The 122,268-nt window shown below is 38.7% G+C and overlaps 3 protein-coding genes across 4 annotated transcripts; 1 reads left to right on the forward strand and 2 right to left on the reverse strand.

Moving 5' to 3' along the window:
- Positions 1-11,757: 11,757 nt before the first annotated feature.
- Positions 11,758-71,409, reverse strand: LOC104574380 (centrosomal protein of 192 kDa). Its single transcript, XM_088538161.1, has 43 exons — positions 71,243-71,409; positions 70,306-70,431; positions 68,900-69,054; positions 68,412-68,458; positions 66,804-66,936; positions 64,096-64,250; positions 61,250-61,372; positions 60,606-60,945; positions 60,029-60,169; positions 59,199-59,263; positions 58,926-59,117; positions 58,187-58,310; positions 56,847-56,977; positions 54,629-55,655; positions 54,397-54,523; positions 52,749-52,914; positions 49,844-50,729; positions 48,300-48,448; positions 47,351-47,581; positions 45,824-45,949; positions 45,333-45,476; positions 45,004-45,067; positions 44,184-44,323; positions 43,941-44,033; positions 41,839-41,954; positions 40,360-40,536; positions 38,351-38,441; positions 36,842-37,018; positions 36,100-36,360; positions 35,790-35,905; positions 34,977-35,086; positions 33,042-33,183; positions 31,143-31,315; positions 30,651-30,774; positions 27,260-27,365; positions 25,633-25,837; positions 24,381-24,460; positions 23,373-23,468; positions 22,779-22,898; positions 18,140-18,261; positions 17,370-17,496; positions 16,837-16,895; positions 11,758-11,955 (listed from the first exon to the last, which is right to left on the reverse strand). Exons 1-43 carry the CDS (start codon positions 71,407-71,409, stop codon positions 11,817-11,819), a joined length of 7,593 nt encoding a protein of 2,530 aa, XP_088394287.1. The 3' UTR covers positions 11,758-11,816.
- A 2,819-nt stretch (positions 71,410-74,228) lies between these two features.
- On the reverse strand, positions 74,229-86,232 carry LOC148591057 (nucleoporin SEH1). Of its 2 annotated transcripts, none has more exons than XM_088538159.1 (9): positions 86,112-86,232; positions 84,714-84,764; positions 83,570-83,716; positions 82,607-82,818; positions 81,182-81,280; positions 79,912-80,052; positions 79,423-79,580; positions 78,572-78,722; positions 74,229-74,969 (listed from the first exon to the last, which is right to left on the reverse strand). In XM_088538159.1, the coding sequence occupies exons 1-9, from the start codon at positions 86,220-86,222 to the stop codon at positions 74,780-74,782; spliced, it is 1,260 nt and encodes a 419-aa protein (XP_088394285.1). In that variant the 5' UTR covers positions 86,223-86,232; the 3' UTR covers positions 74,229-74,779. The 2 variants fall into 2 exon arrangements, with proteins under 2 accessions (XP_088394285.1, XP_088394286.1); XM_088538160.1 differs by lacking the exon at positions 74,229-74,969 and adding an exon at positions 76,550-76,600.
- A 17,701-nt stretch (positions 86,233-103,933) lies between these two features.
- LOC148591058 (tyrosine-protein phosphatase non-receptor type 2-like) lies at positions 103,934-121,487 on the forward strand (the record flags this gene model as incomplete). Its single annotated transcript, XM_088538158.1, has 6 exons — positions 103,934-104,131; positions 106,937-107,027; positions 114,529-114,629; positions 115,239-115,337; positions 116,516-116,653; positions 121,272-121,487. Coding segments are annotated over exons 1-6 (714 nt in total), but the record flags the coding sequence as incomplete, so codon positions are not given.
- Between the last annotated feature and the right edge of the window lie 781 nt (positions 121,488-122,268).

A 122,268-nucleotide genomic window follows, 5' to 3' on the forward strand; every position in this document is an offset into this window, starting at 1 on the left:
GTATTCATTCCAGAGACAGCTTTTAAGCACAGGGTCATGTTCTCAGAGTTTAAAAAAAAAAAGTTAAGAATCTACATCTCATCATCTCACATTATGTTCTTATCTTTTCACTGTTCATACTCATTTTACTTTCTGTTTTGTCACATGAACAATCCAGCTTAGATGCAACTTCTGGCTTTGGTTTAATTCTTCCAATTTCTTAATTTAAATTCTTATTCAGTTTGCAGCTAATGGCAGGTAAGTTTCCAAATTGAAAGCTAAAACATTAAAAGTCAATGTTGCTAGTCAATGGTGTTCATGGTTTTTCAAACAAAATATGCTACACATAGAAGAAAGACTTTTGCAATATTCAAATCTAAAACAAAAACCAAAACGGCATTTTCTTTATTCTGGAGAACAGTACTGCGATAATGACCACCTACATATTTATAGAATTACTATAATTGACGTTTGTAGAGTTTCTACTTGCAATAAAACAGAGATTGTACCAAACAGCAGGAAATACCCTTCTGATCCTAATGCATAACTTCTGTTATTCTATAAAAGGAATTGTAAAATAAGCAATGTAAATCTTCAAAAGGGGAGGCTTTGTGAGAAAACTCATATAGGTACCACCTACATAAAAACATCATAAAATACATTCTTGAATACCACTAAAATGATGTCAGCTCACCTGTAGATTCCATTAAATCAGGTAACACTGTCTTTAGTATTCACCGAAACAATTTGGAAAGCATAGTTATCAGAGAGAGGCTCGGAATAGAACAAAAGGTCCAACACCCCCAAATTTTAGAAAATCAAATCCATATCACTGTTATTTACACCAGAGGGAAAAGGGCAAACTGGGAAGCTGTATCGGAGTGAACAAAGAAAGGACTTGTCAGGACTTTGCATTTGCACCCAATGTTTCCAGACAGAAAATAAACTGAGAAACCACTCCAAAACCAAACAATGATGATGAAAAGAAATACTAAAAGCCCTCAAGCCCTAGAGGACAGTGGACAGAGAGCTATTCTCAAGGAATCAGCAGGGGTGACACATTCCGATTTACCTGAAAGGAAGAGAGGTTGTTCCCACTCTTCGGATCTTACACATCCTGGCAGGTTAGAACATGACCCTCCGTTGCACTGGCGCTGCCTTCCCTTGCCTTGGAGGCCCTGGTCTCCAAACACTGGTAGCACCTATAGGAAGGAGCAAACAGAAGTTCTGAGCTGATTGTCACACAATTTCTGAAAAGCTCTAAGAGAAAGGAGAAGAACATCTGAAGAGGCTATTAAGAAAGGTAAAAAAATAAAAATAAAAAAAATCTGCAATATAAGGACACCAGATACTTCTTTCTCAATACAGAAAGCCCACTTGCTTAGCTAGCATCCTTTCCTATGAACAAACTTTCAAAGAGTGTTTCTCTCTAGTGCTCATGAGTCATTTTCTAACATCGCGGCTTTGGCGGCTTGAAGCATTCTGAAAGTGGCAAGCAAACAAAATTGCTTTTAATGTACTCATAAGAGGGTACTTCAGGTTTTTTAAAAGCCATTTTTTTCATCTATCTTTTAGCTGCTAGGAGGCTTTAAATGGGACCCCTGTAGGTTTTTGTCTGTAAACCATACGAGAGCATAAAAGCTTGGAAAACTTGCAGAGATTTTGAAGCAGGTTCACACAGCTTTATTGAAACTGTGTGTGGTTTTGAAGCTCACCAGGGCTCTAGCCACCAGGAACCATTTAAAATTGCCAACTTAAAAAACAGGTTTAAAAACTTGTAACAGATTATGATGAAAATATAAGATTTATTTTGTTCGGCTTCTAGCTTAGATGCTCTGTAAATAAGGAAAAGGGAGCTTTCATTCTGTATAGCTTTTCAGTATTATTTCTTTTAAAACACATAGTATCCTCAAAAGGGGATGAGAGTAACCTCAGCAAACAGCCTGAACTAACCTGCAGACAGGTTCACCTATAGAAAAGGATCAAACTAATCAATCCATTAATTAACATATGATGGCTCAGAAGTCTTAAAACCACTTGCAGGACTGTTGCAATTGAAAAATGTCAAATCCTTCTCTATCTTTGGAGGTGACACTTCTCAAAATAATTCAGTACCAATCAGAATAGCCAGCAAGACATGGAAAACTTGAAAAATCACCACTACCATCCAAAAATACTATAAAGAAATTGAAAATACTTTTATTTATATGACCAAACATTCAAATAAAAATTTCAGGCTGACACCTTTATCTTGCTGTCGCTAATTCTTATTTTTACATTATTTAATAGAGCTTTCATATACAAAATAAAATAATAAAATATCATTTTGAATAAAGGCTGATACAAAAAGTCATCATTGTAGGGTTTAATAAGCGATTTCTTGCACACATGCCTCTGAGAAAGCTTGTGAAAATACTGTCACAAAAGAACACCAGACTGGATTTTTTACTTCAGTCAATGTTAAACTTCTAATAAGATACCAGAAAATTAATAGATCTTTTTCATGTTTTGCGATGACAAATGCTACAAGGGATGGGCTATGTCTGAATTTGCTGTTGGCCTGGTTCTGCCACCATTTGTTGCTTTAAGCTGGACCTCTGCACGGGTTGGTACTCAGCAGTGCTGCTGATTCAGGTTGGGAACTCAACAGGGGCTGTGCAGTGACAGGGAATCGAAGTGACTGTCTTTGAAATAGCAGAAGATCTATTTTAAAAGCTGTACGAGAATTGTAGAAAGAGGTTCATCCATCCCTGCCTATCTGAGCAGGAGGACATAGAAGAGGACAGCAATATTTGTGGAGCTTCTTAGAGAGGGCCCAGCAGAGAGCAACAAAGATGATTAAGGAACTGGAACATCTAGCATATGAGGAAAGACTAAGAGAGCTGGGCCTGTTTAGCCTGGAGAAGACTGACAGGAGATCTGATCAACATGCACAAATATCTGAGGGAGGATGGGGCCCAAGTCTTCCAGGGACAGGACAAGGGGTAACGGGTACAAGCTGAAACACAGGAAGTTCCACCGCCATCTGAGGAAGAACTTCTACCCTGTGAGGGTGACAGAGCCCTGGCACAGGCTGCCCAGAGAGGCTGTGGAGTCTCCTTCTCTGGAGATCTTCCAAACCTGCCTGGATGCCACCCTGTGCCACATGCCCTAGGTGTCCCTGCTGGAGCAGGGGGGCTGGACTGGATGATCTCTAGAGGTCCCTTCCAACCTCAACCATTCTGTGATCCTGTGAAAATCTAGGACCAGAAAGCAGTATATAGTACACAGGTGCTTGGGAGACTTCACCACCAAAGAAAGCATCAGGGCACTCACTACCTCTTGGGTAGACCTGTAGCAACCTTGGGTGTAGTGGCCTTCAGCATAAGGTTGGAAGGGAAAGCAGAATTAAGTAAAAAACCCTTTCGGAAGCCATGGAAGGGAAGGGGGTAGAGGTAGAGGATTCCTTCCTGGCCCCCCACAGGTGCTAACACAACACAATATAATTTAAGGAGATACTCAAGTAGTCTCAATGATTTAAAAAAAGGTTTTTAAAAAAATAAATAAAGCATGGGGCCAGGGAGGTACTATTCAAAGTATGCCTAAAAGAGAGTAAAGCCTGGAAGAGTGAGGTCCATGGCTGGCGTCTCAGTATTTTTCCTTCACTTAGACCAGTTTGAAGAAAATCCTTGCAAAGAAGCTTTCATAAGATGGCATTTTCTTGTGATTCAGTATGGCACCAATATTCCTTCTGAGTTTTATAACTGTTCCTAGAACATTCCTGGCAATGAATTTAAACTTTTTGAAAGAGGTTGCATTTCACTGTAAATGGTTATCTGGTATTCAAAACACAAAATAAGCATTTGAATATTTATTGTGAGCACATTGCATTTTAGGGAGAACACACAAAGATTCCTACCACAATTATCTTGTTCCAGCTTTAATATATTAGCTGTCACCTCTTTAATGGATCTTGTGAGAAAGGAAAGTTTCTTTCTTTAACTCTCTTTTCCCCCTGAACGCAATTACCACCTCATTGAGGGCTCTTTGTGTCCACCTAATCTCTGCGATTGTGTCGCTGACACGGCCACAATGCGCCATGACTGACATACCTGACAGCTGTGACTGCTGGCGGGGCGCTCACAATGAGCACCAGCTCTTTGCAGGAGGAGCGGTACCTACCGCCAGCCTCGCGCGCGGCCAGGGGAGGAAGGTGCAAAACGGGCTGGGGGCTCTGCCCCGCCAGCCTAACCCCTGCCGGGTTTTCCTCCTTTTAGAGCCAAACAGCATTGAGGAGCAGAGCCTCTTTGCACATACCTACCTAATGAACCAACTGTCGGGCGAACACAAAAGAACACCCATTAGTATTTTAATTTTGAATTTATAGGAGAGAAAAAGGCATGTTTGGAGACCTGACTTACAAAAGTAGGACTTGAGGGATCATTTTGTCTGTCCCTGGCCCTTTCGTGTTCCTCTGGGTCATAACTCCCAGCTGGGGCTCAACTGTCAGAGCTAGGCAGGTGCCAGAAGATGATGGCCTTCATAAGGAAGGAGGGCAATACCTTAAAATGTCATCCCCAGGCAGCAAACTGCCACCAAGCACGGAAACTGTTCCAGAATGCAGCGTTTTGATGCATAAATATATCAAGTAATATTACAAATACCTAACTAATAAAAGAGCAATGAGGTACACACTCACCAGGAAGAGCATTAAAGGTAGAGCACGTTACGAAGTGCCTTATACTAGCAAAGCTCACAAGTTTTTAAGTGGTATTTCTATATTAAGACCCTCATCTTGCCAGCACTGACCTCCTTTTTTTTTTTTTTTTCAGAAAAAGAGATTAGAATTTTGGGAATAAGGGCAAAGCAATTCCAAATATCTTCAATATTTAGGAGAAAAAATGAAGTTACATCATTCTGAGGTCTTGAGTAGCTTTTGAAATTACATATTCCCAGGGTGAGAGAGAGGAGGTAGAAATCAAACATTTTCAGATTAGAACATCTACCAGTCAGCCAGAATATACCATTTATACGTACAAGCTTTCAGAGACGATAACATTTACATACAACTAACCTAACTACTTCACATTCATCTCATTTCACATCTAAGAACAGCTCATGCAGATTTCTTCAGGCAATCAAACAGCAAAAACAAAGCACACCCGACATAGCAAAGCTTTGCGATCAAACAGCAGGTTATTATTGAAAGCTGAATTGTTCATTAGCTTTCTTATGCTGCAAATAATGCATTGGTCTTCTTACCCAAAAACAATGTAGGTAAACCTAAGTATTTCCTTTTAAACCTATGCAGTCCAGCTTGCAACACCAACTTCCTTTTGTACTTTCAAGTTTGCAGTGCTTGATAACCTGTAAGGCAGATGCTAGGTGGACAACGCATCAATGGACTATTGCAATGTTGTAATTGAAAATATTAATTGATATCAATAAACACATTGAGGAAAGTTCTCCTTTACTTTTCATGTTGAATCAAATTATCAAATGGGAGACTACAATCAACATTCTTCTTAACTGGTAGATTTAGTAGGAAAAATGGTAATTCACACACATCATTTTTTTCACAATGACACTTAAGTTACTAAGTCGGATTTCTTGGTAAATATCAGGTATCACTGCAGACAACTGGATTCTTCAAACAAATATTCTGTGTCCTATATACTGATTAAAGACTTGCAAACTTTTTACTTTTGCTATAAAAAGGAGGAGTAGGACATGAACTTCTATGACCTAGTTTTGTAAGAAAGTCAGACCAAGACAGCTGTGAATAAAAGGATGCTCGTTACGGTTCTGGGGATAACTGATCTTGTGTCACACGCTCAGGCTTTCACTAGCTTCCAGGAGCTTTTGTTGCCATAATGCTTTATTTCACGCAAAGAGGCTATAATACAGAAACCCAGAACACTATGCACGTATAGGAATGAATTATCAACTAACCTCAGAGCAAACTTTGGAGAGCCCTGTAGCCCTCAACACCCTCACAGATCCTAAGAGCAAGATATACCACCATTTCACCAAACAGGCACCAGAAAAATCCCCTACCATAGAAATGCCCTTATGCCTTCAAGGCTCTACTTTGAAAAACAACCACTGCCACCAAAAGCTTGTTTTATGCACTAAAAAGAAAAACTCTCAAAGTTTTCCTAACTTTCTATGTGATTAAAACTACTTTTGAGACAGCCAGGCCTTGATATGCACCTTTACGAGGTTTTCTGAACACTAATTAGTTTCAGATGCCAGGGCAACAATCTCCAAAACACACTGAAGCACGTGTATAGAATGTATTACAACTCCATTTGTAGTCATTGATGTGAAAACTATACAAAGCTGGGGAATAATTATGATTACTAATATCCTAATTAGGTTGATCAAGTGCAAAGACACCCTCACTGTAGACACTTAATGAATTTCAAAAAATAATTTATTCTAGATTTTTTTCCCTGACTATTCTTAAATCCAATACCTAATATTACTATAATTAAAAAGAGAAAAAGTCTTTTTCCCGTTTTCTTTTAAAGTTTGCCTACTTGGCATGTTTGAGCCAGTCTTCTCTGTCTGACACAAAGTATTTCAGCCTACAACAGGCAAAAATTAAAAAACATTCCAGAACTGACAATGACTAAGATGAGAAGCAAGAACTATACCCAAAGCTAATGCCGGTTCCTTTAACAAAACTCATGCCTTATGATCTTAATTAAATTTGCTGCCTTCAAAGTGCTTGAAAATTGGTTAAAATATTTTAGTAACTGTTATATTTTGTTTTGTATCATTAAAGGATGCAAAGAAAGCAGAGCTCCTTCATAGTAGGTACTTGACACCTCAAAACAAAATTTTTGAATATGTTTAGACAACATGACTGTGGAAAAAGGAAGCAGTCTCATTCTACAGACGAAGTAACAAGTAACTTGCTCAGTACTTTTAAACTCCTACTGATGCTCCTTAAAGACTATCATACCAGTTGCTATTTACAGTAGCAAAAGCTTGTCTCTGTGTTACCTCAAAGGAGAATTAATGATCCAGACATCTTCTAGAATTAGCAGAACTGCAGCTTCCCAGACAGCATGACCTTCTCCCTTCTCTTCCCTTTGTCTTCACTTCCAATTTTCATTTTGCAATCCAAAACATATCAGTAATGCTCCAACTCTTGGCCCTTCGTTACTGGAGAAAAGGTTCATCTACCAAAGGATTTCTACTTTAAGTGTCTTTTCACTTCCTCATTTTTGTCCCTTAGAAAAAAAAATAGTTTTGAGTTTGTATTATACACCATATTCTGTTTTTTTCCCCAAGAGATAATTATTCTACCTGCATGTGGCAAGGCCCATGCCTAGAAATGCTAATTATTGCCAATGCCAACAATAACTGCTGCCAAAAAAAAGATTGCTGTCCAGTTCATTCTTAAGCAGCATGACAAGTCACACTGCACCAACAGATATTATGGTTAAATAATCATTTGTGAGACTAAAAATGCTGTACCACGGATAGTAAACAGGAAAAAGACATAATAGCTCAAATGGCTTCATTATTAACAGGTCCTGACCTACAGACACAGAGGAACCAAGGTCCTTGAGAGGAAGAAGGCGGCCAATCACCTCCTTTGTAAACCTACTAGAAACAAGGTCTGAAATGATCACACCTCAAACTCACCATTTAAGACTGAACTGTAGCAAAGCTTGTCAAAAAGTCAGGGTTAAGTGGATGGCTAAAATAGCTGCCAGGGTAGTACATGCACAGGCAACTTGACTTCCATGAGCAACAAGTCACAAGTTGGCTCCTCCAATAAGGCTTTATCTACGTTAACAAGAAACATGAAACCACAGAAGAGAAACTACAGATTTAAACAGTTGATGCTGGTCAGCTCAGGTCCACACTATAACCCCTCGAAAGAATTAGTCTGGACTAGATCTAGCCTGGTCTCATCGATCTAGTACCTCAATAGCTACTGGAGCGCCTGATAAGGCCCCCCTCTGGTTTCATCTCACACTAAAGCTGTTCTGCTTGCAGAGCCCAAACTGCTCAGCAACATCGACCAAAGCACAGTAAGAGGGGCAACTAGGAGGTTGGCTTCAAAGGGACTTCTTCTATTTACAAAGTCACGTCTCACAGAGGAATGTCTGGTTCATTCTGAACACGAGTCAGGTAGCATTCATGCATCTCATGAGGAGCATATAGTTTCAAAGGAGGTATCCAAGCGAATTACTGTGAAATTTGACAAGTAGAAGGAACTAGAACGGGTACCTGAGAGACTCAGAAAATGATGAAATCATCTGAGCTGGTGGGGTGGGAAGGCAGGGTTGTGCATGGCATCACCTGGTGCCTGCCCAGCCTTTCCTGGAGGTTTTCTCACAGGAGACCAGTTCTGAGAAGCTGTATGCATCGGCCTTACCTGCATGGGGTCAGGACTGCCCCGAGCAGAGGATCAGACTCTGGTGCTCATCATCAGCCATCCTACTAGGAGCCAGCTGCTGTAAAATGCCTTCTGCTTGAGGAATAGGGGATTAGGGGTCTGCAACATTTAAGCTTAGCAGTAAATGGACTTTTTTTTTTTTTTCTTCCAAAATAGGATCTCATTAAAGCTCAAGAGAAGCTTTGAGGTAACATCTTGAAAAATGAATGAAATGACTCTAGCTTGCAAAATCTACAACTATTTTAAAGTTTTAGAATTGTCTTTTCAGAAAATTGAAAAAGCCATTGAAAAGGTGCTGCTGGGAGTTTCTGTACTGCCTTCAGACTATACTTTCAGAAAATTCGTTTTAGCACTCAGCCTGGGCACAGACTGCCTCTAAGCAATAATGAACGCAAGGAGCCCTGCCTGCTGTGGAAAGGCTGCCTGGTGAAATTCTATTTTAAAAAGAAAATAAAAATAACAAAATAACAAGCAAACAAACAAAGAACCCACCCACACAGGTGGACGTGGGCTGCAAGATCAGAGTAAGTAGGATTAATAAAAGAATATTTCTGAGAGTTAACTAAAATTTCTGAAGGACTGACCATCACCCAGAGTCATGATATGGTTTGCCATACTTTTCTGTAGAGAAACAGAAGAGAAGTTAGCCCTTGAAATTAATGTCCTCCACCAAAAAAGGACTGTTACTCTCACTTTTTTCACGTGCAAAATAGAATATACTTTACAAATTAAGCCAAGAATTTGTAGTCAATTCAATTAATCTTTTACCTTTAGCATTCCAAGTTATCTGCATAACCCAGAAAAGCCTCACAAGGAACACAATTAAAATCACTATATATAAGCTTCTTAGTACTTACACCCAAGGGTGTTACACTCACCCTTTCAGTGTTGTCTCAGGCTTACAGTTCCAGTCTTCCTCAAGAAGAACGAGGGAGGCTTCAAACAACTTGCCGGCATCCTGAGGTCTTTGCAAGGAGGAATATGTTCATCGTGCAGACTTGCTCCTCTTGGCTTTAAGGAGCACCACATTGGTGCTTTCTTCCTCTTCGGTCTTGCAGCACTTCTGAAAGTTGCACAAACGCCTCCCTCAGACCCACTGACATGAAGGGACATCGTGGGTTTCTCACCGACTTCACCCAAGCCCTCAAAGCATTACTTTGCAGAAGATTTAGAGAGGTAAAGCTTAAAAAGATGGTGCAATAGTCATTTGACCACTAAAAACCTGTCAAGATTATGCAAACACAGCTCAAGCCAAGGCACATCCTATGTTCCTGTGGACTTGTAGCCTTTTTGGGAATAATGGCCAAGTCTTTTTTACAGGACTATGGGTCTTCTTCAGTAGGCTAAGTGATCATAGCTGTGAATGATTTCCCAAGATGTGCCTTGTGGTAGTGTAACTTTCTACGGCTTTAATAGCATCTAAAGTCAGCACTAGTATCGATATTAACACTTGAAAATTTCCAATGAGAAATAAACTCAAATCCTTTTTGAGCTCTATTGAATGCTTCTAAACAGGCAGACAGTTAACTAGGGCATATCTTCACCAGGAACTTTAAATGCTTGCTGCAACCCCCAAAGAATTGAGTTACAGTTGTGTTTTTATTTTTTTTGAATTCTATATTCTAAAACTATTCAAAAAGAAACTGCCACTGCAGTAGGCTGCCAACTCCATTCACTAAGGAGAACTGTCATCAATGAAGAAATGTTATATCAGCCAAATAAAAAAATACGTCCCCTTCCATAGAGGAATTCTGATTTTAATCACTCTTCAGGATACAGGTGATGCTGAAGCTTACCCAATGGACACACTGGAACCAAGAGGCAAAGGCAACTTCAGAAGCAAGCACAGCTGGAAGATATTAATTAGAAAATGCAAAGACACTCAAGATATGCATATTGAACTCAGTACTCTCTCTCCAACTTTAGAAGAGATTTATGCTTGTGCATCTAAAATTGAACCAAGAGAGGCTTTTGGATACTAAAGCATTTCTCAAGCCTGTTGAGGAAGGAGTAGACAGAGGAAGAGCCTCTTAAATCCCATCCAATATTCGGGAGGAGCAGAAAGAGATCTCAACTGGGCACACCAGTTGGTGAAAGGGACACAGCATGAGCCAGAAAGAAGCAAAATGGTCACAGTAGCTGGCACACAGGAGCAGCTAATATCTTGTTGCAAAGCCCTTGTTGATGGAAGAATAAGGAGATGACATTGTTTTACGGATAGTTTAATTTTTGCATAGTAAACCTTTCTTTCCTGGTGACCATACTGTTGAAAAACTAGGTTTTGTGAAGACACAGCAGCTGTAGAACTACACTACACTAACATAATTCTGGTGGAGTGTTTAAAAGGCAATGCCTTGGGTAGTTTACGTTTTTCCTCAGTTTTTCAAATGTGAGTTGTTGGAAAACATGATTTAAACACACGATCTCAAACTGACAGGAGTTTCACTGAAACTTCCATCAGTCAGCAAGAATTAACGTCCAAGGGCTGCAAAGGGTGCGCTGACAACGGACAAGCTGAAGGTGGGACTGTTGCTCACTCAGTTCCACAACATCAGAATGAGAGGGCACTCCGCAGAATTAGTAAGAGACCAGATTAACATGCATAAAAGAAAACTTGTTGTAAAGAGCAGAAGGGAATTCTTGGAACTTGCTGCCACGGGCAGCACTGGAGACAGAGTATTGAGAAGCTCAAAAACACGAGCAGAAATTCACAAACACACCCATAAATGGATCAAAGGAGTAAGTATAAAAACTCTTCCATCCCTCATCCAATGAGGGTGAATTCTGGGCAAGCGCAATGGCAGGGGGTCAAAGGAAGCAGCTACGCTAGATGGATCATTTGGAAGGCTGAAGGCGGTTAAAAATACTTGTTCATACCACTGGGCTGCACAAAAAGGCCAACTGTCAGATGTCCCAGCCCAGCTTTACCAGCTGTAATAACAAGCCTGACCAATTTAGCTTCTGAATCACAAATCGATTCCATTCATCCATCCATCTAAAAAAAACCCTGATGTTCCCTAAGAGAAGACATCTTGGTCACCCTTTACATTCTGCAAAGATCTGTTTAATCACCAAAGACAGAAATCAGGTAGAATCAGTTGTTAGCACATAGATTTTATTTTTGTATTTACAATATTTAAAATAAATACATCAGTCTCTAGCCATTCCTAATAAATGCAAAAATAGAAAACTTCCCCTTTTAACAAAAGTGCAGTAATGTAAGTTAGAACATAACTTTAAAACATACAACATTATGTCTCAACATTTTTTTTTAAACTATGAAAACAGACTTGTAAAACAAGCACCATGATTCACCTTCCAGAACACCTTCCAGTAAAGCAGCATCAGAGGGTAAACAAGAAAATGGGGAAGTTAGTATGGAACCGTAGTAGCAAATCTTTGAATATTTTAAATGGCATGTTACAAAACTGGTCTCTGTCTATTCTTTGGGAATAGCTTTACCGCACAGCCGAATACCAAGACAGCCATGTTTGTTTGTTTGCACAACCAAGAGAGATTCAAATCTGCCTTCTGCCTTTGGCTTGAACTGCACTGGCACGTTGATGTAATGATGGGATCTGTTGGAAAAAAAAAAAAGTGCATATTTGATGTTTAAAACCACATAAATCTCAAAGAAAGACTTTTTTTCTAGTTTTGACTTTCACCAAAATAGTACACAAGAGTGCGTACTGGAATTTAAAACAAAGAATCGTTGAGATTGGAAGGGACCTCTAGAGATCATCTAGTCCAACCTCCCTGCTCCAGCAGGGACACCCAGAGCACGTGGCACAGGGTGGCATCCAGGTGGGTTTGGAAGATCTCCAGGGAAGGAGACTCCACAGCCTCTCTGGGCAGCCTGTGCCAGGGCTCTGTCACCCTCACAGGAAAGAAGTTCTTCCTCACACGGAGGTGGAACTGCCTGTGTTTCAATTTACACCCGTTACCCCTCGTCCTGTCACTGGCCACCACGGAGAAGAGCCTGGCCCCATCCTCCCTACATTCTCCCCTCAGGTATTTGTACAGGTTGATCAGATCCCCTCTCAATCTTCTCTTCTCCAGGCCAAACAGGCCCAGCTCGCTTAGTCTTTCCTCATTAGAGAGATGCTCCAGTCCTCTAATCATCCTCGTAGCGCTAGGCTAGATATTTTATAGTTCTGATTAACTACTACTCTTCTGAGGGGCTTAGATTCTAAAGATGATGCTTCCCTATGGGCTAGACAAAGTATTTCAATATTCTAATAGCCACTGCTGCTAGTTTGTCTGGAGAAGTTTGGTCTGCCTCTTTGTAATACATTCACAGTACATAAACTACATTTATAGCAAAGTAACTGCACATTTATTTCATAAGTCACTTGACAAGTGTGCTTATTTTTCCCATTCTTAATCACTTTGAAGCTAGTAAATTTAATTTCAATTAGTTCTAATTGTTTCCATACGAGTAAATATGCTGTTAAATGACTGTAAATCAATATACTCATGCTCAATCAGTATTTGAAAGATTTTACATCATGCCTTTTCTTTCAGGTTATGTAATTCCTCCTCTTCTCAGATGGCATAAAAGTCACTCCAAATACTAAAGAAACTATTCTACCACAGTAGAATGTAATGGGTGACTGTCTTATTTTTCAAAGCCCATGTGCACGATTTAAGAACATAAAAGTTATCCGACCTAAAATTCTGGAAATGCTGCCAGGCAGTCTATTAGATTCCATGGGATCCAATAAAAATATCCAGAACTAACAGATAGATAACAGTGATAGACATATATTGGAATAAGTGAAAAAGGAGCAGCAACACTTACTAAGACAGAGAAAGAAGAAACAACCATCTTTTCTCCTTTCTTTACCCCCAATCTTTACTCTCATTTGCTCCACCTTTTTGTCTGCTATCAGTCTCTGCTTTGACTATTTGACTAAAATACAGTAAAGGAAGGTGGTCAGACCTGGGTTTCATGTCTCCCACTTGACAGCTGAGTATTGTACAATTCTGAGATGTTTCTCTATCAGTTTAGTCAACCTCCCACACATGCACTCTGATCTAAGTGAAAAGCATTACTATGATTATTTATATGTTACAGATCCATTAGATTAGAAAACACAACTTTTAGCAAGAATTAAGACCGAAGTTTAGCTATCAAAAGAACAAACAGGAAAGACAGGAAGGATATAGGAGCCTGTATCAAATAAAGCCCTCCAAAAAGATGTTTGCTTACATACGCTAACATTTACTTGAAGAATCATACGCCCAAAAATCAAAATTATAGTATCAAAAGCTTAACAGTAGGTCAGGTATTACTCTTTTGAAGAGATGAACACATGTGGATGTCAAAAAATTAATTCCCAAAATATGTATTATGTGACCTTCATGAAACTGAGGCAAAGTTTCTTAGCGTACAGGAGCTGTATTCAATTTCATCCGACCACTGAAGTTCTAATAGTCATATGATGCTATACACATTTTTTTTCATCTTTAAAAAAGCAGAATTAGAGAGTATTTGAAATTTATTTTGTAGCGCCAGTTGATTTTTTATGCCCAGGGGATGGCTCAACTCACATGGGTCTTCCTGTTCCTAACCCAAAAGGAAAGACCTCTTTTCATATCCTTCACTAACAAAACTGGAAACTCCAAACTCCTTTAATGACAAGCATGCTTCAGGCTATATGGAATACATATTGCTATATATGAAGCAACCTGGAGGATTTCTGTAGTGACAAGAAACAGTCAAGCATCGCAGTGTGAAGACAAATGGAATTTACCGCCAATTAACTGATTTTCCCTTTAATAAGATATTTTATTTTACTTCAAACTTTTCACTGTGTCTATAACTTAATTAATTCACAACTACTGCATGGGCTTCAAAGGATACTGCATCAGTTTCAAGTGGTATTTTTGAACAGTCAGATAGAACTGTAGCCTATTCCAAGGACAGTCAAACTGATATTGTCCTCCAAACACAACAGCAGCAACAAGCAAGTTCAAAAGGAACAGAATGAATAAGCTTTTCACTGTGTCTATAACTTAATTAATTCACAACTACTGCATGGGCTTCAAAGGATACTGCATCAGTTTCAAGTGGTATTTTTGAACAGTCAGATAGAACTGTAGCCTATTCCAAGGACAGTCAAACTGATATTGTCCTCCAAACACAACAGCAGCAACAAGCAAGTTCAAAAGGAACAGAATGAATAAGCTTCACCTAAGCCACAGTAGCCAGGTGTACTGGCAACAGTGGTGACTTCTGACACCCAGAATGGTAGCTACTGAAAACAAAAACAATTATTCACCAAAGTGTTACCTTTTCGTATGATTTCAAATATCTGCTACTCTATAGTCAGCTAATTGCAGATGGCTTCAGAAAATAAGCACCTTAATTTTCAAACTATTACGAGGCTGAACATCATAATCCTTTCAGAAACAGAACTTAAATTTTCAAAAATTCTTAAAGCTATCAAGTGTTCTAATGTTTCAGCTGTATATCATTTGAAAGACATTTTGTTAAAGATGCCCAGCCTTGAAGTAAAAATCTACTATTCAAATAAAACTCTTCTTTTGAATGCAAATTCCAGACAATTCCTTTCCATTCCTTGCAAGGCTTATAATACTAACTAAATGATTGCGCAGTCGTTAACAGGGTTTATGTTGTGAGTACTTGGTGAAGACTTAAACTTCCTTACTCTTCTCCCTGCAGTTTTGGCTGCAAGATACTGTACTTGGATTAAGTCAGATGATAATTTCAATTGAACCAACTATGGAAAAGGAAGCAGCACTGTTAAATTTTGGTATCTGTGAATACTGTGAACCAGTAAGATCAGGTAAAACCACTGTGCCAACTTCTGAAAGTCAAGCTCTTGACTTTAAAGATAACAAAACCTTGCAATTCTATTACCCAGATTTAACATGATTACTCAGGATTACTTTCAAATCCGACTCCGAACCATGCACCAGACCATGGGGCTTTTTGATACATAAAGTCCAAAAATATAGCTTTAATTTTACACTCTTATTTGCAGACCAACTATTCAAGTTATTGCAAACACAGTTTTCTTCTCCAGTTACTTTTGAACACTACTTTATAGAACGTCCAGTTAACCCAACCTGTCTTTCTTCAGAGTCTCCTTGACGCTGTTCATAAACCTTAAATAAAAGCCATTTAAAGAATTTTTAGCAGTTTTTCTTTAAAGAGTACCTCTCCAAGTCAACTAACTCTTCTACATTCTATGCTTCCAAGCCAGAAAGCTTTTCCAGAAAACTATGTTGACAAATTAATTTATATATATACATATATATATATATAGACACACATATATCTCTAGAAGTCAGTATTTACAGCTGGAGCAAAAATAGTCCAAGTTGCTAGAATAAAGCTTTCAGAATGTTATTAAATGGTACAATGGTATCACTTGATACCATTTATAAATGATAGGTAGAATTTTAACTTAGTGCTAACCCTACTTAGCGTAAAAGCAACTGAGTCCACAATTTCTAACAGAAATATACCAAGCAGATTTGATAATATCCCTCAAAAAGTTTTCTGAAATATCTAAATGCTTTCCAAGGAGGTTGCATCTAGTTGGACATCTGGATTTGACTGGATTTCATCCTGGTCACTACTTCCATACAAAAACAAAGCCTCTCACACTGTCTGGTGTGGCATATACAATAAAAAGATGTCACTCAAGTAGGGAGACTGGAAAAAAAAATCTAAGCAGAGTTGTGACATTTCACACTGAGATATGTCATTGACTGGCACACAGGAAACGAGACAGATGTAGGAGTCAGAGGATCTAGTTATATTTAGGACTTGGCTCAGATAATTCCTATTCTATAAACACTTAGTTTCCCTGTATTTAAAACTGGGACCTGTTGAAACACCAAGAAGTTGTGCTTGATTACTTTTCATGCAAACATCTGCATTAAACTATCCTTATGAAATCCTGTTATCATCAACTTGAATATTCCCTTTGTGCAGGCGATACACTGCAATACTTGATAGGACCAGGCAATACCAGACTGCTCAAACCTGGTATTTGCAAAGAATCTTAGAGGCAGTTCTGCAGGATTGTCAAGTTTGAAGCACCATGAAGGCAATTTGCTTGGTCTGTTGTGCAGAAAGGATAAATGGCAGGAGTGAATCGATTGTGCACAGCATGTCAAATGGTTAAATGAAGCATTAGGCTTAGCATTAAGAGCAGCAGCACTGTTAGGAACAATTTGCAGGGAAGAAATTGACAGAGGCAGAAATAACTGTGTGGGCTCGTTCTGCTTCTAACCAAGATTATAAAGCACAATATCAGCAAAAAATACAGATTTAACTACGCAGCCAGAATACTGAGTATTTATAGCTACAATTCAGCATTGTACATATATACAGGAGATATTTACTTTACTGAATTACCTGGGTAAGTTTTTTTTTTTTTTTTTTTTTTTTTAAGGACTTTGTTAGCATAGGCATTACTCACCTTAAGGAGTACCTCAAGTGCTTGATGTGGAAAGGTTCTCCAGGGTTTACAAACTTCAACTGTAATTTAATACAAAATGCTTTAAAAACTCCATTACATCTTGGACCATCATATTCAGTTTACCACATGCTTAAAATTAGTCACATAATTTACAGATATAACTTCAGATAGATAGAGGATATAAAATGCCTTGCTTTGTACATATTAAAAATATGTATATAAGGATGTTTTAACAAAGTTAACAAAAAACAATGAATCTGCATGAAAAATAATGTATTACTTTTTCAGTTGCAGATATGTCAAGAAGCCAAGAGCACGTCATACTCAGATAATAGAAAAGATTAAAAATTACAGGAAAAAAAATCCTTGAATGACAACATAAAAAAAAATAATTCTTCAGAAAAAGCTATGAAGATTGACTTTTGGAATTAACATGTTAAGAGTTTCATACCATTGCAATCTTCGGTCAAAAGACACAAAAAACCTACAGTGCAAGTGAATGAAGCACATAGATGCAGGTCTGTCGAGCTTACCAGGTGCGTGGTAAAAGAATTATTCCGCAAATTGACCTTTAACGTGCGCGTCTCCCCAACTCGGGTTGGGGGAAAGGTATAGAGGTCTTCTGGAGCATACAGTCCTCGAACGGAGTTACTGTTTTGTCTGATTTTGAAAAGAAAGACAAGATATTAAGAGTTCCTATTTGTATGGTCTTAATATATTGATTCTATATGTTCTGAACAAAACCATTTTATTCTCCCCATACCCACATCATCCCACAGTACGACACTTGGGCGTGCACCTTACACTGAAACAGCAGCAAGGATAACACATGTAGCACAGTGCTCCCTTGCAGAGACAGCTTTCAGATATTGTAGAGTTTCCAGAAGGGGAGAGTGTGCAAGAGATTTTGCTATTGAAACAGTGAATCGTGGTTAGGCCCCTTAGGAAAGGGTTTTTTTTCAGTGGGGAGAAAAAAGTACAAGAAAATGTTACTGAATAATACAAAGCCATTAAGTGCTTTGCCAGACATGTTTCTGCAGCTATTTACTTTTTAACACAGGATAAGTGAGGCTGGGAGATTTCTAGTCCAAACTGTTGCTCCAAGCAGGGTCAGCTCAGAGGTGAGACCAAGTTGTTCAGGGCTTTGTCTTGTTGGGTCTTGAGAATCTCTAGGGATAGAGGCTGAACTACCTCTCCAGGCACCATGTTCCACTGCCTAATATGCTTATGGTGAGAAAAGCATTTTTTCCTCCCCCATTCTATCCAGCTGGAAACTCTCATCTCAGTTTATGCCCATACATACCCTGCTTTAACTGCAGATGCATCAGAGCAACCCTTCCTCCCTGGCACAGGTGGAAGTTCAGTTCCTGTGAGGGCATCTGCGGAAGCTTTCAGAGTTGAAGTTTTATTTTCTGTTTTAATTCCCTGTTGGTAAAAATAAAGTTGCCTTAAACATTTGCAATTAAAATTTTCATCTTTAAGCATTTAAAACACTTCTCTTTTCTAACTTAAAGTTTTATGTTTAGATCATAATCTTCCCAGAATCATTGAATCATTGTGACAGAGAAAAATAATTTGGGAGGAATACTGCACTGTTTGTCTTACAAATGCTTTATTTGTTACAAGCCAGTTTGCAACAAACTAGCAGCGCAGATGGAGACTTGAGACTGCTGCTAACAATGAAGATTTTATTCAAAAAAAAAAAAAACTCAGCAGCTCTGCAGATATTCTGCCCATATGCCTCAAAAGCAGCAAAGTCAGCAAAACAACTGCTCAGAAAAAGGAAGGAAGGGATAAATCATCACTGTAACTTGAATTATCACAAAAGCAAAAAGTTTTGTAATGCTTTTGCATGACAAACAACACATCCTTCTCACCAAAGCAAGAGCTCTACAGAGAAGCAGCATCTGATACTGCATTACACTAACTTCTACTTTCTGAAATTCAGCTGTAATATTTACTGCTGTCATGCCAGTAGGGACCTACACTCATTGTACTCAACTAACACGAAGCAACCAGCTTTGCCAGATGCACAATTACCAAATCTGCTTTGTTTGACAGAGCTAGACAGATAGTGTTTGATACCCTTGGGTCACAGTATCTTGACAAAGTCAAAGAATCTGAGATTCTCCTACACTTAGTCATACAACATTGTCTCAAATTTTTCAAAACCTGCTGACATCTTAGACAGGAAGTTGATTCCTTTTACCCTGGGAAGACTAAAAGAAATATTCATCTTCAATAGAGCCGGTATGACAAATGTGTCTTTTAGACATTCATTTTTTTTATTGAAAGAGCTTCTAATCAGTCTGTCAGAAGTAGCAGCAGTCAAGTTATCCTAATGTTAAAAGAAAAATATTCTTCAGTTGCAAATAACCCATGAACTACAGTAGAACCTGATATGTAAAGCCAAGAAAGGCTTCATATGTATCTCTTGTTTCAAGAGCTTTCGAAGGAAAAATGATGAGTGCCATGCCTCAGAATTATCTTTCAAAATCTAGCTTATCAATAAGGCAAGTTTGGTCCATGAGAACAAGACACACCATGGAAAATTGTCAGACACTCTCCTCGCTATTTATAATGGCATCTTCTACTACTGCATCAGTTAAATGACACCCCTATTTACTGATTTTTCCTGTTTCAAATGAGAGCAGTATATTAACACAGTCCAAACAGTTACATTTAAGTGCACTGGTTCCAAAGAAACCTCACGAGCACAGGAATAAAACTCGTATCTATTTAGTCTTATTTTTTTTCTCCTCACTGAGCTTAGATTTTCTTCTTTTCCTTCTCTTGCTCCTAGAATGTACAAAATAAAATAAGTCTTCTGAACCGCTGAGAACAGCAATCAAACCAGAAATGCTGGTAAACAATAGGTTGGATTCAGTATTCACCAAGAAATTCACTAAGCGACAGCTCAGGTGGTTCACTTCTCCTGTTGCAAAATGATACATTAAAAAGGTATAGTTATAGCTAAAGATGATAAATTATGTAAGTAAAAAAATATTTATATATATGGCATGTAGTTACTTTATGCCATTATCCCTTTTTCAGGCTATAGGCGGGGTTCACTTTTATGCAGTCCTCAGCTGTTCACAATTGTATTATTCATTTTTCAAACTTCCTGCCATTCCTTTAGTTCTTTTCCAAGTTCTTCCAAGTCTTCCATTTCCTTCGAAGTGGTGCTACAAATAAATACCGCTCAGTCATTATGAATGACAGTCAGTCTTCCCACCTCATTCTATCAAGACTCACATTAACCAGAGCAGTCGCCCTCTTGGCCTCAGCAAACCCAACAGGACTCGAGCCCTTTGCAAAGTTGTAGTAACGCAGCTGTAGTAATGCAGCACCATCCTCCTCACTGCCTCCCTTGAGGTACTTATAGACGCTAATGAGATCCCCTCTCAGCCTTCTCTTCTCCAGGCTGAACAGGCCCAGCTCCCTCAGCCTCTCCTCATAGGGCAGATGTTCCAGGCCCCTGATCATCCTTGTAGCCCTGCACTGGACACTCTCCAGCAGCTCCACATCCCTCTTGTACTGTGGGGCCCAGAACTGGACACAATACTCCAGATGCGGCCTCACCAGGGATGAGTAGAGGGGCAGGATCACCTCCCTTGACCTGCTGGAGACGCTCTTCTCAATGCACCCCAGGATCCCATTGGCCTTCTTGGCCACGAGGGCACACTGCTGCCTCATGGTCAACTTGTCATCCACCATGACACCCAGGTCCCTCTCTGCAGAGCTGCTCTCCAGAAGGTCAGTCCCCAGCCTGTACTGGTGTCTGGGGTTATTCCTCCCCAGGTGCAGGACTTTACACTTCCCCTTGTTGATCTTCAGGACGTTTCTCACTGCCCCGTTGTCCAGGTCCCTCTGGATGGCAGTGCAGCCCTCTGGAGTATCGGCTACTCCTCCCAGTTTGGTATCATCAGCAAACTTGCTGAGGGAGCACTCTGTGCCTTCATCCAGGTCATTGATGAATAAATTGAACAGGACTGGACTGAGGACTGACCCCTGAGGGACACCGCTAGTTACAGGCAATTAAATAATGTGTGCTGACTCCTCTTGTAAACAGATCTGTAATTCCTTACCTGTTTGATTATGGAAATATTTCATTTTCAGCTCTGACTTTTTCAAAGTCATCTTGACATTTTTCAAATCTTTTCTACAAAAACTTTCCCATACGACTAGCTACAAGATGTTTGAAAGAACTAATTGTTAACACCTTTGAAAAAAATCAAGAGGAACAAATTTGACACGCTAGTTCATAACATCAATATAAAGTTGATCTGCTCAAATATTTACACAACTTTTGCACCTAGTCACGTTCTCAGAAATGAATTATTTATAAATAGATTTCTAATGAAAAACTGAAACAAATAGATGAAAGCTTAATAAAAACGCTCTTAAACAAAAACTGCCCGAAGTTGGAAGTCATTTAATGCATATCTTGTGAACAAGTCACCCTTTCAGCATAAACAAATGGGAAGCAGCAGCATCCTGCTCCATGGCTGCTGTCCAACAGAGGTAAGAGGTACTGGCAACAACAGCAACTTAGATTCTTACTACTGACACAGCTCTCTAGAATATCTTCATCTGGACAACTTGGAAATTACATTTCCTTCTGGAGAGGGCAGCAAACCATGTATCTTAATCATATCTTAATACTCATTATACAGAGCTATTTCACATTCTGAGGGGTAATAAGGCAGGGATTAAAAGCAATCAAAGGACAAAACACAGAAAATCTGTTCCAGGTCCCAAACTCCTATCTCCAGGTCTCAGCAGATAGGGCTGAGGAACTACAGGAGAGCTGAAGGGGAGTTCCAAATGCTCCTGTAAGTCTTATAAAAAAAATCCCACCTACCCTGTCATTCTGATCTATATTTATAGGATGATAGTTTTAGATGCCTGATAAATTTTTTTTTTTTTTTTGGCCTGGTGGCTGTGCGTGTCTTTCTCTTAACACAAGAGATAAGGGAGACTTTGGAAACAGCTCATGAAAGTACTACATACACTCAGTGCAACAGTCTTCACAAAGACAGACTCATAGTCTTATCAGTCCAAGTTCCCTCCTTCCTCCTTGCCCCCATTTTTCTCCTGAATTCACATTTTCTTCTACTCAACAGACCCTACGAAAAAACGATTAAAACACTTTCATCACTGTTTTTGATACTCTTTAAATCTGCAAACACACTTAAGAAAGCAAGTCAGCTCCTCCCCCCATAGACTGAACAAATTCAAAAAATAGCGAGTCTGAAGTCATATCAGTTCCACTGACTACATCATGGTTTATTGTACAGAAACATGCCTACTTCTAACAAGAGAGACGGAACTAAAATGAGGATCAAAAGTGAACAGAAAATTCTTTCCAAATCAACTACATAAAGCATTTAGTAAAACTGCGTACTTTTCCACATTAAAATACAGATTAATACAGATTAAGTACATAATTAAAAATGTTAAATACAAAAATGCTCAGAAAAAGAGATTCAGAAGAAACACACCCTTATCTCGGAAGCCTGAAGCTTCCAAGATTGCAGTGTTACACTTTATAATATACCACAGGTCAGGTACTTTGCTACAGTCCTTTGTAGCATGATGCATTTAAAGTGTGATATAAACTTTTGCCTCCTCAGAAACAATTGCCAGAGAAAACAAGTTTCTCTCTTTGAACACTAAGCAAAATTTTGTCTCTCACGTCAACTTACTTATCACGAAACTACCATTCTCGCCTTGCCTGTGTAAGATAAGAAGTACATTTAAATCTAAGATAAAAGTATTATCAGATTTTTTCGAAATATTCTGGGGCATATCAGAAACAGTACTGTGTAGTTACATGCTTACCAGGAATTTTTGCCCAGGAGAAAGTTTATAGTAATTATATTGTATACATGTATATATATAATATAGTAATCATATTATATAGTAATTTATATTCTTACCGCTCCAGAAAGCTGAAATCTTAATTTGTGTTTCCTATTTGGGTTTTCAATAGGGTAACACTCAAGGTCCCAGAACTGGGAGTAATCTCCTCTGTCTCTGGGTAGAAAGATTACAGAAACCTACCAAAAGAAAAAAAAAAAAAAAAAAAAAAAAAAACACTTTTTTTTTTTTTAAATCATCATTAAATTCATTTACGGGCAATTACAGTTAAGTCAGCAACAAATGTATACACTAAAGAGATACATGCATGCCACAACAGACCGACTTGCATAAGATACTGTTGACCATCCTCCTGTTCAATATGTGCTTGTATGTGTTTTATCATCGTGGTTATGAAACCCTCTACTGGCCAGGAGATAAAATTGTTAACGCAAATGAAATCATTTTAAGGAATAGAAAACTCCTCTTCAAGTATGACAATACTTTACATACGAAACTAGTCGAGAGCACCATTTTCCCTTTCTTAAGAACAGAGTATTATTCCAGACTCTGTTGTAGATTTTAGAAAGCACTTCATAGCACTTTTCTGTCCTGGAAAGGTTCTATTTTACAGTTAAGAAACACATTTTTTTGAAATAAAAATACCAATTTACCTTCTCTTTTCCATGAGCTTCAAGAACACCAGAAACACGAGACCATCTGAAAGCTGAGTAGGTAACTCTATAAACATGACCACTTTCATCTACATCCTGCAAGTAAAGTTATGAGTTAGATTTGGAGGGAAAAAGTTCATCAGTCTTGCAGAGGACTTTAAAAAGATATGACTAAAAATCAAGCTACTTTCAAGTGAAAAGATAATATCAAATCCCCAAAAGCAAAAGAATAAGGATTTAAACTACTACAATATTTATGCAATCGCCATGACTACTGACTTGAAATTTAGAACTAGCACAATAGCCAGAACACTGAATACTCAGTTTTCAGAATCTGGGATACAACTCTGTGTTTCATTTTCTACTTTTTCCATCATTTCATATGACCCTTCTAGTTCAAAATCAGTAAAACAGCACTCCTTATGTATACAAAGCAGCAACAAAATACACACACACACACACACACACACACAGAGGGAAAAATATTCACAAATAACAATGTCACGTCTACAGTAATTGCAAAAGTAGCAACAGCAAGTATCTCTGACCTAATTCAAAATTACTCCAGAGATACCATACACAGTATAATCCCAGCAAGACAAGTCTCAGAACAAGGTAAATGAGTCAGACACTGTGGATCTGAAGCAGACACCTCTCACACATGCCTGTTTAATGCAATCTGCAGGACGTAGAGGATGAGCACTAGCAAGCCTTACGAGCTAGTAAGTGCTCCACAAGACTGTTCCTGATCCACTGATTCACTGTCAGATAGCACATCACTTGGAAAGGGAAGATAAACATTTCCCTAGTACAATCAGACTGCCTGAGAAGAAACTTAACAGTGTATTATGTAAGATATATTATTTCTGAAAAGAAGAATCTTAACAGTGTATGTAATATATTATTTCTGAAAAAGAAGGGGAAGAGAAGAGAAAGTAAAGGAAGAGATGGAAAAAAAGAAAGAGAGATTTGTACAAAACACACATTAGCAAGGCAGCATTCACTCACCTTAACATAGGGTGGCGCAAATGATGACAAATGCCACTTCAGGTTTTCCTCCCCCTTATTTTCCATTTCCAGATAGCTCTCTAGAAAGGATGTATCAGAATAATATATTGAATGTCTTTTTTTTTCTCTGAAGTATTTTCTTTTAATTGCTTCTTGAAATAATTTAAACAAAAAACTATATTTCAAAACAAAAGTTTAACAGAAACAGTTTTCATGACACCAAAACAGATCTGAAGCTTCTAGAGCAGAACCAAACAAAATAAACCATCAAAACTCTTGAAAACTTAAAGCAAAATTAGAAGACTTTACTCCCAATTAAGAATCACACTGAAGATGCTTACAGGGGGGAAGAAAAGTTTGTCAAAGACAATGCACTGTTTTTTGCTGGAAATTTAGCTTCTGCAAGTCCAGAACAGACAAACAGCAAAGATATCCTCCTAGTCACTTCTGACAATCTCTGTTTATTATAGGATTCAAATTTTTGGCCAGTATTTTCAAATAATAGAATGCAAAAGCTCCAAAAAGTTCTCACTGCTGCTAATACATAATGCCAGTGAAATATAGCATAAATCTTCACTAGAAAAGATACCTAAGCAGTAGGGAATATCTGGCATCTAGACAACAGAATGGCAGTTTCATATAGTGATCTAGATGATTTAAAGCATCATTGGAGTTAAAAAATAAAGACGGAGGGTTCAAGGATCTATTTTCAACAACATCCATATGTACAAGGCAGTCAGCCAATCTTGCAGTTAGTATTCCCTCAGACTTAAGAAACTGGATTTCTCTGCTATATGCACAGGTATTTATCTAGTATCACAGAGACAAGCAGAGTATGAGGAGAAGGCAGAGAACTGCAGAAGGGCAGTGATTTGGAATAGCTTTAGTCAAGCACAGCAAGCCCACAGTGCCACCCTTGCCATGGCACAGAATGGTACCATCCATCAAAGTGCCTAAAAACTGCCAAGCTATGTACCCCGCCTACGCAAGCCCACCGACAGGCAACACAATTGCTATGCTGCACAGGAAAGAAAAAGACCTCAGAGATTAAAGAAAAAAAAGTTACATCACAAGGACTAATATTTCAAGAAACAGACTCAAGACAGTGGTCCTGCCCAATCACGCTTATCAGGCTTAAAAAAAAAAAAATTAAGAATCAAGGCATTTAAGTTTCTAAACATGTAACTCAGTGAACAAAAACTCTAAACATAAAATACCACAGATGCAGCAATTACAAAAAAAGTGAAATTACCTGAGCTTTCACCAGATCCTGTATTAGGAAAAACGACAGTTCTGTTCTTTATTACCATTGTTGAAAATGAGGGCATTGAAAGAGGTTTTGCCACATGAATAGCAGGATTTTCAGATGGTAGAGCGAATATATCCAGTTTTCTAGATGGAGAGCCTTCCTCAGATGCACCCTTTGCGATTGCATCTTGAATCTGCACTTTGATAAACTTTAACACAATTTGAAGAGAGTAAGAAATATTTAAATAGTTAACTGTTATATCATAAGCTCTGCTTTTTTGTCACCTTTTGTTTGTTTTAAACACCTTGTTCAACCCTACATCCCAACAGCAGAAAAAACGTTAAGTTAAATATTCAGATCTTTTCTAATTTCAAATCATAAAGTTTAATAGCTTTGCAGGGAAAAAATAATTTAGGAGAAACAGAAAATTTACTCAGTGTTTACCATCTAGAGGGTTCATTTCAATAGGCTATGTGCAAATACCATTACAGTAACCTATTAAAACTGAATCCTGCTCTCACTAGAGTTGTTTTCCATAAATATTTATAGTTACCTATAAAGACTACTTACTTATAACTACAACATTGCATAACAACTATTCTACAGCATATTGTAATAAAGTGACAGCAGATTATTCTTCAAAAAGACAGACAAAACAGTAAGTTATACAAAGGAAAGTTATTTGCCAATTTCTCTGTTCCCAGAAAAAGGGACCAGGTCTACTCTCAGAGAGCATCTACTGTCTGCTGTGTAAGATCCTCCTAAATACTTAGGATAATATTACTAAAATCTGAAAACACTCTTTACCTAACTGGACAGGTAGCAAAGAAAGCATTATCAGCTACCAGATCATTCATATTCGACTGGTTTTGCTACATCCTTTATTTTTGTTTTACTAGTTCTCATATTGCTGAACGTGGCACATTAAGGATGTGTGCAGCGCCCATGGCCTTCTCAACTCATCATATTCATCAATGTCCCTGTGCCCCTAATGGCAGTTTCCAATTCCAAACCGTACATGCCAACTTTCTCCTTTAAGAGAAGATATGGAAAAGTAGAATTGCTTTTTTGTCTTTTAAGTCTCCTTCATCTATTTCTCTCTCTCTCCATCCACCCTCATCAACACCATCAAAAGATATACTGACTTCAAAAACAAAACAAAATTCTCAACATCCATAAGTAGGTATCTATTTCTCTAAGAGAGACTACCAAAGAGCCTATCTGCTTTTACTTTGATGAAAGGAAAACCTCTTGGCTTAGTAAGTGTATTTTATATATACTGCTTAATTCAAGCAAGGAAAAATCTTGGATTAAAATACATGAACATCAAGAACCTGTTCTACAGTTTCTTTCCCACAGACTCATCTGCCAGAGGGTTAATATTATCTTAAAAGAGACCAAAAGGAACAGAACCAAGAATCTCAAGAATGTTTGCAAAGAAAACAGCTTAGCTATTTTTATTCATTAACATTTTCTTTAGGAAAGCATTAAAATTAGGGAAGGGAAAATGATTTTAATAAAAAACACATAAAATTGACAGAACTGGTATCTTATGCCTAAAAGGTTATAGCAATACTACTCATTCCTACACATCAAACCAAAATAAACTGTCATAACTCTCAAGCCTTACCTTTTGTCTATTATCACAGTGTATATAGATTAGGCCACTCCAAGGGATTACTGAAGGTTTTGTAGCAAGTGACGGATTAGGACTCACCAGAATTAGTATACTGCTCCTATTAAAAGGAAAAAATTGCTAGCATTATCCTCAGATTAGACTGAACATCTATTACTGAACTTGCTAGCTCAAGAAAGGATGGCAGCTAAATGGATAAAATCTAGAGATTAAGAGCCTTAGATAACCAGTACATAAAACAGTAACACACTTTACAAACTTCTCACTTGGGAGGGGAGCAGAAAAAGAGTGAAATCTATCTGTCAGTAATATCCTGTCAGGCAATGGGAAGTAAGACAGTTTCAATTTTCAAAAATGAAATAGTATTAGTCAAATTATTTGCACAAATTATATTTAAGGTATTCTTATAAGCCAGTTCCAGGTTAATAGAAATTGTTCTATTTCCTTTTGCCCATGCAGAGCCACCAACTCTGGAAAAAAAGAAAAATCTACCAATGTTATCAGTGCTTTTTATAGATAGAAAGAACAGAATTCGTTCAAAGCAGTTAGGACATCACACAGAATTTGACCACAGAGAACATAAACATATTCTGATTTACAGTGTTCCATTTACAGTATTCTATACTGTATAAATTTAAATAAAGGAGGGCAGAAAGTAAGCAAAGAAGATTATCAATAATTAGCACTACATCACTGAAATAAATGTCATTGATATTATGCAAATAAAACCAATTAGCAGAATTACTCAAGCTACATCTGAAGGACCAGCTTGAGATGCAATTAGCACAGCACACAAGTTTGGTGTAGGTGCGAAATCAATCCACAGGAATCATAATACGTCTGTCTCATATAAATCTCAATTAACAGCTGCTAATAATTTAAAAATATCTCATTGGGATACTGGTATTTCTTGAAATGTTCTTTTCAGTTAAAAAGGATGGGATTTTAGCTTCCAGCAGCAGTTAAGTCTTTCAGGGGCATTGCCAGCGAGTGCATTCACACACTCTCACACTTGAGATGAGAATTTTTTAAGGCTCAGCAGTTTTTGGAACATCCTCACTAATGCCATCCTCTCACACACAGGCTGTGTATGCCAGAATAGGATTGCAATGCACACACACCATGCCAGTGTCTATAAACTATCTGTTGCCACAAACCCTTCCATTGCCTTTCAGCTTCTTTTTCACATTTGCTGCAAACTTCATCTGTCAATCCGACTTGCATGGAGTCACAGACCATATGTCTCTCACAAGGGTCATATTCAAACCTAACCACTCAGTACTTTCATTGCTCCATTCTGAACAGAGTGGTGTCTAGCAGGAAAAACAAAAATCTCCACATATCATCCAGAAAGAAAGTTGCAGAAACATTTTCCAAAGAAGGCTCTTAAAAGTTTTTCCAGTTTCCAACGTTCCTGGCTTCCAAAGAACTGTTTCTTTCTCAGGACTTATGTCCCAACACTGAGGTGCAGCCAACACCCCTGAGGCTAGCTTCACATCATCTCTATGTGAAAATACATAAAAATGCTACTGAATTCAGTAGGGACAGCCTACTTCGTTACTGCACATTCACATAGGTTAGTGATTGCCTTTATCACATCCCTTGGAACTTGAGGGTTTTAGTGGGGGGCAGCATGTGTGACCCTATATGGCAAAGCATGTTCTTGGTCTTTGGAACATTCTCCACTGTCACAGAAGTATCAGACCTCCTCCTTTTCCTGGAATATACCAGTTCAAGAAGACTGTGTGGTGCCAGGCATCACTGCATTATGCAGATTCTAGGTGGCTCCTGCCCAAACAGCCTGTGTGCTCTTGGCACTGGAGAGGCAGGGTCATGAAAAATAGAGAAACAGGTGAAGTGCAGCTTACTGGGCCTGAGCCAGCTGTTCCCACAGATCTGTTTCCCACTTGCAGCTCTGTTCTTGACCCAGACTACTTACTCAGACCCAACAGCTGAGGTTTCAGTTCACTCTTCTCCAATGAAGAGGGAAAAAAATAAAATTATCCAATACAAGGAAGTTGCCAGAAGAATCACTTCGATTCTCTTAATAAGAACCCATCTACAGAGAATCATAAATTGGGAGTATAGGACACCAGTTATATCCTTATTGGAGAGGTATTCATTGTTACATCAGTTTTTTGAAATAATGTTCTTAGCCTTGACAGCATCTCTAAGGAGTGACAGATACCCAAGTACTCCAGATAAGCTTCTTGTTCTCAATACTGATAGAAGACCCTCCCACCTAATGTATCCAGGTGTTTACGCATATATGAAGATAAAATAAAATATATATATGTTTATCTATATGTTTATATATAAAATACATATATATATATTTTTAAATACATCACATCAATGATGCCGAATTGAAGGGCATTCGCTTGCTTTGGGGGAAACATCCACAAAATTAAAGCAATTAATAAGCTAAATAATACTCACGCTGTTTTTGTGGAAAAAAAGCAATTAAGAAGGATATGAGACTAGTTTAACAACGGGATCATAAAAGCCAATCTAAACTGACCTTGAGGGAAAAAAAGAAAACCTTCAGAAATCAGAGGAGGCCAGAACTATCAAGCAATTTACTGCGACAAGACTTTTTGCTGACATATGTGGGAAGTTTCACACACACACACACACACACACACACACACACACAGAGTAATTTTATGACTGCAGTGACAAAATACTAATAGTAAAGATAGGTGACCTGACACCTACTTGCTTTTCCTTTTATATTACAAGTTTTGAGAAGTCAGAGATTAAGTGGCAATAAATAAATGTTGAAACACAAATATATAAATAAATATATGAGATATATATAGTATAATATATGATTAATGATATGCAATACATATATATAACTGATGCTGTGTATAATCTATATATTATACTTATATATATTTTATAAGTTCTGATATATGTGAACATATACATGTGTATACATATGAGATGTGTATATATAATATGACTGTCAGCGTATCAGCAAAAGAAAATATGAACAAGTCATACTAAGAGAAGCATTTTATAGAATATCTAACTGTTTTTTAGAGGATCACTTTTAACAAAACCACTATTGTGAAGATTTCTTTTTAAACTTCTACTTTGTCAGCCATCCAGTTTCAGCAGAACCACACAAGAACAACAACAGTATTTCTCAGCACAGAAAATTCTTGGCTTCTATATAATTTTACTTATGACAAATGACAAAAGTTACACAAGAAAATATAAAGGATAAGGTCCTTAGAAGGATAAGGATAAAGAAGCCAGGTTTACATATTAACCAACAGAAAGACCATACCTTAGAACTCACCAAAATAAACTCCACTAAAACCTTAATAACCAGATTATATTCATAAATTAAGGAAACCTACGAAAAGAAACTTACTCTGGTTCAATATTGCCATGTTGTGGAGTTATAGTAAGGCAGTGAGCTGGCCAAGAAAGCTCAAATTGCAACATCCTACTAGAATTATTGATAATTTGTACATGTCCAGTATCAGCTGTTCCACCTGTGATACAAAAATTAAAAAGTTAACATAAACAAAAAATTAAGATGTCCAAAATTGAGATATGAACCAGATAAAATCAAGTATTTTTTGTTTGATTTTTATCCTTGTATACTTTAAAGCCTTCATAGATTCTCTTACTAATGAACTGCATATCAAAAAAATGCCATCTTAGTTCACATATACTACCTAATTCATCTTTCTGCTGACAATTTCATCAAAGCAATGTTCAAACCAGTTTACTGTTCAGAATAAATGCTATGCCAACAAGATTACTCATCAAGAAATCCAAAATAATTACAGGCATAGTAAATAGTACAGTTATTTTACTACTAGAATGGTTATTTTATTAACTTTGAAAAAATACTTACTAATAGAAGGTGGTGTCAAAATTAAGTATTCGGGTATAACAGACCAAGTCTGCTGATCCACTAATATATTCTGAATAATATCATCAGTTTTAACATGTAACGGAGGACCCTGAGGTCCTTTAACGGGAAGAACATCCAAAGTTGCATTGATATGTCTGACAGAGTTGCCAAACCTAAAAATAAAATTGCATTAAACAACAGTATTTATAAAAAATAGCTTACGAGGGATTTCAAGGTACTTTTAATATTCCTCAGTCTCACAGTCCGAGCACATAAAGCTCTTCACAACATCCTTCAACTTAATTCAACTCTCCATTATTAAAATTTTAAATAAGCAGCCATATCATGACAAAACTTATTAATAGGATGTTTAAAGGAGCATAATGGAAGGGATTAAAAGAAGCAGTTATCTTTCGTTGACAGTAAAGTAAAAGGCTTTCTCCATACGTGCTTTATTCAGATTAAGACGGTACTGTAGGGAGTAATAAGAGTTCACAGAACAGCTGAAGGTGAAAAGAATCTCTAGAGATAATCTAGTCCAACGAACCTTGCCAAAGCAGGGCCCTCTAGAAGAGATTGCTTAAGACCTTGCCTAGTCAGGTTTGGAATTTGTTGCACTGTTTGACTCTCCTCACCATAAAGAAGTTAAGTTTAAATGGCATTTCTTGTATTTTAATTTGTGTCCATTGCCTCTTGCTTGTTCACAGGGTTCCATTGAGAAGTATTTGGCTCCATCTCCTCTACTGGCCCCCATTAGGTATTTATACACACTGATAAGATCTCCACCCTAAAACTTCTCTGTTCAAGGCTAAACAGTTCCAACCCTCCAAATCTCTCATTGTGTGACAGAAACTCCAATTCCTTAATCGCCTTCACAGCCCAACGTTTCACATCTTTAATTGCAAGAGAGATGGCAGATAAGCTCATATATGAAAGCTAAGAAGTTCTCTCATTCCAGGATTCAGAATTTGTCTCAAGTTAAACGCTTACCTGACAGCAAGTTAGATTTTAAATGCTAAAATATAAACTGGAAAACAGCAGTTAAGAGTAAAGCAGATAACTGTCTTACTCCATACACCATTATGCAAACATACCATTCCTATTTTTACTTTTCAGTGCCGCTTAGAATCCTGCCTCAGTTGAGCACATCTGAATTAATGCTCATGGATTCACCCCTGACAATAACTATGGAAGCCGCAGGCAACCCCTGGATGTGGAATTTCTTAATAACCAGATTACTAAGAATTGCAGTGCACTCAAATTGAAGAGCCTCATGCTGTTTAATAAATTCAAATAATACTAGGATAACTCAGCTAGAGGTTGGAAACTAGCATGTCTGACAAACACCTCACTAGGTGGTAAGTCTGTTAACTGTCCAGAAGATGCCCAACATCTTGGGTGTAGCAAGCACAAATAATTCTAAGGCAGAGATTAGACTCAACGGGACTATGAGGCTCTTTCTTCACTTATGTAACAGTGAAGAAAAAATCCTTCTGAAGAAACAACCAATAAGAATATATTTTCTACAGTTAACCCAAGACCTGTAAGACCTGTAAGGATTTGGATGTTTCTTCCCTTGTGCTACGGCTTCAAATACAAGAGCAGCCTGAATACATAAAAATGGCAAGTCCAAACTATAAGCTAGGTCTCTATCAGCTTTCCAGGATGAAGAATAGGAAGTTGCAAGTGACTGACATCAGTTTGGTAAACAGTTTAAAAGTTATCCTAACAATTTAAACAGACTAGATAAAAATGCAGGCAATGCTCTTTCACTCACACAGGAAGTCAATTTTCATCATTGATGCTACTGTACAACCCTTCAAAAAAATCTCCAAGGTTTTAAAAAGCAGATGCAGTTCAGTTTGGGTTATCTGAAGGTAACCTTTATAATCACATTACCTGTCTGATGCCAAATGATGTTGAGGAGACTGCTCAAAGTCATTTTGATCAGAAGGGGAATATCCAATCACACAAAGGACAATCTTCCGCATGTTTCCATAGAAGAGATGGATGTCATTTGATCTCCTTGGAATTTCGTATACTAAAATAAGAGTGATGGAATAATTCTAATGAAAACAAAATCAACAATTTCTTGAAGTCACAGAGATCTGAGCTATAATCCTAATTAATCATCAGTTGCCTAAAATACAGTTGATTGTTAATATCAGAAGAATACTTGTAAAATTCTGCTTCTCTCACAAATATGACAGCCAACTGTCTAGTCTAACTCACAGATTTCACACTGATGCATCCCATGAGTGAAAACTAATACCACCAGTTATTTCAAACACTGAAGTTAAATATAATTTCTTAGAGTTGTCAAAAACCCACATGGCTTAAGGTAATGTAGAATAGAGTCCAAAACAGTCCGGAGTTATAACTAGGAGTGGTTATAACTGTGTGTAAGCATGTAGCTTCAGATTAGAATTTTCCAGCTGTAAGGATTACCTTTTATCTTTTAGTTTTATTTCACCATCTCTTTAGCACACTTTTATTTAAAGAGTTAAAAAGTAACCAAGCAGTTAAACATTGAAAAAAAATAGAACTCTTCAACTGAAAGGTATCTTTGAGCAAAAAAAAAAAAAAAAAAAAAAAATCTCAGATTTCTTAATTCCATGTTCCTAATTGTATTTGTTTTTATAAGAACAACTACAAAAAAAATTTTTTTTTTAAAAAGATTATAATCATGAATATGAATAACCTATTCACTTCTAAGAACTACACTTCCAGCATGCACTCTCCAAGACATACTTGTGGTGTTTCACAAGCCTGTCTCCCAGCTTTTTGCAATACCAACTTTGTCTCAAATCTATTAACTTCAGTACAGAAAGCAGAGCATGACCAGTTTTGCATACCCAAGATAAATAAGTTTGAGTAAAAGTTGTTGTTGTAATCAAATCAGAAACAATAAACCACAGTAGACAATTTCAGTAAAGTATGGTGTCAAAGACAAAAAATAAATAAGTAAACTAAGATGCAAGAGTTAAATCTGCTTTCTACAGAAAAAGTATATTTAACTCCTACTAGCAAGACACTATTAGTAAGCCAACTATAGTTAATCAAAGACTGTCTAGGCTCTCTCACATTGTGTTAACAACTTCCACCTGTGGGAGCACGCATGGAAACCTCAGGTATCTTCAGTAGGACTTCACTTCAAGCTATCCAAGATGAACAATCACTGCTCCAAGTAAAAGCAACATACAGAATTTCTATGGGAAAGACTCAAGCACCATAACAACCTCCAGACAGCAAAAATCTTTGCATAGATAAGTAGAATCAGTTCAAGAAATATGGAATTAAAGGCTTAAAAAAAAAAAAAAAAAAAAAAAAGGGACACTGTTCTTAAAATAAATTGCAGACTTCCTCAATCCTGTGGTAATACAAGCAAGAGTTGAAAAAGAAGTTTAAAGTTGCTTAATTTGGAATGGGAAGGACATCTTCAAACATCAGAAAGTTCTCAAATACAGAATATGGTACCTCCGTACAAAGTTAACTCTGCAACTTTTAGTAAATTTGTACCTCAAGTCTCTTGCTCATGTATTAGTGATAAAGTAAAAATTCTTAGAATAAACTGAACATTCCTAGTGTCATAACATATATATACACAAGGGCTTCTGCTCTGTTCAGAGAAAAGCACAGTAAATCTTAAACAGGTAAGTACTCAATACAACAAAGCAAGTTTTGTCCAAATTGGACACTTGGCTTCTGCATTAAAAAAAGAAAAGAATAAGGGAAAAGTAATTAGAATTCAAGCCTAACACACATTTATTCCACCCCTGCCCCCCTCCAGCAAAAAAAAGTATTACAATTTCCTTTAATGAGTCATTGGCTCACCTTCCGTCACTAGCTGCTCCCCTTGAAATTCTTCGTCAAATATGACATTTCTCACCAGACTGTTTTCTGGGACTATGTGTTTTTCTACCTGAGGGTTATACATCATGGCTCTATCAAAGAAATAAGAAACAGACTTGAAATTATACATATTACAGATTTAAAGTTATATGCATTACTGGAACTATCAATCTGAAAAGGATTCCTAGGGTAAGAACCTATCATCATTTTAATTTTTACGATTTCTGGAATACACCAAGGCCATTTTTGTGAACATACTTTTAAATTTGAAGCCCTCTCATATGCTTAAGACTTGGACAGAAAAAAAAAAAAAACAATAAAACAAAAACCTCACTCTGTTGCTGTATAGTAAAAGGCACCAAATCATGACTATCACAGGCTTATCCTTCTGTGGGTCAGTAATGGAGAGCCTGGCACTCAAATGGCAGAAGGAGCCTTGGACGCATCAGAGGCCAAGCGGCTACGCAAAGCCTGACTGCCTCAACAGGAGTCAGTGTGACCCATCTCTTCCTCCTAGGTCTCAGACATTCACCAGGTTGCTGACTGGGTGTGTTTTTAGAGTCAAAACTTGAGCCAGAAGCTGGCACACTGGACAGATTTTTCACTTCACAGTCATGTCCAAGCCTTAAATCACAGCCTTGTTGCATTATACACCTAGAGAACAGGGCTTGGCTGTCCTAGTGCAGTCCTTTTACAAGCACAACCAATGCTGTTGGTAGCATCACACCCTTCATTTTACCCTTCTATAAAACATCTGCCTACTTCATAACAGCAACCTGCAATATTCCATCTTACCTACGATATTGCTGTCTGGATACTTCATCTCCCCAAAAAAAACATATTGCTGATATCAATGGGTTTGTTTTATGCAAGTTTTCTTTTTCCACAGGCTTCCATGTTACAGTAATCACCTGATAAAAGACATAGTCAACATACTCAGACAAAAAAAACTTGCAGTCAGTCCTGATGTTTGTGAAATTACTGCAATACAAGTGAAATGCAAAAGGTTAAACACAAGTGAAACTTTAACGAGAATCTTCTGATACGCATACTCACTGAACACATCTATTTTAAATTAATAAAGCTTGTTCACTGTTTGATTTACCTCATGTGTTCCTTCCTTTAGCACAAACTTCTCAGGATTCATCGTCATTGCGTGAGGATCCACAATTTTTTTTGTCTCAAGGTCTGCAAAGCACAATGCTCTAACGTAGGCAGCACGAGAGCCTGTGTTTCTTATGCGGAAAGAAACTTTCCCCAACCTTGCAGAGGATATTTCATCCAGTTTTATCAGGTAACCACCTGACAGCTTTTTAACATTTTCTAAGATGATATTGCTTGTTCCTCCATATCCAGAAAGAGGTATCTGAAAATGAGCAGTAAACTTGAGATGAAACGTTTCTTACTAAGTTTCTATCAAAAAAAAAAAAAAAAAGCATTAAGCTATACAGAGAGCTTATACTATACAGCATGACAAAGTCCTGAAAATATGAAAAGGAAGAAAGAAAATAAGCCTAAGTTTATTCAACTCCAGTTTCCAAGTTTTATTGAAAATTAAAGTTTTTCTGTAAAAACAGACAAATTCCGATTTTTTGACATTTCTGGAAAACGTGGACATCTTTTGGACAACTTTTAATATACTACATAACTCCTTCCTTAAGGAGATGGACAAAATGCCAAGTCAGTTTGTTGAATGTTCAGACTATATAATATATTGTCTGTATCATATTTAGCAAATATACACATATACATATTGAGTATCTTGAGAAGTGCTAGACTTTTCTTTAAAAAAAGAAGAAAGTTGTATGCAATTTAAATTATTAGAAATTAGGTGTAGAAAGCCTTACAGTAAACTTAATTCCTGGCTGTGATCGAATCCCCAGCTGTTTGATTTCTAGCTTTGCAAACATGCAAGTTATACGAGTAGGTGCAAACATCAAGTATATATTAGTATCTTCTTTGGGACGGATTTTGAGCTCCCAATTGCTAGTTAGGCGTTCCTCTGATCCAAATATACTTTGCAGCTATTGAAAAAATAAAATAAAAATATCAAAAGTGAGCAAGTACAGTAAGAACACATACAGAACAAGATTTCCTTAATAACCCAAAATTAACTTAATTAATCCAGAGCCTTATCAAGGCAGGAGGAGATATTTGAGGCCACAATGACTCTAAATAGAGGAGTGGCAAAACATGGCTTTTCAGCAGGAGTATTACATCTTTAGAGCTTTCACCAGACACAGATTCGCAGTCAACTTGTTTCATTTTGTAGCCTCATTTTCTCCAACGCAGTCAGGACAAATAGAGATGATTACATAGAGAAGCATACAATTTTGGCGGGGGGCATCAAGCACTGCCAGTTATTTTCTGGCCAAAACAGGGACAAGAATCAATCAGTTCTGCCCAGGTCAGAAACAGCCTTCGCGGATGAGCCAGACTGGTTAAGGATCTGTGACTGCTGAACTCAGAATTGGCAGCCAGAATGAGCAAGAGTAATTCAGTCACTCTCCAAAGAGGACAGATGAACTAGTTAACAACTGGAAGACCAGCTTTCTGATTATCCCAGAAAAAAACATCTCAAGTATTTCCAGAATGAAAATTAGGCCAGACATCCAGAACTCTGTGCAATGACCATGGTATGCATCATTACATATAGTTAGGAAATTCTTTCTGGGAGAAGTCACAAATCCAAAACCTGTAAGACATTTAAAACCTGCCACCTCTTCTCAAGCACTGTTACAAGTTCATCAATAACATTTCAGAATGTATCTGACTCCCCTCTGATTAGATATCTTCCCAAGGAAAGGAGAGAAAGGCATCCCAGCTTAGTGCCAGGATTTAACTCACCACAGGGAGGAGGAAAAAAAAAAAAAAAAAAAAAAAAAAAAAGTAAAACAACTTTGATCTTTGATCCCAGAGAGCTTCAGAATCAAGTAGGCAGTAATATATGACACCACAGTGAACCAAAACAATTGTTCAAAATACAGGCAGAGAAATAAAGACTTTGCCACCTCAACTCTTAATATATGCTTACTGCATGAACATATGCCTATGTAGTGCTATTAAAAGTAGAAAAATTATTCTCCATTTGGCCTCTTCCACTGAATTTGCAAAATCAGATATTTAACACAATCTAATTTAAGCAATCTGCTACTCCAAAATAGCAAATCTGAATTTGCTTTCTCAGCTGATATCCTATTGCAGAAATTCTCTGCTATTTGATTTCTAAACAAATTCAGCTATTATTGAGCAAACACTATTGTGAGTATTAAACAAGTTTTGATGGCTTTATTACAAAAAGGTTATCGTGATAGTTCTGTCATAAACACAAAATAGAAATTTTTATTAGTTGTTACCTGAAAGCAGTCCTGATCCTGGCCTCTTATCAACAGTCTTAAATGTTGAGTCACAGACAGAGAGTTATTTCTTAGAGTTAACTTCTGCTGACTGAAAAATATGAAGTTAAATTGTACTGTGCAGAAAAAAATCAGTGTGAATATTTATTCATGGAAATGGAACAATTTTACCTCCTGTTACAGCATAATATATTAATTCAAAGGTTATTTCTGTATTTTCAAAGTTACACATCACAACATTATATACGACTACATTAGTCCTCAGATAGGGAAAAAAAAGTAAAAAGTTTTTCTGAAGTTCAAGTATTGCACTTGGTAGCTTAACAGCACTTGTATGAATATAAGAGACTCCTTTGAAGAATGAAAAAAAAAATCTCTTAAAGATTTTAAAGATACAGTTATTCAGAGCCACTAATTTATGGAAATCTAAATCCTTCAAGTGTTAAGAAAAGTGAGAGTAAATAAATCAAAGCATTTCTCCATTCCTAAGTGCATTATTGCTCACACAAAAATGGCTTACATATCAGTGAATGTAATAACAATTTCAAGAATATATCAGTGAAAATTTTATCCCCCAAATCTTGAGTCTTTTGTACTTCTTACTTGCAAATCTCAGAGACTAGAAAAATTTTGAAGTAAAAACTTTCCTTTTGATCCTACATAAAAGTAGCAGATTTCTTCTGAAATTTCACTGAAACAGCATTAGAGAACTAAACTGGGCTTAAGATAGCTTTTCCTTTTAATATACTTATCAACAAGGATGGTACCATAGAAAATTATGGCCACTTGACTGCATCAGGCAGATCCAAAAAAAAATTTTTTTTTCCTCCAACATATCCCGACACTGACTGGAAAATACTTAAGTGTCCAGAATACATTTTCAAATAAGAAAATGTAGATACTACATTTTCTTTACTTCTAGATACTTTTTCTTTAAAATCTTATGATAATGTTACATTGGCATATCACTCTGGTAACAATGCAAATTAATTACAAATACAAATCACTGACAGAAATCTGAAAACTGTAACACTTTTTCCAGGGTGAGGCACCACCATATGCAGAAGCCATCAAAAAGGCTCATCCTGGCTCAGGAGGAGGGATCTTGTTCCTTGCTTCTTTACTCATTCACTGCTACCAGCTGCTGGCTCCCACTGTTCACTTCAAGGCTCCTGGCACTCAGGCCTTTACTTAGCAGAGGCAGGAACTTCTGCCATCTCCATGAGTCAAAAGCTGCTCACAGCAGCCTCTATAACAACTCCAAATACTCAAAGACTCTGACACAGAGCAGGTTGTGCAATTAGATGCAAGGATGGGATGAGGAAGAAAGGGGAAAGCCTTCCCCTACATTTCAGGGACATAGACTTCGTTTTTAAATCTTGAAACACTAAGGCTGGAAGCTTGAAACTAAAAATTCAGGGAAGAGCTTCTTTCCCTAGACGGTAGGAAACCGTAATTAGAGGTGTGATGGGTTCTCCATCACTATAAGTGTTAACATCAGAACACATTCAAATGCAAAGAAATGAACTAATTCATTAGCCTAATTAATTAATGCTATTTAGAAGGCCAAATTATGTTAACAAACCAAATGCTTGTAGTTTTAGTATCTATAAATCAGGGGGAATAAAGATATATATCAAAAGATTCACTACTAGCAAGAGATGGAAGAGTTCCAGATATTCTTTTGACACCAATTTATTTGGAAAATATTTTTTCATTAATTCTATTTGCATTGATCTTACAAAACCTGATTTTATTCCAACTATAACTAAAGAGTCCTAAAAAACAAAAAAAGCTTAAATATGATCACAGGTGATATTTGCAAATATTTCCTGTATAAAAAATGAATTTATAACATACTATTTCTCTGAGTTTGCAAAACAGCTTAGCTTATCAGCTGTGGGTTGTTAATACAAATGGAGACAATACAGAATTTAAATTGTAAGTAAATGCATTATAAAATACTTAATATAATATTTTGTATGCATCGCTGCCCTACTTATACTTACACTGATCTCCCAAGTGCTACACCTCCCCAGGCAACGAATTGCTTATTGGAGAGAATGGGCGGGATGTCTGTGCACCGAGCAGCAGCAAACGCAGGTCTGCTTTCCACACTCCCCACCTCGCCTTTCAGCACCACTTCATACTGAGGCCCAGATGGCAGCACGAGGATTTTCAATGAGCTTAAAAACAGACAGAGACCCCACCATAAAATAAGATTAGCAGATAAATACATAATCACTGCAGGAAGGAATACTAGGCCCACAGACAAGCAATCAGCTACCTCAGGGTCATCAAACCTACAGGACCAAGCAACAGCAAAAAGAAATCGGATGAATAAGAACATCAGGAGTGCAGATGCAAATAAAAAAAACTGGATTTGCCCAAAGTTGCAGGGAACAGAAGGAAAAAAGCCATAGGACAGGGAAAAGGCTCATAAGAAACAGGCCAAACTACATATTATGCTAGAAGCCCACTTGAAACCAGAAATGAAACTCAAGAAGCTCCAGTCTAGCTGTGAGTGAATTTCTGTGAAGCCTACTGACAGAGTGCTGTATGCTCTCAGGAGGCAATATTAACATTTATTATTGCGTATGCAGGGGGGTTGGACTAGATGATCTCTAGAGGTCCCTTCCAACCCTAAGCATTGTATGATTCTGATTCTATAGCTACTTCATTAGTCATTTGGCAAGTACTTGCAAGTGGACTGCAAAGATTCCAACTCTACTGAGTACCTTTCACTTGTAAAGCAAACAAGTTAGGCAAAAGGCCACATGATATGGAAGATGCCTACCCCGTAGAATCATACTCTCATTAGCACAGAACTTAACATATTTAATATTATTCACAAGGCCCCAGTAAGATGCATATTAGAGTTGAGCATATTTTGGCCAGATTCCTCTTATCTATTCCTACTTCATTAAAGCAGAATTCACAAGACGGGTAATGAAAAACTGCTCTGGAGAACTGGAATCTGACTTGGACATTGCCAGTCACTCAAACCAAAAAAGTCCATTTGGGAGAGAACAAGGAAATTCATAGGTAATAACATACAAACGCTTATGGCTGCAAATAGAACATGCACATTAGGGTTATGCAGGACCTTGGCCTGAACATCCATTCAATTCTCGCAGCCAAAGAGTCTTGACCTTCAAGAATCCGTGCTTGCGTTTACCAGTTGAAAAACAGAAAAAATATATCCCTCACTATAGTAGGGCAAAGAAGAGGGAAGCAAGTGAAGAGGCTGCTGAAGATAAGTATTTTAAAGGATCTTGGTACTTAGAGGTAAGTATCTTATAAGGGGGACCTGAGAATTGCTCCATTTATTTAAACTAGTCACAAGGAACCTGTTGACCTTTGATGGAAAAAAATGAGCTACTCATATAGCATAGATTCTTCTGTCGATAAAGTTTCCCACTTCTTTACGACCTTCAGGTTGAAAAATAACTCTGTTTAAAATGAACAATTATGAACAGTTATGTCACCTTTCTGCAGTGCTTAAGCTTTTTGGAGAAAACAAGACAGCTACTTCTTGTTCTTCTTCAGGACGAAGGAAGAGATCCTCAGGTTCAACAGAAAAGCAGCTGTCCTGATTTGATATCTGAAGAGAAAAGAAAGGGAAGTAGGAGAGAAAGAGAGGGTCTGTTACTTCTTTTAGGAGAGTAAACACATCTGCAAAAACCAAAACTATTCAACTTGCACATACACAGCCAGTTTAAATACACATGGTATCACCAGATCTTTACCATATTCCTGTGCAAACTAAAAGTCTTCCAGTGTTGAATGGAATAGCAGAGAAGCCTAAGAGAAATATCTTAAGAAATCAACTGTATATATAATGCTGAAAGAACCTCACAGAGATTCTGAGAATTGAATATTACAAGACAGTGGCAGCCAGTAGCAGTGTAACATCACTAGTCTCAACATGCAGTACAGGTCAATACTAACTATTGCCCAACATCATCACATTATTAGTGCCCAGTATCATCACTTTAGTCTTGCATCCTACTTCCATGGCCTCTGCCTTAAGAAATGCAAAAAGAAAACCTTGAGATTGGCCCACTTCCTTGTCATTCCTACTCGATCACTGATGATCAGGAATCACGAGCAACAAGGCTTAACAAGGATCCTTAACAAGGATCATTAGGCACAATGCTCTGAAGCAAAATGAAAACACTAGGGCTTGGGCTAAGCAGGCCTCAGGTTGGAAGCAAACCTCAGAGTATCTGTATTTCCAGCCTCTCATATCTCAGTACCACAATAACAGCAGGTTAAAAAAAAAAAGAGAGAAAAAAAAAAAAAAGAAAAATACTGATATCACAAGAGAAGCAAATAGTACAGCTCTGTACTAGGAAAATTTGGCAGAGGACTATTTTTTTTTTTTTAATCTGACTCAGAATTTTTCTATTCTCCATCTAGATTTCTCTGATCAAGAGGATTTCTCTGATCGAGAGGATTTCATACAAAGGCAGCCAAGCATGGCCTTTGTGTAAAAGACATTTCCAAGCTAGAAGCTAGCATTTCTTAACGGATTCTTAGTGCGAAAAGAAAAGATTTTTGCAAGAGACACATTACTAGCTTGTACACTTGCAACATGAAAAAAAAAAATCTTCATTACTCTGTCTAACGGTCTTGCAACTTGAGGCTAACTTACAAAATATAATCACACCTTAAGCACCTCTCAGTGAATTATATCTAAGCTCAGAATTTCAATAACAGGAAGAGTAAGTACAGAGCACCATGAAATCAACTCACTGTAAGGACTGAGAAAAAAAGAAGTTACTATCACCTGATACTACAGAATTTAAGCATATTGCTATATTGCTATATTTCCTATAGCAATTATCAAAGTCTTCAGGGACAGTTAAAATCAGCTTCTGGATGTATTTGAAGAACATAATTGTCAGAGGCTGTTATTTTCTGCAGAACTTCTTCGATGATTCTGCAGTACCTCAAAATAGTCACAAAAATATTTCTGCAATGTCATTACGACCTGAACAATTACCAATTCCACATGCTTTAGCTCTGATCCTCTGTTCATGTAACGTCTCAAGTGACAGCCTCACAGTCCTCAACATTTCTTTTTTCCTCAAGACACTGATTTACTATTTTGAAGTCAACACAAGGATAGTTTGAAATAAGTCTAGATATCTTCTATGGGTTTTCAAGAAAATTAGAGTAAGTTAAAGATAATACATATACCCTAAAAGCACCAAGCATCATACATGACTTGGCAATATGTCCAGCAAAAATTAATGCAGCTTTACAAGAAGTTCAAAATATTTCCTCATGCCATTATAACTCTGCTCTAAATAGGCATTATTCCTCAGGCTAACAACCAACTGCATAGCACTGGGCTTGCTGCTTTCACCAAACAAAACAGAACACATCATGAGGTTTTTTTTTTTTTTTTTTTTTCCCCCTCAGTTGTGTGAACTGCTCTCTTGGATATCTTTCCTCTTCTTTACAGAAATTTGTTAATCCCTCTGCCAAACCATGCACAGTTAAGCTAGCACCCCAAGGGTGAGCTTGTATTTTTATATAATGTTTTTAGTAGAAAATTCATGATTTCAAGAAGCCAACCTACCTTAACTTTTAAATATACACCAATGTTTCCAGCATTTTTCAATGGCAGCTGCTGCTTAGATGATGAACCCACACTAGCAGACAGAGATATTGTCTGGAAAAAAAAATGTGTGTATGTATATACATGTATATATGCATATATATACACTCATATACACACAGACAAGCAAACAAAATACAAAAAGAAACAAGCTATAAGAGGCAGAGTATTCTTAAAACACACTGTCCTCCAATTCACTCAAACCTGTAAATCCTTTGGAGCGTGTATCCTCGCCGTGCCAGCTCTTGCTCGAAGAGGAATACTTTTAATCACACTGCTAGGCCCTGGGCTATCAACCTCCACATCAACTCTTGCCAAGAATTCATCTGCTGGACCTAAGGAATCTAAAAGCAATTCCACATATGACAAATCCAAGCAAGTCTGTCAGCGCAAAAGCCATTCCTATAGATTTGCATCTCACTTCACTACTTCCCAATCGATCCCTCAGCAGAGATCAGCAGCGGCTCTCCCCTATCCAGTCAACAGGTTTTGCAAGTCTCAATATTTTTTACCTTTCTGCCAAAGATGGCCAAAATCATCCCCAAAACACCCAAACCAAAAAACATTCTAGCCAAGGATAAGATTATTACTACTACTCCCCTTAGGAAACCAGAAATTCTCAGAGACTCCTTCAGATCCTTCATCTATACTACAACCAACTCAACATTCAGGGTTGTTTTCTTGAAATGATTATGTAATTTCCTTGGCAACAGGAGGAAAGAAAATTCCACAAATCTTAAAAATAAGTACTTCATATATTTTGATATTGAAGTGCAAGTACCTCATTAACTTCTAAAAGATTGAGGCTAGTACATAGTACAAAAATACAACAAATTAGTAACAAAAAAGGATTTCCTCAATTTCCTCTTCCTTCATTTAAGAAAACTGTACATGACAGCTGAAATATTAGAACACACAAGGTTGAAATATTTTTTGTTGTAAGTTTGTAGCTTGTTCCTGAAATTCCAAAGCATGCATACATTAAATAATAAAAACATATAAGGAAAAAATCAAATTGACATACCTGAAGAAGAAATCTGTTTCTTAGGTGCGTGGAACAGGACCCAAACTGTTAAAGCTTCAGGATCCTGGAGGAGAAAGAGAGATAAATAAATAAATAAATAAATAAAGTGGACTTATCTTAAGGGGTGAAGGAATTAATAAAAAGAAAGACATACAACATCACTTACAGCAATAAGAAGAAAAAAAAAAAAAAAAAAAAAAAACCACACACACTACTCAAATCGGTAGCTCTCCAGCAGCTATTGCTACAAATTCAGATATCCGGAACTGTCATTGCGAACAGTCATTGCAAACAGAACGATAAGCACCAGTGACCTACAAACTACTCACCTGTCCATCATAGCTTGCATGTATCACATGGTTTACAACCGAGGGAGCTGCTATGGGAGTAATTGCATCCATTGGGAACGAGTGCTCATTAGAAGGATTGACCGGTTCCTTGGAAAACGTGAAGCAACGCCAAGCGACTGCGTTCTGTCAAGGAGATACAGCTTTAACAACATGAAGTCCCCTACTGTCATTAACAATAAAATACTGACATAGCTGGGCAATGCAAAAAAGCTCTGGATGGTCCAACTGTGAGAAGCCAATCAAAGATTTGCCCATAGTTAGCAAGCCCCAGGCAAGATCCAGCTGTCCATAAAATATTTGTACAGCTTCCATTATAACTGTGAGGTGCACCCCCCATGTCCCCCAGTTTATTTTTCCGTACTAACTCTAGATTTATTGGGAGTTTGGCATGTAACCACAAAGTTTCTTTGCATTAAAATTAAATATTGTAAGAAGTTAACTTGTGCATATGGGAAGTTTGCTGTACTTACTGCATTGATAATAAGCCGAATTGGCACAAAAGCATGGGTTTTGTTGATAAGTTTTAGCGGAAGAGCCTTCCAACTGCCAGAAGGCAAGTCACCAAAGTCCAAGTATTCTGTTTTGCCTTTTTCCACCTTAAAAAAAAAATATATATATATAGAAAGGAAGGAAAGCTTTCAGGATACACTACCACAAGAAGGCAATGAGAGATTAAAGATACTATTCATTTACTCAGTCCTTAATACTATACCCACATACCCACACTTCTACAACCCCAGCTGAAGGAGAAGAAAAGTTTCCCTTAATCCCAAATCAGTTAAAACAAAAGCAGTGCAATATTTACCCATCAAAACACAGCACATGGACAAATTATTTTGGGTAAAATTAAAAAAAAAAAAAAAAATGAAATGAAAGCAAAAAGCCATAATTATTATTAGCGTAAGGAAATATCAATTGCAACACCTTTTATTTAAACTTTGGGGATATAGCTAAAGAGGAGTTAATTTTTGATTTGAATACTTGAGAACTGTGATCTGCAGCTAGATACAGCTTTTGTTTCTTTTCACAGCTTAGAATAAAATATTCAGAAATATAGCACAGGGTTTATTTTTAAATACGAATCACATTTGAATGAACTGCACCATAAAGAAGATGCACAAAATGATGGAATTTTCCAAACTGATGAAAAATGCATTGAATATTAAGTTTAATAAAGCATAAAAAACAGTATATTCATTCATGCACGTTAGACTGGAATACCTTTAAAATTACTTCAAATTTTGTATTTTACCAAAAAAACTTAACAAATTGATTTAAAAAGAAAAAGTATATTTATGGTTAGTACACTGAGAATTTGTCAAAGTCTCAGACTGTAACATGGTCTTGAGTCTTATTTGGAAAGTATCACCATGTATATTTTTGCTTCATAATAACTCTAAATTCAGGACTATACATTTCCAAATATAATTCTTAAAGTTAAGCAAATGGGAGAAGATGTGGTATTAACAGAAGATGAAGTAAGTACTTTACACATCCTTTAGTTTTAATTTTGAACTAATCTGAAGTACGAAAATACTTTTAATTTATTTAGGGTTCGAAGAGTAAGAACCAACTGAGAGAGAAGCTACTTCACTTAAAATAAAATAAAAATAGAAAACCCTACAACTGGAAATGAATGCTATTATTAATTGCTGTGTTTTGATGCCTGATGTTATATTTTGATTTGCTAACATTGCCGATAATGAATCCTGAGGAAGAATCAGATGTTAGAGCTCTCATCCTATCATCTCATGTAATTCTTCTAATAATGAAAAAGTAGAATCTTGCAATGTACTAGTTTCAGACATTTGCATAAGAATCCTTCATGCACAGCAAGGTGTCCCTCCACAAATAAATCTTCTTAAAAGATTAAAACTACTTCATTCCTCATACCTAGGTCCTTTGACAAACAATCTTGTATCCTGATTTATTTTCTATATTTTTAAGCTGTTCATAAAATTTCAACAAGAAAAAAAAAAACATGATTATCTACTTACTTCTATATTAGGATGTTCAGCAACCGCAGTCAGAACTACTCTACTCGCCAAAGCTTCTGCCTGAACTATTGTCTCAGCATCTGCTGAAACCTGCCAAGATGAAACACTGAGAATACACTGAAAGATCCCTGAATGACATGGCAAGAAAAGTATTTTCAGGTCATCAGTAGAATGTGGTCCTACAATGGTCTTGTTCTTGAACACAAGACACTGGTATTTCACAGGATCCATCTGAAAAGCAAACAAGACAGAAAACACCCTGTCAAGTTCTCAGGCACAAGAACTATAGCATGGCTTCTTCCAAACACCTACAAAACATACTATGTAGTAACCACTGCTCAACAAGTAGATTTTTATACGTACTTTTGCAGTATTAGTTTCTCCATATCTATGTTCCATTTCTGTATCATTTCAAGTACCTTTTCAAGCTAAGATATTCTAATATTGATAAAGGTCGCTCAACAGTAACAACAAATAATTTGACTTGGTGCTTCCTAACAAAAATGGGGAGCAGGAGGAGGAAGAGCAAGGGAAAGGTCACCAGTAAATCCTAGTGCAGATGCCTTTACACTTCTTGAACACATTTATAAACAGTCTGCCAGCAGGAATGACTGTTTGCAAGTGATACTATAAGCTATTCAGAGGAGTAAAAATACATCTCAGGTTTGAAGAGCTACACAAGAGACTCATGCCACCAAGCCATTAGGAAAATAAAGAGAAATCTTAACTCATGTGTACATAACACCACTACGGATTTACTTTTCTTCTCTCCTAATAAGGAATTATTCAGAGTAACTGAGAAGAAAACCAGAAGTCATGTTCCTGGAAGGACACATGGTGCATCTGCATGAGAGGACATACAATGTAGAGGGGACTCCCTAATTTGACAGTTTGACTTCTGATAAGGTCATAGCATTAGGGTCACAATTTTAATAAAATAAAGTCTTACCTTTTCCCCATTGACTGAAATACTGATTATGCCAATGCTGACCTGCAACCACCGCTCAGTTGGATTAAAAATGCTGAGCGTTGTCTGGGAGGCAATTCCCACACAGCAAGCATTAGGGAACTTCAGCTCTTCGGGGACTTTCACATGACCTTGGCAAGAAAACAGGCTCGCATTAGTTGCAAGCACCCAAAAGCAAGATGTTAATCACATCCTACTCAGTCTGTCATTAGGTATGTTACGTTTTGTAACCTCATCTGACAAATGCACCCTTAAACCAAGGATGATAAACTTCTGACTTCTACAGCTTTTATAAGAATATTTTCTCCTGTCTGATATTTAGCATTTGAATAACTTGTTTGTAATTTGCATCTTACTTGCATTTATACTGCTACCAACAAAAAAATTTATGGAAATACCACATTCCATGCAATCACTAGCCTACAAAGTTTTAACTACTGAGTGATCAAGACTTGATCAACACTAGCCCACAACACAAAATGCAGTTATCTATATTTAGTACATTTACAATTTTATTAAATGCTGGAACATAACCATTACCTACGAGGTGCTTAAGAATTCTTCTGCTACAGAAAACATCAAGCATTCACTTAGAGCAGATTTTTCAAGAGAAATGGTCCAACCAAAAGCTACCAACAGCATATCAAAGCAAAATCTGACTTCTGAGTATTTTAGAAATAAACTTTCTCGAAGTAAAATATTCAAATGGTTCTGAGCAACTGTATAGCCACAATTCAAAACAAAACTGGCAGCAAGAGATTTTTCTGGCTCACAAAGAACAACCTTCATTTTTCATCCTTAAACCTAGTCACAGACACTCATGACAAAGGAACGCTCGGCTTCTTAATTAGAAGGACATATGCACATAACTACAAGTAGTAAAGCTTTAGATACTTAAAACAGCACATTTTCTTTTAAAGCCACACATTCTTAAACCCCTCCAAAACAGAAAATTTTACATAACTATCAGGATAAAAACATGGAGCAAGACAAGCATCGCTGGACACTAATTTCAGGGTCAAAGAATCATATTTGCCAGAAAACAAGTGCAAGCTGAACAGATACTCAGAGAAGTTCAAAAACTTGTACAAGAACCTATCAATTACATGCATTAAAAAATATGTAAAGAGCAGACTGGTCCAGATTTTGTTATTTCAAAATGCATTACTAAGATCAATGACCTTGCTCAATACAGAGCTGCAGCCAGAGATTCTCTTCCTCTTGATTATCAAAGAATGTGCCAGACCTTTTAAACAATGACAAAGAACAGAAAAAAATCTGAAATTTAGCCTTTTTGACATACCTTTTGAGACTGTTAGGAGACTACTGAATTCAGAAAAGGTTAAACATGGATAATTAGGAATGCCCTTTTTAAAAATAATGTTAAGCTTTCATAAAGAATACTTGTAGTTATATTTCAGTAATCAATTTTTATTTATTGTAATCTCACCATTCTCATTTTAGCTACTTTTGCCCACAGCTATATTTTATACATGCACATTAAAAACAAAATAAAAAGGCCTTACCAAAACCAGGCAACGCTGACGACTCCCACTCATTTCTACCGAGGCCCAAAGGCTGTCCAGTGTATGCTTTTATATTTAAGATATTCTTGTTCCAAGCAGAATGTGGATTACAAAGCGAAGCTGCACCCAAAGATCCAGGACCAATATTCGCACCTAAAGGAATTCCTGAAGTAACTGGATTTTGAGCATGTCCTGCTGGGAGACCACTACCAGGAAGTCCTCCTGGGAGACCAAAACCTGCCAAGGTGCCAGCACGAAACTGAGACAAAGCTGCACCTGCAGTAGCTGGGATACTTCCCAGATGCTGCTGAGCAAATGGAGTCGTTGCAAGCGAACATCCTGTAAGCAACGTGGGAACAGATGAACTTGTTTGACTCTCAGAAGCAGTGACATGGGATTTAAAGCTTGAAATAGGAACATACTGTTCCTCAGATGAGTTCGGATTTAACGGAATATAACTGCTTAATCCAGGATATATGGCTAGTACATTGAATGATGGCAATCCCGGTCTCTGTACTTTGCTTGTATGATCCTGCCACGCTTCTGGTTTATCAGCATTATCAGATAGTGTGGGAAAGATGCATGATTTACTTGCTAAAGCTGGTTTAACATGGTCCAACTCTCTATGATTTGATGTTACCTTTGAAGGACTGGATGCAACCTGATTTTCATTTGCTGGGAAATCATTCTTGGACAGTTTTTCACTTTCAAGCTTACTTTTAAGACTTAGAAATTCTTTTCCCTCTGATTTGTCATCAATATTAAAGAGTGTTTCTTTTCTCTTTCTTTGAAAAGAGTAGTCGTTTAGATTTTCATTTAGATGCTCCAGCGAAGGAGTTGGGCTGGCTTTTATTATTGTTGTGCTCAGTTCACTGGCACTTTCGCCCTAAGTAAACAAATATAATATACTAATCATAAATTCTAGAAAAACAAATAGGGTACATAAAGCAAGACAGACTAACACTGACACTCAATATAAATGATAAAGTTTGTCAAGTCTGGTCTGGAGCTCTGCTTTGTAAAATCTGTCTGTCTTCAACTCAAAAAAGAGCTGTTAACTCCAAGCTGCTTGTTATTTAAAGTCACACTCTAGTCAATAATTAATACCTGCTCTGCTTCTGAAATTGTCAAGAGCTAAAACAGCTTCCACAGAGTCAAGAGTATTTGACTTTCTGTGATTTTATGAAGCCATTCTGTGCGAAAGTAACCATACTCTGAAGGGGAACAGCTTTCTAGACTCACCGGACTCACTGACAGATTCTTAGACACTATTACAAATATAATTTTCTTATTTGTTGTTTTTGGGTCCAATACCACGAGAATTTTCATATCTACATATGCATGAACAAGCCCTACTAGCAGCACCCAGGATAAACATAAATTACGTTTCTCCTTCTTCTTTATGACTTTGTTTCAACAACACAAAGGTGTTTCCTCAGATTCAAGTTGCCGTGACAAGAAATGAGAATCCCTGAGTGTTAGGGCCCACCAACAAAAAGTGGATCTGGTAGCAAGGCAAGTCAGAGTCCGGCAAGGTTCTTAGTAAAAGCTGAGGAACCAAAGCAACAAACAGAAGTAGTAAATAAATCCAGGGGAAAAAAGTACCAGTCATGGATATGCATACGGACATGTGAAAGAATTTCCTGTCAAGTTAGCTGTCCAGAACAGAAGTGATCACCCTTCTCCTACCCTGTGCATAACCAGTAACATATTAATGGTGCTCGTCAGTACAGACTACCTGGAGGGAGAACGACAAGAGGGGCACCACCCTTTCCTAATCAGCATCGCACTGCTCAGACTATACAAGACAGTGCACGAACTCTAGGTAGCTCCTCTGCAGATTCACAAATGAAAATATTCTTTAGATATGCTACAGAGGTTCATTTTCTATTGCAAACCATATCCAGATCTCCCATGCCCTTTTCGCAGTTGCAAAACCAGCATTCTGATATTAGAAGAACCAGGCCCCAGCTTAGAACAGCTGCACCTGGAGATCTCTGACACAGGAGCAAAAAAGGCACTGAGCGTTTGCAGTACAAAGCAGGACTTGGGTGGCCAGGGAAGGAGCACAAGTACCTGATGTAAAATGGTTTCACACCAAAAAAAGAAAAAAACTAAATCAACCCAAAAAATGCACACACCTTAGAGCTCCACTGCCTAAACAGACTGCACTACAATAAGTATTCAGACCTGAAAATAACATCACCACAAACATTCCTCTTATTTGTAAGAGACGTGAGCCTAGGGACATGAAAGGGCTCTTAATAGGCAGAATTAAAACTAACACCTCTATCTCAGGAAAAAAAAAATAACCCAAAGGAATACAGAAACAGTAAATTATAAATATTCTCATTAGCACAGAGACAGACCTTTGTTTAAAAAGCTGTTCGAGAAGCTCCTTGTTGAACTGTTGTAGGGAACAAAGTCAATGTAAGCAGTAGCTTCTCTTCAGGACAAACGGGCAAACCCCTCTACAGCCAGTCACATGCTGGCATCATGAAACACCAAGTTGTCTGAGGTGGCAAGACTCTAGAACCATGTACACTCTAAACACCGATGAGAATCAAGAGCCGATGCTGCATCAGCATGGACTACAAACACACACCCATTCAGATTTGCCCTTGAACTCCCTCTCATGGGACTAGATCCACTTTGAAATACTGAAACAAAGAAGAACAGATACCCCGTGTTACCAGGGCAGATAGAAGAAAATGGTTTTAGCCCAGAACACACTCCTCCTTTTTCCTAATTGAGCATGAGCAAAAGTTATGGCTGATACTCCTAAGAGGAAGTGACAACCTCACTGAGCTTTCACTACAGACAAAAATATACACTTTTGTTATATATAGGTTCATGCACACACAGTATACTGCTAGCATGCACTTACTGTTAAAGATTCTCTTACCCACACGTCTGGATTATGCATTATGGCTGTATTCTTAAGCGTACTGTCAGATGCAGAGACATAGGTTAATCTGCTTATGCTAGGACTTGAGTAAACTGAGTGAGGAAGCGCGCTGTCACTGCGGGACTTCTGGCAATTCGATGCACAAGCAAAGTCCGTCTCAGACCTGAAAAACAGATTGCGAGTATATCAATATGGGGATATATTCCATTGCTGATCAAAAAAAAAAAAAGAATGTTACTACATATTAGCTCTGTTATTAATTGTTAAATGTTAGCAATTAACCTTTACAAATTCTGGCCTTGAAGTACATATGAATAATTTGCTTTATGCATTTATATCCAATGAAAAGCATGAGTTCCAAAACCGACCTCAGATACAAAAGTCACAGAATTAACAGAATTATTACCTATTAACAGAAATGCAAATCAACACATCATCTAATTAAATAGCAGAAAACCAAAATGATTTTTTTCAATATTTTAGGCATCACACATCCATATTTCCTATTCACTAATAGGATTCTCAGTTTCACGCACCTGAAAACATGGGATCACTTTGTCCAAAAGTGTAATACGAGAATATTTTAATTAAATCACTGATAGTTTTAGCCAGAAATTTTATCTGTATTCCCCACTTGCAGAAAGACGTCTGTAATATATCCCTGCTTATTTCTGCGAAATACTAGACGCCTTGAAATTCTAATATCATCTCCAATATACTAACTGTAATTAAGCATCAAATAGTGAATTTAAAGGTCACAAATCAGTATTTCTTCCTCTGGTATATATAGCCACTGGCTACTGGCCAAACAAGTCAAACATGTTAAAGACTACATGATCAACTAGTTCAAGTTAAAAGAAAACTATCATAGGGGCAATCTTATCTCTATATTTATAATTTATATTCATATGGCAATATAATGTATAATTATATTGATCTATACAATAATTGATATATAATAATTACTATATAGAGCAAGAACATTAAAGGTTCACAAAGTTCATTTCAAAATGTTGCCCTCTTAGTTGCTAGGAAATCCTTAAACAGAGATATAAGTTGCAGTTTTTTAAAAAAAATAAATAAATAAAGCATTTAAGTGTACGTTTAAAAATGACTCAGTTTCCTACTCTACCCCACTGTAGCAAAACGAAGCAACAAAAACATCATCAGTACTCATACGTCAAGCTTTTTATCATACACAAGCCCACCATAACCACTAGCCAAATAGCTTTTATTTGTATTAGATGAATCAGTAGAAGTTAAAATATATAGGGCTAGCCCAAGGCTAAAGCACTAGCCCTAGCACCATTAAAAAAAAATATATCTGAATAATTAACAACCTCATCATTTTGCATTCTTCCCTTAAGTTATAAATTGGACAATTCCAGGCTGAAATAACCATATTCCCACCGAGCATCTCAGTGTCATCATGCCAGTAAGAGAAATAAATTCAGCAATTGCTTAAGACCTGCTTCCTACATGTACAATAAAAGCAAGCAGGAAGCTTAGTCTACAAATGAAGTCTTGGCCCAATAAGTATCTTCTATAAACTGAGGTCAAGAACATCAGTTCAACTGAAACTTAAATCACTCAAAAACCACCACAGTGCATTAATAACTCTTATAAACCACACCAAAAAATTTACCCTGAAAATGTTGTTCCAGAAGTATCACTAGGTGATGAGTGAATTAGTGGTGAAGTTGAAGGTCTGAAGCTGCACTGCTCATCCTCTACAGATTGAAAGTCACATTCGGGAAGAACGGGTTTATGCTCTGCTAAATAAACAGAATTCATAACAATATTTAGCACAGTCAACAAGTTTTGTTTTCATGAAGAGCCTTTTCTACACCTGGATACTTCTATATAGGTTTACTTACCACCACTATTCTGTGAAGTCACAGAGAGCTTCTCAAAAGTTACATGCTTCACATTCCCACTGCAAGCACTACCAGCATCTTTGTTTCTCTTTTGTGTTTTTCCCTCTTGCTTCTTTTCATCACTGCTCAATCTCTGCACAGGTCTTGCTGCCGTAGGACTAACATGCATGCTAGATTGCTTTGTAGTGTTGAAGTCGCTACCTGACACAGTGTTTCCTGCCGTTCTTTTCACCAAACCATTACAGGTCTCAGGAACAGCACCTGCTGCCTCATCTCCTGTTTCTGCAGTCTCCTTAGAACAGGCAGTAGCAAGAAGGCTGCTATGGCAGGCAAGCTGACCCCTGCACACCACTTCCATTTCTGTTGCTGAAGCAGTTCCACAAACTTTTGCTCCACTTGCAGTAGATTGGTTTGGGGTACCAAGCACATCTGATACAAGATGAGCTCTCGCTGACTGTGAGGGTTTACCATTTATTAAATCAGATAATTTTTCTGAACATTTAGCATTATTTGCAGTTCTGTCTTCATCCATCGGAACGTTAGATAGACAAGAGATATTCTGAATGCCAGCTTCTTCACGAAAATAATCCACAAACCGCTTCTCTATTTCCTGCTGCTTGTTATGATTATTTAACAAATCTTCTGCAAGAGTATGCTTATTTTTATCCACTAAAAAGCTATCATAAATAAGGTTCTGGACAGATGCTTCATGTTTCACAATACTCTCATAGTCACTTTCATGTTCCGTCTCATCTGTTTTTTTGAGATATTTTTCCATATCAAATGCACTATTTTCCACACTGCTCGATGAAGCTCGATTAGCGGCTAGTTCCACATCGTTTACAACTCCAGGAAGGAAGCATTTCTTCTTACTTTTATTTGAGAGTGCCATCATCATAGCAGCTAGCTGGGCAGGCTCCGTGCTGGCAGAAGCATTGGCAATAGCAGAGGCAATTGTACTAATGCTCAGGACAGAGTCCGAATGCTCAGGGGAACTCTCTTCAAGCTTGCCTTTATAAAATCCATCCTACAACAAACCAAAATCAGTTAAGCATCAAATGAAGATGTTTCTTGTTTGGGGTTTTGTTTGGGAAGAGTTTTTTTTTAATTATTATTTTGCACTTCAATACATTCTTTTCATAATAATGCAGTTTACCACATTGTTACTGCATTTTTAATCTACTGTTAAGAACACTGTAAAAGACATAATTTCGCACTCTACTGACTTTATAAAAATCTCACAAAAAAAAAAAAAAAAGAAAAAAAAAAAAAGTATTTCCAGAACTAAAGATTGCCTGCTAGGATACTCCAGCTCACATATTCCCCAAATCTGGAAGTCTCCTATGGTTAAAAACCTCTTAATGTCTCTTGTAATTCAGTTGATTCAATTGGAAGAACTGGGATTAAGCTCCCATGAGAAACACATACACAGCAGAGGAGAAACTGCAGTAACTAAATACACATTATCATCTCACCTAACATTTTTCTTGCCTCTCTACAAATGGAAGACGGAGCTATTTATTTTTTTCTTAGATCAATGAAAGCTAAGTGACCTAGACAACAGGGCAGAGCGCACGTGCAGCAAGTTTGCTGATGATACAAGGTTGGGGCGAGTGGCTGGCCCACCAGACTGGGAGCTGCGCTGCCGTTTGGGGAGATCTCAACCAACTGGAGAGATAGGCAGAGGAACCTCCTCAAGTTCAGCAAACTACATATGAAGGCAGGGCAGGTATGAGTCAAGAACTCTCAAACTAAAAATACTCATTTTCCAAATTTAAGCCATGAACTTATTTTAATCCTCTATCAAATCAACAACCTAATTCAAGCGCTAAATAAAAGTTCTTTCAGTCAAAAACAAAACAAAAACACCCCAGGATAAAGTCATAGCTTTCATTATGGAACGTAGGCTCCAGATCACAGAATATCAACAGTCTAAGCATCTATGAATGATAATAATAGTAATGAGTTATCAGGTCAAGTAGCTCCCTAAACAGAGAGGAGACAGTAATATCTGATTTTCCACAGGATCATGGCATTCTAATAAAACTATCTCCCCAAAAAATCATGTCCTTATTAAGATTAATACAGTAAGAGGTAGTAAGTTAATGACACAGTCCAAATTTACCATTTTCCAATGAAAACACCTAGTAACACTAACAATCATTTAAGTTTTTGTTCAAGTTCATATTTACAATTAGCAGATAAGACACAGAAATACCTTTGCTTTACTTTTGGTAGCAGTTTCTATACTAAAGTTTTTATGTATTCCAGATGCAGCCTCCCTTCCATGACATCCATTTTCACAATCAACAGAATTTGTTTGCTCTTTTATATGTGCTCCCAAATCATCTAAGCAAAAAGAAAAAGATGGGGAATTAATTTCCAGTAAGTAAATTGTCTACATGCCTGCATGCATGCTCCTCAAGTTTGGGGGCAAGGGAGAGAGACGTGGGGTAGAGGGAGACTCTTTTAAAGTCAAAATACCAAATCTTGCAGTTTTAAGTCTAATATTTTCAACGGGTTCCTGTTCTTCATGTTCACACTCCTCAAATTTCACTTTCAGGTAAGTTTATCACGTTAGCATAGACTAAATAAACCTTCCCATTACATCATGTTTGAAAGAAACATGAACACAGATCTGATCCCAGGAGAAAGCCATAAAAGCTCAATTTGAATAAAATCATTTTCTGGGGACGGTTTTTGACAGAGATGTCAATGAGCTAGCAACTCTGAAGATTTACCATTAAGTTGGCCTGGCTTTTTTTTTAAAAAAAAAAAAAAAAAAAAAAAAACAGGCCTCTGCTCCACTTCAGCAGATATTCTGAGTTTGGGTATACTTAGCTTCAAGAAACACCCTTCCCAGGTTGCTTACTTGTCAACTCCTTTCCCATCTATTGTCTCTAAAGGTACTGCATATTGATAGTGCTGATAAAGATCTATTAGCAGCAGCACTATTGAAGGAAAATAAATAACTAAAACAGATGACAGGTATTAGCACTTCTATCAAAAAGTGACCTAAATGCTTATTTTCTCCAGCATTTTGCAGATCAAGAGAACTTCACAACATTTTAGGGTACTTGGCTACTGTTCAAAGTAGCAACTGTAGCCATCACTTAACTGAACACAGATCATAAATTCAAGAAACTCCTAGAAATTTTCTGCCAGGAGTCTAGACTATTGTCTAAATTTAAGTATACTAACACTAATTATTTTCCTTACTATTTCAGATGATTTCTACTATTTCTAGATATGAGTAACCTTTTCTGCAAGGTATTTTCATGGCATTTCCAACAGGAAAACTCTAAACAGCTTGTAAGTATTACAATACATTCTGTAATCTACTGGTACCTGGAAACGCTGACGCCTTTTTTTCCAAAAAGAGGGAGGGGGGAGGGGAGAAAAATTCAGGGGAATTAACTCCAGAAAATGGAGATGCTGAACGAAAGTTAAAGAGTGTACAAGATTACTCTTAATGTGGTCTTCACTAGTTACAGCGTTAGTTAAGAGCTACTTGCATGTAACCACTAATCTAGGAGGTTTCTTCTGTTTTGTTATTACCTGGAAACACTTCAAATAATTGTGAACTCTCTTGGTCAGCATAATCTCCTGACGCATCAGACTGTCTAAACAGAGCAACAGGTTCCCTTTTCTTTGGGGATGTAATGTGATAACCAAAAGATGGCTATTAAAAGAAAAGACAAAGAAAAAAAAAAGTTACCCCAGAATACAGAATTAACAAATAGGGGGCTTAAAAAACAAATTTAGCCATAGCACCTCCCTGATTGATATTTTGATCTCACATGTCTGGGAAATAATTTAAGCCTCCCAGCCTGGCAAATGCCTAATCCAAATACATACGCTTCACATAAACCATGTATATACACCAGTTAGGCAGACAAAATAAGGTACACGTGCTTTCATCAACACTATCTGGAAGCATGCTCTGCACTCAGGCTTTGGATGTACCAAGGTACTGACTACCCATGCTCTAAAGCAAAACTAAGGCACACCCTAAGGAACACTCATACTTGACTTTTGCTCCCCTTGATGACACATTCCCAGAACAAAATGTGAAGATCACCATTCACTGATGCCAGTGATACATGCCAGTCACTTAACATCAAAAATTCCAACCTGGAAACAAGAAAAATATCAATCCAGATCTGTTATTTACATACAGAATTCCCCTAGCAGGTAAACTTAGAAAAGCAGATCTCAAAAGAAAGAAAGAATATAAAAACAGAAGTATTGCTAGTGCTTTTCTTCTTTCTTTGCTTCTTACTATTAAGATACATACCCGTTTCACATCACTGCCTCCACCAAGACAACCAAGAGCTTCAGATCTCTGACCAAAGAACTCTCCCAGAGATAGGCGTAAATAACTAGCATCTTTACTAAGATCCGATGCTCTCAGAGGAATGCAGCTGTTGGCAGATCTCCACGAAGAATCTGCTAGTTCAGATGCATTTAGAAAGTCTACCTTCCCTGCCTGCAGATAAAGAGATTTCAGAAGTTGTTACTTGCAAAGAAATTTGGGATTTACTCTGTTGACATTGAGATAGTTAATTACCTGTACAAGTCTGTGTGCTTTCTCAAATTCTTCCTGGTCTTGTGCAATCATAGCTGCTGCTTTGGCTTCATATCATAGAGGACAGTTATTAAAATAAAGCATAAGTAATTAAGTGCCATCATTACTACTTTGCATCACTAAGTTGCACTTTGAAGGAAAAATAACACGATACTTTTTACCAAGATCAGCCTTAGACAGCATAAGGAAAATGAACAACTTTGTAAGTAGACAGATGTTCAAAGAGCCTGCAATTTGACAGAAGACAGAATCCAATAAGGCCTCAATAAATCCCCACATACTGCAATACCATTAGGTTAAGATTAAACATCAAGGCATTTAAGAGATTCACGTAATCATCAGCTAGAGAATTCAGCAGACACTTTCATATTCTAGACAGTGCCACAACAGTTTATCATTTACAACCATTTCTTGTATTGTGGCCACCATGCAATGCAGAATGACTATTATTCTGCATTCTATATTATTTATTCTTCTTGAATCAAAGGATAACAATAATTAAAATCCAAATAAAGAACACAAGCATACTTATACAATAGGTACAAGTGACACTTTGGTATCCCTTCCAAACAAAGCAAGAACTCTTCACAGGAAGAGTGCTAAACACAGAAGGAAAACTCTTCCATCAACTCTGGCGATAATAAGTCTTACAGTAATGATCAACAATAGCTGTCAAACAAACTGTAATACTTAAAGACTGCAATTTTTCCAACACCTAACATTGATTTGTGAAAAAAAGAGCAAAAAAGGAAGAAAGTTCACCTAACACTGTACTACAGATAATATCTAGCGAAGAAGGAAAAGTTACATACATCCAGTTATGAACTCCTCATTTATTTTATCTTCTTCAGATAGATTTAAATCTTGCTCTTCATCAAATGAGGTATAATATGCAAGGTCAGTCACCCACTTGCCCTCCTCATTTTGATAAACAATGCTGTGTGGTGTATCACCTGAAAAACCCATCGAATGCCGTGCTGTTGATTAAGATCAAGTGAATATAGCAAAATCTCTTAAACTGGGGTATGAAAGAATTGACTTGCCCAATATTATCCACAAGCTTTTTTTTTTTTTTTTTTTTTTTTTTTTTTTAAATAAAGGTAGCTCAGGTTACTGCAGCCGCAAGCTAAAAATAAATTTAACTTTCAAACAAGCAACAGATTAGTGCAATACACTAGGTATTAGCTTTTCTCTTTTTTCTTCTAATTAACAAAAGCAAGTCAATTTATTCAAACTACTTTTTCCTTATTTACAAAGAAGCGTAATATGTTTTGATAACTTGTCAAATCAAGATCAAAAAAGGCAAAGCTTAACAATTTTTTTTCCCTTTTTTCATGCAACAGAGTCTGGTCTCAGCTGTATAGCTGGACTATTTCCACAGCATCCTACCTCTGTCTTTTGCGGGCGGGCACAGATCACAGCTGGCTGCAGTGGGAGACAGGTAAGTGTCTGCAAGTCCAACGTCACACTCAGGGGAACCTGCATCCGCTCCAGCCGCGCGTGCGCTCAGCGGAATCTCGGGACTTGTGCAGTAACCCAGAACTCCTTCTGCCGGGCACAGCACTTCTGCATCAGAAGGAACCCGGCCCTCAGATGATTTTATTTCTTGCGCTGGGAGAGTGCCCAGATCATCCGCTTTATGGCTGTCCATGCACTGAAGATAGAGTGAATCTAACCTCAACTCAGCAGCACTGCAAGCATCTAGCACATCTCCACCAGGCACGGAATTCTTAAGAAAAGAGTAAGAACGACCAAAAACAGTGTCAGAAGTTTTGTGTTCGTTAAGTGTTTATGTTAATAATTACAGCTACAAAACAGTGAAATAGCTATATTTGAAAACTTCATCTAAAAACCAAGTGGTATTATGTGCGTGTATATATATATGTATATATATATGTGTATATATATGTATATATATATATATATTTTAGGCTGTTAGTTCAACCAGTAACAAGTTTTCAAATGAACTGTCATCTTTTAACATATTCTTACTCCGGATATGATAAATAGGAACTTAAATGATAATTCCATACCAGTTGCTGGACTGTTCTTGGCAGCATTTCTTTTTCTACAGAACATCCAGCTATCTCTGTTTTTTGGGAGTCTTCATCACTAGCATTGCCAGCGCCTCCTCCTGCCACAGTCTGAAAGTTCTCCTAAAAGAATAAGATTTAAATTCCACTACAACAGATGCATTTAATAAAGGAATTAGTCAGACTCCATTATTTTTACGATGTTAAAACCTTCTCCAGTAACAAGTTTATCAAAATTAATTTGCTCTTTTGCCACTGTCAGCGGCAATTATGTCTGTCAGCCCCACAGATGAGGGCAATTATTTCTGGCTATGCTAATCTGTGCATAGTGTGTTGCCCCCACTAAGGACATCCACAAGATAGAGGAATCTCTTCTCCTTCTTCCTGTCCCACTCCCTTTAACAAGGGCATCAGTTTCCACACCATAGCACTCCTCAGCCCCTATAACCTCCTGGAATACACTGCCAGGCAAGGAGCCAAGCTCCACTTTGGAACCTGTTTTACTGACCTCACTGTGCATTTACAAGAGTGGGGAAGCAAGAACATCTCCTCCTATGATCCCTTCTCATCATCCAGTCCTAAGTAACCCTGTACCACGCTCCGTCCTCCTCACTCTTCTCCATAGCATGGAGACCTCCATAGGTCTCCAGCAGTCACCTATTGCTTTCTTTACATTCAGACCAAATGACTGATCCTACCCAAGAAGCTAATGCTCAGAAGACTCATGCAGCAGCCACTGCCTGTGCAGCCACTGCTGCACATGGTAACACAGCACTCCCCAATGCTTGGGAACACCAAGGCCAGCTGGAGATCTCTGATTTCGTCAGGCAATACCTTGACGAAATTGTAGCATTTGCTACTTGCTACAGGCAGTTTTAAGCAATAATCAATTCCATGATACTATTTTCACAAGCTACAGTTGGTCTACAAGTTTAAATCCATAATGTTTTTCCATTTTGACCAAGTATGTAAACGCCAGAGTCTCACCTAAGAATGCAGAAACCAGGTATATGGAAGGGCCTTTAATCCCAGACAGTCTATATGCAGTAGAGGAAAATGCTGCTCAGTGACTAGTGAGTCACTAGTCTCTAGTCACGAAGGCAGCCAGATGCTGCTCTAGCAGCCCACATACTACCCTTCACATGCACAACTGCCATCCAAAGAGACTCATTTATTCCTCTGCAAAAACAAGTCCCCACGATGCTATACAATTAACAAAACCTTGCAGACTTCTACTCAAGATGATAAAGCAGTGATCAAAATGCTTTTATGAAACTAACTATGGTTAAAACAAAACAAAAAAATACATCCACAAATGTTAGTGTTATCCTAGTATTTTGCAGAAATGAAAAAACAGAACAACAGAATCCTTTGTCAGAAGCGAGTACAAACTGTTTTCAACAAGTTTAATTGCTGTCTTGGAAGAAAGAGCCATTCTTCCCTTTCAACATTGCTGGAGCTGAAACTGCAATTCTAAATAACAGCAAACAGAGCAGTTTTCTCACAGAAAGCATGATTCAAACTAAGCAATTATCACCAGAGACAATATGCCCAACTCCTGGAAATTATGAGCAAGTTATCAGCAAGACCAAAAGATGGAATTAGTTTCCCATCAGCTGACTAGCTTGTTTAGTGGGGAAAAAAAAAAAGGCGTCAAAATAGTAGAGGTATGTGCTTAGCCACAAAATATATATGTACCTTTTCTCTTTTCAGGGGACCTGAAAGGATTGCTGTGCTTCTCTACAACATCTCACCCACTTTCACAGTGAGAATAACCACTGGAGACTTGAGAGAGGGAGCAATATTAGAAGAAAGATCCCACTTAAACTCTTAACTACAGCAAGTGCTGATCTATACCCTCCTTCAGTATTGCTCTGAAAGAGCAGGCTAACAATTCAGTATTACCCATCAATATTCTAACATACACTCAATTAACATGCTGCTCAGGACATAAATCCTTTTGTTTATTGTAGTCTATCCCACAGCTTAGAGGTGGGTTTTTTTTTAATCTAAAAGCATAGTTTTTTGTAATATGAACTATGCAACGCAGTCTTAAAACACCCAGCACAAAGTCCATCTTCAGGAATTACTCCTGACACTACATTAGTTTTTACAGGTTTTCCTCTAAGAAACAGCCTACATAATCCCAAAGATGAGACAAAATCTTAATGGTTTAGGTGCTTGGTTTTATTTTATTTTTATTTTTTCCCCTCACTGAAGGATAAAGCAAGAGAACTGACCTACACAGAATCCTTCACCACAGCTGCTTAGCAGTAGAAAGGAGAAGGCTATAAAAGGCTACCTACAGGAGAAAGGGGAGTGTGAGGAGCAAGGGTAGTGGGGATTGCAAACTCACAGACCTGAATAAAGCTGGCAATATAACGCAACACTCCTCAGCTTGGCTGGAAACCTCCCAGACTAAAGCCTCTTGGGAGAGACAGCTACTTAACCAACTCCCCCACTTCTTGTTCCATAAACAGCAGGAATGTCTGTGACAAACAGACATATCAGCTGCTAGGTCTGCACTACAAGGAAGATAATGGAGAGGAAAAAAAAATGGTTTTTTTTGGTTGGTTGGTTTCCCCCCCCCCTTCTCCTCCTCCCCACCCCCAGGGAAAACCTGATAGAGGAAAAGAAGTCAAAATCCTAATTGAACTGCTTTGAATCTATTTTCAAGCATTATCTGCTATTAAAAAAAAAAATCCTTTGCTGTTGCTGTAGAGGATTTGTGCTCCAACAGAGCATGTCAAAAAAGGAAGCCATCGCCCTAGCCAAGGATGCTCAATACACCCGCACGCTGAAGAGCCATTCGGCACACAGAGCTTTGGACTTCACTTGACACCTACTTGAATTAAGTCATTTTCAGAAAGCTTCAGTGCTGTGCAGCATTTGGTCAGTTCCTGCATGCTGGTGTCTCCTCTTGCCATTTCTGGTGGTACCAGCTGCTCAAAATAGGCTTCTAGCTGGCTGTCAAAGAACTCTTCATCATCTATATCATCATCTATTGAAAGAAGAAAAAAAAAAAATCATTCTCCACCCATAATTTATAATGTCCCCGTCACAGCAATTCCACTGTTTTTAATGTATTGATTCTCATAACACGCTCACATAGTCAGAGCAGAGTGATTTTATTTTCCCTCCGAATAACTGGGCACGGAAACATGTACTAGTGGCATGCAGCAAGATAAGATGGCAGCATCTTAACTGCTGCCAGCATCCATGTTCCACCACATTCCAGCCAGCAAATCATCTACATACAGTAAAATATAGTACCATCTCTGAAACAACACTGAAAGTGATTTTAGCACAGTTTTGTTTCAATGACACAAAAATCTTATATGTTATTATGAAGGTCAGCACTATTGCCATTTAGTAAGTGAAAAATTTACCAATACTTCATGTACTTATTTCTTTTTTATTCAGGGAAGGAGTTTGGGTTTTGGGTTGTTTTAAAACAAAACATCAGTCAGCTTTTTAGGACATGCTTAAAAACATTCTTATAACCACTGTAAAACACATTTCAAGATGAAACTAACTTTTTTTTAAAAAACTCTTTCAATTTTAAAAAACAGGGCTGCTTGTATTCTTTTTTATATGAGAAGCAGTACATTCAAACAGGCCCTGTATTTATAAGTTCACAGTCAGATTGTTTTCCACACACTTTAAGAACCATTTATTCCCAGTTGCTGGCAACAGAAGAGTTGATTCTTCAACAATTCTGACTTTGGACTGTGTATGTCAATTCTTCTACCAATAAAATATCATTCACTATTTTCTCAGTATTTCCTTCTATCAGGGAAGTCAAGAATGTACAGCAAGTATATGTAAGTAACCATTATTTTTTCATTTCTACTTTTCTCTTGTGTCCTGCAAAACTAGAGGCTGATTTACAGAAATAAGAGGTTCAGTCTTTCAGTGAAATGAGATTTAAGTCAATTAGAAACTACAGATGGCCAGCAACTCTGACATTACAGCAAAGTGATCTGGACCTGCTATATTTGACAGTCAGTAGATGAAAAACACAAATTAACGCTCCATTTTCATGTATGATACTGGAGGAGAGAGGGATTGCAGTAACCTCTTTTCACTCTGTAAGTATTAGTCTTTTTAAAACAAACACCCACAGAGTGCTTTTAAAAGTGCTAGAAGGAAGGATTAGTTAATTACCTGAACAGTACTAACTAACTGCACAGCCTTCTGGTGTATCAGTCGCTCCTTTCTGTTTCATATCATCAGCAAAGTCACCGAGGGAGCACTCTATCCCCTCCCTATCCCAGGTCACAGATGAGTTAAATTCAACAAAATTGGATCCACTATCGATCCTAGCTAGACTGTGCATCACATGATCACAATGCAGCTTTGAGTTCAGCTCAATGGCTGTCCATCTCTCCCATACTTCATGGGCTCGCCTGGAAGGTCATCATGGGAGAGGGTCGAAAGCCCCACTGGCACAAGGCAGACAACAAGCACAGCTCTACCCTCCTCTATCAGCCAGTCTTTCCATCGTAGAAGGCTATCAGGTTGGCTAAGCATGATTTCCACCTGATGGATCCTTGCAGATCACTCCTGATCACTGTGGCCTTCATATGCTTGAAAAACTACACCCAGGGTTAGCTGCCCCATCACCTTTCCTGGACTGAGGTGAAACTGAAGGTCCTCTAGTTCCCTTGGTCTTACTCGTCCTGTGTGTAGACCGGAGCAACCCTGGCTTTCTTCCTGTACTCAGGAACCTCTTTCAAAGATTATTGAGCATGACCTTGCAGTGACATCAGCCGGTTTCCACAGCACTCATGAGTGTATCTCATCAGAGCCCATACACTTGCATATGTCAGGTTTGCTTAAGTGATTATTAACATGATCCTCCTCCACCAATAGGAAGTCTTTCTTTTTCCAGACTCTCTCTGGTCTCCAGGGCCTGGGATTCCTGAGGACTGATACCAGTAAAGACTGAGGTGACAAAGTCTCGCTGCCTTTCCAATACCCCTTGTCACCACAGAACCAGCCACATTCAGTAGCAGGCTGACATTTCTCCTAGTCCTCCTTTTGTTACTGATGTACTTACAGAAACCCTTCTTCTTGTCCTTGACATCCCTTACCAGATGAAACTCCTGATTGATCTTGGCCTTCTTAGCCCTGTCCTTGAACACTGAAACATCATCCCTACATTTTTCCCAAGATTGCCTGCCCCTGCTTCTACCTTTTGTAGACTTTCTTCTTAGAGTTTTGTCACAAAACACTTGTTCTTGCACACAGGCACATGCACAGGCACTTGTTCATGCTCCTGTTCCCTTTCAACTTCTTTCTCATTGTGATGGACTACTCTTGAGTTTGGAGGAGGTGGTCCTTACATATCAACCAGCTTTCTTGGATCCTCTTCTTTCTAGGACACCAGTGGGACTCTTCTAATACTCTTCTAGTACAGGCTTTTGATTAAGTTTAATTCTATAAAAATACTTAATTAAAACAATACTCTTCTTCTCAAATAGGCAGTAAAACTATTAGAATTCTAGACTCAAATACCCATAGGCAGATATGGGCTTAGAAATATACTTACCAGTAGAGTCTCCTCCTAAGCTCGCAAAAGATGAGAGTTTCTCATTCTCTAAAAAACTTGAAAGGCTAGCGGTGAGATGCTCACTTAAGATTTCACCTTCTATCAGTTTTTCACAAGGTTCAAATGTACCAATCTGTAGAAAACATTCATATGTTTCAACTTATTGTATAAATCCTTTTTTTTTTTTAATAAATAGTTGATGAGGTTTAAAAAAAAAAAAAACACACACATTCCGAAATTCTCCTTTTTGTATTATCCTAGCAACATTATTCTAGAGGAATTGGACAGTTTTCAATCTAGCTTCTGAAATGGATACATGCAAGAAGAACAGAGATTAAAGAAGAGCTAGAAGAAAATGGAATTGAATGACATTGTTGTCATTGAAACTTGTTAGGATTTCAGAAGTAAAACACTGAACTGTTCCATTAAGAATTTACACTTGAATACATGAACCTCTCCATTTATTAAGCTGCAATCCCATCTTAAGGTACAAACTAGAAAAACCATCAATAGAATTTCATAGTTTTGTAGAAACTGTACATCCAAATTAACCAATTGTTATATTTTCTTCAAATAATATATTGAATTGCTTCTGAAGTAGCATTTTAACTTCATTTACCTAACTGTAATTATTATTTTTTAATATACAAACATGTTTAAAAACAGCATGATGCAGTGTCTGCTTTGGTTTTAGTTTTGGGTTCTTTTGTAATAAATATATCATATTTAACAGGTATCAGAAGCAGAAGTTCAGAAAGGAGCAAATATTTTCTAGGAACTTAAATTAGGGTGTTCAAATGGCAGCCTGTCAGCATTCAAGCGCTACTTATCCATCGCATTCCTTAGATGAAGAATTTTGAACAATATTTAAGCCTGTTTAGTAAATACCAGCTGACACTTTAATAAGCACACACGCAGACTGCTTCTGGCTGCATTCCATAAAGTACATCTCTGGTGCCCGGGTGCCTTTTATCTCTATGCCAATCATTGCCACCTTGTCTAGCAAGGTGGATGCCTGCAGCTGAAGCACAGTCCTACCTGTCCATAGGTGATGGAGTCACTTGCTAGTTATAGACACACACACACACCACAAATCAAGAAGCAGCAGGAAGGCTGGATTACTATATGTGGTGCAGTTCTTAAGTTGAGGCTACTGAATGAGTCTTCCCTAATCTGCTATTCTTCAAAGCAATTCACAAGCAGAGGGGCAAGTAAAAACAGGTTGTTATTTTCCATTTCCAAAAATACTTAGTAAGGTTCCTCAGCAAAGGGTCTTCCTCAAAGCAAACTACTACCAAAACAGGCAGTAAGGCCCTTATACAGACAGTGAATGAAACAGCAGCAAATGAGAGGTAGTAATCAACAACTTTCACAACAGGAAAAGGTCAGGAGGAGTCAGGCTCCTGTGGTGATAACTACATTAAGTGACTGGAAAAAGGAGGTAGAGAGACAGAGGCAAAACACACTCAACATGCTAACACTGCTACCAACTTAACTCTTAATTGTGCTATGTCAGGTATTCATTAAGTTTCCTCCCTCCTTCTCTCAGGAGTTATTTCTAATATAAGACTATTATGAAAATCTTTCCTGTATTTAGAAGAGTTTTACCTTGCTATCCTTACTGCCTGGAAGAAAACATATTCCAGTTGACAAATCTGGAACAAAAGAATGTAGTGTAATCAATATTTTATTATGTTACGCTATTAAATGATAGTTATCCAATAAAAGAAAAGCAGACAGACTTCAAGAATACTTGGAGGTTATTAAAAAGGCAAGAATTTCTCAGAACTAGTGCTGTTAAAACCAAATCGAAACACCCACAGATTTGACTATCGCTGCTTTAACTTTTACAAGGCAATGAAAAGAAAGCAAAGAACACCAGATTGCTGCAGCTGCACACATAGTAATAAGAATAAACGTTGCTCCTATTTAGTCAACAGTTCTTCTGATGAAAGATAATCTTGTAGACTGAAAGAGAAGGGGTTGAATACCTCTCTTAGACTATGCACAAAGCACTGAAAGGATCAAGAGCGGACATTAAAGCATAAGAAGCAAATTACACTGAGAATAAGCACATGAATTTCAAAATTTAGTACCTTCTAATCGTTCAAGGGGTAGTAACTCAACCAAGGTATCGTGGCTGTTACTTGAATGCTCCATGACATTCCTCTCGTCCTCTCCGCACACCGAGCGGGACTCTTTCAGACTAGCACAAGTCAGCTGAGGTTCTTTGATCCGTGTAACAATTTCCCTAGAAAGAAATTTATTTCAATGAAAAATTGCTCAGTAAGATATAAAATCAACATTGGTACATAACATCTTTCAATATGAAAAATAAAGATGTATTCTCTAATTTTAATGCCTTTGTCTCTAGAAGGTCTGCTGAAACAGATCAACACAGATTCTCCAGAATCATCATGTGATAGTTTCTCTTATATAATAAAGTATCAAGATTGAAAAGGCTGCAGTTTTACCACCTGGAGTGTTCCACAGAAACACTGGCTCAAGGTAACTCTGATAACCCTATCATTCATGGGGGCTGTGAGTATGAGGGCTTTATACTGGATGTGTTTCATGATTCAGTTGAGAAATAAACTACACAAGATGATCGTCAGCCCAAAACTCCACCATGACTTTCACAGCATTAAATCAGAACCTTAAGTCCTGTTCTCAAGGATTATTTAAATTGTACAGTTGTGTTAAATATCGATTGGTATAATCCTGCAGGAAAAGAAATCTCACTTCTGGGTTTGTAAGACTTCCATACAGCCAGATTAACTATGTAAGATGTTGAAATTTCCACACAGAGTAGTGTTCCACGCTGACCTTTAATATTTTTAATTTTCATATAGTATTCTTTATAGAGACAAAAAACTTAAAATGACCTTATTCCCTTTTTTTTTTTTTTCATATTTTTCCTTGACTACAGGCAAAAAGTTGACTCAATCTTGAATTCTTTGAGACATTTTGCTCATAGCTCATTTTTATCAGTTAAGATAAATCATATTGCTGCTTCTATCACAATAGGAACAGACTTGACCTTGTTTAGAATAATCTGTGTGACAGCTTCCAACATTTACTACACCCCAATAATGCTGTAAGTTGCTTCATTTGGTTCCTACATAACAACAAACTAGTTATTTCCTAAGAAAGAGCAAACAGTGAGATTACAAGGAAGTTAAACTTAGTGAAAACGTACGTTCCTTTCTGCATGGAAACAGCATGATACTTAATTGAAACAAGTTTTTAAAAGTTTAAATATATACAAACAAAACCATTATTTGCATGTATAACATGAATGAGAAACATCAGCTTAATCTAAAATTAATGTAAACTAAGTAAATATAAGATAGATTTATATAAGCCAGAATGCCAGATATGGCATTATATATATTGCAAGACACAAAATCCAGAAGTTGGCTCTTACAGCTACTTTCTGAAGTATTTTAGAACAAGAATTAGTTTTAGCTTCTTTTTAGGAGGATGAGATAGCATCACTTACATGTCATCCCGAAAGCTGAGGGCAAATCTCCCTTCCGGACCCGGATCAGACTGAATGCTGTGAGGAGATCCTGATGCCAGGGAACATCGACCTTCTTCCAAGTAAGATGCCTGCACATCGGAGAACCTACAAGGGCCGTGAGGAAACACATGTCACACAGCTGTGTAACATCTCTCCTGTTCTTCAAAGACTTGACAAAAATACTCTTGATAGATGCAGCTCTCCCATATATTCCATTATCTGAATATTTTTTAGACTTTAAAAAAAAAAAAAAGAAAAACACGCATCTGTATTTACAGGTACACATATCCACCCTTCTTCAAACCTCTGGAATTCCTTAAGTAAATAATTCATTTTCATTTTTAGTCATTATTGCAAGATTCTGTCCCATTTGGAATATACAATTCTGGAAAGGCACAGCATAAAAGTCTCATCTTTCTTCTTACTAAATCACAGAGGAAAGGAGTAAAAGTGACCACAAGTTTCCAATTGTTACTCTTTGCTCTACTGTCTGCTGAGCAAATTATTCTAAAATATAATATATTTTAATCGATATCCATATAGCACTTGTTCTTACAATACATTTTCTAGAATGTATCAGTTATAAGTCATCAAATGATCTCAATCTTTAGCAAAATAAAATCTTAAGAATTAAAAGGAACATTTCATCATTATCTTTTCAATTTAGAGTGAAATACCCTTTAAAGGGGTAGCTGATTAAACTTGAAGTATGACAAGCACGAATTTAACCAAGAATTTTTACTGTTAATATAATCATCTCATGCTACTGATTACTGGGCAGCTTTATCATCTACCAAGTAAGTTGTCAAAAAAAAAATAAAAAAGCTGCCCAAAGGTTAGACGCTTTAAAAGTCTATTGCCTCTTCTTACAGTTCAATGCTTTACTTTACTGAGCCGTTTTAACTGACAGCCTCACCTGTTGTCACAGCCCGCTTTACTCTTGGCCAGGGTGGAAGCTGCCACAGGCAGGCCGGGGTTTGAGGCGATGGTGACGTTCTCCAGAGCGAGGCTGGCGCCGCTGCTCAGGGAGGCGCCCAGGAGGCTGGGCAGGCTCTCATCGGCGATGTTCCTGAAGTCCTCCATCGCCCCGGCCGCCGGCGGCACCAGCCCTAGCGCAGTCCCATCTGAAAACGAGAGCGCGAGGAGGGAGTCTATCCTGCGCCCTAACCGCAGAGCTCCGGGCTGTCGAGGCAACCGCCCGCTTCACCTGCGCGGCGGTTCAAAGCTCTCCCCAGCCCCCCGCGGCCGCTCGGGCGCCGCGCGCACTTTCTAAAACGGGCAGCGGCCGAAGCGCGGCGCCGGCGCGGGCTCGGCCTATATTTAGCCCGCAAAGCTGCTTGCGCCGCAGGAGCCTGGCCGGGGCCAGCGCCGCGGAGCACCTGGGCGCCGGGAAGGGCTCGCGGGCGCTTCCCGCCGCGGCGCCGCGCGGGCGGCCACGGGTCTGCGCGCGGGAGAGCCCCGGGGGCGCCCGCGGGCCCCGCTCGGGGACGGAGGGAGGGGCCTGGGGGACCGCGTTCCGCCGCGACTCGCCTGAGAGGAACGGGAAGCGGGAGCCGCGAGCGCCGCCTCCACCGAGCAGCAACGGCCCAACCGCCAAAACTGCAACGGCCGCCCCCGCGCCGCCGCCGCGCTCTCCGCAACGAACTTCCCCGCGCCCGCGCTTCTTCCTCCCGCCCGCGCCGCAGCCAATGGCGCGTGAGGGTAGAGTGAGCGGGGGCTGCCGATTGGCCACCAGGGCAGCCCCGGAGAGGGAAAAAGTTTGGGAGTTGGCAGCGGATTGGACGAGCGGCCCAGGCCCCGCCCTCACGCCCGCGTGTTCAACCCGCCCCGCGGCGCGGGCGGGGCGGGGCGGGGCCGGGGCCGCCCGTTAGGGCCGGCGGCCGCCGCCGCCGTGTGGGGACGGGGCGGTGGCGCGGGGGAAGGCGGATCCTCCTCCTGCTGCTCCTCCTCCTGCCCCTGCGGAAAGCGGCGCCTTGGGGGTTATTTTAGATAGTTCCGTGACAGGCCCATAAGACGGGAAAGCAAAATGGGTCTTAAGAGAGCCCCCGCGCTGCCGTTTAACGGCTCGTTCGCGCCCAGGGACAGCCAAAGACAATGGGAAAAACTTGAGTCATATTTATTTATATGGTTAGAGTCGTCGTAGTACCTGACCTGCTGTTGCTAGGAGTCACTATTTACAAGAGCCTGGACAACATCTAGTTTATATATACTACATTCATCATTTTATTTCAATTTTGAAGCGTCAATTCTTAGGATGAGAAACCAGGGGGCACTGATTATCACTTAAAGTTGCATCAAATTCAAGAAAAACAAAACAAAACAAAACAAAAACAACCAAACAAAAACTCCCTACCACTGGAACTGATGGGGGAGAAACAGCGTTGGAAGTTCAAGCTGAGGGGGCTCCAAGGGGATCAGTAATACAGAGGGCAAAGGACATCTTGCAGAAGAGCAACGAGCAGGACAACAGTTTTATTAATTGCTGGATAAATTTAAAACACTGTGTGTACAGGCTGTAATCCTCCCTAAACCCTGCAGTAACCTTATCGTTCATCCCTCCTAGCGGTTCATAAGCCAGGCTCCTGGAAGCGAGTCATAAAGAGATTGCGGCCGAGTTTGAAAGTTGAGCGGGACAGTCAAGGACATTTACAAAATTCCTACTTTGGAGAAACATCAACACAGGCAGGGAAGAAAACAGATAAAGCAACTAGCAGGCACACAAATACTAGAAATATATAAAATAAAGCTCAGCTGTTAAAATCAAAGCACTTGGCCACTCCATTGGAAATATGACTCATTTACACTGAGCATGTAACAGCATCCATTAGTAAAAAGTGTGACTGGAATTAGGATATCTAAGAATACATGTTCAGCATAAAGGAAAATAATGTAACACACCAAATTAAGTAGAAACAAATACAGTAGAAGCTACAAACAATTGGCACGATTTGGCAGTTACTGCAAGTGGTTATTCTGGGCTCTGTCAGAACAGCAGAAAAAAAAAAACAGCAGAAAATTTTCCCCTAGAAAACTTTCCCTTACTTATAAAGGATAGGTATATATAAAGACTTCTCTTTCAAAATATTTTACACCATTTTTTGTTATATTGCAGTAGTTGAGGCACATCTGACAAACTATAGGGTCTTGTACAAACCTTCAACGCAGGGAAACCGCAATAAAAAAAACATGGCTTCTTAGGAAGAACTCTATTTTTCTTTTTCTCCCTGGTAAGAGTTAGAACCACAGTAAGGAAAAGAGATAAGATAAATTCTGAAAAACCTAACTCTTCACAAATTATATAACATCACTGTTGTCATTTACCATACAAAAGGTGGCATGGTTCCATAAAATATGAACTAACTTCTTGATTAAAAAAAAAAAAATTGCTTCTGCAGACATTGTTTTTCACAGCCCTATCCCTGCAAGCTGTGCGCTGCCAGCAAGTGCTCCACAGTGCCGCAGTACCTCTCTTGCTCTTTAGGAAACCAAAGCTAAATTCCTCAAAAATACAATATACGTTTGTTTCCTGTGTCTCAAGCCAAAGCCGGCAGTTCATGTCAACGTGTTGATCCAGAGCAATCCTTTCCCTGTGCTGACACGTGAAAGACAAGGCTTTAAAAAGTCAGTACTGTTTCTTCAAGGTGTTGTAAATGTATTATTCGATCACTGAAGAAAGCACCAACTCTATTTGAAATCTAACAAGTCACTGCAAACCCTCCACAGCGAGGAAAGCCCCAGAATGCAACACGTGGCTGAAAAAATGCGATGTGCATGAACATTCAGCATGGCACATGACATTGCAAAAGCAAAGCTCTGAGAATGGACATATGAATCCCAGGAGCTCCTTGATTAAGAAGCTGTCATGAAAAAATAGCCTAATATAGAACCAGCATATTAATAAAGACCTTTTAAAATAAGTTTATTAGTCAATCACAATTATAAAATTTAAATATCTGTACAGCAAGATGGAAAATTCTTAAAGCAACCCAAGGCTCAAAGTTATTTTTTGCTGCAGTATACACAGGAATGGTTTCTTTTATGAGTTGATCCAATATCACCCTTCAGTTACTGAGCAACTTCTTGAGGATATACTGAGTTTTAACAATAAGTGTCACACTTGCAAGAGCAATATGAAAAAAAAAATCAAGACCACAATAATCTGATATCAAAATAGCAATGACAGGCACTTTGAAGTCAGCTACTCCGTAGGTAGCTCACGCTTAATACTGGTAGTATTGCTATAGTCAGGCAGTACAGATTAAATTGTTCCTTTGCTGCACAAGCACAAATAACATGTTCCAAATATTGTGGTTTGTTCTGCAAAACATGCAATAAAGCCCCCAATTTTGAAAAATCTTCTGTAGGGAAGAAGAAACCAAAGCAGCCAGAAATGGAAGTATTTGCAAACATGAGAATAAGGCCTTCTAGAGTTTATACTTAAAGTAACGTTATGTTAAACCCCTTCATTCTCAGGTACTAGGTTAAGAGGCCGAGACACACATCGTCTGCGAGGGTGTGGATACTGAAGGCTGGCAGGGTCAGCATCGCAAGAGGGCTCTATCAGAGGAGGAGGAGGAAGGAGCTGGGCATGGCTGGACCATCTTGATCCAGCCCGTGGGGAATCCAGAGGGGGAAAGAAATACCTGAAACAGTTAAGACAGGAACAAAACACCAAAACAAAAACAACAAAACAAAAAAAAAAGAAGAAAAAAGAGAAAGGTAGTAAATACAAGGAGAACCAAAGGGGAGAAAAGACATGCTGGAAAAAAAATAAAATAAAATACTTTAGTATATCCATGCCAAAACCAATAGAACATAATAGCAGAAATCAAGGCTGTAATTCAAAACAAGACAAATCTGGATGCTGTCCTCTAAATAAAAAAGTGCGGTCTTTTCCACTGGAGTTCATAGAAAGGAATATTGTAAAAATAATCCTGGCATACATTTTCCCAAGAATTGGAAATTGAAGAGATTCTGTAGCACAACTAGCACCCTGCTTTCCCTCTCCCAGAATTCCTGTGATCTGTTAACAGAGTTTTTAGTAAGGCTTCATTTGCAACAAATGGTGCAACAAAAGTTGCATTAAATATTATGCAAGTACATGTTCTGCATATGCATCTAATTCAGATTAAGTTCACAGCACTTCTAGAATAGACATAAAAAACATCATTTTGTTTTTACAATACTTTAAATTTAATAATATACATTTACAGAGAATAACTACCTCCAATGAAATACAGTCTTTATATGTATTCACATTTTTCTGCAAAATCCTCAGAGAATTTTTTTTTCTGGTAAATGCACGGCTCGGAATTATGCCATTTCATATCTTTTTCCTGCCATTTTTATTAGATCTCACCCGTAATATTAGTGCCTTTTAGTATAGTTTTTAGGTACTTAAAGGTGTCTCTGTCTTGTTTACAGTTCTGTGGACTTACAGAAAATAACACTATGAGACTACTTATGGGACAACCCACATCAAGCTGCATTTTAGTTTTCAATTTTTGTATGGCTCAAACACATGCATTTTTTAAGATATTGTGCTCAGAATTTTAGTTGCTCCATAGAACCATTTTCACAGGAATATACAAATACATATCAGAAAGAGTACTCTTAGTTAGGATGAAAAAAATATGACAGTACTTACAAAACATTTATTTGAAGTTGTACTAAGTTATAAATGAAGCAATACCAAACTATTAAAAGCTACCATCTGTACAATTATCAAAGCACACTGTTTTCTTATCCCTTTAAGACTACAGCTTCATATATTACAGAGCAGTTACAGAGGTGTGACGTTTGGGTACCTTAATCAGATATTAAACACTTTGAAATATAAAACAATCAGCTATAGAAACAATTTCAAGTAAAACTATTTTAATGGTCACTTCCCTCCTCCCATCTCAATCAAGGACCAAAAAAAAAAAAATCATTTTTACTCATGAACTAATAATGCTTTGATTTAATTTTAATTTAACTTTCCAAAAAAAATGTTTTGATGGATTTTTTTTTCCACAGGAGCCTCTCTAGTTATTTTTCTACCAGAAATTCCAACAGTATCAAACTGTGTTGGCTAGTACAAAAAAAAAGTATACAATGTGTTTTAGAAAGGCCTTTGGAATTGCGTTTGGTAGTGAGCTGGCTGCTGGTGTCTTGGGAGAGGTCAAACGGCGTTGGGGAGGGGAAAAAGGAGCTCGCTTTCCATTCCTGTGTGCATGCAACAAGCAGCAAAACACCAAAGTTACTCCAGTTAGCTTGGTATCAGCTCTGCTTTCTGTTAAAAAGGACATAATACAAATGGAGAAGGGAAATTGTATCACAGATCTAGACACACATGATTATCAGCACAACAACACAGAACCACTGACTCTTTTCCCCCCCAGTCTACATTGTCAATCATCCTAAAACCAGTTTAATGTGTTAAAATGCATCTAACAAAACTTTTTGAAAGGCTGAAATCTAGCAATGCTTCTGCTGTTTTAAGTGTTTAAATGGATGAACACTGAAACATAACATATACAGCCACAGACAAAATAAATTCCATGTATCATACCAAGTTGGACAAGTGTCAGTACATAAATCTGCATTAAAAATGTTAATTCGTTAAAAAAAAGTTAGCAGCAATGTTTACACAATTCAAGCCAATGAGATTACAAAAGAAAAGCAGTAAAATGCATCCTTTCTACAGCAAAGTTCTACCCTAAGACCAAAAAAATATTATATATTACTTATATATTATATATATATATTTTCTGAAATTCCACAGCCACACACAACTCTAAAAAAAAAAAAAAAAAAAAAAAAGAACTCTACATTGGAGCAGAGCAATAAAAACAACAGCTTTCAAAATACAGAATAATAGCTGGAGCCTAAAATAATTTTTGCCTATGGGAAATTAAAGCAAGTTTCAGTTTCACAATGGCCAGTACTGACGTAGGGGAGTGGACGTAAGCATCCACTAGAGCAAGGCTGTCTCCTTGGTTGGCAGCAGCTCCGTTTTAGATGGAGAGGTGTGAAATGGTCTTTATCTCTCTATAAGAGCAAGGCAAGCACAGTCAGAGGGCTATGGACATCACACTTCCAAGACAGGACTGTGTTTCAGCACTGCTGCTGCAACATAAGCAGCCCCTCCTGGAAAAAGACTAATAACGTTTTGGCCTTCATTCTTGCTGGGACCCCCACCTTGCTGGGACCTCTTCTGCTCCCATGTATCTTATGAGGAAAAATGGGAGTCTCTCCCTGTTCAACAGGGCTTGGGGGCTAGAAGCCAGAACTGACATTCAAGAGTCATTGCCAAAGGAAAAAGAAACCAGATGTACCCAGACTCCCCAAAAGCAAAATGGCACAGTACTCCACAGATAATATTTTAAATTGGAAGTCCCATCAGCAGTTGTATATGGAAATGGAGGCAATTGCATTGAATTAGGAAAAGTAACCATGGTCACAGAACTTGCTCAGAAGTTGCTGCCTTGGAATGTGGTCCCATCGAGTCTTTGTACAAGACATATCTGTGGAGTGACTACACACATTCCATGCACAATGTGAATTTTAACAGTTTAGTGGGAGTATTTCTAGATTTCAGTGCGGACAAATGATTCAAATGATTTATTTTTGTTCACGCAGTTAAGATTACCTACTAAACACAAACTATTACAAAAGAAAAGCATAGTTGAGACAAAAAAGTTTGCAAAAAGAACTCCATATGAATGAACAAGATTAACAAAAAAAGAGTAAAGCTTTTATTCCATTGATGTTACACCTGCAAAAATGCAAGTAAAATAAACTAAGGCTAGTAAGCAATTATTAAACTACACACTATGAAATATCCTTCCCCACTTTCTTTTCGCTGAATCAGCCCAATCGAAAATGGAAATAGCGGCTGGTGCTCACACTTAACTTATAAACATTTATCTCAGAGGGTAGCATTATTCAGTGGCATGAAGTTTCCCCTTGTTTGAAACTACTTCAAAAAAACTAAATAATGTGAAAGGAATAAAGTAAAAGCAATTGTTTGAATTACTTATTTAAACAAAATGACTCAGTGTAGGTTATTGCTTTCTTATTTTTCCTCTAAACACCAGTATAACATCCACCACCTTAGAGCAAATCCAGCATAGCCTGGATAAGCACTAGAGCAACAAATAACAACGCACTTAAAATGACAGGCAAGATTATTAAGCCAAGACTTAACAAGATTCAGAGAACAGTATTTTCTGAAATCCACTTTCTGCACTAATGAGCCTACCTGCCAGCAGATGATCCATTTAGGGAGTTTTGCAGGCTCGTATTCGCCGAACCTAGAGAGGCATTAAAAACTCCCTGCTGAGAGCTACCATTGACTGGACTGCCGTTACCTTTCAGTATACCAGTGCACTTCCAGTTGTCCATATAATTTGCTGAAAACACATATACAAATGACAAAAAGTTAATTTCCCGAGGATCTGCTTTTAAAACAATTGTATTTCAATGGTCACAGCTAGTGTGAATCAGGATTATATTTATATAATACATATAAATACATACATAAATTGAAATAGTTGAAAATTTGGCCTTCTAGCTGCCTGACAGCCTCTGCCTACCTATTATTTAAACCTCAGTTCTGTGCAACAGCAAGAATGAATTAATTTTATCCTTATTAAAACACTAATCAAGAACAAATGAAAATGGCTAATGAAAAATGCCACTGATTTTTGTTGCTGCTTTGAAATTTTTAAACAAGAAAATAAAAAAAAAAAGTTTGCATGAATGCTACTGGTGAGTAAAAAATTTTTTGGTTTTGGCATTAGTCAAAGACAGCAAAGCTATACATGTCTTAATTTAAACAATTTTCTATCAATTTTAATCCAGTGAGAAAAAAAAAAGGTATATTAGTTATTACAAGAACAACTATTCACAGCAGCTAAATCACACAACAAAATAAGTGTTTAAGCACAAAAAAATTATTTCCTTCTCAAAATGCAGAGGAATTTTTAAATCTACTATTCAGGAAATAAAAAGAACCTAAGACTCCAATAATGATTTAAGCTTTCTTAAGTCTATTTTTAGCACACCCCAGAGCTAACCGTACTGCAAGTGCACGACTTCTGGAGTTCTTACCCTTCCATAGCCGAACGCAGCCATCGTCACCGGAGGAGGCGAGCACTGTGCCGGTAATATTCCAGCTCACTCGCCACACCTGGGAGTTGTGGTTATCAAACTGAGCCGCAATATGAATTTCAAATTTTGTTAGTCCTCCAGAAGAAGTCAATTCTTTCCTGTTCAAGAGGAAGTGACAGTATTACACACAAGTGTTCCAAGGTCCGTCTTGAACATGCAAACAAAAGGACTCCCTACAAAAATTCCTCCTTCAAGGAGTTTATGCAATAATTATTACTACATTAGGAATGTTAAAGAGACATCTGGACAAAACTATTCTTTTGTCTTGTCATCTTAAAAATCAGGCTCCTAAAAACAATTCTGCATAGATTACAGGATTTAGATAGGTACAAGTATTTTCCTTGCTTCCCAGATTTGTTTTCCCCTTGCTTCTAAAAGACTATATAGCATGCATCATATCATACTGAACTCTATTCTTTTAAAGCTCACCTTAGAGGTTTGAGCGTGAAAATCCGCACATCTTTGGTTGCCACAGCTAAGATGTGAAAGGATCTTCCCAGATTTGGAGCAAATGCAATATCATGTACAGGATCTGTGACCGTCATAAGAGATTCTGCTTTTGCATATTTTCTGTAGAAAAGCAGATAAGTTAAACTTAAATGCCATGCAAGCTGCCAGTGATGCAGTTTAAATGAGCCACCCATAAGGAAATAGGGACAGACGGATTACCGATGAGACTTGCAAAAATAAGAACACTTTCCTAACACTAAATTGAAAGAAGTAAGTAACAATTAGAAACAGATTTCTTTAGAAATTTAATGCATCAGATATATGACAATAGCTACTAACAGTGGGCTAAATCATACAAACGAGTAAGGCTTCTGGTAGAAAGAACATATTTCTGCGAGCTGGAAAAGGGAAATAAAGGAAATTTATAACAACTTATCCAGTTTTCCAAATTTTTAAGCAGACCACTATCTGCCTACTTTGCTATAGGATAAACATGCATTCCATTATATTCTCATCGTTGGTATAACAAGGTAAGTTACACCAACTTTTCTTTACTGTGGATGCACATAAATCATCATCTGTAGCAAAGCATAAATCTACAAAACATCTCTTCTCCATTCACCCAGTAGTCGTTCTAAGTGAAACAGAAGCTCTTTGCCATTATGAACTTAGAAGTCGTTGTGCATATGTTTCTTGGCACATTTCCTACTGAATTCTTAACTCTACAATCTGAACCATGTAAGTTCTACAGCATGTTAATAATTCGGAGAACTTGCTAACATTTTCTCTTTAACACTGTACGGTTACATTTTTGAGTATCTTTAAGGCAGCCTTTAAAAAACACTGCCTACAGCAGGGCAACTCAAATTTCAATTACAGTCCTATTAGTTCCTTGTGCTAATTTAAATTTGTATATTGTAAGAAGGAAAAACAACAATTCCCACTTTAAAACCTTGCTAAAAACATTGGCATTTACACACTGAGGGGAAAAAAAAAAAAAACACAACGTCCATTTCCGCTAGTGTACATGCTGATGTCCCTCGTCCCTTTTCCCATTTTGTGGTGTAGGAACATCAGCTACCAATTACTTCGGGCATTTTTACCACGACAAACTCTCCAGGAACAACGCTGAGGAGCAAGTCATTTACCACTCTTCTCCACATGTAATGATGGAGATAAAATAAAAGGACACATGCTAAAAACTATTCTAAAATGTACAAATGTTATACTAGTTAATTGTTTTGCATACCTGGTATTTTCGTTATATTCATAAATTTGAACTTTAGCCAATATATTTGGACTGTTGTCATCACTTCCTACAGCTATCATTGGCGAATGAGCTCGAGAGCTAAAAGGGAAAAATAAGTATTTTATATTTATACATCATTTCACAGAATGTAAGCAAAAAAGTACTGAAAAAATGAAAGATTTCACGTACAAATCTATAAAGAAAAAAGACCTCACTAAAATATTGATAAGTGCCATTCAGTTATCTGTGCAATCTCAATTCTGTTGTCTTAAATGCTCAACTCATACACTAAACTAAATGCAGACAAATTAAAGAAACATTATTTGGCAGTCTAAGACCACGATAATGTATTAATCCAGAGAACAGAATTTAATTTACGTAGTCATCTGCAGTCAAGATTTCCCTATATATTACATAGCAGAGCCTGCATCCTATCTGCAACTATTCCTTATTGATTTAGCAAACTTTCATTCAGGTTTCAGAAGAAAAATTACATTTACAGGGTATACATACATGAATTCTAATGTTATCCATTTTAACATTACCCAGTACATCAAAGAGAAATGCTGCATTTTGATCGTTCAGCAGAGACTACAACTACATGAATAAAATAAATAACAGAAAGAAAAAAGTAGCAGCAGGATACAGATTGGTGCTTCCACAGGGAAAATAATTAGATAAATAAATCAGTATTTCCAAAGGGAACAGGATCCAAAGCAGCTCAGCCCTGAATTATTTAATTACTTCTCCCCTTTCCTGTTGCTGCTGGGGGAAGTTGCAGGACGCCAGGTAAAGCAGGAGCTCTGCCCACACAAACTCTCCAGGGCAAGGACTGCTCCAGCAACACACTTCCCATCCGAAGAGCTAAGCAAACCACGGAGGGCACAGCTCCAGGCACAGAAGCTTTGCACTTTTGTGAGCAACTCTCCCGGGGCGCCTAGCACAGTACCCTTCATTGCACTGGAAGGGACATGTTCTTCCATTCACAAATCTGAAAGGAATTTATGCTACAATACTTTATGCAGTTTTCCGCACTTATAAGCAGGAATTACCATGCCAAAATCATTATCAATAGCAACAATTTTCTTCAGGATTAAAGAAAAAGCAGTGTTTATAAACACTTGCTAATAGGAAAATCTCAAGTGAGCTTTGTAGAATAAAAGGCATTCAGTAATTCTGTATCTTATTATTTATCAAAATTAAGCTGAGAGTATTTGCCAAGCAGAATGGGAGAATCTTATAAAAGCGTCTTTGGTTCAGTCAAATTGGCTTTATTACAGGAACTGTCACTAGCTTTTTCTCAGCCCTAATGCATACTTAAGTTCCTCTGAGCATTTTGGGGATTTCACTCCATAGCATTTCAGAACTCTTTAGATCTGCTGCTTAAAACTTCACACAGCAGCACCTATAGGCTTAATAATATACCTTGAAGGATTCCAAGAAATGCAACTGCAGCTGAGCTTGCATGAGATTTCATGCTGCAGGGACCACTGACTGAGATTCATCACATCTGGGGCTTCGTAGATCCTTACAACTCCATCTGCTGAACAAGTTGCTAACATAAGACCCATATGCTTGGGAGCAAACTTAACATCTGTAACAGATGTCCGACTGTCCACTAGAGTTGTCCTCTTCACCTGCAAACGAAGAGGGAAATTGTTGAAGGAAATGCTGGCAATTTCCATCAAAAAAAAAAAAAACATATTATGAGGAAAGCTAATGGAAGTGTAAGAGCTCTGCTTTATAGGATCACCTAACCGTATGCATTCCGTATACTAGCTCTTCCATCTAAACTAAAGGAAGATCTTTACGAACTAACTTACATGAGAAGTGACAGATCAAGGCACCTGTGACATTCGGTAAGATGAAAAACAAAACAATATAAGCTCTTGTTTTTCCAAATTCTCTCCTCTCTTGTCAATTAGTACAAGTTTGAGATGAAAAACAGAAGTCTCAACTGCCTCCTGCACAGGAATGCCAGCTTGTACCCCACAATGGGTGCCAATGGTACCTAAGTTTTCACAGTTATGTATTTTAATTTTATAAAACTTCAGTATACAGTAGGTATTTTAACAACCTAAAGTAAACAACATTTAAAAGACAGAAGAACATGCTGACTGCGATATATACTACTATACATCAAAAATACCTGCAAAATAATCTCTTTAGACCTAGAATTCCCTTTGTAAACGGAATAAGTTGCAGAAACAGAAGTGTCCAGTAACTCAGTATTACGAAAAAATTTTATCTTTAGTCTTCTGCTTAATTCTAGAGATTAAACATTTGAAAACTTCAGTCCATTATAATAAACAAATTAATTATAAAGGAATAGAAAATATGTTTATATGAAAACATATGAAAACTGTAGTTAATACATCAAAGTCTCACCCAGTGACTCTGCCCACGGAGTTTATCGTTTGACTCTCCCACTATTTCTTCCCAAACAGCTGCAGTTCTATCAAAAGAGCAAGAAGCCAGGACCTGCCCAAACTCTGGATGAGCCCACGTCACACGCCACACAGAGCCACTATGCGTCTGCAAGATAAAGCCAAAACATCCTAGACCAGGGAAATATATGTACTGCGTAATTCCAAGCAATCAGCCTTTCTACTGCTGAAAAAAAGTAAATTCTAGAAAGTTGTAAGATTATTCCTCTTTCATAAAGCTCAAAGTTACATAGCAACTGCTGAATTTGTTTATTTCTCTAAGCACTGCAAAGTCTCACTTCTATTGGTAATTACTGTAAGTCTATTTCAAGGCTTGTTTTATTTATATAAGTAATATATAAGTGTATTTATTTATTTATTTATTACTGCTTTAAACACTAAGTTCCAACAAATGGTTGCAAGGTAAGATCTTGCCTTGATGCAAAAATTAAAGGATTATTCTCATTTTTCAGCCATTACCATTTTTTTTTTTAAGTTCCCCTGGATTTTTTCAAAGCATATGCAGAACATTACTCATCTTCTTCATAACAAATTCCTCTTTCACACTCGGTGAAATGAATGCTTCATTTCTAAAGAAAACTCAAAACCTTCACTTGCATTTCCATTTGTAAGGTTTAGTGTTTATATATTCCTATTATATAGATATTAAATGAAAATTTAAAAACTGAATGCCCCAGTTGTCCTAATTAAGGTGACAGACTTGTTTTCATATGATGTTTCTTCAGAAATGTTATGAAAAAATACAGACAGCCCAATACTGTAAACATTTACTAGACCAGTCTCTTCCCTTTTTGTAAGGGTTAGAATATGTAAAAAGGAGGCATTCAATGAAAAACACAGACACTGTTTTCCACCTTCCATACTCGTGTTACCAGTACATTTACTGATAACAAATTCTGCCAAGCTAATTAAGTACAAAACTGCATCCAACCTCTGCTTTAAGTGAGAGGTGTTACAGATGTTTCAGAGAAACGCTTTACTGGAACATTAGTTACAAGAAACAAAAGCATTTATACAAGAGCTAAACATATTTTGACAAACCATTAGAGAAGTTATGGTGTAACTATGTAATTATCAATACAAACCTTCCAGCTGGCAGTGCAATGCCAATCCCCATTTTCACTTTTGTCCCAGACCTATGGAGAAATCAAAATACAGTCACATAACTTGCATATTGAGCTTACTAGATAGTATTAGAAAAAAAGAGCAGAGCCATTAAAAGCAAGCAAACAAACCCCAAAACAGACCACAAATTATTTTCCTCCTGGTTAGATAGACAACTGCACTTCACTCAGTCTCAAGAATACCTTTCCTAGAGGGCCAGGATGAGCATCCATAGGAGGCGGACATCTGCAAACCCACTACACCAGGAGTTGTATTGTTTTTTGTTTTTTCTTCAACAAATTATTTACAGAAAACAAAGTATTACCATTTCCATCACGTCACTTTGATCTTACATTCCATGGCCATGTCAAAATCACTCCACTTTACCATAGTGCTTCCGTGGTCCTCACCACAGCACATGCTCAGAGAGTCCCAAAACCCTTATGTGGCTCCTGGAATTCCCATGGACAGAGCATGGCAAGAAAAAGAAACTGATCCCAGGGGGTTAACAGATCTTGTTTCTACTACGTCTAACTGAATTATAACCATTCTCTCAAAAATTTATCTCAACTTTACAAAAATCTTCTTTTTGCAACGTTTACAGAGATCATGAAGGAACTCTTGAATCTTGTCAAGGAAAAACGACACCAAGCCCTCGGGAGTCACTCTTTACTTCTCACTCATTCACTACACAACCACGTCAAAATATTACCTATTATATTCCCCTGCCATTCCGGATCTCTAATGCAACCCTGGTTATAATCAATTCACCAGGCCAACTTCACGATAATTTCTCCCTGATTCCTATTCTGCAGGACCCATCTAGGGCAGAGGAGACCTAAAACAGATAGTGAATAACAGATACACTGCTATTCCTGTAGAGTTGTACAATTTTGCAAATTTTCTCTTATACCACTGAACAACACTGCCTGTAAATTTCACTTATCGCATACTATCTTTTAAGTATATTCTCTTCGATTTTACACACTTAATCGAGATCAAAGTTTGTCTTGCTTGCTGGTTTATTTGTTCGCACGGGGTTTCTTTTTTGAAGTGTGAGCGAGGGAAGGGGGGGTCTGTTTACCTATTTCTCTGCCTCATGTAACTAGACACAGCTATTTACCGAAAAGCACCAAGGTTTTTGCAATCATTTTCCAGATCCGTAAAATATGGGACACGCGCGCGCCCACACACACACACACACACAAAAAAAAAAAAAAAAAAAAAAAAAGGGGGCATTATGCGTAAATCCACCCAGGCTCCACAGCCGGCGCGCTCGGGCCTCGGCCAGCGCGGGCCCCGCGGGCCTGCACGGGCTCCCGGGAACGGCTGCGGGCGCAACGCGGCCGCCCCCGCCCCGCCCCGCGGCCCGCGCTCACTTTGACGCTCTGGTCGCTGGAGCAGGTCGCCATGCGCCGCCCGTGGAAGTCGAAGGAGACATCGTGGATGAGGTCGCGGTGATCCGCCGCGATGCTGCGCGCCACGAACATCGCCGCGCTCCGACCCGGGCCGGCCCGTCCGGGGCCTCCGCGCGGGGCCTCCGCCGCGCTCCTCACGCGAGCGCGGGGAGAGGAGGGGCGGGGCGGGTAACGGCCGCCGCCGCCGCGCGCTCTGCCCCAGCGCCCTCCGCGCCGGCCGCGCACGCGCGCTCGCTCCTCCCGCGCGGGCGGGGCGGGGGAAGGGGCGGGACCTGCGCGCGGCCGTTGGGGCGCCCCGCCCACGCCCGCGGTGTCGCTGAGCGGCCGCGGTGCCGGCCCCGGTGCGGGTGTGGGATGGGAGCAGGGACTGCGTCATGGAGAGCAGCGGAGCGGCGGGCAGGGGCTCGGTGAAACCAGGCCCGGTGGGAGAGGTGCGAGGAAAACGCGACGAGCGTGTCTCTGCAGGCAGCACCAGAGAGATCGTTTCGTGGGAAATCGCAGTGACTGTCCTGGCGACTCAGGACGCGGCAGCCGCGCTGCCTGTGGACAGCCTTCCCCCGCCCACTCGGCGCGTGAGGTCCTGGGTTTTGAGTTTAAATTACGCGTGGGCTCTGGGAAGTATTTCTTACTTTGCTTTTGTGTGAAAAAGAAAATACTTAGAACAATTGGGAGCAGTTGTAGTAGAATGGGGGAAGCGCGATGAGCGAGACGTGAGTGTTGCGGCCCGGTAGGTGGCGGTCACGGCCTCGTGGTGGTGCGAGCCCCTTCAAAGCGAGCTGGGCTGTTGCTGCTGCCGCCCTTTGCCGCCTCCGCAGCCGGGATCCCGCGCTCTGCTTGCACCTGGCCTCGCTCCTGAGGCACTTACGGACTGGGGTGGTACAAATCCAATAAACAGTTAACACACCGCTTTATTATTCATTCTGGGGCAGAGTGCATTTCCTTTTCTATTTATGATTTATCTTGTGGTTTGATTTTATGGCTAATGATGTATTTTATGATTTATTATCTATTGATGAATACTGCCAGGTCAGCCCTTAGCATGTTGTGGCACAACAGAGCACATGGCCTGCTGAGATAAGATGGGTTTGGGATCATGGAAAAGACTGTGAAGAGGAAGCAAAACAGAGACTTTTTCTTTGAAAAGGAAAAGTTCACAAATGACTCAGTTCTGGCCACAAGCAATAAACCGGCTGTGCTTAGAATGGAGTCAGGGGGCCGCACAAAACATATTGCCTGAAGCAGCTGGAGACTCCTGGGGGCTGGATGTTCACCCGTGAGCTGCTGCCCTGCAGAGAGCCCCTGGCCAACGCGGGCTCCTTCCTGCCCTCTGCACAGGATCAGCTCCCAGGCCAGCTCACCGGCCTCCTAGGAAGGGCAGTGCTGCTATTTCCTTAGAGCCCTCCACTCTTGGCGTCACTGAGCACGAGATTGCTTTTAAGGAATGTCTCATCTGTAACAGTAGACCAGCATATTATCTTCTGGTTACTCTGAAGGTGACTTTAATAGCCGGTGGGTGTTAACCAGAAAAAAATCAACAATTCACTAAACCCCAAATAATAGTGATAACACACTTTGTAGGCTTAGAGGCAATAATAAATAACCATGAGATGACGAGGAGGATGATAAATAAAAGCAAACCACACTTCTATTTAACTTTAGTTTTTGTCACTTCCAAAGCAGAAATCAAGATGTTAGGGGGGCCTCATTGCCTTGTAGTTGGGATACAGTTTTCAAAAGGTTCAATAGGTACTGCTATTAAAAAAGAGAATCATGTTTCCTGCAATCATATATGCCAAATTTCTCTTGACTTTTCAGATTGAGACCCTTCCCAAAACCTTTTTTTGTTGTTTTTTTGGTTTTTTTTTGTTTGTTTCGACCTTTAACCCAAGATTAGTTTCATCATTTTGGAAAGGTTTTGATTCTGTCCACCTCATTGTAGTTTGATCTTGGCAATAAGGAGCCAGGTTCAGTCCACTTGGTGAAAAGAATTTGTTCAGGGATATCTGAACAGGTAATAAAACGAAACAATTATTTGACTGTGAGATAAACCAGGCAGTTTAGCATTTGATATTTAGTACATTTATTTTTTTTTTTTCTTCTTCATTTTTATTTTATTATTTTCACAAACCATAAACAGTAGCTGATGGGGCTCGTGCTATCACATGCCACGGAGATTACTTCACTGATTTTTTGAACAGCATGCAACTGTACTTCATGAAAGCATTTAACATGCCAGTAAACCTCATATCTGGACTAGATTTGCCAGCACCCAAGAGTGATAATGAATGACTAGACTGAGGTAGAAGACAACAAATTGGAACATGAAGGGATACTTTGGCATTAAGAAACTAGAAGTCAATTATTTTACTTACTAGGATACCAGGTAAGGAAAAGTGAAGAGATTTAAAAGTGTTTGATTTGTTACCTAATTATGGAGGACATGATAAAATGATTTCTGTGGCACAGAATGGAAAACGAGCAAGGATTTATAAGAAAAAAAATACCCATTTAGTTTTTATATTCCTACTCTATATTGGTCAATTATAGTTAAAAAACATCTCTCTGTGATACTGGAGAGCTAAATCTAAAGGGAGAGCAGACAATAAGATTGAAGAGAGAAATCTGTAAATTGTTGTCAAGGAAATCAAGGCAACTAAGTTGCACCTATTTATAATAGGAATTTGATCTGACATTTGCAAATTAAAGAAAACTTTTAAAGCCTTTTTTTTTTCCCTGAATGACAAACTAATCAGAGGATGGGAAGTGTTTCCTGTTTCTTGTATTAAAATGAAGTAGTATTGCACAATTCATCCCCTAGAGAGAATTGTATTGTGTTTAGGGCCACAGTCAACATATCCCAAAGAAGGCCCCCCCTTTTTTTTTTGGTCAAGATTTCAGTATTTCCTCAGTCACACGGAAAAGGGAAGTAATACAATAGGAGAAGCAAGCAAAGTTGATCAGTCGTGAAAGTCCCAGTACATTAATGACAGAAGTTACCAAGTTTTGCGTGTTTGGGGAGAAACACTTTTTATATTAGAATAAAGCAAACAAACATACCTGAATAATGTTCATGCACTTACTTGGATTGCTAAGGAGAAAAATCTCTTTTCTTTTAGCATGACTAGAGGAATTTATACTTTGAAACTTCATTCAAACAGCTGTAGAGTCCGTTCTTGTAAAAACATTAAGATATTTTAAAAGTACTTTAATTGTCAAAACTATCTCTGTGTGGTTGATACTGCTTGGTATTTTTGTGAAATGTCCTCCTTTTACTGTAAACTGCTGACAATATTTATGAAGAATTGTGTATCTTGTCTTTCCAGAAGAGTTTTCTAGTCAGTTATTTGTCCAAAAAAAATCCACACTCTTGCAGGTTTTAGTAATAAAATTATTTTGACAAGATGCCAAATGTGTTATAACTCGTGAATTTATATTTCTCACATGCTCTAATTTTAATGTATGTCTTGAGCCAATGATACTGATATAGCTGGAGCAGGGCAAACATGTCTGATTCACAAAACAATTGTCAATGTGTTACATTCAGAAAAGAACTAGGAAGAAAATAACACTTATTTTTAAAATATTTTAAGCTAAATTTTAGTAAGCTAAAAATCCCTGTCATTCTCTTGCGGTGTTTCTACACACATGCACTTTTTAAAATTAATTTATTTAAATGCAACGTACGTTTGCCCTCAGTCTCTAAAATTCATGCAAATAGGTCAGTTTACAGCTGTTAAGGAACTGGGACCAAAACCTTCATTTACCCAAAGGTAGAAAACTTTAGGGAATATTGGGAGGGGAAGGGGATCGTCATCCTAATGTGTTCATTAACTATGGTGTCTGATTTCCGTGAACATCCAGCGAGGAGATAAACATATTTATGCCATATTTGTATCAAGTGTCTTTGTCAGTGAACCAACTGACATAGAATTAAGGTTCAGCAGAGGAAACACTTCATGTTGAAATATCAAACCTGCCAAAGGGAAGAAGGGACAAGTTACACCCCTTGTTAAGGCAAGCAGTCACTAAATACACAACCAGTACAGCAGACGACAGCTGTTCTAGCAAAGAAGCATCCACATCCTCTGGGAAATTAAAGAATGCAGATTTGAATTCAGAAAAAAAAAAAAAGAAAGAAAGAAAGAAAGAAAAAAGGCCAGACCATCTCTTGGATTGAAAAGGAATAAATTAAGTTTTGTAGAATAAGTTTAAATCTGTCCAGGTCTTCCCAGAAGGACTTCAATGACATAAAATAACTTGGCTATAAAAGATAATATGCCACATTAAAAGAGGTATTTCCTAATGCTGTAGCATGCTCATAAGATAGATAGATTTTTTGTCATCTTTTGACATTATTGGGAATAGTATGTATAGCTTAAATGTTTCTTCTGCTTCTTCACTTATGTCTTTTAGAAACCTTAGTAATTCTGGTGCCTATTTTTCATTTTGTGAATAAATAGTTTCTTTTTATCCTAAGCAAGCTAAAATAAAGAATGACTTTAAAATGACTGCCTGACAAGACATTCCTCTTTATGTCATGTAAGACATGTAGAAAGAGAGGCAATGAAAACGAGCAAGCGGAGTATTGTGTCCAGTTCTGGGCCCCACAGTACAAGAGGGATGTGGAGCTGCTGGAGAGAGTCCAGCGCAGGGCTACAAGGATGATCAGGGGCCTGGAACATCTGCCCTATGAGGAGAGGCTGAGGGAGCTGGGCCTGTTCAGCCTGGAGAAGAGAAGGCTGAGAGGAGATCTGATCAGTGTCTACAAGTACCTCAAGGGAGGCAGTGAGGAGGATGGTGCTGGCCTCTTTTCAGCGGTGGTCACCGACAGAACTAGAGGAAACGGACGGAAACTGAAGCACCAAAAGTTCCACAGGAACTTAAGGAAAATTTTCTTAACAGTGAGGGTGACAGAGCCCTGGAACAGGCTGCCCAGAGAGGTTGTGGAGTCTCCTTCTCTGGAGATCTTCAAAACCCGCTTGGATGCAGTCCTGTGCCATGTGCTCTAGGTGACCCTGCGTGTGCAGGGGGGTTGGACTAGATGATCTCTAGAGGTCCCTTCCAGCCTTAAGCATTCTATGATTCTATGATTCTAAGTGCTGCAGCTCCTGCTGCATTTCCAGGGTGTCCGGAGAGTGGAGAAGTTGGCGTAGAGCAGCACAAGACAAGCCGCCTGCCCCAGCGATGGACAGGAGGGGCAGGAGCCTCTCCCAGCCCTGCTGGTACCCAGCTGCCTTGTGCCATGCCAGGAGATAGTGGGAAGTGTACTTGAGCTCCAGGAAAGCCCAGGAAATCTGCGCCTGACTTCCCGCTACGGAGGCATGAGGCAGGACGGAGCTCCTGGGCGGCCCCCATGCACATCCTGGGGAGCGAGGGCTGCGCAGTGAGGAGCGCGGCCCTCGCAGTGGGGTGCTGGAGAGGTGCGGGAGGCCCTAGTGTATCGACCCCTCCACCGGCTTGAAGACCGCTGTGGAGCGAGCTGTGCCAGCCTGAGCACGTGCTTCTGGAGATGGGAGGCTCCGTGGTTTGCTAGACTAAATGAAATCAAACCACACTCTGCCTTGGGTTTAAAGAAAACACAATGCTTTCCTTTCTTTCCCCTCAGGACTACCTTTTCAAGTAAAAAACGCTCTTGTCTATATACAGAGAGATTTTTAAAGGTACAAAGGGCTGCCAGGAAGGAAGTAAATCATGTTTTATGTATTAAGGATGTTTACATAGGCATAGCATAGAGGCTGAGGAGGCCTGTCTTTTCTGACTACCTCTTATCTGCGTTAGAAAACTGCTCCATTAGGGACAATCACTGATTATAACCCTAACAATAAACACTTTATAGCAGAGTTAACCTTTCCGTTCCTGAAAGAGATGTGTTGACAGGGAGGATATGCCCGAGCATGTGAAATTCATGAACTTTTCTGTGTCTTGTTTTTCTTTACTTGAATTCTGAATTTAAAAAAAAAAAAAAGTGGTTTCATAATAACTCGTTATATTCCATAGGGGACATAGATTAATATCTGTTAAGAATTTGGAGATTCTCAGATTAAGGCAGTGTGGAAACGAAAAGCAGTAATATTCAGCAATTATCAGGGGATAAAAAAATCTAGTAAATACAATCATTAAGTAGGTTGTTCAGCCCTGGGAACCTGAGGCTTACAATGGAAGGGTTTGAAAACAGTAGGTCGAAATAGTTTGCTGGCAAGTAATTTGTGTGCGACATCCTCACTATGTCATACAGGAGAGAAAGGTGGATGTTTCAGAGGAAAGCACTCGATCGCAGCAGTGCGTGAGAGGTTTGGAATAAAGTCCTATTCAGGACAAGAACACCAGCAATAAGAGCTACGAAGGGTAAGTCAGATCAAGATCATACCTTACTAGGTATGACTGGCGCATCACAGAAAGAAGTTAGTATCGAAATTAGATTTCATGGGGAGGAATGAGGGTAAATAAAGTCCCCAAGTCCTTGCTTGAGCAGCATGAGAATAAAACTCCCACACGTGTTTAGGGAAAGTAGAAAAGTGAACCTCTCTTTATATGTCATCCTGCTTTCCTGCTGCTGCAATCACAGGTCCACTTATAATCTGTTATTATTTACTTTGCATCAAAATCAATTACACGTTCCAATCTGAAAGCAAAATTTACATTTGCCAGAAAGAATTATTACACAGATGTAAAGAAAAAGATAAGCTCCATCTAAAACAGATTACATTTAAGGATGTTATAAAAATATAGTACAGGGAGGTAAAATAGAAAAACTAACAATTGATCAGCCTAAGAAATGCCCTTTGAGCAAAATCATTACCAAATCATGCATGCTTTGGCAGCACATTCAAGATGAGTTAAGGGGAAACAGAAGTGGTTCTATATAAGTAGCTGATGGATGGAAAACGATTCTCAACTATAAATCTGCAAAAGAATGCCAGGGAAAATTGGAATAACATCCTGGAGGCCTACAAAATTGACAGTGAGGAAGGGAATACTTATGGATTGAAAGCAAATCAGTATGAAGGTTGACCTCAGGTCCCATAAATACATGTGAGATGTCCTTAAATTATTGATCTCATGTTGGGAAATAGCAGCAGAAGAGTGAAAATGTGAAATAGCTGGCCTTGAGAGTTTTAGCACACAAATGGGAGAATCAGAGCCTAGCAGCAGTGGCATTCCCCCGTCTGCTTTCGTGTGTCTGGAAATAAAAAGGGCCAACATGGAAATGGACTTTTAAGTAGAAGTTGACAGTTAAAACTCTTTTTGCACACACTGCACTTGTGGTAAATGAAACATCAAAGCTCTTACTTTGCAGAGTGGCTATTTACTTTTTATTTAGAATGGTAGCTTCTAACTAACTTTTCCTTTTCTTTGGATTTTTCCTTTCTCACATTTCAGAAATGCATATTGAACTCAGTGTGATCTGCTTATTAGACTGGAAAGTTTCAAACGTCTGGTTACTGCGGCTGACTCAGAGCTTCTCCAAGTGCAGGAAAATTTTAATTTTGCAGCTGTGGTAGCCAAGTTCTGTGTGAGAATGGACGTGGTGGGGCTTATAGAAAGTGGAAGTGCATGAGGAAGAGTGGGCAAGAGAGAAGAGGGAGGTGGCAGGAGATCTGTTGGGGGAGGGAGCTGAGAAGGCTCCATGGGCATCTGCCTGCCCCACAAGCGGGATGAAGGGGCCCTCTTTCTCCTTCACTGGGGCTCAGCTCCCTGATTTCCACATTCAGGAGGCTGCACTTCTTGCCCACCCTCCTCAGCACGCAAGCAGAAATCGCTGCATCCTCCCCATTTCTCCATGGCCGCCGGGGCTCCGTTGCTTGAGCAACGCAAAGGGGCAGAGATGCGACCAAGTCAGGAATATTCTTGTGCTTGTTTGGCTTGGGAATAAGACGACTAAATGCTTATATCCGAGCTTCTAGTGCAGTGCAAGTGGTACAAGGCGAGTTGAAAGATTTCTGGCAAGAGCCCTGATGTCATCACGGCGGCTTTAGCAATGGAAATAATTTGCTCATTACTCTCATTGGAAGATCAGTGCTCTTAGTGCTGGTAAGCATAACAAACTTCTGCTTTGTCAAAACGCTGTTTAGCTGTAACGCACTAAACACCTTTTAAAATTCATGTTTTAGAAAAAAGGCATTCTCCAAATCCATCAGGATCACCTGTTCAAATAAATAAAGTTGTTTATTTAAGCAGATATGAAAGGACAATAACAGATTTCTACATCTACCATCTACAAGGGTGGCAGTTTTACAGATGCAGGGCGCATGCTTATCTTCCTGCACGGGAATGATCGATTTTCATGTGTTTAAAAGCAAGTGTTTATGGCATCATGACCAGGACATCAAATTCTGTAAAATGTTTTGGGGTTAACAGGGAATCTCAGCTATGGCAAGTGCCTGTTCTTATGGTAACAGACTTCGGGGAATATTAATTAAAGGGTAATTTGACATTGTTTTCCATCTACCAGAAAATATCTCATCTCTTCTTATGTAGCATAGATGCTGCCTCTCTTTGAGATTTCCAATTTCCACATGTTGCCTTTTTGAACTGCCTATCTATAAAAGATGCATGTGCGATCTAGCTTTTAGAGCTTGTGAGAGTCCTGCTAGGAAAATGAGGTGGAGTTAATTTAACTGAGGGGCCATTTGAGGACACTGATAGCCCAGGTAGCCAAAATCAGCAAGTGTGAGACAGGCAGTGCTGGAGCCATTTGCTGATTAGACCATTCTTAGGAGAAGCTAAAAGTATTTGTCTAGAATGGTTTCAGTTCCCAGCAGAGAAAACACCAAAAGACTCCCTAGAGTCTCCTAAACACTCCTATGCCATCTGGCACCTAAGAAAACAAAGAGGATGAAACAAACAAGACTGAAAGCCTGAAGTATTTTATCCAAACTCTAGAATTAGGTTATTTAGACCTATCTAAGCCTTTACGTAGATATATATGCATGGAGACCATGTAATTATTTAAAATATGTCTGCCATGTGGCATTCATTTTAAAAAGCTTTAAATTCATTCCAAAAATAACAGCTCATTGTTTCTAAAGCATTTGAAACATCTGGATTAAAAATACTTAATGAAATACCCGACAAGATTCCAGGGAAATCCATACTTTCATTTCTTAGAAGATAAATGCCTAGAAGAGCATCTAACGAATTCCTATTCACTGGAAATTTTGAAAATGTTTTGTTTCATTCAGTTAAGACCATTCCCCCAAAACCAAAATTCTCATTAATTAAAAAATGCTGCTTTACACTCAGCTACAAGGGTGTGCTCCCAATCTGAAGAGAAAGCTGTGACCTAACATATTTTTGTTCATCACTGGTGTCTCTACTCATCACATGTCTCGACTTGGAGGTGCTTTTAGATCTGAATCATAACAAGCAGGAATCCGTAAGGGGAATTACTATTAGGAGAGATTACCCAAGAGAGCAATTTTTATATTCAGGAAGGAATTTGCATCATTTTAAAAGGTTTGTACAAAAAGTCTGCAAGGTCATAGTCTGTGTTTACACATTTTCAATTACATTTTGTCTAAATTTCACTATTATGAGACAAGAATCAGGTCCGCACGTCGTTGGTGTGTTTTCTACAGACTTTACTTGTACTAATTAGCTAGTTGCCCTCCTAGGAACAGCGCATGTTTGTGCTGTTTTGATGTGATATTTGTGGATGATTTAAATTGAAAACTCTAGACACACATCAAAATAAGCAGAGTCCAAAGCTATGAGAGCACCTACCACGTGAGCACCTTCACGAGGCTGCTGGAGCATTGGAGGACGTGTGCACATGGTACCTCAGGAATACTGGCGCTTTGACCGTTCCCACACAGCTCCGTAAGCAGCTGCTCAGCAAACAGCAAATTTGCCTTCCGAGAAAGAGAGAAAAGTGATGCTCATTACTAGCAACTGCTTCGTGCCTGATGTAACCCGCATTCCCTGTTGCGGAGAAAGCAGCGTGTGCCTTGCAGACAGGGCTTCTACCAGCACAATTAGTCACAACTCCAAAAAAAAAAAAAAGAAATCTGCTTTTGATCAAGCCGAAACACAGTTTGTGCATCTTTGGTGGGGGGCTGAGGCGCTGTCCCCAAGTACTGAGCGTAACTTCTCAGTTGCTGACCAGAACCTTGAAACATCTCAGATGCAGCGGGAATTCGCAGGAGGATGTTGCCCTGCTGTGTGAGAGGACGGCAGGCAAAGATGATATTTCTGTATAGAGCAATGTCACGTACAGACCACCCACACATGCAAAATGCTCACTAGAGATATTCCATGCGTGGTGTTTACTCCTCCATTGTCTCCTGAACTGCACAGACTAGTTGAAAATTAAGATATTATTTCCATTTTCCCAGTTCTCGTTAATATAATTACCATTACTTCCAGTAATGTTTGGTAGATTTAAAATACATATATATAAATGTACTTCATGTTATAAAACAATTAGATAAAATGCTCTGCATGTAAGTTCCAATGTAATGTCGTTATTATAATTTGCAACTTAGATTTCAGTAATCTAATCTATAATTGAATCTATTAGTGATTCACTTCTCTGAACAAAGACTTCCCAGATAAATTTTCTCTTAGCGGGAGGTGGAAGGTAAAAGAGTGGGAGGTAAAAGGACGAGAAGGGAAATTTTTAATGCTACCCTGAGAGACATACATACAAGTTTAAACAACACAATCATTGAATTATTTCATTGGAATCTCCTTGCAAAGATACTCACCATTTATTCCACTTGCTTTGAGAGAACTGTGCATACTCTGAATTAATATTGCATAATGTTAATGCGTATTTGATAGTGGGTTTAGATGCAATGGTTGATGACGTTATCTCCTCCAGCTACCTGCCTCATCTGACTTTGCAAGGTTGAGGGAAGTCAATGATCCTTAGCACTCTATATGGGACAAAGAAATACAGGTATCACAGGGTTTGTGTTGTTCCCCAGGGAAAAGCCATGGAACAGAGCATAGGTATGGCAGAGGTTCACAAATAATATAACCCATTTCTAGCTTTACCACTGCTGGCATCATAAAAAAAAAAAATGGATCTAGAAATTAGGTTGTGCATTTATTACATCTCATAACATTATGTATAAGACCTTACCAATGTGCCAAGAGAAAAGGCATGTAAAATCAACAGTGTAGTGATTACAATATGCAGTAGAAATGCAAAGGTAACAACTTATGGAGGTAGGCGGTAGCCTGTGGTAGTCAAATATGTGCTCTCTTCCTCACAGAATCACTTCTAAGAATCTAGTCACAAGACTCAACTAAATCTTTTTTAAATCGGAAAGAAAAAAAAAAAGGATATTCGTATTGCTTGCAGTTAGGATATAAGAAAATCCTTAGCTTCTCCTCTGCACTCCTCCTTTCTTTTTCAGTGATTCAGGGAGGTCAGTAAAGAGGGAAACAGCCATCTCAGACAAAGAAAATCCATTTTGAGTGAATAGGGCTTCCAAAATCAGTGAAGAAGGGCTAGAAGTTAGCTGAGATGCTGAGGTGACTTTTGAAGATATTTATTGATAAATATAATCTTAACAACATGCTTTGCTACTTTATCTGTAACTTCGTTTCATTACTGCAAGACACTGTTTTTTGATCAAATACATTATTTTATCTTTGGATTCTGTCTCTGAGTGATCTGCCACATAACCAAGACATTTCTCATCTGAAAGTGTGACACATTAAAAAATGGTGAACTAGGACCCCTTACCAAGTGTTTTTCTTCGTGGCAAATCACTGTGTCTGCCGCTAAAGAAGCTGCAGCGGTCTGTTTGACAAAAACTATCACAAGGTTTTGAAAAATAAAATAGCATCTTCTCATATTTAGGGACCTCTCTTTGCATGCAGCAAGACAGTGTGAAAAAAAAAACCATTCAAAAGACTCCGAGAATTTGATACACCCATTTGAATACTGAACACATACTGTACAAGTGAGCTTCCTACCAAAGTTATTAATTCCAGTAAGTAGTAGTGTTGTGGCTTGAACTGCTGGAACTGTTCCACTGGCTCAAATGAGATATTAAAGACTTGGACATCATTCCAACTGGAAAACTTCTGTTATGGATCCTTCTTTGGCTCTGTTTGCTTTCCTTTGAGAAAAAAACTGGTGTGGCAGTTGTAGCAATTCATATGCCATGAGGACATAAATTACAGGTTTTAAATGACTGCACCAAATACCATGCATTCAGAAAACATAGTTGGATAACAATGTTTTTTCTTTTTAGGGTCTTTACTTTGGTGAATCAGTTGCAAATGCATTATTATAACCCTTTATCAAAGACAAAAGGAAAGATACATTTTACATTCCCTACTGTATTTCCTTTCTTTTTTTTTCCCTTTTTTTTCTCATTAAGTAATCAAACTGCCTGACAAATTAGCAATTTCTTCAGGGCTGCTTGCCACCAACAAGCAATGTCTGGTTCCTCCTGGTGTAAGTGGAGAACTGCAAAACTTTATCTAGTATTCCCTGGTCGTTAAAGGGTTCAATGTCTTCATAAACTAGCAAGCATGCTAGTTTACACCTTCCTCTACACAGCGTGGCCCAGAACACCTCAGCAAAGACTGCAGCCACACTTTCATGGAGCCCTGCCACTGAAACAGTGACTCACACAATGTGGCTCCTACAGGGTTGCTGGTTATCTCAACAGGATGCGCTTATACGGGAAGCTGTTAGAAATCAGATATATTAGTGTCAAATTAAAAACAGGCAAAGATATCATGAATCTTGCACAGAGCTACCCCAAGAGCACTGGGAAGACAAAAGTGATGTTGAAGGCTCACTGCCATGTGGTGGATTTGATCTGCTATGAAATTGGTTACAATTATTTTTAAATAACTATTACAGCTAGTAAAAGAAAGCCCTTCCATGTTACAGGCACTTCAAGTTGTCTCATGCAGAAAAATAAATTACAAAATAGATTAAATTTTTAAATCACATTGCCAAAAAAGTTTATAATTTTGTTTCAAACTAACCCCCCCCCCCCCCCAAAAAAAAAGAGGCAAACACCATTTGGAGATATTTATGCCCATGAAAATAAATACAATTTCTATGTCCAGATGCTGGGTATCCCTGGTGAAAAATGGAACATAAAATTGAAAACACAAATTTATAACAGAAACATTGACTGATATTGCTCAGCACAAAATCATTTTCTGTCAAAATAGTATTTTCTTCCAAGAAATTGCCCTAACAAATAACAGTGATATGAGTAGTGCATGGTGATTTTTTCAGCTTAATTCAAAGAATGTCCTTAATTTTTTAATGTGGAAGATAAGCTTGAGCACCGACGAAAATAACATGTATAATCAAGGAGGGAGTCACTATAATACAGAGTCTGTGCTATAGACAAGTTATAGGATCCTGATCATAGGCTTTCATACCTATGAGAGAACCTGAATTAAAGACATACCGAGCAACATAAAGCTGCTTTTCAAACTAGACACCTTTCTAACCATCACGCATGTAATACTTTGATATAGTAACTGTAAGCTAGAGCAGAGCAGCCCTAATAAATCTCAGGGGGAAATCATATGATAATTTGATAAACTAGTGAGCTTCAAATATTGGAACTCCCTGTAAGTTTTTAATGTAAAATCTTTGCATCATTTGTAGGCAGTTTCTATATATGAACACACAGTTTCTAGTGAAAAATCCCAAATCTGACTATAGAACAGATTTCTGAAATAATGCTTAGCCTTTCCCTTCTGACTTGGCCAAGAATTTCTTCTACCCAGAGGTCCAAACTGTAGCATTTGATCAGGGCAGTCACTTACCCTAGGCGGAGCTGGGTTGTCCTTCTTATAAAAGCATAATTACTGCTTCCATCATTCCTGCACTTTTACTGCATGGCCATTTTTTAACACACTTTGGATGCTACCGCTGTTGTGGATCTGTGGCTCATAGACTCATCTAGCCAAATACCAGTCTGCTAGGTCTGCTTGCACTTCTGCCACTGTTGCTGCTTCAAGTACATTTAATTTGCTATAAACATTTTATTTAAAAAAAAAATTATTAATTTTGTTTTATGCCAAAATACTGCAGGGAGGGAGGAATCAGTAGTATAACCGAAGAAAGGTATTTGGACTGACAAGCACTTTCAATGATGACAGCTTTCACCTTCCCCTGAACAAGGAAGACAGATGTGTGGAATAGTAAGGCTCCTCTGTACCCACACAGACTACATGAACCCTCTTTCATTCTTACCATCAGAGCCTTTTGTTCAGCTTTCCCTGCTCCCTGCCAGAAGCCAAAAGTGTGCCCAGCCCTTCTGGGTTTCCATTCCTATCCAGCTCTTTGGGGGAAGGGAGGATCCACTTGTCCTTTAGGCCTTGAGCCATAAAACTTAAATCAGGAATGATATGTTCCCATGCTCTCACACCCTGGCAAGCTTAAGCACATTACAGCTTTATTCCTTAAAGGCTAATATTGATATGGAGTGTATTTGTGAATAAAATCACCTCAGGGAAGAACTTGTTCTTCATCTACCAATATCTGAAATGATTCTCAGAAAAGCAGCACAAAACAGATCATTTCCAATAAGTGATACTTAGATAATTTCCAGTGAATGACCCAAAAAAATGAGAATGTGGAGGAACGAGCACTTAGTCCACACCAGAGTGGTACTAAAGTTAATTGTTAGGCCAAGGTCACTGGGCAAACACCATTTAAAGTTACCTTATGCGGTCTTTTCCGTTTAGATGTGCGAGCACCAAGAGCCTTGTATTTGCTGTGCAGACAATACTGTACAGAGTACACAGCTTGCTCCAGGGGACCAAAAGCAATGCTGAGATCAGAACTGCCGTGGATACCAGCTCCCTCGGGATGACTCCTTTTTGCCAGCACAGCAAGGGGTTTATCGAGTTAAGGCAGGCAATTTACCAGGAGAACACTGAAATAACTATTTGATTGTATTTATGCTAAGCCCGAAGACAATAACAACATCCCACACACTCCAGCAGCTCTGTTATCCCACTGTGAGCATGTCTCATGATATTTCAAGAGTTTACATGTCTATATAGGGGTCTGGGGTTGACTGCACAGCTAGTACATAACTGGAAGATGCTATTGGCAATAGAATAAATGATTTTTTCTAATAAGTGTTCTGAGTTTATGTTTTAAATACTATTTTCCTCCACAGACCTTCGTTAACTGTAGTCTTGGGCTTATTCTGGGCTTAGTTCCCAGGAAATAGAGAACTGGTACAACATTTTCAGAATATTTGCAGTAACAAAATAATACTCAAAGATCAAAAGGTGGCATTTTTTCCAGAAACGCCCTGATTTACCAGTTAAAGCTCTTGTAATCCACATGTAAATCACAATTAATAAAGTTACTTTATTTTTTCTATGAGCTGTCTCTAGACACTGTTTTGCATTACAGTGTCTAAACATAATTGCTGCCATAAAACCCTCTCTCCTAATACTGTAAGTTGCTTTCATAGTCTCACCTACATCTCCAGTTGTCATAAGCAAGCACAAACAAAAGTTTTGATACACAGCTGCATATCAGAAAAACAGAAATCATGAGCTTTTGTTCCAAAAATACCTGCATCCTTCTCCAGACTCACATGTGCCTCAGTGAGCAGCCTGGGTCCTTGGCTGCCGGAGGTGTCCTTGGCCACAAGTGTGATGTCTTCTCACGCCACAGGGCAGAGACCTCCAAGCCTTGCCCGGCCTTTGTCCTAGAACAAAGGAAAAATAATGTGTCACTGGCCAACTCAGTCCTGCGCCTCTGGACCGCAGCAGGGCAGTGGCAGAGGCTTCTTCTGCCTGGGATCCATGTCTGGGGCTGTGAGCTGCTGATGGAGAAGGGGAAAAATAAGGGACACTGGGCTGCAATAAGTTATGTCATTTGCCTGCATTTTCGGGCCATTCAGCTAGTATGTGCCCGGACAGAAGTCTGCTCAAGGTTAAAAATCAGTGAGGAAGCAGTATGTTTTCCTTTTTTTTTTTAAGGTTTGTTATTTGGCAGAGAGTTTCTGATCTTCTGTTTACTTTCCTACACACAGCTCGTGCAAGATTACACTTCCCAGAGGCCCAGAACACTTTTTGTCCTTTGAAACATAGATTTAAAGAAATATATAAGAATCTTCACATCGAGGATGGGCACATAAATTCTTCTCTGCTCTCCTAAATCAGAAACATAAATCACAGATGTTGTCCTGTTTATATTTCACAAAAAACACATGTAGTGTGATTATTAATGAGAGAACACCTGTAAAATGACCTGACCCTCAGTCTGGTAAGTACAGCTCCAGAAAAGCTAATCCCTACATATTTTTCAAAGTTTGGATTCTCCATTTGAGTAAAAATTATTGAACATTTCACTCAGGTGCCTGGGAAAATATGCTATGAACTTACTGGTGTATGACATCCCATCAACTATGCTTCAGCTGCATGTCACACACAGTCCCCAAAAGGGTATAAAACATAAATAAAAATAAGATTTTGATTACATAATATGAGAGAGAACCTTAGCCACTGGATTTAGAGCACTTTACTGAATCACAGCCCCTAGACAGGAGAAGAATGCAACAGCTGGTGGCAGGTATTTGGATGTGGAAAACAGAAACGTGTTTCTGACGGTGACTGAGCACTGGAACAGAACTGTGGCTGTGGAGTCTCCTTGTCTGGAGATACTCAAACCTACCTGGATGTGATCCTGTGCCATGTGCTGTAGGTGTCCCTGCTTGTGTTGTCCCTACTTGGACTAGATCTCCAGAAGTCCTTCCCACCTCAAGCCTTCTGTACTTCTGTGTTTCAAAGAACCACACATGTACCTTGCACCTAATGCCAACCGCCCCTTGTCCCTGTGCTTTGTGACCATGAAACAGCACCATGAGGGGGAACGCAGGCTCAGCTCACCCTCCACCATGGCCACAGTCACAGCAGCAGACGCATCTCTTCAGCCTGGGGCTTTAGGTGGCACTGGGGCCAGGCCTCGTCACAAGTCCCCTGCGCGGTGTGTAGCAAACGGTGGGCAGAGAGGCTGCAAGTCCTCCTGAGCATCAGCAGTTTCTTCCCCTTTTTTGTCCTAATTAACACCAACCATTCTGCAATCCCCTCGCACTAATCCCAGAGACACGGTCAGAGGCGTGAAGGGTGGCTTGCCTGCCTCAAGAGCTAAAAGCACTTCTCTATTATGCTAATCAGTAAAGCAGATTTCCCTGAAGCTTGAGCAACTGAGCCCTTGCTAAACTTCGCATGACCTTTAAATTTGCTAAACGCTTGTGAAGCTGTTTCATAAGGGGCTTTCTTTTTGAAGCAATCACAGAGGATTGGTGTGCTTTGCATTTCTGCATTTCTGCTTTTACGATTGCAACAGGGATATGACTTACAGTGATTTGTCTGACATGTCTGTATTTTCATACTTCTGCTTTTTGAAACACGCAGCATGTAAAAGCTGAATCATGTGGCGCTGCATGGCGTGTGGTAGCCTTAAAGCACGCACTAAATACAGCCCTTTGCATCCTCACAGCACAACACTGAGTCGAGGGCTTACAACTGCCCTTGCGCTGCCGATTACAGTTAAGCAGTAGTATTTTTTTTATAGGGGAAATATGACTGTTCAGTCTTTTTATCACACTTGGCAGCAAACAACAGCCGGCAGCTACTTCAGGAGTTAAGCAGAGGCTTTCTGGCCGCGCAACCCACCCACCCTCCACAACCACCCCCAAGCAGCCGTTAACGGCTGCCACCTGCGCACGCCTGCCCCGTGACGTCACCCCAGGTGCTTTCCCACCCACTCGGCGGGGGCGTGGCCCCGCGGGCCGGTAGGCGGGGGCGCGCATGCGCGCGGCGCCGGCGGCCGCGGGAGCCGTTGTGAGCGTATGTGCGTGCGCGGGCGGCGGCGGAGCGAGGCGCGCTTGCCGCTCCCGGCGGGGTAATGAGCGTGAGGGGCTCCGGCGGCCACCCTCGCCTCGGGCGCCATGTCTGCCGCCATCGAGCAGGAGTTCCAGGAGACCGACGCCGCTAACGACTGGCAGGCACGTTATCTGGTGAGACAAGGGCGGCGCCGGCGCTTCCGCCAGCCGTGAGGAGCAGGGCGGGAGGGGGGCGGTCGGCGCGCGGCGCCCGTTGCCGGCGGGAGCCCCTGGGCTGGCGGCGGAAGTCGCTGGGCCACGCTCGCGTTCAGGTGCGTGCAGCGAAACTGCGGGCGCGCAGCGCGCATGCGCCGCGGGGACGATCCTCCCCCCCCCTTAGCGGAGGGGTTGGGGAGGGTTGGGGTGCGCGCATGCGCGGTGCGGCCTTTGCTGGCGGCGCGGCGTGCGGGCAGCCCGTGGGGCGCGCTGCGCATGCGCGGCGGCGCCGCGGAGGGGCGCCTCGGCTTCCGCCTCGCTTCGGGGCCTCCCGCGTGTCGCAGCCGCCTGCGCGGCCCGGCCGTTGGGCACGAAATAAGCTGCGTTCTTCGTTTACTGCTCCGTTTATTCACCTGTGTTCCCCCGGAACAGCGCTAGTCAGCAACGGCCACCATGATGTTCTTGGCGTCCATTGCCTAAAACGAATTTATAAATGCTGTTAAGTCTCTGCAGTTATTTGAGCCAATGCATATTTTTACACTGCTCTTTAACAACTTATTTTTTTTTTTTAAAAAAAAGGATTCCATGTCCTACTTTCACGTCATACTTTTTCTCTGATAAATCATCCAAACACTGAATCTAAGTATATGTGTATTTCAAATATGTTATTTCCACAATCCAGTGTTATGTACTGTGGAATAGAGGGGAGGAAAAAAAAAGAAGCCGTGTAGAATTGTGGAATTACAGTGATAAAAGTGTGGGAAGATTTGTGCAAGGAGTATTTTCGTGAGGTGAAAATGTGCTTGGATATTATGTATGGCATATCCAGACTGAATAAATAGGGTTATTTAGCTTTCATAAGTCATGCTAATGATACTCAATTATGCTTGAAGAACTAAACCCAAGAGGAAATTTTATTATGGATTTTTGTTAGTTTTGCCTACAGCTATATTGTAAAATTTTCTTGAAGAAAAATTTTGCATTAACATCTTACCACTAACTGGTTTTGTAGGTCTGCAAGCTCAGGAAACTTTCAATATACTTAATGTAAATGTTTTGTATTTAAAACCAGAGAATACAAATCTGGTAAACCAAAAAAGGGAAATGTTCTTTCATGTTTTTACATAGCACAGACTTGCAGAAGGTAATCTAGTCAATGACTACTTAAGCCGAATTTCCATGTGGTATGTGTTTTCCTATGGCAGTGGTGCATAAGAACCACAGATATTTGTGATAAGAGGTAGAAGTTCTCCAAAGAAAAGTTCTGAAGATTAAAAAAAAACTCACTGAATGTTAAGCTTTTCTTGCTCTTTCTCCTGCACTCCAGCTCTGTATATTTGCTGTTCAGTTCCATATGCTTGAGAAGCGTTGAGCTAAAAATACTTACATTTTTGGGTATTTGTTCATACTGCTGGAGCTTCTGTCCAGTCGGAATTAAAGACAGAACAAGTAACACTTTCCCAGATTTTTCCTATGCAAGTTTTTCTTGTGTAAACTCCCTTACGTGACAATTTGTGAAGGCTGGATCCCATTAAGGGAAACTGATTTTAGAGCTGGTCTTCCTTAGATTTACTTCTCTGGAGCAAAGTCCTTTCGCCCCCCATTACTGTAATAGAGTTTCTAACTGGTCTAATGTCTCGTGGCCAAACTACAGGTCCCTTGTTTTGCACAGAGGATGTTGACATGTTTAAAAACAAAACATGTTCTGTCATTTTTATGGAATAATACACAGCATACATATATTGGGAACTCCAGAGAGTGCGTGACAGATATTTTTATTGACCGTGGGAATGGTTGCTCCCAAAGCTCGTAAGATTTTTTTGAACTAGAGAAGACAAGCTACAATGTGCTCTGTCAAAATAATAATAATAATAAATGTATTCAAGTGATTCTTATGCAAGGATGCAAAAAAATATTGCTGCTCTTTGTCATGATTTAGGGTCTTTTTAAATTGTTGCTGCATTAAAATAAAATCACACAACAAACACTAACAGATGGAATTTTTTGTGTATATTGGATACCTGTGGAAGACCTCTTTTGTTGGTGTTGGTTATTTGGAGTATGCAGAGGACTATTAGAAGTTTGAGGAGGTCTTATTTGTTTAAAGGAATCTTAAATGATTGCATATAGCAATAAAACTTCAGAATGTATGCATAGTACTACTCCTTAGTATAGTGTGAAAATCTGTGTTTGAATGCCTTCCAAATGGAGATTATCAAAAGGTTTACATTAATCCCTGGGAGGGAAGCAGGCTGTGATCTCTTATTGATGTAGGTGGGCAGCTGTAAATTTAGAAATTTTCCCTCATATTAACTATAGCTGTCTGGATCAAACCATTAAACCTTGTGCAGTAGTCTTGTGGCTGCTACATCAGCCATAGGGTTTATTAATTCCATTATTTTTGTGCAGATTTATGCCTCAATAGGTGTAGAGGAGCTATTGGTACACTGCTGTTTGTTTATGTGACTCCCATGCTGCCATGGGAAATGAGTGCAAGTTGGAGGTGAACTGTAAGCATAACAAATGCTTGATATTCCCTTTGTTCCTGCTTCAACAACTGCTTCCCAAATGGGTAGCACCGCAAGGCTAGCACAAGTGTAAATGTAGGAAGGTCTAAATGCCAGCAGGTTGGCCAAGAAAGAGGCACAGGTTTTCTGAGTGAAAATAAGTTATAATAAAGGTTGTTTTTAAAATGCTGGTAATTAATAACCTTGAGAGTCTTGCAGAACACTAGCCTTAGTCTGCTTGCTGGTTATAACTAAATTGATTTTTTTTCTTCTGAAGGAAATTCGACATAAATCCAGTGACTACCCTCACAAAGTTGCAAAATACCCAGAAAACAGAAATCGAAACCGATACAGAGATGTTAGTCCGTGTAAGTGTGTCTTGTTTTGTTTTATCCTGTTCACTTCTAAATGCCATAGCTGGTTGTATAGCTAATAGATCATAATCCTTGTAAACTGTGTTTTTCTGTAGGTATATGTCCTTCGATAAGTGTTTTCTATTATACAGTTTTTTTTTTTTTTTTTTTTATGAAAGTGAGAAAAATCTGCTGTTTAAAACCCATGGTGATTGGTGAATTAGGGCTAACTGTAAATATGAGTTGCTAGTATACACATAAATATACATATAAAATAAATACAATTTAAAATATGGTTTTTGTTGTAGGGAAACTGTTTGATTTAGCCTTGCTCTATCTGTCTTAAAACAATCAAGATACCAACAGCTGCTGAGCACAAAGCTTAACATTAATAAGCAGTGACTAACTTAGACGATTTAATTCAGGGCTCCTTAGACAACTCAAACAACACTTCTGGAATAGGGTTGTATGGAAAAACATCATTGAACTTGTACTAGTGCTTTAGAAGCTACCTGAGAGTTTTATTTTGTGCGTTCCTCAGAATGCATGCGTGAAATAATTTTGTAGTTCTCTCAGTGTAAGTAAATGATGGGATGTAGTGCTTTATGTTTTACCCCTACCATAAAATGTGCTTGATAGTGTAAGGATCCAGTTGTGAAGACAACTGTTTTTACCAAATTCTTCAGTATTGGAAATGTTGCAGACTTCAACAGAAGCTGTACCAGCAACTCTATTCCAAAATCTCGAGGAAAACGTCTACAACAGGATTACCTATATGCCGTTATAGCTGGAGTAAGCTATTAAAAATAACTTTCAAAAGAACTAAGAAAAAATTTGAGTGTAGCCTTAACTTTTCTACAAATTCTGAAGTCAGGACAAGTGAAAATGCTTATGTATCTTTTAATATCAAGTTTCCCAGAGCAGGAAAGACTTAAAAGCTCTCATTATTTGAGCTGGCCTTCCTGAAGGGTTGTTGGTGTGTTGGGGCTTTTTTTTTTTTTTTTTTTTTTGGGGGGGGGGGGGGGAGGGAGGCCTTCACGTGAAGTACCTATGGTAAGACATGGAGAAGTGCTGAACTCCTTATTTCCAGTAGAAATTCGTGGTACCAGCATGTGCATAACACTTCTCAATATGAGCCTGCAAGGGTTCAATCCAAGTCCCAGTGGTCAGATGCAGAGCTGCTTGTTGCCTGCCGGGCTGCTGCTCGAGCGCTGCCTTGCAGCATGTAGGCACAGCAAACGGGTTCTGCCAGGCTTAGTGCTCAATCTAAATGCCATACTCTGATGTAACTGAAGTCTGTGCAAAGCCTATATGGTACAGTCCAATTTGAGAAATGTGCACTTATGAAGGAGATAGCTCAAGGGTCATTAACTTGAGCTTCATGCTCAGCAGATGCTTAGATGTTTATTTTTTTCTGGACCTTAGCTGATGTATGTGGTGCTACTTCAGTGCCTCAGGCTTGCGGTTACAGCACAGAGTTAGTTTCTTACCTGTGATAAAGTTACAGAAATTGAATGCAGCGTGATCCATTTTCATACCTACATTGAGACAGAGGGCTGTAAGAAGAGAAGGTAAGAAACGAAACTTCAGTCCATGACATCCAGCCTTTTTTCCTGGGTTCAGTAATTTCTGTGACTGAATTTGTATTCATGTATTTACATTCCATCCCATCCCTAAAGCTGGTTCTTACGCACAACTGCAAAGAGACAGCTTGCACTTCAAGTGTTTGCTGTTTTTTCAAACTCGGATTTTTCTTGTTAATGGAATGCCTTTCACAGTACTCAAGGCTGTATCCAATTGCCTTCCTCCGAGCTGTTGTGACAGAGCCTGCTTTTAAAACACTAGCTTAGTCAGGAGGGAGTTTATTGCATCATGATATTAATCCTTTGGCCTTTTACGACAACAAGGAGACAATTAAATCTAGTCTCGAAGTGGTAGGTTTGTTTAAAAAGGGATAAAATTTACTGCATCTTAGTTGACTTGAAGAGTACCATGATGTCTGACCTAAAGTGATGAGCTTTATGAAGCATTTCTCAGTTTTTAGCATGTGTGAAAGACAAGAAGGTTCAAATTGGGCCACTAAGGCACTAGGCTTTATTAGGAGAAAAGAGCAAAGCACTGTTTCAGAAATAATTGTTATTGAATTTCAAATCTGTGTGCTAGCAAAAATGATTCATAATTGTTTCTGTAAGGGTGGGAGTTGGGAGGAGAAAGAGACCTGGAAGGAAATATGTAACAAAAACATTCCAAGATAGTGGTGCATAAATTCCAAAGCAATTGGGGTAAAAGCTCTGTGATTCGGTCCTTGTGGTGAACACATCATATCATGGTGCACGTGTGCAAGGAACTGGCATTGCAGAAATACAAGTAGATCTTACACATTCTAACTTTTCAGTCCTTGACTTTACAAATGTAATGGCTACTTAACGGTGTTTATATGAAATACCGATAGTGATAATCACTGTGATAATTAAAGACCTTCAGAACTACTTGTGAGAAGCAGATGTTCCAGTTTAAGGGTTAGAAAATGTTTGATAGTTAAAGCTGCTATGATCTAGCTGTTTAAGTAAGCATGTTAGAAATATATTAGAAACAGTTTGATTAAAATGATTTATTTCTGCATGACAGTAATAAAATGATTTGTTAAACTGGATAGCAGCCTAGCCAGTCCAAAATCTGAGATGGCGTGGCTGTAAGAGGAAATGCAAAGATTATTTTGTCTTGTAGAAAGATCTGGACTATAGTACAGAAAAAAAAATGTTTTTTACTTGTCTTTTTATTCTGGTTAGTCTTTGCTGTTTTGCTCCATTTCAACTGAAACAGCTAGGCAACAAACGATGAAAACAATCTGTAGCTGTTTACATACCTTTCTTAGGTGAAAGATGATTTCTGTTAGCTGTATAAGGCCAAGCATCTTTGGTCATTACAATTGATTGAATGTCTAGGGCATTTTAACTGTTTTTCTTAGTGCTCAGTTTTGTGGCTAGAGAGCTGTGGTGTGCAGAGGAAAGGTTTGGTACAGCAAGAGCAATTGCTAGTTACTGCCAGCCAAAGATAGTGTTCTGGTAGTTCAGTACAAGTCTAGAGTAGGGAGAGGAATATCTTGGCTATGTAGCAGTATTGAAACAGGAAGTTAATCTGAAATAGGTTTGGTTTGAGAGCCAGTCATTTCCTGACAGATGAAACCATTTCTCAGAAAACATTGTTAAGAGGAAAATAACTTTGGGGGCTATTACTTTTATTTGATACCTTTAATGAAACTCTTTAGATCTGTCATGAGTTTCTTTCTAAAGCTTATCCTCAGTTCACATCATAGTCACTAGATAGTTGCCCTAATGATTTTGTAATATGTAATATTGCATGTAATATGATTTTGTTTAGTGTCTCAGACTGACTGTAAGCACCTTCAGAGATCTCCTAGTCAGCTAACTGCTCCAAGATTTAGGAGCAGGAGGAAAATGCCCTTTGCAGAACTGAGATTTATTTTCTTGCTTTTGGTAGCAGTGGAGGGAGACACAAGTAAATTATTTAGTCCTCTTCTGTAATGTAGTTTGTAACCCATTTTCTTAGCTCAGCTGAATATTTTCAGCCAATAAATCATATTGCTGTTGGAAGATCTTGAGTAGGGATTTCTCCTATTTTCTTCCTTTAGCCATCCTGTAGTCTTTGTGCTGAATCTTTAAGTCATGAGTAGTCTTTGTTTCAGATCTTTAAACCCTAGGCTTGCACTTGGCATAGAGTATATGCCTGGGAGAGAGGACCGTGAAGAGTATTGTGCTCTCTGGGGAACGGAGTGGGAGCTGATGTGGACAGTTTTATCCTCAATGCTGATTAAATGCTGGCACAAAAATGTTCCTTTTCAGTCTGCATACCATACCTCTGCAAATGGAGGGATGTTATGTCAAAAGTAAGTGAATGCATTTTTTTTTTTTTCTCACTGCTGCTATTGGAAGTTGATATTGATGGCATGCCATGGCTTTTAACGATTCTGTAAAAATATTTTATTGATAGCTTTCCAGAAGCATGATATAAGTAAGCTCAGTGAGCTGCTTTTGGAGAACTTCCTTCATTGGGGAAAGAGGGAAATCTTCTAGCATGTAGTGATGTAAGCTTTATATTAGTACATTACTTTTATTTTAGTCATGCTTAAGAGCATGAGGCTGCTATGCACTAGTGATGTGTGTCTGAGTACATCCCAGTTAGGAGCCAGGCCCTAATTAGTACTCTGTTAGGGCATTCATTGAGTACAGTGCGTGGCAGGAAGGTCGCTTCCCTCTGCCTTAGGCTAACTCTGAAATTTGAGTTTGTAGGTGCAGTGCCAGTGCTGTAACTTGGATCCTTTAGCACTGAGGGTAGAGGAATAGATTCAGGTGAGTGAAATGAGGGGGAATCCCTAGGAGAGGAAAGGTCAGACTTGGTCACTCTGTTGGCTGCATGTTCTATTTATGGGTTCCTTTAATCTACTAAGTAGCATTTTACCCTCTTGTTAAGAGCACTGTGTTTGGGGAGCAAGAGATGCCTCTTAGATAAAAGATCATTTTTAAGCTGTGCACTGGTTTCACTTCTGGAAACATAATTGTTTTCAAGTAAAACCCTTTCCTGGTAACCAGCTGCAAGAACTAACTGTATCATGTAAAATGCCAAACACTTCCCATCTCAGTCTTAATTGAATACGTCATGTTTTAACTTTTTTTTTTCTCTCCTCTTTAGCAAGGAGGGCAAATTAATATAAAATGTGGAATCGTGGTCATGTTTGAAATGCACAGTATTGTCATGGGAATCAGAGGGACAAGGTTTTTGCCTAAAGTGGTCAGTAGAAGAGTTTGTCTCATACACAGTGGTTGTGGGTTAGTTTTCGTAGTGTGGAGTCAGAAGGAGAAGCATTTTTAAGGTATCCGCTTCCTTTTTAGGCTGCATAATTTGTTGGAAAAGGGGAATTAGCACTTCAGATAATGTGTGCTGTATTTTAGCTGCCTTGGCTAGTAACGTTTAGGATCTATCTCATCTTAGAGATCTGCTTATCATTCATATAAATCTGAAGTACTTTGTAACTGGAAATGATTTACATACGGGGAAATATGTTTCAGCTAACACTGTCAAAAGTTGGCTTGCTTCATTTAATTCAGAAGAGCAAGCCAGGACTTGAATGAGGTTTCTAGGTCATTTTGTCCTCTAGGAACCTTTTCCTTTGAAAGAAGGAGAATTGATGGACTCTAGTGGCTTTCATTGTCCTCCAGAGCGTGTCTGTGTGCAGCATTGCTGCTGTTTGGGGACTTGGGAAGGTGCCTGTGCATAGAATTAGCTGCTAAAAGTGCGTAATTTAAAAAAGAAAAATCAGAATGTGATCATTAAGTTTACAAAGCAGAGCTTACCAGAAGGAAAGAATAAGGCTTTAGATGTGTGCAAGCGCTATAGCCTAGCTAGTTATCTGCTGCTGGTGGCACCACAGCAGCTGCTGCTGGGTGATTAAACTGTTAACAGTGCTGGCTGACGTCAGCTTTCCGAGAAGCCTAGTACCGGTATGTGTGATTTACTATAACAAGATCTTAAGTTTTTCCTGTTGGCAAATGACATGTAATATTTACAAAGGTCTTGGTTTCTCTCCAGTAGAAACATTTCAGATAAAGTGATACATGAAAGGGAAAAGTAACGCTTTCATTTCCAGACAAAGTAATGCAAGGAGATATATTTTACTCTGACATATATGTGTCTTAAATCAACTGTGGCTTGGCTTTGGTAATATTTTTTCTTTATACAGATGTATCATAAATTGTTTTAAGACTCCTGAGAGTCACAATGGTGTTGACTTGCAGCTGGAATGCTAATGAAAACAGAGACTAAATGAGTAACATTCTCACACTTTCATATGAAAGATCAAAGTTTTTTTGCCTACTTATGTTTTTTGTAAGTTTATGTGGCACTGCATGTACAAGCTAGTGGTTTAAGGAGACAAGCAGGCTAAGAGTCCCAAATAATAGTCCTTGTAGAAAAGAGACTTATTTTCCTGACTTGTGTAAGATAAGCACATGCTGAAGAGGTTAAAGGTTGTCCATTAGTGATAACCTAATAGAAGTAAACTTATTCTTGGCCTTATAAAGGATCCATGTATAGTCTTGTGTCTAACAGTTGCCAGTAGCAGCTAGCTAGGGTAAAAAGGCAGAATGAGACTAGTAAGCAGGCTTTTCTTGGTTTCCAGTAATTTGAAAAATATTTGTAAAATAATATGAGCAATATCAAGAACAAGTGTCTAATTTGGTAACTTTATTTTCTGATTCCTGTTAGCATTTTGCTCACCTGGGGTCGTATCGGTGGATTTCTGCTTAGATAAGCCTCATGTGATATAAACCGGCTGCAGTGTAGAGGCTTAATCTGAGTTCAGCTATCAGAGCTGCACTGCAGGAGATAATTTGCAGTCATTGCAGTCACTGGCAGTTCCTTAATGAAATTTCTGTCTTCCTGAAGTGTGGTGGATTCTCTTAAAGTGATGCCTGTTTACTATTACTCTTCTTGCAGATAGTCTGTCTGGGCAGGTGAGCTTTGGGGGTTCTCCGTTTTTTGGGCCTCAGTTCCTGGCATGTAGTTATGTATACAACTCTAAGCTAAAAATGTGGTTTACTTAATACTGTTCTAGTCTGAAGAATGATTAGTTACAGTGAACAAGTCTGATTACTTAAATGCTTCCTTAAGAAAGACAAATCAGATTAATAAACTCTAAAAACAGCTACAGTGTTTTTTAATGCAGTATTGTGGTATGAGACTGTCTGTCTCTTTCATATTGATGTTATGATTTTAAACAGTGCTTTGACAGCTTGTCCTTGTCAGAAATGTCATCTACTGTCTTGCCTGTATAGTCACAGGAGATGACAACTTTGTAATTAATTTAGATTAAATTTGATTGGAAAACCTGTGAAATGAGGTACAGTTTTTGCACATCCTGCTTCTTTGGGATATGTAAGCTTATATTAAATTAATAGGAGAAAAAGCTCTCTGAATTATTGTGAGTGTAATGCAAGTTCTTCAGATTTTTAGCTCTGTTCAGTATGATTATTCTCTTTCTGTGAAACCTCAGTTCACAAAAATCTTGGCATTCTGAACTTAAAGGGAGAGAAAATCAGTGAAATGATCTGTTGTCATAGAATAGACTGCTGCCTTCTCTGGGTTGTGGTGGTGTTACATTAAGGAAATGTGACTGTTGAGAGAGCTGCTTTTTGTATGTGTGTGGGTTGTTTTATTTCGGTAGGTTTTTTGGAAAAAAACAGGTATTCCAATTTTCTGAGTAGTTTCTATTAATAGCTCTGTAAGCAACTCTCTGATGAAGTATTGTGAGGCAAGCACAGCTATTAAAGCCATGTGAGAAATTAGTTTCACATGTTTTTCTAGTTTGACATTTAGTTCTTACTTCCATGTATTAGTTAAAATTAATTCCCTAATTTCTTGTCTGACCGAAACATGCCTGTGAGAGCACATTCTCCAAGATGGTTAGATCTGTAATTTTTTAACTATGTCTTAATTTCAGATGATCATAGTCGTGTAAAACTGCAGAACACAGAGAATGACTATATTAATGCCAGCCTAGTGGTCATAGAAGAAGCCCAGAGATACTATATTTTAACACAGGTAAGTAGTTCTAGTTAGTAAGTTATTACAAGGATTGAAAATATGGAGGGAACTTGGTACACTGGAAATTTATATGCAGTCTATATACAATGTTACATACACAAATATATGTCTTCATAATATAAATATAATCTATATATTATTTGTTGTGGCGTGCACATCTTGAATACTAATTCCTGTTTGATCGAATTGCGAACTTATTATTTCTATTTTAAGAAAAGACTACTTCGTTATGCATTTTACTGCACTTGCAGCTTTTCAAGTGTTTCTGCTCCCTCTTTTCTTCAGCTCTTCTGGAAACACATTGCAGCTATACCTTTATACCTTCATCCTGTTACTCTTGTGCATTCATCTTCTAACCAGGCAGTAGTACCAGTGTCCAAACTGTGACACACCTTCCCTGAGTTTTAACTGGTTTCTGTTTAAACTTAGAATATCTGTGCAGTATAGTTATTCTCTTGCCTGTTGTGTATATCATTCTATTAATAGTTTGTATAAACATTTCAGGGGAAGAGTTTTTCCTGTTTCACACAATAAAACATTAACCGAGTTCAAACACTGCTTTGCCTATATGTTCTCCCACCCATTATTTTTTTCTTTACCACACAGGGTCCACTGCCTAATACATGTTGTCATTTTTGGCTAATGGTATGGCAACAAAAAACCAAAGCAGTTGTCATGCTCAACAGAATTGTTGAAAAGGAATCGGTAAGTAATAGTAGGCATTTAACGTAAGTCGTAAAGCAAGCCACATAACTTTAATCCTGTTGAATGCTTTTCAACTATGTTTTATTAGGTCTGATTGATAAATCTATTAAAAGAATTAACAGACTTTGACAAGTGTACAGCATAGCTTTTGCACATATTTAACAAAGTGATGAAACTGAGAGACTGAGTTCAGTTCAGTATAACCAGCATGTGACAAATAAACATTCAAAAAGATGCAAGAAATCTTCCAGGAAAAGAGACTGTAGAGACAAAACTACAGTGGAGGAGAAGCTAGTTTAAGATTCTCTGGGATAAAACAGAAGGTAGGAGAAAAACCTTTGAATTCAAGTATCTTTAGATTATTCTAACAGATTTTTTTGTTTATTTGCATAGGGATCTTACCTGGTGGTAAGAGTGGAGCCATGCTGCTGCCACCAACTGTCAAACAGGCCTAATTATTTTTTTATTATTTACAAGAGATCATGAATATGAAGAATATGTAAATCTCTTGGTGTAGTTTTTTTTCCTATTGTGCTTAAAGCCGCTGTGGGTTTCAGCTACATTTTTTTTTTCTTCAGAGTTATTTTGTTAGCAGAAAGACTCAACTATTTCATTAAAAAAAAATCACATACTTTGATATACGCCACTTTTTGGGAGGGTAAAGTCAGAGTGCAGGCAAGAGGAATACAGGAAGTGTGATAGTTTTGCATTGCTTTGTTAGTTCATTATTCAGTTTTACTAGAACTTTCCAGTGTTAGGCAAGACTTCTGCAACAAAACATTATTTAATCTTACAATATTTGGCAGAACATGTTACACAAAATCTGTAAATGTGCAGGTGTGTACATGGGAAATGGAAGAGGAGATATGTTAAAATAGCTCAGTAGATAGCTCTCCCTGTTGTTGGTGGAAGGAGGGGGACAAAAAAGGGGCAAGATATGTCTTGAAAAATACTACAAGCCCTGAGAGAAAAGCAATCGGAAGCAGATAAAGCCTGAAGATGTAATAGCACTTGAAACAATTGTAGTAACTTGGTTGTAAGAGTTGCAGACTTTCAGAGTTACTCAAACTGGGGATAGGAGTATGTACTTGAGTTTGATATTGTGTAGTAGATTCTCCAAAGTTGTTGATATGCAGCCCAAGATGCTAAAATGCTTACTTGTTTTTTGAATAACTTAGGTGAAGTGTGCACAATATTGGCCAACAAAAGAAGAAGAAGTTATGACGTTCAAGGAAACAGGATTCTGTGTGAGGCTAGTATCTGAAGACATCAAATCCTATTACACAGTACATCTACTGCAATTAGAAAATATCAACGTAAGCTTTTTCTCTGTCTCTATGGCTGCTACTTCCAGGCTTAAGGAAAAAAATTGTTGGAGATGTTTAGCAAACTGTCACTACAGGTTTGACTCTGACTTTGCACTGAAAATTTCAATGTTTTTTGCGTCTGATAATGTTGAAGGTGTATGTGTGGCATATGGGCAACAGAGCTGGATCTGTTTTAATCTGTACATTAAAAAGGAGAATAGCTTCAACATTCTTAATATTTCAGTTTTCACATAGGCAGTTTTTGACATGCTGAGTGTTAATTGATGGTAGTGCTGATTTGAAGAGGAGCTGTAAGAAGTATCATAAGAGGAGGAATCTAGGAACTGAAACTTACAGCTCTTTGAAATACCAGAAATCACTTGACAATTAATGTTTTTATAGAACTCTGCCCTTTTTCCCCATAATTTTAGTTTAGCTAAGTGCTTTTTGGGGGGGAGGGGGAAGGGCCCGGGGGGTAGATATCACCTGTAGATAGGTAACTTTACCTCCTCTTGCTTACCTCCCCTTTTGTTCTACAGGACCAACTGTCCTTTTATCTTAAAAAATAACCACTCTTGACAATTTAATGAAGTTAAGCTCAAAAAAAAAAAAAAAAAAGTTCCTGGCCTGAGATTGGGTTGGAATTTGCTGCTTCTGTTTCAGAGCTGAAGACAAGATTGAAGAGCTTGTCTGTCCCAGCTGTGTCTTGTAAGATATTCCATCTCCCTATAAACCTTGTCTTGCTTTGAAAGTAATGATATGGCAAGTTTCATTCAAGGTTATTGTGGTAGTGGATTTGGGGAAGGAAAGTTTGAAGATGTTAAATTGCATCTTACTTGTGTGACCAAGCCTTGATATATTTGGTCAAAGTTTTTTGAGTTTATAGTAACTATTCGTGATACTTTGTGATGCTGCTTGTTAATTTGAAACATCTCTCACAAGATTAACGTAATAAAATTTGGCATGTTGCTGCCTGGTTTAATCAGTGTAAGAAGAGAACTGGGTGAAATTCTGTTCTAGTCACCTGAGGAATTCCTGTTCAGTTGGTCTTTTATTAACAGCAAAGGCAGAGAAAGGAGGGATGGTGCTGATAAGCCAGTGGCTAAGGGGGGAAAAAAACCTCACCATTTTTGGAAACCTGAGGCAAGTCTTCCTTATTATCAAAAATATTTTGTTATTCTGTTAACACAATTGTCTCTAATATCAGGCGTCTTAATTTTTCGTTTAAGATTAAAGGAGGGGGGTGCAATTCCCCAGAGGGATGCAGTTTTCATGAAGTGTAGATGTTTGGACTTAATGTTAAAGCCCCGTGTTTCTGGAAAATGGAGAAATCACATGGGAAACAGAACAGCTTATTATTGCTGACCTTTGGGGGTTAAGCCATTAAGGATTTAAGTTTTTGGGTTTGCTTTGAACTTGTAGTGCAGGCTCTTTACTTCTGTATCGAGCTTCTTGATTTATGCACCTCAGTTTCACAGATATTTAGCAAACTTACTCTATTAAATTTTTGTTTTAGTTCTTCAGTACTCTATAAAGCTCCACACATATTGATTGCAGAGAATATTTTTTAATACAAAACTACAGCTTACTTGGTTATGTACATAGAAAAAAAACCCTTAATTTCCCAAATAATGCTGCAAAGTTTTAAGTGCAGCCATCTATAAGAATTTAATAAATATGCCATAAAACTTGTTAGAACTGAATATTTACAGTAACTGTAAATATAACCATTTTTTTCAAGCTATTCTCTGGGGAGACTTGATGAGGGAAGATTAGTGAGAAGCTGAGCTCTGTCCCACAAGGAATATACGATGACAAAGGCAAATGCTGCTGCTCTGCACAAGCTCTAGTATTTCTACAACTGTAGAATTAGATTTACTGTGTTTAGTAAAAACACTTCTGAAATCCTTTCAAGTAAACGGTTCTTGTTACTGTAACAGTTTTAATTCATCAGCAATGTAGAACTCCAACAAAGTGCCTGTTTCATGGTTTTAGCTATGGAAAAAGTCTTCTAACTATGTAATTTAAGAGAAGTTAGAAAAACAAGTGAGTTTTGTTAAGGTTTACATCATGCCATTTGGCAGTTTCGGGTTTGTTTTTGCTTTGATGGCTGTTATACTGTAAAACTTTGGAGGTGATGTTTATCTTTCCAAAACGTATCTTTACAAAAATTTAAAAATGTTTTTAATGTGTTTTGTCTTGCCTTTTTTTTTTTTTTTTGCCTGACATGGTCTGCAGTTTAGAATGTAGAAATCTGAGGCTGCTGTTCTCCCCTGGTTCACTGTGTATCCTGGATCGTTTCATGTCTGTAGATGAAGGCATCTGCCTGCCTTTGCCCATGTCAGAAAGTAATGAGAGAGAAGATTATTCTGCTCATGTTAAATATAATCATTTATGTAAGAAATTATAGCACGTCTGTGTCTTGAAGCAAAGGCTCCAAGTGTGAGAGAAGATGTTTCTGAGGGAAAGAGGACGTAGGCTCGCTTGCATGTCAGTGTTTTACAGATTTCAAGGATGTCACTTCGACCGTATTGACGTAGAGATGAGTACTGGTTATAGGAATCTGGTTCTCCTGTTCCTCTACCCTGCAAAGTTGGTTGTGGTTTGATCATCATTGGCCTGTTAGCGTTGCCAGCTGTCGGGGAGAGCTGGCCAGTGTGGTATTAACTTCATGAGCTTATTAAGCTGGGATGCTTATTTACTGGAAGATTATCCTAGTATTTCCTGAAACTTGACCTTGGTTTGACTCACTTTCTTGGAAAGTCCTTTTGTTTGTTTATTTAAATGTTATCTGGTGGCTATTCTAGGTTTTCTTTTTCCACTATAGCTAATCTTAAGGAATAACTCCTGGGGAAAAGATGTTGTGACTACTGTAGAATAAGCTAGTTTTCATTATCAAGTAATAACATTTTTGCTGGCTGTATCATATATAAAGTTATGTTGCCTAGCTGAATCTTGTAGTTCAGCTTTTTTTCTTTTATTCTTTAAAAGAATATCTAGTTTCCTAGATAATATTCCTGGTAATATTAAATAAAACTAAGTGTTTGTAAAGTTGCATTTAGGGTGATCAGTGGTTGAGGGTCTATACCTTTGTGGCAGGAGCTTTGCATGACCCCCACACAAAAGAAGAGGCTGGGCATGGTAGGCTTGTTGCTCAATACTGGAGGAGAGGTCTCTGAAAGTGGTAAGGACATTCCCATAAAGGCAGCACTTCAGCTGTGCAGCTTGACTTCCAGGAACCCATTTGAAAGAGCTCTTTTGTTTAACACAGAAAATGTGGGATGTTGGAAATGCGCAGATGGATTTGGCTGTGCCAGTAAAACCTTCAGGTTCACAGCAGACCAGCCCATTTTAGTGCTGTGGAACAAGACTCTTAGCAGTAACTCAAGAGGTGCCAAGTTTCAGAGAGTATAGTATCAGAGAGATAGGGGTAAAGCCTTTAATGGTAGGAGGAGAACGACCAAGAATAATTCTGAGTTAGGGTATCTATTTGGATGAGATTCAGTGTTCTTGTTCTTGTGGAGATACTGGCCTTCGATTTAGTCTGAGCAGGTTGTCGCTTGGCCCTGTGTCTGAACAGAAGGTAGAAACAGATAGTCTGCCAAACTGTCCTGTGTGGGAGAAAAGGGTACAGGGAGCAAATGAGTTGATATCTTATGGCATGGTCCCTCTGTGTGTGTGTGTGTGCATACATTATACAGCCTGGAATTAAGACTATGTACCCTTGTTTTCAATAGGTAAGTGCCCTTTTTTTCCTCTCAAGGAATAAGAGAGACTGTAATCTGGAATGCTTTATAAGAATGTGTTGGGGGATGTCAGAGATGATAAGGATATTGGCTTGTACCCCATCAGTTACCATTCCAAAGGATCATCTAAGTCTAGAAGAAACAACTTTTAACTTATTTTTACCTAGTATGTGTATATAGTTCTTTTCTTCAATCACTTTCTTGTGTTTGTATGCATTATTTTCTTTTAGAAATGGAGAAAATTGCTTATAATGTTTTTGTTATAATTTTTTTATTGTTGATGAAAAGGAAAAATTGCTCTTCTGGAATGCACCAATAATTTAAATATTGCACTCCAACTTTGTGGAGTCTGAGATTTAAAACTATGTGGAAAATAAGCTGACTTGAAGGATTAAAAATAACTTTTCTGGGATTGTTAAACTACAGTCGTGATAAAAGATTTTTTTTTCTCAAAATCACCAGGGCAAAAAAAAAGAAGGGAGATAAGGGCTAGCATTTAACAGCAGCTCTACAGATGCAATTCAAATCTGCCATCAGAGCTTTTCAAATTGACACATGCTGTGCTACTGTCATGCTGTCACCAGTACCTGCAGCTAGTTGGCCATGTTAGGAGAGAGGCAGAAAACAGCGGGTGCATTTAGCATCTTTCTTGCGCACATAAGGAGTAAGTATTTCCAGGAGAAGCCCTGCTAGGCACCTGCAATATAGCTTCTTCTAGGCCTTTACCAAGGCTTTTTCATAAAGCTTCATGCTGCTGTCAGTGGTGTGGGCAGTGTCCATGAGATAGATGCCAATACTCCTTGCTGTTAAAACTTGTGCTGAACAAGAGTGTTGAGTTTACGGCGCTAATAGTTGCATTATTTGTTTGTTTGCACTTCTAGAGTGGCGAGTCCAGGATGATATTTCATTTCCATTATACTACGTGGCCAGACTTTGGAGTTCCTGAGTCCCCAGCATCGTTCCTGAACTTCTTGTTTAAAGTCAGAGAATCTGGGTCGCTTAGTCCTGACCACGGACCTGCCGTGGTTCACTGCAGTGCGGGGATAGGACGATCGGGCACCTTTTCCTTGGTAGACACCTGTCTTGTGCTGGTAAGTGTTTGGCCTTCCTCCTTCTCATTCCCTTTCTCCTCCTGCTCTTTCCCCCTCTCTCATCCCCTCTATGTTTTTTTGGTCAGAATGCTTTAAAAGTGTTGAAGCAGACCAGTCGATCTGTGAAAACTTAGAGGCATTGTGCACTGCATCCCCCCACTCTGTTTTGGGGGCAGGATACTTTCATGATTTAGAAATGCGACTCTAAGTAGGTTTAAAAATCCGTCTTTGAGTACTTTATTTTCAGTTTCCCGTAAAAGAAATAGTGTGTTTTTGTTTTTTGTTTTTGTTTGTTTGTTGTTTTGTTTTTCCCTTTTATATAAGATGTCATATGAGACTATCAAGATTATATATATATATATATATATATATATATATATATATATATATATATATATATATATATATATTTAGGAAAGTAAATCCAGAGGTCTCCTTCTCTAAGCGGTAATTATCCAGCAGCTCTGACTCGATCAGAAAACTCCGTGCGAGTTGGGCTGAGAGCTCAGGCTGCCCGTGGCTCTCCCGAACAGAGCAGGTAGCGGACGCACCGCGCAGCCCTCCTGGGAGGTCCCCCTGGTGGCCCCTCGCACTGTCCCATGAATGAGGGTGTCTCTTATGCCTGCACACTGAACCCCGTCATCTGTAACTGCTTATAATTTGGATGGGTTTGAAATGGTAACTAATAAAGTCCAGAGCTTTTCTCTTTGGCTGTGCTTGGCAATAGCAAGAAGTACAGCACAGGGCTAAGTAAAATCGGGATTCTAGCCTTAACATTAGAAAAAGC

The sequence above is a fragment of the Tinamus guttatus genome, unplaced genomic scaffold (genome assembly GCF_059628265.1).
Source record: "Tinamus guttatus ecotype Peru unplaced genomic scaffold, ASM5962826v1 Tinamus_guttatus_pri_ptg000941l, whole genome shotgun sequence".
Classification (NCBI taxonomy): domain Eukaryota; kingdom Metazoa; phylum Chordata; class Aves; order Tinamiformes; family Tinamidae; genus Tinamus; species Tinamus guttatus.

Coding starts and splice junctions, on each gene's coding strand:
- LOC104574380 (XM_088538161.1), bottom strand. CDS start 71,409: ATGGAGGACTTCAGGAACATCGCCGATGAGAGCCTGCCCAGCCTCCTG. Junction 48,449..49,843: donor GTCAGCGTTGCCTGGTTTTG/GTAAGGCCTTTT, acceptor TTTCTTGCCAAG/GTCATGTGAAAGTCCCCGAA. Junction 16,896..17,369: donor ATTCTTTTACCACGCACCTG/GTAAGCTCGACA, acceptor ATTAAATTACAG/TTGAAGTTTGTAAACCCTGG.
- LOC148591057 (XM_088538159.1), bottom strand. CDS start 86,222: ATGTTCGTGGCGCGCAGCATCGCGGCGGATCACCGCGACCTCATCCAC. Junction 79,581..79,911: donor TTCACGCTCAAACCTCTAAG/GTGAGCTTTAAA, acceptor CCTCTTGAACAG/GAAAGAATTGACTTCTTCTG. Junction 74,970..78,571: donor AATGGATCATCTGCTGGCAG/GTAGGCTCATTA, acceptor TAACTGTTTCAG/GTATTTCTTTCCCCCTCTGG.